General features: G+C 41.8%; 1 protein-coding gene across 6 annotated transcripts; it reads right to left on the bottom strand.

Annotated features, from left to right (window-relative positions):
- Positions 1-12,809: 12,809 nt before the first annotated feature.
- On the bottom strand, positions 12,810-75,816 carry TAMM41 (TAM41 mitochondrial translocator assembly and maintenance homolog). Of its 6 annotated transcripts, XM_064274872.1 has the most exons (9): positions 75,412-75,816; positions 72,575-72,757; positions 68,310-68,402; positions 61,360-61,510; positions 43,379-43,624; positions 39,815-39,960; positions 28,111-28,276; positions 26,781-26,843; positions 12,810-12,941 (listed from the first exon to the last, which is right to left on the bottom strand). In XM_064274872.1, exons 1-9 carry the CDS (start codon positions 75,544-75,546, stop codon positions 12,868-12,870), a joined length of 1,257 nt encoding a protein of 418 aa, XP_064130942.1. In that variant the 5' UTR covers positions 75,547-75,816; the 3' UTR covers positions 12,810-12,867. The 6 variants fall into 6 exon arrangements, with proteins under 6 accessions (XP_064130942.1, XP_003409800.2, XP_064130945.1 ...); XM_003409752.4 differs by lacking the exon at positions 43,379-43,624; XM_064274875.1 differs by lacking the exons at positions 26,781-26,843; positions 28,111-28,276.
- Between the last annotated feature and the right edge of the window lie 50,931 nt (positions 75,817-126,747).

The raw sequence follows: 126,747 nt of genomic DNA, 5'->3' as shown, positions 1-126,747 counted from the left end.
ATAACTTTACTTCTTCCTTGCCAATCCGGATACCTTTTATTTCTTTGTCTAGCCTAATTGCCCTGGCTAAGACTTCCAACACGATGTCGAATAAGAGCGGTGATAAAGGGCATCCTTGTCTGGTTCCCGTTCTCAAGGGAAATGCTTTCAGGTTCTCTCCATTTAGAGTGATATTGGCTGTTGGCTTTGCATAGATGCCCTTTATTATGTTGAGGAATTTTCCTTCAATTCCTATTTTGGTGAGAGTTTTTATCATAAATGGGTGTTGGACTTTGTCAAATGCCTTTTCTGCATCAATTGATAAGATCATGTGGTTTTTGTCTTTTGTTTTATTTATGTGATGGATTACATTAATGGTTTTTCTGATATTAAACCAGCCTTGCACACCTGGTATAAATCCCACTTGATCAGGGTGAATTATTTTTTTGATGTGTTGTTGGATTCTATTGGCTAGAATTTTGTTGAGGATTTTTGCATCAATGTTCATGAGGGATATAGGTCTATAATTTTCTTTTTTTGTAATGTCTTTACCTGGTTTTGGTATCAGGGAGATGGTGGCTTCATAGAATGAGTTGGGTAGTATTCCGTCATTTTCTATGCTTTGGAATACCTTTAGTAGTAGTGGTGTTAACTCTTCTCTGAAAGTTTGGTAGAACTCTGCAGTGAAGCCATCCGGGCCAGGGCTTTTTTTTGTTGGGAGTTTTTTGATTACCGTTTCAATCTCTTTTTTTGTTATGGGTCTATTTAGTTGTTCTACTTCTGAATGTGTTAGTTTAGGTAGGTAGTGTTTTTCCAGGAATTCATCCATTTCTTCTAGGTTTTCAAATTTGTTAGAGTACAATTTTTCATAATAATCTGAAATGATTCTTTTAATTTCATTTGGTTCTGTTGTGATGTGGTCCTTCTCATTTCTTATTCGAGTTATTTGTTTCCTTTCCTGTATTTCTTTAGTCAGTCTAGCCAATGGTTTATCAATTTTGTTAATTTTTTCAAAGAACCAGCTTTTGGCTTTGTTAATTCTTTCAATTGTTTTTCTGTTCTCTAATTCATTTAGTTCAGCTCTAATTTTTATTATTTGTTTTCTTCTGGTGCCTGATGGATTCTTTTGTTGCTCACTTTCTATTTGTTCAAGTTGTAGGGACAGTTCTCTGCTTTTGGCTCTTTCTTCTTTTTGTATGTGTGCATTTATTGATATAAATTGACCTCTGAGCACTGCTTTTGCTGTGTCCCAGAGGTTTTGATAGGAAGTATTTTCATTCTCGTTGCTTTCTATGAATTTCCTTATTCCCTCCTTAATGTCTTCTATAACCCAGTCTTTTTTCAGAAGGGTGTTGTTCATTTTCCAAGTATTTGATTTCTTTTCCCTAGTTTTTCTGTTATTGATCTCTAGTTTTATTGCCTTGTGGTCTGAGAAGATGCTTTGTAATATTTCGATGTTTTGGACTCTGCAAAGGTTTGTTTTATGACCTAATATGTGGTCTATTCTAGAGAATGTTCCATGTGCGCTAGAAAAAAAAGTATACTTTGCAGCAGTTGGGTGGAGAGTTCTGTATAAGTCAATGAGGTCAAGTTGGTTGATTGTTGTAATTAGATCTTCCGTGTCTCTGTTGAGCTTCTTACTGGATGTCCTGTCCTTCTCCGAAAGTGGTGTGTTGCAGTCTCCTACTATAATTGTGGAGGTATCTATCTCGCTTTTCAATTCTGTTAAAATTTGATTTATGTATCTTGCAGCCCTGTCATTGGGTGCATAAATATTTAATATGGTTATGTCTTCCTGATCAATTGTCCCTTTCATCATTATATAGTGTCCTTCTTTATCCTTTGTGGTGGATTTAAGTCTAAAGTCTATTTTGTCAGAAATTAATATTGCTACTCCTCTTCTTTTTTGCTTATTGTTTGTTTGATATACTTTTTTCCATCCTTTGAGTTTTAGTTTGTTTGTGTCTCTAAGTCTAAGGTGTGTCTCTTGTAGGCAGCATATAGATGGATCGTGTTTCTTTATCCAGTCTGTGACTCTCTGTCTCTTTATTGGTGCATTTAGTCCATTTACATTCAGGGTAATTATAGATAAATAAGTTTTTAGTGCTGTCATTTTGATGCCTTTTTATGTGTGTTGTTGACAATTTCATTTTTCCACATACTTTTTTGTGCTGAGGCGTTTTTCTTAGTAAATTGTGAGATCCTCATTTTCATAGTGCTTGACTTTATGTTAGTTGAGTCGTTACGTTTTTCTTCGTTTTTATCTTGAGTTATAGAGTTGTTATACCTTTTTGTGGTTACCTTATTATTTACCCCTATTTTTCTAAGTAAAAACCTAACTTGTATTGTTCTATATCGCCTTGTATCACTCTCCATATGGCAGTTCAATGCCTCCTGTATTTAGTCCCTCTTTTTGATTATTGTGATCTTTTACCTATTGACTTCCATGATTCCCTGTTATGTGTATTTTTTTTTTTAATTAATCTTAATTTGTTTTTGTGATTTCCCTATTTGAGTTGATATCAGGACGTTCTGTTTTGTGACCTTGTGTTGTGCTGATATCTGATATTATTGGTTCTCCGACCAAACAATATCCTTTAGTATTTCTTGTAGCTTTGGTTTGGTTTTTGCAAATTCTCTAAACTTGTGTTTGTCTGTAAATATCTTAATTTCGCCTTCATATTTCAGAGAGAGTTTTGCTGGATATATGATCGTTGGCTGGCAGTTTTTCTCCTTCAGTGTTCTGTATATGTCGTCCCATTCCCTTCTTGCCTGCATGGTTTCTGCTGAGTAGTCAGAACATATTCTTATTGATTCTCCCTTGAAGGAAACCTTTCTTTTCTCCCTGGCTGCTTTTAAAATTTTCTGTTTATCTTTGGTTTTGGTGAGTTTGATGATAATATGTCTTGGTGTTTTTCTTTGTGTATCAATCTTAAATGGGGTTCGATGAGCATCTTGGATAGATATCCTTTCGTCTTTCATGATGTCAGGGAAGTTTTCTGTCAGGAGTTCTTCAACTATTTTCTCTGTGTTTTCTGTCCCCCCTCCCTGTTCTGGGACTCCAATCACCCGCAGGTTATCCTTCTTGATAGAGTCCCACATAATTCTTAGGGTTTCTTCATTTTTTTTTAATTCTTTTATCGGATTTTTTTTCAGCTATGTTGGTGTTGATTCCCTGGTCCTCCAGATGTCCCAGTCTGCATTCTAATTGCTCGAGTCTGCTCCTCTGACTTCCTAGTGCGTTGTCTAATTCTGTTATCTTATTGTTAATCTTTTGGATTTCTGCATGTTGTCTCTCTATGGATTCTTGCAACTTATTAATTTTTCCAGTATGTTCTTGAATAATCTTTTTGAGTTCTTCAACAGTTTTATCAGTGTGTTCCTTGGCTTTTTCTGCAGTTATCCTAATTTCATTTGTGATATCATTAAGCATTCTGTAAATTAGTTTTTTATATTCTGTATCTGATAATTCCAAGATTGTATCTTCATTTGGGAAAGATTTTGATTCTTTTGTTTGGGGGGTTGGAGAAGCTGTCATGGTCTGCTTCTTTAAGTGGTTTGATATGGATTGTTGTCTCCGAGCCATCACTGGGAAACTAGTTTTTCCAGAAAATCCGCTGCGTCCAGTCCAAATCCCTGCGGGAGGGTTCCCCGGCTCGGACGCTGCTCTTTCTGCTGCAAGACCAGTCACTGCCTCCCGGGGACTTCTCCTACCGGCTGCGTCCCACGCCGCCCGTGGAACCGGCTGGTCCCCCTCCCGGGGTTAGTTCAGGGGGGTGGAGCCGCTCTCTGTGCTTGTGCCGTACCTGACTGACTGGTACGCTGGCTCCAGGCTCTGGAAACAATCGCTGCTTCCCCGTATTAGTTCGTTCTCCGTCTCTAAATCTGTGTTTGTTGTTCAGGGTTCGTAGATTGTTATGTATGTGATCGATTCACTTGTTTTTCCGTGTCTTTGTTGTAAGAGGGATCCGAGGTAGCGTCTGCCTAGTCCGCCATCTTGGTCCGCCAGGTATTACTTTTTATAGAAGAAGAAAGGCAACTTCTTGGAGAACAAATGGTCTCCCCAGGTAGAACAGTAGAGCTGAAATTTGAACTAAGTCTGACTACCTCCCAGGCCACACCTTTCCTTTTTAGAACACATGGTCACTTTCTGAGCTGGTAATTAAGCTTTGAATAGCAATAACCATAGAAAGAATATGTATTTCTTTTGGACAAGTTAATTTATTAAGTGGAGATACGATTTGGGTCCTGGAGAGTGGGATTGCTTTCTCTTCTATGCTGTGAATAAAGAGGAAGGAGAAACTGAGAAGAGCATTAGCTACCTCACATATTTTGAGGTTCACATGCTGGTCTGATTGAAACAACTTGCTTAGGACATTTTTTTTTTTTTAATAAACACATTTTATATTTATAAATGAGTTAGACATTTTAAAAGTTCCCATTCTTTTAATGAAAAAAAATCTCATGTTTTTCTTTGTCTTAAATAAAAATATCTGGAAAACATACACTTATTGTTCTGGTTAAATAAAGCCATTGAAATCTCTATGCTTGTGGTAGCTGTGATTGCCCTCCTAATAAATACAGTGAAAACATTAACCCCCAACCTTCACCGACCTGCTGAATTGGAAATGGGTTACTTTCCAGGAAATTCACAGTTATCTGTTCCAATTAGCTGCATATTCTGAAATAGCAGCAAAATTTGAAAAACAAATTATTTTTAGCATCTGGTTCTCTGAAAAAAGAAAGCCTTAAAATTATCTTTGAGGTAAGAAAGATGTAGAATAAGGCTATGTTAAACTACTAGAATGTACTTACCAAAGAAAAACTTACATGCAATCTTCTGGGCTAGGGATCAAACCAGGATTAAGTATTTAAATCACAATGTAAATGAATTTGATTATAAAGTTTAATCAATGTCTTTGAATTAAGACTTAGATTAATTAAGAACTCTATGCATTTGATCTCATTTAGTTTTTCAGTATGAAAAATATGAACTTTGCCAAGGAGCAGGGGTCAAAATCCTAAACTCCACAGGGCCAGGTAGGTAATGTAAACCAGAATTTGGAGAGACTAGCGGGTTTCCTCACCTGCAAATCGGTGGTCATAAAAATATATATCTCACAGTACTGCTATGAGGATTAAATGAGATAATTCCTGTGAAAAGCATTCAGACGGACATGTTGAGCACCTTTTCACATATTTGTTGGCCATTTGTATATCTTCTTTCGAGAAATGTCTATTCAGATCCTTTGCCCATTTTTAAATCGGTCTATTTGTCTTTTGATTAAAGTCATAATAGTTTTTTTTTTTTTTTTTAAAGCAAAAAGAAAGTTCTATTTGGCATATGTTCAAAAAGGCAAAAGTGGGAAGTGGACAAGCATGCTGCCAGAGCCACGTTTGCCTGAGTCCAAGGAAATATTACGGAATAAGCAAGAATGGGAAAATGGACAAGCATGCTGCCACAGCCATGTCTGCCCGAGTCCAAAGAATCTTATAGAGTCATCAGCATAAATTAACAATAAAGTTGTAATAGTTCTTTATATGTTCTAGATACAAGAACCTTATCAGATACATGATTTGCAAATATTTTCTCCCATTCTGTGGGTTGCCTTAAAATTTTTTAAAAAATTGTGCTTTAAGTGAAAGTTTACAGCTCAAGTTAGTTTCTCATGCAAAAATTTACACACACATTGTCCTGTGACCATAGTTGCTCTCCCTATAATGTGACAGCATACTCTTCCTTTCCATTCCAGATTTCAAACATTCAACCAGCAACTGTTCCCCTCTGCCTTCTCATCTCGCCTCCCAACAGAAGCTGCCCATTTAATCTCATGTATCTACTTGAATCACTCTCTTCACGAGCATCATTTTTATATTTTATAGTCTAATCTTTGTCTGAAGAGTTGGCTTTGGGAATGGTTTCAGTTCTGTGCTAACAGTGAGTCTGGGGGCCATATCTTCCCGGGTTCCTCCAGTCTCAGTCAGACCATTAAGTTTGGTCTTTATACTAGAATTTGAGTTCTGCACCCTACATTTTTCCTGCTCCATCAGGGACTCTCTGTTGTGTTCGATTGGGCAGTCATTGGTGGTAGCCAGACACCATCTAGTTCTTCTGGTCTCAAGCTGATGGAGTCTCTGGTTTATGTGGCCCTTTATGTCTCTTTGGCTAATATTTTGTGTCTTTGGTGTTCTTCATTCCCCTTTGCTCCAGGTGTCTTAATTTTTTTTTTTTAATTTTTTAAAACTTTTTTGATAGTGTCCTTTAAAGCACAAAAGTTTTCGATTTTGATGAAATCCAGTTTAACTATTTTTTCTTTTGCTACTTGGGCTTCTGGTGTCATAGCCAGGAAACCATTGCCAAACCCAAGGTTCTGAAGATTTACCCCTGTGTTTTCTTCAAGAGTTTTATAGTTTTACCTCTTAAATTTAGCTATGATATCCATTTTAGTTATTATATATGGTGTGAGGTAGGGGGCCCAACTGCATTTTTTGCATGTGGGTATCAGTTGTCTCAGCACCATTTGTTGAAAAGACTATTCCCCCATTTAATTGTTTTGACATCTTTGTTGAAAATAAATTTACATCATGAAGCCATTCTTGATCTTCCCATCTGAATCTGACCTTTCCCACTTTTTCAGTCAGGATAGACTAGGCTATGCTGTAGCTGACAAGTGGTTCCAACATCTCAGAGGCTACACCCACCAATGTTTGTTTTTCACTTATGCTAACTGTCCCTATGGATCAGCCGTGGCTCTGCTGCATGTTGCCTTCCCTCCAGGGCCCAGGCTGATAAAGCAGCCTCTGTCTGGAACATTGTCAATCCTATGGCAGAGGGAAAGTGAGACATGATAAACTCTGGGCTGACTCTTAAAGTTCCTTCTCAGAAGTGACACATGTCATTCCTGTTCTCATATCATTGGCCAGAACAAGTCATAAGGCCAAACCTGGTATCAGTGAGCTAGGGAGCTCAATCCTCTGGCAGGGAGGGACGCTGCAAGGCAGAAAAAGAGATTATTCAGGAGAGCAATAACACAATTTAAGACATCCTTATTATCTCCTGTATGATTTGACATCCTGTTCTCCTGGTTTTCCCTCAGGTTTCTGTACCCATTCCTTTTATGCTAATGTTCCTCAGAGTTCTAACCTTGGCTCTCTTTAAAAAACTAAAAAAAAAATTTTTTACTTATTGTAATAAGAACATACATACACAAAACATTTGCCCATTCAACAATTTTTACACGTCTTATTCAGTGACATTTATTACATTCTTCACGTTGTGCAACCATTATCACTATCCTTTCTCTGAATTATTCCACCACCATTAAGATAAACTCAGTGCCCCTATGCAGTAACTCTCCCCCCACCCACTCACCCCTGGTAACCACTAATAAGCTTTGGTTTCTATCTACTACCTATTTAATATAAGTGAGGTCATACAGTATTAGTCCTTTTATGACTGACTTATTTCACTCAGCATGTTTTCAAGGTTTACCCATGTTGTGGCACGCATTAGAACTTCATTTCTCTTTATGGCCAAGTAATATTCCTTGGCGCTCTACTTTCCATATTCTACAGACTTCCTGGGGCATCCCATTCACTCCCACGGTGTTTTTAATCACCATAACCATAACCTTAAGCTGCTAACTCCCACATTTACATTTCCAGCTCCATCGTGTAGCCACCTGTCTGCTAAACATCTCCCACAGACACCCCAAATTCAACATGCCCAGACCTGAATTTATCACCGTCTTCACGCCACCCAAAATCTGCTCTTCTCTCGATGCTTGGGAAATAGCACACCATCCTCTCAGTGGCCCCAGCCAGAACCTTGGCTCCTCCTTCTCCATATTCAATTAAGTTGTACTGATTCTACTTCCAAAACACTGCTTGAGTCTGTCCCTTTCCGTCCATTCTCAGTGCTTCTGCCCTAGACCGCCATTCTCAGTTGGATGATCACAGCAGCTTCTGGTCTTACCTCTTCTAATCCATTCTCCACATTACATTGCAAAAAATCTTGATTTTTATAAAATGAAAATCCAGCTTTGCCACTTTTCAGCTCAAAATCCCTTAGTGGTTTTCTCTTTGCTGCTCTTGGGATAATGATAAACACACTAATGTAGGATGCCTTTCATGATCTGGCCTTGAGCATTTCTCCAGCCTCACCTTGTGCGAGATCTACCTGGTGCTTTCTTCATCTTGAGTAACTTTAGTTCCCTAAACATACCGTGGTCCCTTGTTCAGGACTTTTGAACATGTACTTCCCTGTGCCTGGGATACTCTCTCTTCTCCTTTGGGTAATTCCTACTTGTTGTTAAAGTAACAGGCTGGACATCACTTGTTTCTCCCCTTCAGACTGGGGAACACTAAGAGATGGAGACAGTTTAGTCAAGAGGTGACAAGGGAGGGCTCTGTGGCCAGACTGCCCAGCTCTGAATCCTGGCTGTCATCTGCTAGCTGTGAAACTGTGCACAAGTTTCCTCATACAGAAAATGCGGAATAATAATGAGTCCCTACCACAGGAGGTTTTGGGAAGGATTAAATGAATACATACATAGAAATGGCTGAGAACAGCACCTGGGCACAGTATGAGGGCTCAACCAATGTTTGCCATTACTTTTATGTATGCGGTGGAGTTGAGTCTGACTCATGGTGATCCCATGTGTGTCAGAGTTGAACTGTGCTCCATAGGGTTTTCAATGGTTGATTTTTTGGAAGTAGATCACTAGGCCTTTCTTTCAAGGCTCCTCTAGGTGGAGTTGAACCTCTAACGTTTTCGTTAACAGCTGAACGCAGGGACCTCCAAAGCACCATATAAAAAAAGAAAAAAGACAACCCAAAAAACCCATTGCCAACAAGTCAATTCCAACTCATAGTGAACCTATAGGTATAGGACAGAGTAGAACTGCCCCATAGAGTTTCCAAGGAGCAGCTGGTGGATTCGAACTGGCAAGCTTTCGGTTAGCAGCCAAATGCTTAACCCCTGCACCACCAGGGTATTTACCCTTATAATTAAACACTTATCAGAGAAATATAATACCCATTTTACTTACGTGTCTACTCTTCCACATTGTAAGGTCCTTAGAGTTGGGACAATGTCTTATTATTGGGGCTCCTGTTCCTGGTACACAGTAAGCATTTATCAAATATTTGTTGAATGACTAAATCAATGAATGAATGAACCTTTGCTAAACCAATAAATGAATCAACCTCTCTTCACACCACTGATCACTTCTCATCTTATGGTATGAGTGCAAATACTGTCCTCTCTACTTGATAGACTGCAAGCGTACTGAGGGCAGGTTCACAAGTATAGCCATCTTGGGATATCCCATCTCTCTCTAACCCAACGTTGCTTCCAAAAAAAAAAAAAACAAAAACCAAACCCGTTGCCATTGAGTCCAGGAAGACTCATTGTGACCCTATAGGACAGAGTAGAACTGCCCCATAGAGTTTCCAAAGAGCACCTGGTGGATTCCAACTGCTGACCTTTTGGTTAGCAGCCGTAGCACTTAACCACTACACCACCACAGTTTCCAGCAGTGCTTAGCAACATTTTATTTTTGGTAGACATTGAATTAACATGAAAAAAAAAAAAAAAAAAAAACTGAACCCATTGCCCTTGAGTTGATTTCAACTCATAGTGACACATAGGACAGAGTAAAACTGCCCCATAGTTTCAAAGGAGCAGCTGGTGGCTTTGAACTGGTGACCTTTTTGTTAGCAAACGAGCTCTTAACCACTGTGCCACCACGGCTTCGAATTAACACTAGTTAAATTGTTCTGAGAATATCCTTTAGATTCTTCCTGCTTTTCCACCTGTCACATTCTCTGACCCACCGCTAAATAACCCATTTATAACCTGCAATTTCAGTGAAAGACTTTCTTTTATCCATACCTCAATTATTATAGTAAGTTAGTTATACAAGAAGTGGCTAAGGACAGTGGTTAAAGTTAGCATTAGAAGTTACAATTAAGTGGTGAGATCCATCTTTTTTAAAAGAATAGTGACCCCAAGATCTTTTCCTTTGATCTCATAAATGCTCCCGAAGCCCTGTTGTTGTCAGCTCCTGACTCATGGTGACCCCACACAGAGCACAACAAAAGTAAACACTGCCTGGCCCTGTGCCATTCCCATGATAGGTTGCAGATCAAGCCTTTTGGAGCCTTAGGGTATTCACTGGCTAATCTTCAGGACTAGCTCACCAGGCCCTTCCTCCTAGTCTGTCATAGTCTGGAAGTTCTGCTGAAATCTGTTCAGCATCATAGCAACATGCAAGCCCCAATGACAGACAGGCGGTGGCTGCACTTTAGGTGCACTGGGTGGGAGTCGAACCTAGGTTTCCTGCATGGAAGGTGAGAATTCTACCACTGCCCCCCAACTGGAGCCCTAGGCCTATAGCCTGGATGGGTAGAACAGCAGGTTGAACTAAAAGGGGAATTAAGTAGGACATATTGGATCCAGGTTTTAGTTGAGGCTGTTAACAAATACATGTGGCCTTGGAAGTCAGTCTCTCTGGGACTTATTTATCCCACTGTAAAGTGAGGAAGTAAAAATGATTTCTATGTTTCCCATCGATTCTGACACCTAGGAATGATCTCAGAAGGATTAGAAAAATAGAAATGGGGAAAAAAATACACCAGGTATCTTGAGCCCCATGGCTAGCGATGGTTAAAAATAATCAGAGAAGTCATCTGGATAAGCCTGGCGAGAATTACCCACATTTTGCAGGCAAGGGCTAAAGATGGGGTGCCATGCTGGAGAGAGAACGGGCTTTTGAGTCAGACAGACGTTAATTTAAATCCCAGCCTTGCCATTTACTAGCTATGGGCCTGTTACTTAACCTCTCTGATCTTGAGTTACCTTGGCTGTAAAAAAGAAAATGGGAATTAAAGCTATGTTGCTGGTCTAGGGTACAGATTAAATGAAGCAGATTATCACACCTGACATTTATAGGCCCCCAATAAATGTTAGCTCATTTTCTCTATACACTCCTTCAGAGTTGCTGGGTTGTGCAAATGGTTAACATGCACAGCTGCTAAGTGAAAGGTTGGTGGTAAGAATCCACCTAGAATCCATTGCCGTTGATTCTGACTCATGGAGGTACCTCGAAAGAAAGGCCTGGTGATCTACTTCCAAAAAATTAGCCATTGAAAACCCTATGGAGCACAGTTCTACTCTGACACACAGGGGTTGCCATGAATCAGAATTGACTCGACAGCAACTGGTTTGGTTTTGATTATACACTGTTTCACTAGTTAAAAGTACTTTCTCAGACACCTGTCTGTGCCTGCAAACTACATTATTCATGTACTCCTCACCACAAGGTTGAAACGTGGGGAATGGACATTTCTGCGGGTTAGAGTAGCTCCGTACTCTCCTGGTAGGACAGAGGACCTACGCTGGTGAGATCTCCCCTTGGTCTAATACAGTGTGTCTGATAAGATGCAGCCCTGCACAGCTTGTTGCTCAGTGTGGCATTTGGTAGTTAAGATGACCACCAACTCGGGGGTGGGGGAGTGAGGGGATGGAGAGTAGAGAGGGGCAGGGCTCAGGTGAGAGACCTGGGGCTTGAAGATTCACTGGCCATGTTGTTACCTCAAGGTGGAATGAAGAATTCACAATCCAGAGGGAGCTGCAGTCCAGGACTCTGGCCATCCAGACCCCTCAGCAACTCCTACCTGACAGAGTACGAAAGAATCTCCCTGAGGACATGGCTATTTGGACTGCCGTCTGAGGTCATCTGGGCTCTGATATACACCTCTGAGGAGGCAGCCCACCTATGCTGGGCTCTCTTCCATGTGAGGTCTTGACAACCCATGTTTCCTTCAGGCTCCCACAGGCTGATTGTCCCAGAGCTAAGTGAGGGAGCTATCCATCTGCGCCTTAAGACACAGCCCAAGGTCACCTGGCTGATGTGTGGCAGACCTGACCTGCTCAGGATTCTTGGGTTACCGAATCCAAAACTTTTTCCAGGGCCACTTGGCTAATTAAAGAGAAGTGTTCTGACTAGAAGCCAGGACTCTCAGTCTGTAGAGAAGCTCTCTTTTCAAAATCAGGCTTTTCGTTAGATAGACAGTTGTAAATTCTGAGACACTGTTTTAGGGAGTGTGGGCCAGAAATTGGAGAGATAACTTTCTGTTTGCCAGGCTTTATTTAGTCAACGGGCAGTGAATAAAAGATTCAGAACTCCAAGAGACAGGTATCAGTCAAACAAAATAACAACAGTAACTACTACCAACTGAGCCATGTGCTTAAAGAGGTAGTATAGCGTAGTGGTTAAGTACACAGCCATCTGGATCCAGACCATGTGGGTTCAAATCTTGGCTCTACCACTACTAGCTGTGTGACTTTGGGCAAATCACCCGACCTCTCTGAGCCTCAGTTTCTTCATTTGTAAAGCTGGGATAATAATAGTATCTATCTTATGGTTGCTGTAAGGAAGACGTTGATGCGATGCTTCTGATGCCTTGCTGGAATAAAAACAAGTGAATAGGATGGGAGATCAAGAACAGAAAGAACAAGACAGGCAGAAAGAGGACATTCCTGAGCCTGTGATCAGTCCAGGGCTGCTTCATTCACAAGTGTACGTATAGTTTTCATGTTGCTGACACTCCTAGGCCTAGGGAATACAGACCGCAGTGAAGCTCTGATGGAAGTGGGATCCAGATAGTTTGGGAGGTAAAGTAGGCTCTTTCCCGCCGATGCGAAGCCCTCAAAGATATTTAGGTCCCACCTGGATAAATGTCTGATACATACCTTTCAAAAATAAAATATTATCAAACCAAGGTTATCTTCAAAATCAAGCAATGAGTCAAAGTAACAAACACCGTTCTGTCAAAAAGGTCACTTTATTCATCTCTACATAACAGACATAAAAGCAAGCAAAATTAGGTTTTCCTCAGCCATCCTCTCCACATTTTGTGTAGTTTTAATGAACTATAAATCACCGATTTCTTCATGCCTAAGAAAGAGAAGAAGAGAGGGTGAGACAACGGAGGCCTGCTGAGCATGCAAGCCTGGTGACAGCATCGCTCACATTCTGACCGGAGACCTGTCTTTGGAACCGGGCGGCGATGACTGACTACCGGGGTCTCAGGGACCACAGCCGCTGAAGTTTACCAAAGGCCACCAGGGATTAATGTGGGGGGAAGATTCTGATTTAGGTACCCATGGAAACTGTGATATGATGCCAAAGATAATTGGGCTACTGGGATAAGTGAATCTTTTGAGTGACGAGTACATTGGCAGCATCTGAATTTTAAGGAGGAGAAAGGTAGGAACAAGACAAGACTCGGTATGTGACTAGGTCTGCAGCCCCCTTTCTGTATCGCAACGCCTGCCATCTCAGCACCCCCAATTCAACGTCTCTGCATCACTGCATATGCTGTTATCTGCCCAGAAGGGATGCTGTGCCCATCACTTCCCACCCGGGAGACTCCAAACCCTTTCAGAGTTCCTTCTCTAGGAAGTGCCTTCCTTGACTCCCAGGTTGATTCTAATGCCGTTCCTCTGGGTACCCAGGCTTACCTCAATCATAGCACTTCCCACAAAGTACAATGCCTGTCAGTTCACCCACCTGCTGTCCCTCTACCTAGACTGGGAGCCCCTTGAGGACAGAGTCCTTGTCCTATTCTTCTCTGTAGCCCATCACCTAGTACAGTACCAGCATATGGTAGGTGCTCACTATACACCTCTGAAATGACCGAGCGAATGTTGATTCCTTGGATATGTGACTTTCTAGCACCCGCTCCTGTTTTCATCACAAATGCGTGATGAAACAGAGAAGAGGCTCTGGGGGCTGATATGAAAGAAGGAATATTGGACAAAATGAATACAATGTTATTTGCCGCGTCTAATAGGATCACTCTGACGGTTGGCGTTAGGGCTTGTCTTCCTTTGTGCTGAGGAATTTTAGGGTGTCCATAGTTTAGGGTATTGCTCAAACACGCAAACAGCCTTTTTCACCATGGGATATAAAAGCCCATTGAAACCAAGCTCATTACCATTGAGTCGATTCCTACACATAGCAGCCATATAGGATAGAGAAGAACTGCCCCATGGCATTTCCAAGGCTATAAATTTTTACGGAAGCAGACTACTACCTCTTTCTCCCATGAAGTGGCTGGTGGGCTCAAACTGCCGTCTTCAGTTAGTAGCTCAGTGCTTAACCACTGCACTGCCAAAGTATAAAATGTACATCCCTGGCCATGCTCTTTGGTAAGCACTACTGACAAGGTAACAGGATTTGTTCTGGAAACTCCTAGCACTGGGGTTTCAGTGGTGTCTAGAAAATACCTGACCCTGCTACCTGTAAGCTGCTGAGTCCACTGAGAACCTCTGAAGAGGCTACTGCAGGCAGTGGCAGGTAAAAAGGCAGGGTACCAGTAAAAGCTTTAATGAATATTTCTAGATACTCTGGCCTGGCTTGTCTACCAGCTGACTTCTTGCAAACCGACACAGTCTAGTTGGGAGCTCCCTCCCCTGCTTCCACTCCTTTTAATTTTCTCCCTGGAGCAACCACTCTGGTAAACCTCACCCACTTGAGCATTGAGGCTGGAAACTTATTATGTAAGGTGCTTTTCAAAATTCTAGCCAGAAACAATCAAGAGACCAAATAGCACACAGGTAGTTGCAGACAGTGGGGTTCAATACAGCAGCCCCAGGGCACTGAGTCACAGCTGGAGGAATATGCATCCACCATGACAATTCCCAGCTCAGCTTCAAAAAACTTCATCACACTCTCCCTGGGGCTTAAACACTGAAGGTAAATACATAAAGTACATGCGTGTCACCATGCAGCTGTTTTTTGCTGCTAGTGAATAGAAACCTCCATTAAAAACCGTCTCTCCCTTGGATGGCAGCCAGAAACTGTGTTAGGAAGAGCAGCGGAACAGGAGACAAGAGACCTGGATTCTGGTTCCAGCCGGGTCACAGACTTATAGTATGACTCCTCTGTCTGAGCCTTAATGTCCTCGTCTGCAAAGGGTTAGGAAGTAGATTAGGGGTCCTCTAACAAGGGGCCCACAAATAGGCTCAGATTCGTCTGTGAACCCCCTGAAACTGTCGGAAAATCTGATGTATATGTGCACACGTGCACTACTGGGCAGGGGCTCCGGAGTGTCCATCAGGGATCCAGGACTTGCAAAAGGCTGAGAACGAAAAGATCAGAACGAAGGTTCCCTTCTGCCTTAACATTCTAATTTAAAAAAGACGGAGAACTTACACTACCAGACATGAAGACTTATTATAAGCACAACAGAATATCTTCAAGAATCTGAAGTAGGTAAAAATTTCTCAAAAGGACACAAAAAGTTGTGTCCTAAAGAATAAAACTGATTGGGCTAAGTAAAATCAAGAACTTCTTTTCACCAAAAGACACTATTAAGATAGTGAAGAGACAACCCCTAGAATGGGAGAAGATTTTTACATTCCATACATAGAACAAAGGACTTGCATTAAGATCATATAAAAAATTTATTAAGAAAAAAGCAGACAACTTGATAGAAAAATGAGCAAAAGGACTAGAATAGGCACTTCACAAAAAAGAAACGCAAATAAAGATGAAAACGTGCTCAACTAAAATGAAAAAGGCATATAGTATCAAGTACTGGCCAAGGGGAGTCCCCGGGTGGTACAAACCGTTAATGCACCCAGCGGTTGACTAAAAGGTTGAGGGTTCCAGTTCACTCAGAGGTGTCTCAGATGAAAGACATGGCGATTACTTCTGAAAAATCTGCCACTGAAAATCCTGTGGAGCGTAGTTCTACTCTGACACACATGGGGTCACCATGAGTCAGAATGAACTCAACAGAAAAATGTGGTGGTGGTGGTGGTGGTGGTGGACTGACCAAGGAGTACTGGCCGTGGAACTCGGCTGGTGGGAGTGTGATCTGGTAACTGCTTAATTGTTGTTGTTAGGTGCCGTCGAGTCAGTCCCAACTCACAGCGAACCTATGTACAACAGAATGAAACACTGCCCCGTCCTTCGCCACCCTCACAATCGTTGCTATGTTTGAGCCCATTCTTGCAGCCACTGTGTCAACCCATCTCAATGAGGGTCTTCCTCCTTTTCATTGATCCTCTACTTTATTAAGCAAGATTCTACTGTTTAGTAGTATCTACTAAAGCTGACCATTCCCATACTTTACAACTCAGTATTTCTACTCTTTCCTAACAGAAATGCATATAGATTCACCAAAAGATAGGTACTAAAACATTCATAGCAGCACTACTTGTAATTCCGAATGGAAAACAACCTACGTATCCATCAACAATAGAATGGATTATAAATTGTGGTATAGCCAGTCAGTTGAATACTGTACTGCAATGAGAATACACGAACTACTGCTACTCGCAACAACATGATGAATCTCCTAGATATTACGAGTGAAAGAAACTAAACACAAATGGGTATATATGATTCTACCTATGTAAAGTTCAAAAATCAGCAAAACATAACCATGGTGTCAGAAGTCAAGATCGTTGTTATCCTTGGATGGGTAGTGACTGGGAGTGGGGTGTGAGGGGGGCTTCTGGGTGCTGACAGTGCTCTATATCTTGATTTGGGTACTAGGTCCGTGAATATATTCAGTTTGTGAAAGGTCATCAACTTTATGATTCTGTATGTACATTATACTTCAATTAAAATTTTTTATTTAAGATGCTCTATTTCAATGGAAATCCTTCCTATTTCCAGAAAATTTAGAATCTTTCATTATTCAGTCACATACTGAACAAGTATTTATTGAGCACCTATATATATGCACACACTGATCTAGTTGCTGGGGATAGTGAACAACATGAACAACAGTATGGCCTCTGCTGTCACAGAGCTTACAATCCACGGAATTCTTCTTGGCCCGCATTAAGCTTACTCTTGGGTTTCTGTTTCCTTTCTAGAGAAAAGTAGAGAGATTTAGATATTCTGCACACCTCAGAACCCATTTAGAATGTGTCTCTGAGGGAAGACAGGCTACTAAGAGAGCTACTTTACTCTGTGTCTTACCATCATCATCTTTGCTCCTCTTTACAGAGATCCTTATTTACCTGAACTAGGGTCACTAAGAGTTGCAACCGACTCGAAGGCACCTAGCAACAACAGTCATTAGGAATTCTGATTAGTATCTTAAGTCCAGGTTGTGTTTTGGAAGCATACAGAAATTGACTTCAACACATGGCTCCTAAGGCTTGTCTTCTGTTTACAGTCGATTTCCAGCTTCTTTCACATGGCCTACAGCAAAGTTCATACATGCACGAAACCCTGAATTCCCTGTGTGACCTTAGACTGATGGATCAAATGACAGGCAAAATTCTCCAGGAACGAACGTGAGGCAGAGCTATGACTAGGCTGTGAGGGATCTCTACCTTCCCATCATTCTCTATTTCAAATATTTGGGAGAGAAAATGAGTAAGCCTCAACATATTCTCCCAATTAATTTCCGATGGTAGTTAGACATATCTACAAAGAAATTCTCTTCTGAGGTAGGAATACAACTTAAGAACTTTCAGTCTTATGTGATAAGCACATCTCCAGAAAAACCTTTACTATCATCATGTGTTCTTTTTATTTAAATACCAAGGTATCAGAAAACAAAAAAAGAGCTTTAGTTATAAGAAATCAGAGCAGAGGATAATGAAAGATTTATTCTATTGTGTTTCCAGAAAGGACTGGTAGAGATCATCTGAGGCATGCCAGAATCTTTTTAGGAACAAGACTAGACCTGTCTTGCTTAATTCAGTTGACTCTTTTGAAGCTGTAGAAGTAGTAAATAGGTTAATTCTGATCGACCAGAAAGTCAAGTGAGGAAACATAAAGCAAGATTTCAAAATTAATCTCATCTCCCTCCCCAACCGCCCTCATTTCAGGGAAGGGGACCACCATCTGCTGCTTCCCAAGGCAGAAACTTGGGAGTTATCTTTGACTCCTCCTTCTCCTTCACTCCCCATATCCTTGCAATTACCAAGACCCAGTCATTAGCCGTCTAAATATTGCTTGAACTTCTTCTCTCTGGGTTCAGGCTGCCATAATTTCTCAGCAGGCTGGCTGTACTCATATCTAATTGGTCTCCCTAGCAAGAGCTTTATTGCCCTTTATCTCTCTTTTCTAGCTGTAGTGATCTTTCTACATTCCTTCAGTGGCTCCCCCCCTGCCCTCAACATAAATTCTAAACCTCTTGACATGGCTTTAAAGGCCTCCCCTTGTCTGTTTCTGCTTACTTGATCACTAAATATTCCCATTTCTCACCTACCTATCCCCACGGCAGAACACAAACATTTCCACTTCTCTCCAAGTAGGTTAGAAACATAAACAGCAGCAAGTTCGGAATAAGTGTACTTAGCTGCTCTGGTCATCAGCTGGGATGCGAAGCTGTCTACTGCTCTCAGGAGAGAAAGGACAAAGTATTAGGGAAATGAATGGTCCTTCTCTGCTCCTGAGCTGACTGACTTTAGCTGCTGACCCGCCAGCCCTGATGAAACCCATGCTATTCTGTTAACAGCACAGCCTAAGAGAAGTCAGTGCTATTTCCTAAATAATCACCTCCCAGGCTAAAGGCAAAGAGAACAGTGCTCTGCTTTGGAAGCATTTCTGCGCTCACATTTGAACATGGCTATGTCTGATGGGTCAGGGAATGTCAAGGGGACAGATAAAGACAGTGTCAGATCAGATGAGAACACGCTGTCATGATATCCAACACAGCTGACTAAAGAGGGCAATGCTCTAAGCTGGTTTTAGATGCCGGACTTCCATCTTTTCTAGGAATAGAGTGAGATTTAGATCTAGACTCACCCCAGTTCATGAAACTCCTACTGGGTATCAGGTAACCTACTGGACACTCAAGTCTCAGAACACCTTGTGAGTTGGGTATTAATATCCCTACTGTTTCACAGAAGAGAGGTTAGTTAACATACTACCAGGCTTACATAATGAACAAGGGACTAACCAGAACTTCAAACCCCTGTCTTCTGGCCCCAAGGTTAGTTCCTTTCGTTAGCTGTCTCCCTAGATATAACTGTATTGGAATATAAAAGGTGTTCCCTAGCTAAGGGGCAGACTGACTTTCCTTTTTATAGCCAGTGATGAGGCTGCAAAGGGGAGACATGATAATGGCTAGCAAGCCAAAAACACTGGGGTTTTCTCACCCTGCAGATGGTGTATCAGCTGGCTGAAAGACTGGATGGATGGAGGTAGAACTCTGAGATCTCAGGGAGAGGACCTGGCAAAAGCAAGGCAGAGCAACAGTAGTTACTGCTACAACAAAGGGACTTCAAAGGACAGGAGGGCAGAGAAATGGTTCGCAAGCTCGCTGTGAGGGGAGAAGAAAGAGAAGCCAGCAAACCAGATACTCGGTGCCTACCGTTACTCGTTTGGGAGGCTTGGCTGGCATTTGAATATGACAGTTATTTTTTTTTTTAAGATTTGAATAGGACAATGTAAAGAGGCATGTTTTAAAGAAAAACTGTATAACTTTTAAGTAATAATACCAAAAGAGGAAAGACCTGGCATCGTGCTAGATGCTTTTACATTTAGGACACATTTTGAGGTACAATTTTCACAACCCAGTGAGGCAGGTATAATTATCATCATGAATCTGAGGCTCAGATGAACTAGGTAACTTGCTCAAGTCACAGTAGTTACGTTGAGACCTGGACTCCAGTCTGGGGGCTCACAAACCCTTGCACTTGGCACTACCCTTCATCACAACCCACCACCACCACAGGCCAGAGAGACCAGAGCAGAAGGTAAGTACACTTATAGAATCTGAAGGGGTGCTCATCACTCCCTCCAAGTTCTGTAACCTCGCTGCAAGGTTACACACATTCACTGTGGCTCTCGATGGCCCTCATCTGATGTGGCATCTTTAGAAGTGAAAGGGAAGCCAGCAGTAAGCACTAGGGGAAACCAGCATCCAGACCTCAGCAGCCACCACCGGGAAATCAGGGGCTGCGGCTCTGTGAGGTGTTCCCACTGCCCTCTACTGGCAAGCGGGAAGGATGTATGAAGACAGAATAGAAAACCAAACGTTCGTTTCAGGTTGGAAGTGTCAAGAAATCATGATGGAGAACCTTTTATTAAAGAACATTTCAAACTTATACGAAAATAGACAGGACACTATAACATAGCCCCCGTACTCTTCATGTCAGCAATTCATCAATTCACAGCCAATCTTGTTTCATCTCCCCCTTACCCACTGCCCTCCCCCACGTATTATTCTGAAGCAAATCCCAATCATCTCATTTCATCCGTAAATATTTTAGCATCTATCTCTGAAATAAAAGGAATCTTTAAAAAAAAAAAAGCCATAACACCATCATTATCAAAACTAAAAAAAACACTAACAATAACTCTAATAATTCCTTATAGCACTGCAAGACAAAAATCAAAATAAGCAAATGGTTGTGTCTCACCCGAGGAGGATCACGGCAAGGGAGCTGCAATCATGCAAAACAGACTAATAGCCTGAACCACCCACACCGACACAAGTGCCACATCGTCATCTTGCCAGGATAAGCCAGTGGGAACACAGAGTAAGTATATATCTTAATTGGAAATGCAGAGCTACGCACCCTGGAGTGGTAGGAAAATCTTTGGCTGAACAGTACTTGGCCCATGTGCTACCGAATGTTTACTGCATCTTTGCGAAGATTCAGAAGTGCAGCACTGTGTCCTTGGGACCAAGATGTCTGGATGAGTTTCCAAGCAGCTGGGCTGTGGGATGGAGAGAGGTGTGACCATAGCACCTCCTTGGCACCCTGAAACCCAACAGTCAGAATCAGACTGAAAGGCCACTCCCCTTCTTGGGCTACTTCCGTGCCATTTACTCCCCATGTACTGCAAAACTCTATTTACATGTCTGTTATCTCTTCTATATTACGAGCTCTTTGAAGGTAGGATGGTGCTGTGTTCACTTTTGCATCCAGAGTTGCTAACACAGGAGAGATGCTTTAGAGATGGTTACATGAAAAGAGACAGAGCTAGAAATGCCAGTTATTTGAGGATAGCAAGTGCTGGGAAGGATGGGGAGAAATACAATCTTGGTGGGACTATAAATGAATATAAGCACTTCAGAGGGCAATGTGGCAATATCTAATAAAGCTCGGGATGCAGATACTCTATTTCATTCCTAAGTATCTCCCCAAGAGAAAGTGCCCAGCAAGTGCACAGGAGACGTGTAGAAGAGTGTTGAGTACACCAAAGACACAAGAAAAATAGTAGCCCAAGAGACCAAAGATCCACACAAACCAGAGACTCCATCAGCCTGAGACCAGAAGAACTAGATGGTACCTGGCTACCACCAACGACCACCCTGACAGGGAACACAACAGAGGGTCCTGGATGGAGTGGGAGAAAAGTGTAGGTCAGAACTCAAATTCATGTAAAAAGAGTAGACTTAATGGTCTTACTGACACTAGACACTCTTTAACCCAGAACTAAAACTATTCTCAAAGCCCACTCTTTGGACAAAGATTAGACTGGCGTATAAAACATAAAATAATATTCATCAGGAGTGTGCTTCTTAGTTCAATCAGACACACAAGACCAAATGGGTAGTGGCTCCCGTCTGAAGGCAGGGTGAGAAGGCAGGAAGGGACAGGAGCTTACTGAATGGACACAAGAAACCCAGGGTAGGAACGGGGAGTGTGCTGTCACATTATAGGGATGGCAACTAATGTCACAAAACAATATGTGTATAAATTTTTGTATGAGAAATTAACTTGAGTTGTAAACTTTCAGCTAAAGCACAATAAAAAACACATTGTGAAACATGCCCCTTTTTTATTTAAAAAAACGAGAGGAGTGTTCAGTGCAGCACCTCTGTAATACTGAAAAGTCAGGCACAAACCACTGTCTACCAACAGAGGGTTGCGTGAATCAACTGTAGTATGTTAATATGACAGAATACCACACAGCAGTTAAAATCAGTGGGCTTGATCTACACTTAACATAAACCACAAAACAGCACGGAGTATAAAAAGCCAGCAGAAGAATGATAAATGCAGTATGATACCATTCAGTTATTTAAACACACACACACAAACCCCTTTATACTGTGTTGTTTATGGAGTATGAAAATCAAGTAAAGTATGAAAACATGAACAGGTAAGAAATGTGCCAACTTCAGAATAGGGGTTACCTCTGGGAGAAAGAGAGCGAGGGGAAAGGGGCTGAAAAGGGGGCACAAAGGATGTTTTGACTAATGTCCTAGTACCTGAGAGGGCGGGCATGAGACTTTTCAAGTTGGAGTCAGTATTGCCTGTGCAGAGAACTGGATGCTTCTATTCCTACTGCCTTTCCTCCCAGTATCATGCATTTGGTGGAGCTGGGAGAGGGGAATCTTGATGTTTGTTGACCTTTTACCACTTGCCAAGTGCTTTATGTCAGTGATCTCATGCCTGGCAACAGCCATATGAAGTAGGAACTATTAGTGGTCCCATTTTAAAGATGAGGCTTCAAAAAGGGTAAGTAACTTGCCCAAGGTTTCAACAGCTAGTGAGTGCTAGAATCAGGACTTGAAGGCAGGTCTGTCTGATGCCAGATCCCACTCTTAGCCACATGCTAAACGGCTTCCCTGATTTGCTGCACCAAAAAAGCAAAGCAGGCCATGGATGAGGATTTCTAAAAGAAGACACATTTGGGAAAAGTGGATGGTTTTCTCATTTTCACCTAAAATATTTTAGGTCTGATTTAGATTTCATTTAAAGCTTTTATCACAGCACAGCTTCAAACTGAATTATCATATTTAATTTAATCAAACTCCTATTGTAAAAGTTGGTATTTGTACCAATTTCTCATTAACATAAATAATGCTGGGACGAAATGTATCTTTTATACACAAATCACTATCAGCATCACTGATTTTTTTTTTAGGATAAATTCTAGAAATGGAATTACACTTTCCTGTATGTTTGAAATACTTCATTTACTAATAGTGAAATTACAGGACCAAAGGATATGAACAGATACTGCAATAAGGTGTGCAAACATTTAGAATGTTGGTGGGTAGAAAGACCTCCACAATAACTGTGCGTCACCTTTATAGCTGGGTAGATACAAATTATCTGGCATGGAACAGATGAAGATATTTAGGAAAAGCCATAAGCCTAAAAACCTGGGCACCAAGACTGTCTGCAAAGGTAAAAAAATATATATCAAAATAAGCTTATCAGAGTGTCCCATCCCAAGGTACTCCTAATAAATTCCCTAAGAAGAAAAAAAAAAAAAAAATGTAATTATAAATTCAAAGAACTTTAAAAATTATTTGACAAATATCAGAAGATAATTTCTTGAGTTAGAAAGACAACAGGGATTAGTCTAACCTTTGTTGTCAAAGAGATGCCCCTATGCAGAAAGATTTGCTCAAATACTTAAACCCAACTGTCTGTGATTTATAGAAGATGCTACACATCTAAGTTTGAGTGTTTCTTTATTTTCCTTCTAAGAGGTCATGTTTTTCAATTCATATAGCTCACAGGGTGCCAGAAAAAAAAATTAATGAGAAAGAAGACAGAATCGCTTCTCAGTCTTTTGGCTAAGACCAAGGGTAAAAAGATGACAGAATCATAAAGAATATTTCAAAACAGCCATATAAGTAAAACAGTATGTGGCTTAGAAATGCATACCCTAAAAAAAAAAAAAAAACAGAATATGTCAACCACAACTCAACTACTGACATTTAGCAATGACAGAATGCATTCATGTATCTTTGAGGAATAAAGCACAAAAGAAAAATAAAGCCAGCAAAGACGATTGATTGAATGCATACAGTATATTTTACTAAGTCTCCAAACTTGACAAAATGACTGCAAAAGGATTTTTAAAAAGCTATAAGTCAACAAGGACATAAAATAGCATATAAATTTTAGATGCTGGATACTAAATAGATGAAACTGACTTAGTGCACTTAAACCAAACTGAATGCCGTTGAGTTGATTCCAACTCGAAGCAACCCTATAGGACAGGGCAGAACTGCCCCATAGGGTTTTGAAAGCTGTAAATCTTTATGGAAGCAGACAGTCATATATTTCTCTTGCGGAACGGCTGGTGGGTTTGAACCACCAACCTTCTGGTTAGAAGCAGAGCGGTTTCACCACCACCCAACCAAGGCTTATTAGTGCACTTAGGGAAACCAAATTCTAAGCCAGGAGAGGAGAAAGCCAAGACGTGGCCCGGTTTACCCGGCAGAGCTCCCCAAAGGCTCAGGTATCAGTGTGCCCTGGCACCTTTGGAAGCTGAGGTGAAGGTGGGCCTGGAAAGAAGGGTATGAGTTGAAAGTCTGCCTAAGAAGTAGTTACCCACAAATTCTCTGCCCGGGCCACTCTTAGCAGGAAGGTTAACTGTACATCCTCGAAGAGATAACTGGAGGTTAATTCTCTGGAGATGGTATAACAGAGGGTCTCTGTAATACTGAACACCAGGTACATTTGAGGACAGTGGTGACATGCTTAAAAAAAAAAAGGAAACCAACCAACCAAAACAAACAACACACACACACACTTCAGGGAAAAGAAAAAAGAAACAGAGACCATGAAGGGAGATGACAACTTCTAAAAAATACCCTTCATATAGTTAGGAATAAGAGAGGCTATTTTACCCCTAAACAAGAATAGGGTGCTATGAAATAAAAAAGAAACATTCAGAGAACACTTGAGAACAAAAAAGAAGAGCCCCTGGAAATAAAAAATGTAATAGCAGAAACCAAAAACTCAATAGAAGGGTTGGCAGCTAAAGTTGAGAAAATCTCCCAGAAAAAAGATCAAAAGGACACAGAGATTAAAAATAGGAGACAAAATAAAGAAAACCAAAGGATCATTCTAGGAATTCCAATGTCTGAATAAAAGAGTTCCAGAAAAAGAACAGAGAAACAGATGGGAAGATATCAAAGAAATAATATAAGAAAATTTCCCAGATTGAACAATACGAGTTTTAAACTGAAAGGGCAATGAGTCTCCAGTAAAACAGATGGAAAGAGACTCCCATCAAGGCACATCATGAGTAATTTCAGAACTCTGGGGAAAGACAGAAGGCCTAAAAGCTTCTAGAAAGAAAGAACATACACAAAGGATTAAGAATCAGCGAGGTTTTGGACATTGACAGCAATCCTAGACGTGAATTCTAAAGGAAAATGATTCCTGATCTATACCCAGCATAAGAACCAATGATATGAGGGTAGACTAGAGATATTTTCAGACATGCATGGTCTCCAAATTTACCTCCCATGCACTCTCCTTCTCAGGAAATTACTGGATGATGTGCTTCTCCAAAATGAGAGTGTACACCAAGAAAGTGAAAGACACGAGATGCAGGAAACGGGATATAACACAGGAGAGAGGTGAAGACAACCTCTGTGGGAAAACAAAGTTGTGCAGGAAAAGAGAAGTCTCCTACATGGCCCCCTATATATCACATTGTTGTTGTCAGCTGCCGTGTAGTCAGCCCTTGACTCGTGGTGACCTCATATACAATGAAACTGAGCACTGTCCAGTCCTGCACTAGCCCCCCACATGATCTGCTGGGGATTGAATCGTTGTGATCCATAGGATTTTTTCACTGGCTGATTTTCAGGAGCAGATTGTCTGGCCTTTCTCCCTAGTCTGTCTTAGTCTGGAAGCTCTCCTGAAACCGTTCACCACCATGGCAACATGCAAGCACCACTGACAGACGGGTGGTGGCTGCACGTGAGGCGCACTGGCCAGGAATCCAACCGGGGCCTCGTGCTTGGGAACTGAGAATTCTATCACTGAACCACCCTGCTTCAATGGATCACATCAGCACGATCATAATAATGCCAATACTGGATACTGACTTAACCAAAACTAAAATATGACAGGGAAACTTGTGAAAGAGCTGGAACTCGACTTTTTTCAGGTCTTGCAAGTTTTCCGCCTTTCACAGGGTGCAGTCTTAACCACTTTTCTATCACTCGTTTTAGTGGAAAATATTTGAATTTTCCTTTTCTGACAGGTTTCCGCCTTACACAGGTTCTGGCTTTTCAGGTTTTACTGTACGTAGTTGTACAATACAAAATTATAATACAACATATTACAATACACTATAGAGGGATGGGAGGGGTGAGTACATGTGGTGAGGGTGAGTGAGAGAGTGGAAATCTAATTTTCCATAGTAAGAAGTCAATAGATGATGTCTAAAATGGAAAAACAGAGAAGTAGCAATATAAGTTTACTGTTCAGAGAAATGGCAGTAAAAACTACAATAATCAACTAAGAGGGTTGGAAGCAGTTGTCTCTGAAGAGGGGGGAACAGGGGAAGGGGAGTCAGATGCTGCTGTTTTTGCCACTATGTGAAAATGGAACTGATAAGTATAAAAATATCAGGGAAAAACTCTGCATGCCAGGATTTATTCAGAAATGTCAGAGGGGCAGTAAAGCGTTCCAGCGAAGTTCCTGTGTGGCATAAACAGTTAAGTGCTGACTACTTGCTGAAAGGTTAACAGTTCAAACCCACGCAGACACACCTTGGAAAAAGGCCTGCCACCTCAGAAAAAAAACCCTGTTGAGCAGTCTACTCTGTACCCGTGGGGTTGCCAGGAGTAGGAATCCACTCGACGGCAACTAACAACAACAACAAAGCCTTCCAAGAGTACTTCAAGTGGTTTGAGTTTTTTAGTCTCCAAATGACACCGCTGTTCACCTCACATGCTGTAATATCCCAGTTTATGACCACCAAGATTCAGCATTTCACGAGTGCTCAGAGTATGCAGATAAAGCTTTACATTTTACCCGGGCAGGCTGAAGCCGCTGAAACCAGTAGGTACACTAAGCATGGGCTATCTCAAGTTCTTACCAGCAGTAAAAATGCCCTTGGTGCTCTGTCTCATACTGGAAGGTCTCACGATTGCTGAAAGGCCTGGGAGAAGAAAATGAAAAAGACACCCAAAAGCAGCTGTTAGCCATCCTCCCTGTTAAACCCGGAACAAGACGTTCTTAACAGCAATCCCGCAAAGCCGGCAAATCTCTCTCTGTCCTGGTGTCACAGAGTGACAGAGACAAGGGCACCAGGAGTGGGAGTCAGGAGGCTTGAGCTGCACGGTCCCTGACCGAACACCCTAGGCCTCCTCACTTGGAAACCCAGGGTGGGGGGCAGGTCACCCTCACAGGCCACCTTATTACTTTAAGACTGTTCAAGGCTGCTGGTTCTCAATTCCAAGATATAAACAAATAAAAAACACATTTTTGCCTCTGAGAGAAACTTTCATTCTGAAAACATACACACAGAATTCCTCAGTGAAGAGCAACAAGTCTTTCATGTCCTCCAAAAGGCAGCGGACATGACACTTTTAACAGGAGCACGTTGAAACTAAAACAAACCAACATGTCTCCCACAGATTTATCTTCAGGATAGGTACCTGGTTACCTAAATATTTGCCCTGAAAATCTGGGGCCAGTCCAGGAGATGGTGAGAGGGGTGCCTGTACATTACAGCTGATGTTCAGCTGTGGTTTAATGTTCAGTATCATTCCTGTAATTGCCTCTCGCCCAGTGGCTTGGCCCTAGAGGAGCTCAGTAAATATTTACTGGATGAAAACAGGTGAATGCACTCATCTGAGGGAGGGAGTCATCTCCAATTTCATAATTGTTTCTTTACTGACTGACCTCATAATCACCTTTAACACCTCAAAGGGAAGTGGGTCTCTGACGGGAAGGTTCAGATTTTTTGAAAAACATTAGAAGGCCCTGGGGATAAGGCTGTGGGACATGGGCTGTGGCAGAGGGCACCTGCTGAACACAGTATGAGACACATCAGATTGGCAACGGTGGAAGAAAGCTGTGTCCTCAACGTTATAAAAACACTAAAAGCCTCACCAGTCTCCTTCCTTCTCAGACCACCATGAAGAATACAGATATGTCTTTTAAGTAACTTCTAGAAGTTATGTTCTTAGAACCAAAAGAAACATTGTTTCCCCCTTTTGACAGTGATTTAGGATCCAGGAGCCTAAAAGTAGAAGTATTTCTACTCTACTTCAAACAAGCGAAAATTTAGATCTGAAAAACCCTAGATTGTTAGGGTTTTCTTCTTAGAGGAAATCTCTTGATCTTGAGAGCAAGAAAGAACAAACACGAGTCTCAATCTCAAAGTTTGCTTTTACCCACAGCCAGCAAATTTGGAAGCATACCTAAGCGCACCACCTCTGAACAGTCAGGATCGTTAGCGAGTTGTAATAAAGTTTCTTCCACATCTCTGTTTTTTCCAGGAGGGTCCATAATATGATTTATTCGTTGCTGTAAGGTTTTGGGCAGTGCCATTAGCTGAGTGAATTGTCCTTCTGGGCTTTTATCTAGCTGAAGAAAAAAAAAAAGATGACGTCTATGGAAAGTGCTTTAAATTCTGTAAATATCCAAAGACACGATGGCTTCTCTTTAAAATCACATGAACATAGATGTCCCCACGCCCTGGACTCGGCAGCCTGGTAAGGAGACACTCTCTCCTAAAGCTGAACGTGTAAGGGTTCCGGATTCTCAATCCCTTCAAAAAAGACGAGGCTTTTTCTATAGTATTTCATTTCTACACGAGAAAAGAATAGAAGCCACTTTCAAGATCAATTTCTGACATTTAAAATCTCTATTTGTCTTAAACCCAGCAGTGAAAGGAAGTTGGGCTGTAGCTAACATGCACTGAGGCCTCATCAAATCGAGGTACTCAAATTATTCCTCCCATTTTAAAGATGGGGAAACTGAGTAACTTGCCCAGGATCGTAGTCAATGAGAGAGAGTGGCATGGGATTTTCTGTCTCCTGCCTCTGCGATCTTTTATATACTATGCTGTACGTCACAAACTGTAGGAATAAATTGATGACAAAGACTAATCTTGTTCACTTTTTAATCCCCTGGTCATAAGAGGTACTCAAAAATGTTAGTTGAATAAGGGATTCAATTAAAAGTCAATTAAAACTTAAGTTGTCATTATTTGTTAAATGGGGGCAAGCTGCAACAGTGCTTTCTGTTCTCAAGGTATTCAAAAATGCATCAAGGTGAAAGATAAATCCAGAAATAAAACAGACATAAAAATGTGCATCAGACTTTCCTTGGAAACCTTTGAATCAAGTTAGCCACAGAGCTGAGGCCAGAGCTCTGCTTCCCTGACTTCCAGTCTAATATTTGACTACGTAGAATTCCTCCACATGTCTTCAGTTTGCCATACTGTGGGGGCTTGTGTGTTGCTGTGATGCTGGAAGCTATGCCACCAGTATTCAAATACCAGCAGGGTCACCCATGGAGGACAGGTTTCAGCTGAGCTTCCAGACTAAGACAGACTAGGAAGAGGGATGCAGCGGCCTACTTCTGAAAAGCATTACCCAGTGAAAACCTTATGAATAGCAGCAGAACACTGTCTGATATAATGCTGAAAGATGAGACCCTCAGGTTGGAAGGCACTCAAAATGCAACTAGGGAAGAGCTGCCTCTTCAAAGTAAAGTTGGCCTTAATGACATGGATGGAGTCAAGCTTTCAGGACCTTCATTTGCTGATGTGGCACAACTCAAAATGAGAAGAAACAGCTACAAACAACCATTAATAATAGAAACCTGGAATGTAAGAAGTACTAATCTAGGAAAATTGGAAATTATCAAAAATTAAATGAAATGCATAAACATCAATATCCTAAGCATTAGTCAGCTGAAATGGACTGGTATTGGTCATTTTGAATCAGACAATCATATGGTCTACTATGCCAGGAACAATAACTTAAAAGAGGAATGGCACTGCATTCATCATCAAAAAGAACATTTCAAGATCCATCCTGAAGTACAGTGGTGTCACTGATAGGATAATATCCATATGCCTTCAAGGAATACCAGTTAATACAACTATTATTTAAATTTACGCACCAACTTAAGGCCAAAGATAAAGAAACTGAAGATTTTTACCAACTTCTGTAGTCTGAAATTGATCAAACATGCAGTCAAGATGCACTGATAATTACTGGTGATTAGAATGCGAAAGGTAGAAACAAAGAAGGATTGGTAGCAGGAAAAAATGGTCTTGGTGATAGAAATGATGCCAGTGATTGCATGACTGAATTTTGCAAGACTAACAACTTCTTCATTGCAAATACCTTTTTTCACCAACATAAATGGTGGCTATATACATGGACCTCACCAGATGGAATACACAGGAATCAAATCAACTACATCTGTGCAAACAGACGATGGAAAATCTCAATATCATCAGTCAGAACAAGGCCAGGGGCTGACTTCGGATCAGACCGTCAATTACTCATTTTCAAGATGAAACTGAAGAAAATTAGAACAAGTCCACGAGAGCCAAAGTACGACCTTGAGTATATCCCACCTGAACTTAGAGACCATCTCAAGAATAGATTTGACGTGTTAAACGCTACTGACCAAAGACCAGACAAGTTGTGGAACAACACCAAGGACATCATACATGAAGAAACCAAGAGGTCATTAAAAAGACAGAAGAGAAAGAAAAGACCTAAATGGACATCAGAAGAGACTCTGAAACTTGCTCTTGAACGTTGAGTAGCTAAAACAAAAGGAAAAAATGATGACGTAAAAGAGCTGAACAGATTTTAAAGGACGACTCAAGAAGACTAAGTATTATGATGACGTGTGCAAAGGCCTGGGGATAGAACACCAAAAAGGAAGAACATGCTCAGCATTTCTCAAGCTGAAAGAACTAAAGAAAAAAATCAAGCCTCGAGTTGCAATACTGAAGGATTCTACAGGGAAAATATTAAATGACGCAGGAAGAATCCACAGAAGATGGAAGGAATAAATAGAGTCACAATACCAAAAAGAATCGATCGGCATTCAACCATTTCAGGAGGTAAGATATGATCAGGAACCTATGGTCCTGAAGGAAGAAGTCCAAGCTGCACTGAAGGTATTGGCAATAAACAAGCCTCTGGTAACTGACTGAATATCAATTGAGATGTTTCTCCAAAATCAGATGCAGCACTGGAAGTGATCATCTATGCCAGGAAATTTGGAAGACAGCTACCTGGCCAACCAACCATAACTGAGAACCCAGGTGTAAATCCAGCTACCTACAGTCACTTCATCTTCGACAAGGGCCAAAAGTCCATCAAATGGGGAAACCACAGTCTTTAACAAATGGTGCTGGCAAAACTGGATGTCCGTCTGCCAAAAAGTGAAACAGGACCGACACCTCACACCATGTACAAACACTAATTCAAAATGGACCAAAGACCTAAACATAAAGCCAAAAACTACAAAGCTCATAGAAGAAAAAATAGAATCAATGCTAGAGGTCCTAATACATGGCATTAACAGGATATAAATCACAACCAACAACACACAAACTCCAGAAGATAAGCTAGATAACTGGGACCGTCTATAAATTAAACACTTATGCTCATCAGAAGACTTCACCAGAAGAGTTAAAAGAGAACCTACGGACTAGGAAAAACTTTTGGTGATTATAAATCAGACAAAGGTCTAATCTCTAAAATCTACAAGAAAATCCAACACCTTACAACAAAATGACAAATAATCCAATTAAAAAATGGGCAAAGAAAATGAACAGACACTTCACCAAAGAAGACATTCAAACGGCCAACAGACACATGAGGAAATGCTTGTGATCACTAGTCATTAGAGAAATGCAAATCAAAACCACAATGAGACACCATCGTGCCCTAGCATTACGGGCATGAATCAAGAAAAACAGGAAATAACAAATGTTGTACAGGCTGTGGGGAGACGGGAACTCTTACACACTGCAGATGGGAGTGCAAAATGGTACAACCATTTTGGAAAAAGATATGGCACTTCCTTAGAAAGCTAGAAATTGAAATACCGTATGATCCAGCAATCCCACTCCTAGCAATATATCCTAGAGAAATAAGCATCATCATACTAACAGACATTTGAACACCTATATTCACTGCAGCATTGTTCACAATAGCAAAAAAGCGGAAACAACCTAGATGCCCATCAACAAATGGAGGGATAAACAAACTGTGGTACGTACACACACAACAATAAAGAACAACAATGAATTTGTGAACCATCTCATAACATGGATAAATCTGGACAGCATTGTCCTGAGTGAAATAAGTCAATCACAAAAGGACAAATATTGTAAAAATATTGTAAAAATATTGTAAAAACTCATGAAAGGGTTTACACACAAAAAGAAAACAATCTTTGATGGTTATGAGGGGGGTGGGGTGGGGATGGAAAAACACTAAATAGACAAAGTCTTTGGTGAAGGATAAGATAGTACACAATATTGGGGAAGCCAGCAAAACTTGTACAAGGCAAGGTCATGGAAGCTTCATAGACACATCCAAACTCCGTAAGAGACTGAATTGCTGGGGTGGCTGTGGGGACCATGGTCTTGGGGAACATTTAGCTCAACTGGCATAGCACAGTTCACGAAGAAAAGGTTCTACATTCTACTTCGGTGAGTACCATCTGGGGTCTTAAAAGCCTGTGAGCAACCATCTAGGATACTCCATTGGACTCACCCCTTCGGGAGCAAGGAAGAATGAAGAAAACTAAAGATACAAGGGAAAGATTAGTCCAAAGGACTAATGGGCCACATCTACCATGGCCTCTACAAGACTGAGTCCAGTACTACTAGATGGTGCTCGGCTACTACCACTAACTGCTCTGACAGGGATCATAAGAGAGGATCCCAGACAGAGGTGGAGAAAAATGTAGAACAAAATTCTCACTCTAAAAGAGAGACCAGACTTCCTGGCCTGACAGAGACTAGAGCAACCCCAAGAATATGGCCCCCAGACACCCTTTCAGCTCAGTAATGAAGTCACTCCTGAGGTTCACTCTTTAGCCAAAGGCTGGACAGGCCCATAAAACAAAACGAGACATATGCACACCCATGTCCAGCCCAGGGGCAAGGACTAGAAGGCAGGAGGGGACAGGAAACTTGGTAAAAGGTAACCCAAGGTTAAGAAGGGAGAGTGTTGACATGTTGTGGGGTTGTTAACCAATGTCACAAAACAATATGCGTACTGTTTTATGAGAAACTAGTTTGTTCTGTAAACCTTCATCTGAAGTACAATTAAAAAATAAAAATAAAAAGATGCGTTGCATTGGGCAAATCAGGGGCAAAACACCTCTTTTAAGTGTTGAAAAGCAGAGATGTCACCTTGAGGGCTAAGGTGAGCCTGACCTACACCACCGGTGTTTTCAACTGCCTCATATACATTTTTTTTTTTTTTTTAAAGCTGGACAATGAATAAAGAACATTGAAAAAGAACTGATGCTTCTGAATTGTGGTGTTGGCGAAGAATATTGAATATACCATGGACTGCCAAAGAAACAGACAAATCTGTCTTGGAAGAAGTACAACCAGAATACTCCTTAGATGCAAGGATGGCGTGACTACATCTCACATACTTCGAACACATTATCAGGAGGGCTCAGTCCCTGGAGAAGGACATCATGTTTGGTAAAATAGAGGTTCAGCAAAAAAGAGGAAGACCCTCAATGAGATGGATTGACACAGTGGCTGCAACAATGGGCTCAAGCACAGCAACAATTGTGAGGATGGCGCAGGACCAGGGAGTGTTTCATTCTGTTGTGTATACAGTCTCTTCTCATGGATCGAATGGTGTCCCCCCAGAAATACGTGTCAACTTGGTTAGGCCATGATTCCCAGTACTGTGCGGTTGTCCTCCATTCTGTGATTGTAATTTTATGTTAACAGGATTAGGGTGGGATAGTAACACTACCCTTACTCAGGTCACCTCCCTGATCCACGGTAAAGTGAGTTTCCCTGGGGTGTGGCCTGCACCACCTTTTATCTCTCAAGAGATAAAAGGAAAGGGAAGCAAGCAGAGAGTTGGGGACCTTATATCACCAAGAAAGCAGCACCAGGAGCAGAGCGTCCTTTGGACCTAGGGTCCCTTGCACCTGAGAAGCTCCTCAACCATGGGAAGATTGAGGACAAGGACTTTCTTCCAGGGCTGACAGAGAAAGCCTTCCCCGGAAGCTGCCAACCTGAATTTGGCCTTTCAGCCTACTTTACTGTGAAGAAATAAATTTCTTTTTGTTAAAGCTATCCACTTGTGGTATTTCTGTTACAGCAGCACTAGATTACTAAGACGATCTCTACAAGTCAGAATTGACTTGACAGCTCCTAACAACAACAACAACAGAGAATTACTTCTTGTAAAAATTCTGTAAACATTAACGGCATGCTGGGTTGACAACCAGTAATAGTGCCCTCAACAGCTCATCATATTATTTTCCAAGATTTTGTCTTGTATTTTTTCAGCAAATGTTTAGATTTTCACTCCACAAAGAGAATAGTAAGAAAAAATTAGACGAATGAATATATTACATTTTTTATTCAGATTTTCCAGATATGACCAACTTTTTTAATAATTAGAACTCACTTATTCTACCACTGCTTTTCATTCAACAAACTTTTACTGACTACATACCAATGTTGAGATTTCCAGTTTTATGCATAAAAATCTAAGCAAAGAAAAGAAAATGCTATTATTTATTGACTCTAAAGGAGTTAAGCTGGATGTTTTTTACCTGGATGTTTAAAGCTTGTCATTAGGACGGGTCTAAATTCACAAGCTCCATTCTCTATTTGGGAACCCTGGTGACATAGTGGTTAAGAGCTGCTAACCAAAAGGTCGGCAGTACGAATCTATCAGGCACTCCTTGGAAACTGTATGGGGCAGTTCTACTCTGTCCTACAGGGTTGCTGTGGGTTGGAATCGACTTGACAGCAATGGGTTTGGGTTTTTTTGATTACCCTCTGTTTAGCTTTGGCTATATAAACAACAAAAATAATTGTGGCTATATCTGTAAAATATCTTAGAGATGACATTTATGAGCTCATGTTTTGGGACCAAGTATTGAGATTTGCCAGGAGCCCTGGTGGCACAGTGGTTCAGTGCTCAGCTGCTGAGAGGTTGGTGGTTTGAACCTACCAGCCGCTCTGAGGGAGAAAGATGTGGCGGTTTGCTTCTATAAAGATTTACAGCCTTAGGAACCCTATGGGGCAATTCTTTTCTATCCTATAGGGTCACTACGAGTTGGAATTGAGTCAATGGCAACAAGTTTGTTTTGTTTAATTGAGATTTGCCAAAAGGATCTTGTATTTCATTCATGCTTTACCCATGAAACTTCTAGGAATTTTAGAGATGCTAAAATGGCTTGAGTAATATAAGGAATTAGAAAATATTTGCCACTGCGTTCTTTTGAAGAAAGCTCTGCAATCTTCCCTTGAAAGTATGTGTTTGAAGACAAAATATTATATGACATGTTCAAATAAACTGCTAAATTTTAATATTCCTTGCTCTTTAATTCTCATTAAAACATGAAAATGACACCATTCAGTTAAACTGTGAGAATCAAATTACATTTTAAAAGTAGATATGGAAAAAGTCACATATCGTATGAGTCCATGTATATGAAATGTCCAGAATAGGCAAATCCATAGAGACAGAGGACAGATTAGTGGTTGCCAGGGGCTGGCGAGAGGGGAGAGCTGGGGAGTGACTGGTAATGGGAACAAGGTTTCTTTTTGTGGGGGAAGGAAATGTTCTAAAATTAGGTTGTGGTAATGGCTGTACAACTTCGTGAATACACACACACAAAAATACACTGAATTGTATCTTAGTTATCTAGTACTGCTCTAACAGAAATAACACAAGTGGATGGCTTTAACAAAGAGAAATTTATTCTCTCACAGTCTTAAAAAAAAAAAAAACCCTATTGCAATCAAGTTGATTCCAACTTATAGTGACCCTACAGGACAGAGCAGAACTGCCCCATAGGGTTTCTAAGGAATGCCTGGTGGATTTGAACTGCCGACCTTTTGGTTAGTAGCTGTAGCTCTTAACCACTATGCCGCCAGGGTCTCCCTCTCACAGTCTAGGAGGCTAAAAGTCCAATTTCAGGGTGCCAGCTCCAGGGGAAGGCTTTCTCTCTCTGTTGGCTCTGGAGGAAGGTCCTTGTCGTCAATCATCCCCCGGTCTAGGAGCTTATAAGCGCAGGAGCCTTGGGTTCAAAGGACACGCTCTGCTCCCAGTGCTGCTTTCGTGGTGGTATAAGGTCCTTCTGTCTCTCTGCTCACTTCTTTCTTTTTTATCCCAAAAGAGATTGACTTAAAACACAACCTAATCTTGTAAATTGATTCCTGCCTCATTAACGTGACTGCCTTTAATCCTGCCTCATTAACATCATAGAGGTAGGATTTACAACGCATAGGAATATCACGTCAGATGACAAAATGGTGGACAATCACAAAATACTGGGACTCGTGGACTAGCCAAGTTGACACATATTTTTGGGGGACACAATTCAATCCATAACAAACTGTATTTTAAAAGCATGAATTTTAAGGTATGTGATTTATATTTCATAAAGCTGATATTAAAAAAGAAGATACAGTCATATATATGACAGTGGACGCTGTGGTACATCACCCAGATCCTGTCATCAAGACCAAGGTACTCATTTCACTAGCTGCTGGGAAAGATGGCTGAGTGCCTCCCAGAACTGTCCTCAGCCAAAGTGAGCTGCCTGTACCCAATGGCTGGAAAATGTGGGAGTATAACAGCCTGACCTCTTTGTCCCAAGTGGAGACAACCTGAAGTGCCATCTAGCTCCAGAGTACCATCACAGGATCAGGTGAGGCCTTTGTTTCAAATCTGTCCAACCTCAATCTTACACAACTGGTGCCAGGAGTGGGTGTAGAAAGCCAGCTCTAAAAAGGGATTTGGAAACTGTCATAGTGTTCGAGGACAACTGGAGGCTTCTGAAGCTGCCACTCTCACCCTCTGGCCAAGAGAGTAAATAAAAAATAAAACTGTACCCCCAGGCGAAAGGCATAGATTAGTGCAACCTGTAGGACTAAAGGATGTAGGGGTGAAGGTTCCATTACATCTCCATTAAATTCATCAGTCTGGCCCTTACAAAACCAAATGGGTCGTGACAGATTATAGTGGACTACCACAAACTCATCCCAATAGTAGCTCCAATTGCATCTGCCATGCCAGATGTGGTGAGTATGTTAGAACAGGTGTATGGATGGGGCCCCGGACCAGGCAAATGCATCCCTTCCATCCCTATTAGGAAGGAGGACCAGAAGCAGCGCACATTCATATGGGACAGACAACAGTATACCATATGGTCTTGCCTCAAGGCTATGCTAAATAACCCCTGCATCCTCTGTTATAAGATATTCAAAGGAAAACGGACTATTTGGACATTCTGTATAATATCACATTGGTCCGCTATAGCAGTGACATACTGTTACTGTCATCTGGTGCACAATATGGGCAAGTACACAGGAGGCCTTGGTAAGATACGTGCACTCCAGAGGGTACATGATAAGCCCTATGAAGCCCACCACATCAATGAAGTTTTTAGGGATTGAGTGGTATGGAACATGCGGGGACATCCCTCCAAAGCAAAGGTCAAATCACTGCATCTCACGCCTCTCACCACTAAGAAAGAAGCACAAGGCTTGGTTGGCCTCTTCAAGTTCTGGAAGGAGCATATTCCACAACTGGTAATAATTCTCAGACTCCTTTACCAAGTGATATGAAAGGATTCCAGCTTTGCGAGGGTCCTATGCAGCGCAGAAAAGAGCTCTGCAATAGAGCCAGGTACTGTGTATGCAACCCTGCACTTGGACCATACGATCTTGCAGACCCCCATGGTACTAGAGGAATATGCAGAGTGAAAAGCAGTCACGTGGAGCTTATGGTGGGCTCCCAGTGGGAGAACCACCATGTAGACCGCTAGGTTCTGGGGCATGGCCATGTCATCTGCGGTGGAGAACCATATGCTACTTGACGATCAGCTCCTGGGTACTGGGCCCTGATGGAGACAGAGCTGCTGATCATGGGACATCAAATCACCACACAGCCAGAACTGCCATCAAAAGCTGGGATCGGACAGATTCACCAAGTCTTTTAAGGTCACGCAGGCTTGACAGCAATCCACCGTGAGACGGAAGAGGCATACCAGGACTGGATGTGAGCAAGGCCAGAGGGCACACATGAGCTGCACAAGCGGGAAATCTAGACCCTAAAGTATCCACACTGCTGCCCCAGCACCTCCCTGTCAGCTCATGCCAATAGCTACACAGAGGTTCCCTTGTGACTGGTTTTGCATTGTGTCCCTCCAAAATATGTGCTGAATTTACCTGTGGATGTGATCCTTCCACTTGGGAAGGTGCAGCAATGTGTCTTGACTAGAAGTGACATATTCTGAGCAGGTTCTACCTTTCCCGCCCTCAGGACAGCCAGCACGGCTGTACAAGGGCTTATGGAAGGTTTGACTCACCAACATGGTGTACCATATACATCACTTATGGAACCTGCTTTAGAGCAAAGAGGTGCAGCAAGGGGCACAGGACCATGGCGCCACTGTTCCTACCACATACTACACCAAAGCCACCAGGCTGTAGAGCAGTGCTTCTGGGGGGGGGGGGCGGGGCGTGATTTCTGCCACCCACAGGACATTTGGCAATGTCTAGAGATATTTCTGGTTGTCACAAACGGGGGAGACAGAGTGCTACTGGTATCTAATGGATTGGGGACAGTCTACAATGTACAGGACAGTCATTTCATGACAAAGAATGATCTGGTCTAAAATATCAACAGTGCTCTTGTTGAGAAACCCTATGGCAGAACAAAGGAAGAACAGCTTGGAGATGACGCCCTGTGAGGATGGGGTGTCATCCTTTGGGATGTGAGGTAAGTCCTAAATTAATGGCCATTACATGGTGCTAGGTTCCCAACTGATAGAATACACAGACCTGGGAACCAAGGGGTGGAAGGAGAAGTGGCTTTGCTTACTATCACTCCCAATGACCCACTTAGAAAATTTGTGTTTCCCATCCCTGCAACTTTAGGTCCCAGTTTCCAGAGGAGGGATGCTTCTACCAGAGGGCACAGTAAACATCCCATTAAGCTTTAAGCTATGCCTGCCACCTAATCACTTCAGACTCCCATGCCAAGAGTCCAGCAGATAAGGAAACGAGTCACCATACCGGCAGGAGTAACTGACCCTGGTCATCAGGAGGTAGGGGTGCCATTACATCTTAGTAGTACCCCTTGCCCCATTTTGCTGGTAAATGGACACACACAGTAGCCATAATACAAGAAAAGCATGGTGGCCAGGGTCTGAAACTCCTCAGAGATGAGCATCAGGTCCACCTCACCTAGACCAGCAGAAGTATTGGCTGAGGGTGAGGGAACTCTAGAATGGGTAGTAGAGGAGGAAATGATGAGTGTCAGTTACAGCCTCAAGGTCAGCTGCAACATTGGGGACTGTAGTTCAATCCATTAATCATGTTCTTAAGATTGCCCAGGAAAAGAAACCAATTAGAATCCACATCATGTAGGCTTTTGTAGACCACAGTGAGTCATTTGGATAAATTCATTTTCATGGTTAAATGAATTTCCTGGCCCTTGCTCTTGTTCAATTTCTTAGAAGCTGGCAGCTAGGCATATTCCTCTTCCCCACCCTCTAGTCAGGGAGTAGTTGTCTCTGGAGAAATGCTGTAGATACTGCCATTTGGGGTCTTCCAACGAAATGGCCAGGGCTGGAAAGGAGGTAATCTGAGGTTTTCAGCCTTTTTTGATTGGTGAAGACAAATCTCCCTCCTCCTTCTACCCCTAGTTCCCTTCCCCAAAGCAAGCCCCTTATTACTAATTTCTTGTGTTACCTTTTAGCATTATTCTAAGTATACAGAAGCATATCCTTATATACAATACTCACTTTTTTTTATACATGTTATCACAGTACTCATGCTGTTCTACCCCTTACTTTTCCCCTCAAAATAGCCCCTGCCTTAGAAACAATGTAAATTATTTTCCATATACAGTTTACCTCCAGTCTGCCTTGTTGTATTTTATACACCACTTGGGGATTCTCCTGTAGTATGGTGCCATAAAGCTCACGAAAGTGAACTACGTTGGGCTTCACAATATTCAACACTTTTGACTTATCCTCTCCAACCATCATCCGAAAGTCGCCTAGTTAAAACAAACAGAAAAACAAACCTTCCATTGAGAATCCCCATGCAGTCCCCACATTGGTTCTGCACTAGTTTGCCTAGCAGGATCCCTCCCCGAAACATTTCTTTTTCCTTCTTAAAGCCATGCACACATTACCCAAGAAATGAAGGGATTTATTTCGGGGAAAGAGAAGATCTGTAGGTGACACACAGCTTCAGTTAAAATACAGTTAGCTAAATACAAAAGGTTATCATCATCCAGAAGCTATATTTTTTCTTTGCTTTTTTTTTTTTTGACAATGCTCCGGTACTTAAAAACTCGCATTTTATGAACTCTGCCTGCAAACAATCACGAGGACAGTAGTTACATACACACTGCCACTTGTCCTTGCTATTGCTTACTCATCTTTGACTTGCTTAATGTGTTTGCATGAGGGTTTTGAGGTGCTTTATGAATATTACTAACCTTATTATGCTTGATAATGGCAAGACTAGTGAGTGTTAAAAATCCTGGCAAGAAAAGTTTACTTTGATGATGAAATTGAAAGCAGATATAACTCCAAAAATTGCAAGTGGTAAGAAATGAGGGACACTGCATTAGCCTAAAGGATGACTTGAGCTACAAAAATATATATATATATATATATATATATATACACACACACTATATATATATATATGGAAACCCTGGTGGTGTAGTGGTTAAGTGCTACAGCTGCTAACCAAAGGGTTGGCAGTTTAAATCCACCAGGTGCTCCTTGGAAACTCTATGGGGCAGTTCTACTCTGTCCTATAGGGTTGCTAAGAGATGAGCATCAGGTCCACCTCACCTAGACCAGCAGGAGTACTGGCTGAGGGTGAGGGAACTCTAGAATGGGTAGTAGAGGAGGAAATGATGAGTGTCAGTTACAGCCTCAAGATCAGCTGCAACATTGGGGACTGGGTTTGGTTTTTTTGTATGTATATGTGTATATATACATGTATGTATGTATACATATATATTCGTGTGTTCCTTTTTTTGTGGGGGGAGGACAAAGAGCAACTTTTAAAACAAGTGAAAAGTGCCCTACCTGTGCCATTGACAAATATCAGCAAGATGTTGGGGAAAAACGTAACAAAACGGGAAAACTTGACTGAATGCCTCTTGGGCCAATGTTAATTCAAAAGAAGCTGGATACATATACAGGAAACTCCAAGGTCAAGCTTGGTGAAAGGAGTACGGCTGAAACATTTGTTGGAGCATGGATGGTTACAAAGATATAAAGTCTGTTCGGGCAAGTAGTGGCAAGTATAGACAGACACCTCAGCTGCTAAGGAAGCTGCTGTGATTAGGTGACAGTGATCTCCTCCACGACAGGATCTGCTGTGAGTAGCCAGCTGAAAGGGAGTTTCCTTGGGGGTATGGCCTGCATTGCATGTAAGTGGACCCTCTGGCAAGGCTCGTGGGCTTTTGCTCACTCTGGGTTCAGCAGCAGAGACCAACACTGAGTCCCCGATATGACACCATCCCTTGAGGTGATCAGCCAGTTGATTACATTGTAAATTGATTACACTGGACCACCTCCATCGTGGAAAGGGCAGCGTTTTGTCCTTACTAGAATAGACAGTTACTCTGGATATGGATTTGCCTTCCCTGCCACAATACTTCTGCCAAAACCACCATCCATGGACTTACAGAATGCCTTATCCACTGTCACGGTACCTCATACAGCACTGCCTCAGACCAAGGGACTCACTTCACAGCAAATGAGGTATGCCCGTGGGCCCATGCCCAAGGAATTCACTGGTCTTACCATGTTCGCCATCATCCTGAAGCAGCTGGCTTGATAGAACAATGAAATGGCCTTCTAAAGACACAATTATGGTGTCAGCTAGGGGGCAATACCTTGCAAGGCTGGGTAAATGTTCTCCAGGAGGCTGTATATGCTCTAAACCAGTGTCCAATATATGGTGGTTGTTCTCCCATAGCCAGGATTCATGGGTGCAGGATTCAAGGAGTGGAAATGGGAGTGGTATCACTCACTATTACCCCTAGTGACCCGTTTGCAAAATTTTTGCTTCCTGTCCCTGTGACCTTATGCTCTACAGGTCTAGAGGTCTTAGTTCCAAAGGGAGGAATGCTCCCACCTGGAGACACATCACTGATTCCACTGAACTGGAAGCTAAGAATGCCACCTGGCCACTTTGGGCTTCTTATGCCTCTGGATCAACAGGCCAAGAAGGGAGTTACCATACTGGCTGGTGTGATTGATCCTGATTACCAAGAGGAAATTGGATTACTATTACATACTGGAGGTAAAGAAGAGTATGTCTGGAATGCAGGAGATCCCTTAGGGCATCTCTTAGTACTACCATGCCCTGCGGTTAACATCAATGGGAATCTAGAGCAACCCAATTCCGACATGACTACTTAATGGCCCAGACCCTTCAGGAATGGAGTTTTAGGTCACCCCACCAGGCAAAGAACCACAACCAACTGAGGTGCTTGCTGAGCACAAGGGGAATATGGAATGGGTGGTGGAAGAAGGTAGTTCTAAATACCAGTTATGACCATGTAACCAGTTGCAGAAACCAGGACTGCAATTGTTATGAGTATTTCTGGTTTGTATGTGTGCATCAAGTATTTTTGCTTTCTTCTCTTATAAAATATAAGATGTAAACAGGGCAGTTGTATGTGTGTTTGTTGTGTCGTGTTAGGTGCCAGTACAACTACTGTCTTTATTCAGAGATTGTGTGTAGGTGTTTAAGGAGATGTACACAGGTGCCAAGCTGACAAGGGGTGGACTGTGATCGTTAGGTTGTATGTCAACTTGGCTAGGCCATGATTCTCAGTAGTTTGGCAGTTATGATGTAGTCTGGCAGTCATATGATGATGTGATCACTTCCGTGATGAGACGTGATATAACGTGATCACCTCTATGATGGGATCTGCTGTGAGTAGCCAATCAGTTGAAAGAGAGTTTCCTTGGGGTCTGACCTGCACTGAATATAAGCGGACTCTCTGGCAGGAAAGCTTCTGCTAGCTTTGGATCCTGCAGCTGGCTCCTGTTCGTCAACAATTCAACGGTTTCTACGTGCACAATTCTGTGATACTGATCACATTCTTTGAGTTGTACAACCATTCTCACCCTCCTTTTCTGAGTTGTTCCTCCCCAATTAACATAAACTCACTGTGCCCTAGGGTTCCTATCTAATCTTTTGAGTTGCTGTTGTCACTTTGATCCTATATAGATAGTTCTTAAAAGAGCATAAGCCTGAAGGAAGAGATTTTTTACTAGTTAAGCTAAACTACTGTTTGGTTTTAAGAAGACTTCAGGGGGTATTTTTGATTTAAGGTTTAATGATTATCCCAGGGCAATAGTTTCACATAATCCAGCTTCCATAGCTCCAGAAAATCTGGAGTCCATGAGAATTTGAAATTCTATTCTGCATTTTACCTCTTTTGATCAGGATTCTTCTACAGAATCTTTTATCAAAATGTTCAGTAGTGGTAGCTGGGCACCATCCAATTCTTCTGGTCCCATGGCAAAGGAGGCAGTTGTTCATGGACTCAATTAGCCATACATTCCATATCCTCCTTCTTTTCCTGACTCTCCTCTGTTGCTCCAGACAAATAGAGACCAATTGTTGTGCCTTGGATGGCTGCTCACAAGCTTTTAAGATCCCAGGCAGTATGCAATGAACTAGGAGGTAGAAAAGAAGCACTAAACACATTATTAGGCTGATTAACTGGGATGTTCCAGGAAACCAAAACCTTAAACCTCCAAACCAAGAGACAAATCCCATGAGGTTTTTGGTTGTCCATGAGCAGCCTTAGTAGCTACTCTCGCTCTCGTTTTTTTTTTTTTTTGGTCGTCATCATAAATATATCTATAACCCAACTTTTGCCAATTCAGATTTTTACAAGTCTACAACTTGCTGACAGCAATTAAAATAATCTGCTGTGCAACCCTACCCTTAATCAATACAATTGTACCAGCATAAGGTAGGCCATTTTTGAGGGTGAAGGGGCGCTATGAAAAATTAGACCAGGACAACAAGTATATACTGGGCAAACCAGGACGTGTGGTCACCCTTTCCAATTTTTTTTTCCTATGGAGGAGGAAAGAATCATGGTGATTATTACCTGTCAAAATAGATTTTCCTAGCGCAAACTGCTGGCTTGCTTTAAAAAAAAAAAAAAAAGCTTGGTTGAATGTACTTCAGTAGGAGGCAAAATACGCTAGATTTTTAAGCTTCAAAGGACCAACTCACATTCCAATCTGGTGGTACAGCACCTGCGGGCTGCAGGCATTTTTTTTTTTTTTTTTAAAGCAAGCCAGCAGTTTGCTCCAGGAAAATCTATTTTGACAGGTAATAATCACCATGATTCCTTCCTCCTCCATAGGAAAAAAAAATTGGAAAGGGTGACCACACGTCCTGGTTTGCCCAGGATATACTTGTTGTCCTGGTCTAATTTTTCATAGCGCCCCTTCACCCTCAAAAATGGCCTAGCTTATGCTGGTACAATTGTATTGATTAAGAGTAGGGTTGCACAGCAGATTATTTTAATTGCTGTCAGCAAGTTGTAGACTTGTAAAAATCTGAATTGGCATAAGTTAGCACACAGCCTTTGGGAACCTAAGCTTTGGGCAGATGAGGTCTGACTGTTCAGTGGAGCAAGCAAAAGTAAGTCCCATCATAGCAAGCTGCCCAAATATGGAGGAACTTGTTTTTTTCACTATTATTTTAAAGGGAAAAAGGGTTAAACAGTTAAAACCTGGGATGATTGCTAGTGAGAGAGCAAAGAAATTGGTCCCTTCACACAGTATTGCTTTTGACATCATAAACTGCTAAAATCCTTCTGGAAAGCAGTGAATCAAGAAACCCCATCTCTGGAGAGCAAGTCTAAACAAAGAAACCAAAATAGAGTTAAAAAGATCATGTTTACTGAGCACTTGGGAAGTGCCAAGTCCTATTCCAAGTGCTTTGTTTACATTACTTCATCTGACCCACACGGTTCCCCTCTCGGGTAGATATTATTTTATCTCCATTTAGCAAACTAGGCAACAAACACACAGATTAAGTAGCCTACCAAAGATTTCCCAGCTAGTAAGGGAATACAACAGGTCCTTGGCTGGTGCAAATGGTTTGTGCTGGATTACTAACCTAAAGGTTGGCAGTATGAATCTGCCCAGTGGCACTGCAGAAGAAGGGCCTGGTGATCTGCTTTTATAAATATTACAGCCAAGAAAACCCTAGGAAACCACTCCACTGTATAATACACAGGGTGGCCGTGACTCAGAACTGACTTGATAGCTACATGTTTGGTTAGTTTGTTAAGGGGATACATTATCTACATAAAACCGTCCACTGGAAGTAACCAAAATGTTCAACAGAAATGTCCACCATACCCATGTCACGTGACAGTGTGCAACCACTAAGAATTATGGTCACCAAACACAGCAAGATGGGAAATGATCATAGAGTAACACAAAGTAAGAAAACAGGATACAAAATTGAATGTACAAGAGAATGATTTTTGCAAAAAAAAAGAAAAACACAACAAATTATGTGAAAATTGTTATTTTTCTTCTCATAAGACACACATTTGCTGTGGGCTCTCTTTAGTGTTCCACATTTACTGCCTCATTTAATCCTCACGAAGCCCTATTAAGGTGCTGTTTGTTATTGTTAGTTGCCATTGAGTCGGCTTTGACTCACGGCGATCTTATGTATAAAAGAATGAAATACTGCCCGATCCTGTGCCATCTTCAGGATCGCTGGTATGTTTGAACCTATTCTTGCAGCTACCGCGTCAATCCATCTCATTGAAGGCTTCCCTCATTTTCAGTGACTTTACCAAACATGATGTCCTTTTGCAGGGATTGGCTTTTCCTAGTGATATGTTCAAAGCAAGCAAGACAAAGTCTCACCATCCTTGCTTCTCAGAAGCATTCTGGTTGTATTTCTTCTAAGGCTGATAATTTTATAGATGAATCAAGAAACCCCATCTCTGGAGAGCAAGAATAAAGGAAGAAACCAAAACAGAGTTGATGAGGAGGGTGAGGTACAAAGATAACTTGCCCACAGTCCAACTGCCTCTCAGGATGAGGGCAGTGGCATTTTAGGTAACTAATTTTACTCTAAGGAGCCCTGGTGGTGCAATGGTTAAGTGCTCAGCTGCTAACCAAAAGGTTGGTGTTTCAAATCCACCAGCTGTCTGAGGGAGAACAGATCTGGTGATTTGGTCCCGTAAAAATTATAGCCCAGGGAACCCTACGGGGTGGTTCTGTTCCGTCCTGTAGGGCTGCTGTGAGTCGGAATCAACTTGATGGCCAACAACTACAGTTTTACACTACTTGGTAAGCTTTCTCCATTTCCCTTACTTGTGTAATGTTGGCACATTATATCCAACATTTTTAGATAAATAAACGGGATGCACAGAAGTGATCACTTGGCAAATATGAATGGTGTGGCAGCTGGGCTAACTTTCTGTTGTGTACATTCTTATGCTTTTATCTATATCCTATAAATTGCTTCTATTAATCTCTAACGCCTTCCCTGACCCAATTTGGGATGAAAAGTCATCAAACTCTAACTCAAACAGCGCTGGCCCTGAAATGCAAGGTGTGTGTTTATATCACTGTTGAGTTTTAAATATTTGTGCCATTTCTTCTCCTTGTGTGTTCCACAAACAAAAAGTTCTTAAACTTTAGCCAGTAACTTTCTGAGAGAAGGACTGTATTTTATCAAATGCAAAAGCAAAATAACCGAAACCCTCCCCCAAAAGAACAAATGCATGCCATGATTAAAGGACCTGGAAAATACTATGGACTTCCTAAGAAAGAGGACTGGGTCCTAGTCAACTCTGTATCCCCCATTCCTTGTGCACTGGCTGGCACGGGGAAGACCCATCAATAAACGTCTGCTGAATTGAATTTCTCTACCACGGGGAGCAGAAAGCAAACAGGCTTATTGTCAGTTTCTTCAAAACCAAATGAATAAATCACGGGCACAGCATGAACCAGCATCTGATTGTAAGAATCAATTTTTCTTGCCTCCAGAGATATTTCTGCAATAAAACTCTGGGCTTGAGAAAAATGACTGCTGACTTCGATTTTTACGCCTCTACTGATGGTTTTTTTTACTGATGGTTTTTAACTCTTGGCTGCTCAAGCCAGAGAACTGCTGGTGTAATACAATTAATAATTAAAAGGGTCATTTCTCTTTGACTCTGAAATGAGACAAACCGGAGGCTCTAAAGCATGTGTAGCTGACCCTCCCTGTGACACAGGCATGCCACCAGCAGTCAGGGGCCCGTGAACGTGGTGAGTAAGGGGCTGTACCCTGCACTGGGCAGGCCTGGCTTTCAAGTCCAGCACTCTTCTAGCGTGATTTGAGGCAAGTTACTTAACCTTTTTAAGTCAGTTTCCTTCTCTGCGAAATGGGTACAAGTATCATACTTACTGCCTTACAAGGTTACTTTCAAATTTAGATGAGCTAAGCTTTTAGAGAACGCTCTGCAAATACTGATGTTGTTACAATGTGTATAAAGGATGGGCAAAGGATAGGGGTAGAGGAAGGCCTGAGTCTTTGAGAGTAATAATGACTGGCTACCTTTTTTTCCACTTGAGCTAATTGCAATACTGCTGCCATAGCAGTCAAATAAACATTTGGGTGTTCACTCAGTACCAGGAGCTGAGCTAGTCACTGGAGCTACAAAGATATAGGGCCTACCTCAGGCAACAAATGACATGAAAACAGATTATTTCAACGCAGGTTCCAGAAGTGGGTGTTGTTATGGGGTAGTGTTTAAGAACAGCAGGCGAAAACAGGATGCTGACATGCCAAAATAATGCTCTTTTTTAAATTGAGTATAATTAACATACCTTACAATTCACCCAAATTGCACAATTCAATGTTTTTTTTTAGTTATATTTACAGTGAGCAACCGTCACTCTAATCTAATTTTAGAACATTTTCAGTGCCTCCAAATGAATATCCATACCCACTAGTAGCGACTCTCTATCTCCCTCACCGACCCCCCTTCCTGCTATAGGCAACCACTAATTTATTTTTTGTCTATAGATTTGCCATTCCGGACATTTCATATTAATGGAACCACACAACATGTGGTCTTCTGTGACCTCTTCTGCATAAGGTTTTCAAGGTCCCTTCATGTTGTAGTGGTTCAGTGCTACAGCTGCTAACCAAAGGGTCAGCAGTTCGAATCTGCCAGGTGCCGCTTGGAAACTCTATGGGGCAGTTCTACTCTGTCCTATAGGGTCGCTATGAGTCAGAATTGACTCGACGGCACTGGGCACTGGGTCATGTTGTAGCATGTACCGATACTTCATTCTTTTTATGCCCAAATATTATTCTTTGCCAATTTTATTTGTCCATTCAACAGTTGACGGGTATTTGGGTTGTTTCTACTTTTTGGCTGTTATGAATAATGCTATTATGAGCACCCATGTACAGTGTCTATGTAGACATATGCTTTCATTTCTCTTGGGTATACACACTAGAATTGCTGGATCACATGGTACCTCTGTGTTTAACACTTTGTTGACACATAGTAAGTAATCTATAAGCGTTAGGTATTATTAATGAAAATTATCCCTTCGAGAGTGTTGCATTCGCAGAAATTAGCAAGTGACTGACTATTGAGTACAAAGAGTTCCAACCGAGGCTCCAGCAAAAGCTCAGGCGTGCCAAGCATGGAGAAACACACTTCCAAATTCCTGAAATGTTCAACCTCAAATACGCAGATCATCCAATGACACTGTTTTGCAAGGTTTCAGATGGTAAACTGGGATGGAATAAATCTTAACAGCTCTTGCTCCAGAGAAAACATTTCTCTACTGGCTTTTACCAGGATCCAGAAATGCGGTGTTTACTTACACTTTAGAGTCCTGGCACTCATTTCTAATTTTTTTTTTCCCCCAAGAATAGCTCAACTTCCTCACTGCTTTGTCTTATTCCTCGAAGTAGCTAAGCCTGTGTTCAGACAATATGGTATTGAAAGAAACTCATTCTTCTCTTGAAAGTGTTTTTTATTCCTTAAGGACCTTAAAGGACTAATGTAGTTTCAACCCACCTGATCTAAGTACTGTAATTTTGGTAGGCATTGTTTTATAATTCTTGTAGTTGACAATATAATTCCATTTTGGAGAAAATATTCAAGGAAGTTAACGTCCCCTTCATCTACCAACATAATTTGTACAAAGTGATTCACAACAGTGACATTAGTAAAAGGGATAAATGGAGCTAACCTAAGTGTCCACCAATCACTGAATAAGCAAATAACGGTGTCTCACTCTCAGGAAAACCTATGCTGCCAACAATAATACGTCATAGCAGTAATAAATCATAACAGCAATCACCTTCTAACTACCAACCAGGTGTGATGCTGAAGGTTAGTCTACCATGTGGCTATGTTCACACAAGCCAACACGTATCTAAAATAATAGCTAACATTTATTAAGCATTTACTTTGTGCCAGGCACTGTGCTAAATATGTTTGATCTAATTTAATCCATATAAAAACCCACTTTAGAGGTGAAGAAACTGAGTCACAATGAGATAAGGAACTTCCTAAAGCCAGAAATAGGCAGTACAGCTAAGATCTGAACCCAGGCCATCAGACTCCATCTTTCAAACATTTCACTGTGCTGTCTTCCATGAAGTAAGACTACATAAAAAAAAAAAAAAAAGGGCAAGGCACAAAGTAGGATGCATGAACACTGTCGGTAATGATTAGAGGGAAATCTCGAGCAATTTAAGTCATTAAGGGTTTAATAGCGATTATTTTTTCATGTGAAGTTGCTGACTTCCAAGCTGTCGTCATCCTTCACACAAATTTGTCTCTCCATCCACCCATCTAGCAGTTATGAACGGAGCACCTACCCTGCACCAAGGCAGTGTTCTAGAGGCCGAGGATACAGTGGTGACAGAACACAGACCTGCTCCTCATGGTGACTCCCAGCAGGCTCATCTCTGCCTGGATCACTTTCCTGGGCTCTTCTTACGGGTCCTTCTCAGTGGCTGGTGCTCAGCTCAAACATTACCTGCTTAGTAAGGCCCTCCTTGGTCACACTAAAGTAAACCACGCTCACTTTCTTCCCCTACTCGAGTGCTACCATTTGTTTGCTGCCTGACCTCTCAACTGGAGGGAAAGCCCCACAAGGGGCTAGATGGGAGGGGGAAAGAAAATAAAGAGGAAAAAAAAAGATGACAGCATGGTGGGCACTGGCAGGTGAATGTGGAGCAGGCCTGGGGCAGTGGCAGGTCAGTGGCTTTCTAGCCACGGTGGCACGGTGTGGCCAAGTGGGAAAGGGTGGAGGTGGCATATGTGGCTAGGTGGGAAAGAGAAAGAAAAGGAAGATAGGGGAAAAATAAAATAAAAAACAGCATAGCAGGAACCAGCAGGTGGGAGCAGGGCGGACCCAGGGTGATAGCGGACCAGAGGCTCTCTAGCTGTGGTGGTGTGCCATGGCCTGGCGGGAAAGGGTGGAGGTGGTGTACAGGGCTAAGTGCTAAGGAAGCGAGAAAGAAAAGAGAAAAAACAAAAAAATGGCATGGTGAGAGTTGGCGGGTGGGTGGTGGGCCAGTTGCTCTCTAGTAGAGATGGCACAGCAGGGCTTGTCAGGAAGAGGAGGAGGTGGCATATGGGGCCCGGTGGGAGAGTGAAAGAAAAGGAAAAAAAATGACGCTGTGGGAGCCAGTGGTTGGGGGTGAGGTGGAGTCAAAGTGGCGACGGGCTGGTGGCTCTTTAGCTGAGCAGCACAGCATGGTCCATCAGGAGGGGGTGGAGGTTGCATACAGGGCTAGGGGGGCGGGGGGGAGAAAGGGGAAAAAAATGATGTGGCGGGAGCTGGCAGATGGGGCAGACCCCGGGCAGTGGCAGGCTGGTGGCTATCTAGCCAAGTGGCAGGGCAGACCCAGGGTGGCAGCAGGCTGGTGGCTCTCTAACTAAGCAGCACTGCATGGGTCCGTTGGGAATGGGTAGAGGTAGTGTATAGGGCAGAAGGGTGAGCAGGGTGCGAAAGCGTGTTTCTCTGATTACCAGGTGCTCTGTTTCCTGTTTGGAGCTTTGTGAAGCTGTGTTTTCATACTCCCTGTCCAGGGTCATTGCTGGCTGTATTCCAAGATGGAGACATTGTGCTGTTAGTTGGTAGGGGACCTCCACTCTGTATCTCTTCTTGTTCTCTGTTTTCCATCAGTTTTTTCTTCCATTTTGTGTTTGATCTAGTTTGTTATCCTTTCATTCGATGCTCTGGGTTCCAGGACTGACATATGTATCTGTTTTACTTAGTTTTTCAGGTCTTTGCTACAGAGGGTCAGCACAGTGCATCTGTCTATGGCGCCAGGTTGGTGCTGCCTCTTGAGAAGAGGTTTTTAATTCTAAACATTTTCACAGTCTCTCCCTAAAAATAATGTTCTAACCCACCAACAGCCTCCGGACTGCATATATTTATTAACGTGAAGTTTCTCAGGGCAGAAATTGTGTCCTCAGTTCTTTATAGGGTACGGGATACTGACTCAATAAATGTTAAACCGGGATCGTTACCTAAAATTAGACATGTTTATAGTTTGTACTCACATAACAAAATTCAAGGTAATCCTTTAAAGTTATTTGACTTTCCTTTTCTGTTTACTTAAATGCTGACTTCTAAGAATAACTGAAGGATTAGGAAACTTTCTCTTCCCCAATTTTGAGGGCTCTCATCCTCCACCTACTCCTTTCTCACCCATCATTTACAACAATAATGCCATAAATACCGACCCCAGGGACAAGGTGATCTGTAAATACCATATTTTAAGGTAAGAAGTTATTATTACTGCTATTAACACTGATAGATCTTGCCTCTGCCAGTAATTACCAGCAGGAACTTGCTCAATAACATGGGGAGACACTGCTTTCTGTTTTTTCTTTTTTTCAAGCGGGAAATGCTGAACTTTACAGGTTAGGGAAGATATTATCTCTCAAGTAGAAATAGGTAGAAAACAAATGTGAAAGTTATCAATAAAAATGTGATCGGTGGGTACTCTGAAGCTTCAAGTATTCAGAGGGGTTGGGAGGTTTGTTGAAGGGGAAGAATCCAAGCACCGCAAGGATACTGGGTTCTCCGAAGCCTAGCAAAGGCAGGAGGACAAAGCTAAGGAAGGAGGGTGTCAAATACAAACCTTGCCTTTCAACACATTGCCTGTGGCAAGTCTCATACCTATGAAGGATCTCTATCTGCAGGGCCTAGATTCTTCTCTACTCATAGTACTCCAGTCTACTTCCATATTACAGACTAGGTAACCATTTACTTGTGTCCTGGCTTAGAAACAACCATCCTACACAATGTTTTTTCGATGGGAAAATGTATTACCAGTTCTAAACAAGTGACTTACAGAAGACCTTTTGGAAAATGTCTCATTCATAAGCTGGGGACTGCACAGAGTTGGAATCAGCTCCCGCTCGATAGCGTTTGCCAGGTATTGTGTCCCAAGAGTCACAGCAAAAAAGAAGGCAGCCTCACTGCCAGGAGTAATATAGGATACTTGGCCAAATTCTCCGATTCAAATCTGGGTTAAGCAGTAAGAATACAATGGCAAGAAAGTGAGAGGAGACTGGAGAAACTGGAAGCTGAGGAAGCTGGAGTCACACGGACCAAGGTTTGCAACCTCAATCTCAGGGACAAACTCAGTTTCTCTGGTTGCTCTTCTCCTATCAGTCCATGGCTGGCTCCTTATCACTACTCAGATCTTATTTCAACTATCGCCTTCTCAGAGGGTCTTCCCTGACTATCCATTATAAAGTCGGTCCTACCCTCACCATCAGTACCTGTCTTTACTCTTATCCTGATTTTTTTTTTCCTTCTCTTCATAGCAGCCATTATCTGAAATTACTGTATCACTGCTTTATTGTCTATCTCTATCTAAAGAACATAAACTGCAGGGGGAGCATCACTCGAGTCATATTTACTAGTGTACACCTAGGGCCTACCACACTGTATGACACGTGGAAAGCACATAAAACATATCTGTTGAACAAATAAATAAATAGGGCTGTTATGTGAGGATTAAAGGATAGAATATCTATCTATCAGTCTACCTACCTGAGGAGGCCTGGTGGCACAACTGTTAAATGCTCGGCTGCTAACTAAAAGGTCAGTGGTTTGAACCCATCAGCCTTTCTAAGGCAGGAAGATGTGGTAGTCTGCTTCTGTAAAGATTAAAGCCTTGGAAACCCTATGGGGCAGTTCTACTGTGTCCTATAGGATCTGAGTTGGAAACAACTCTACAGCACACAACAATGCCCATTCATTCATCCATCCATCACCAGGCACAGTCCTGCTACACAGCAGCCCTTAATAAATATTATAAAAGAAAAAACAGATGATACGGTTATTAGTCAGCAAGTATTTACTGAACATTTTGCATGTGCCTTGCAGCGCAGGAGAAATATGGTCCTTCTAGAAGGCAAAGCAAAAATCAGCTAAAGATTGACTGCTGCTGTTGTTGCTGTGTCAATTCTGACTCATAGCGAGCCTACAGGACAAAGTAGAACTGCCCCATAGCGTTTCCCAAGCTGTAATCTTTACAGGAGCCAGTTGCCTGGTCTTTCTTCCAAAGAGCTGCTGGTGGGTTTGAACTGCTGACCTTTCAGTTAGCAGCTGAGCACTTAACCACTGTGTCATCGGTCATCCTTAAAGACTGATAGCAATTTGAATCCTAACATAACAAAGTCTGCAAATAGAAGAAGGCAGTTATGTCATTAGCTAAACTTCTGTTACTTAGTGTTCAGAATCTACCTGAGACCCTGCTGATGCTGAGGACATGGGAAAATAGGGAGGGGTACTAGTGGTGTGGGCAAAGTGCAGAACAGTTCTGCATCTTCTCCCACAAAGGCAACCCTTCATAGAAGGCTCCTAGTCCATCTTTTTTCAAAGGAGCAAGGAGAGGAACTCACCTTAGTAAAGTGATCCCCTTTCCCTACACGTTGTATGTAGGGCCACTTATTCCATTACATGACCATCTCACCTTTTGCTCCTCCACCTTTTGCTGAGGAGCAGAGATGCTGCCATGTGAAGCCAGAAGCAACCACAAGACCTAGGTCATTTTACTTCCTTTCTCTACAGTGTTGCAACAGCAGCTGTAGCAGTGCTAGACACATTTTGGGAAGACTAAAGAACAAGGCCTGTAAGGTCTCTTTCAGCATTAAATTTCCATGAAATCTTATCTGTACCGGGATTCAGAGAATGAGTAAATTGCTTTTGCAATGTTTTGAACATGGCGTTCTTTGACTCATACTTAAAAGTTGGGCAAGAGGGTACTTATTTAAGACAGAGGTTTTCAAACTATTTTTTAACTGGCGGATGTCCTTTTTTGTAAACGAAATTCTACATGGAATACAAATGTGGGGCCCCTCTGGTTACAGCAAGAGGAGGGGTCAGGGCTCTATCCTCTAAGCTTCTCCCTTCCCTTTCTGAAGGAGCCCCCGACATCTCTGAGGGACACACATGGTTTAAGAAAAAAGGAAAAGGAAGTTAACATTTAGATAAATAAATAAAAAAAATAAAGAAATGAGTGAGGAAGATGAGAAAGTTTTTCCTTAATGTGGGGAGGGAAAAGTTGAGTAAAAAAATCAATACTTTGTAACCATCATAGTTAAGACTGGTTCAAGCAAGATTCATCATCAGATACTAAATCTAGGAGGGCAAGTTTTATCAGAAGCAGAATATTTGCACAATCTTACAAAGTCTCCCCACAGATAATTTATAAGGGGTGAAACATTGCTTCTAAAGGGGATACATTTGTTGTTTTTAGGCATGTAGAATCGGTTCTGACTCATAGTGACCCTATGTACAACAGAATGAAATGTTGCCCGGTCCTGTGCCATCCTCACAATCATTGCTATGCTTCGATCTATTGTTGTAGGCACTGTGTCAATCCATCTCGTTGTGGGTCTGCTTCTTTTTCACTGACCTACTTTACCAAGCATGATATCCTTCTCCAGGGACTGCTCCCTCCTAACACGTCCAAAGTCTGTGAGACGAAGTCTCGCCATCCTAGCTTCTAATGAGCATCCTGGGTGTACTTCTTCCAAGACAGATTTGTTCATTCTTCTAGCAGTCCATGGTATATTCAAATATTCTTTGCCAACACCATAATTCAAAGGCATCAATTCTTCTTTGGTCTTCTTTATTCATTGCCCGGGTTTCACATGCATATGAAGCAATTGAAAACACCACGGCTGGCGTCAGGTGCACCTTAGTCCTTAAGGTGTCATTTATGCTTTTTAACACTTCAGCAATTTTTTGCAGCAGATCTGCCCAGTGCAATGCATGTCTGATATCCTGCCTGCTGCATCCATGGCCATTGATTTGGATCCAAGTAAAATGAAATCCTTGACAACTTCAATCTTTTTTCTGATTATCATGATGTCGCTTATTGGCCCTAGTCATGAGGATTTTTGTTTTCTTTATGTTAAGGTGTAATCTATACTGAAGACTGTGGTCTTTGATCTTCATCAGTAAGTGCTTCAAGTCCTCTTCACTTTCAGCAAGCAAGGTTGTGTCATCTGCATAACGCAGGTTGTTAATGAATCTTCCTCCAATCCTGATGCCCCATTCTTCTTTATATAGTCCAGCTTCTTGGATTATTTGCTCAGAATATAAATTGGATAAGTATGATGAAAGGATACAATCCTGACAGACACCTTTCCTGATTTTAAACCATGCAGTATAGGCCTGTTCTGTTCGAACAACTACCTCTTGGTCTAAGTACAGGTTCCACATGAGCACAATTAAGTGTTCTAGAATTCCCATTCTTTGCAATGTTATTCATAATTTGTCATGATCCACACAGTCAAATGCCTTTGCATAGTCAATAAAACATGGGTAAACATCTTTCTGGTATTCTCTGTTTTCTGCCAAGATCCATCTGACATCAGTAACGATATTCCTCGTTCCATGTCCTCTTCTGAATTAGGCTTGAATTTTTAGCAGTTCCCTGCTGATGTACTGCTGAAACTGCTTTTGAATGATCTTCAGCAAAATTTTTCTTGCATGTGATATTAATGATTTTTAAAAATAATTTCTTCTTTCTGTTGGATCACTTTTCTTTGGAATGGGTACAAATATGGATCTCTTCCAGTCAGTTGGCCAGGTAGCTGTGGTCCAAATTTCTTGGCATAGATGATTGAGGACTTCCAACACTGCTTCCATTTGTTGAAACACCTCAATTGGTAACCTGTCACTTCCTGAAGCTTTGTTTTTTGCCAGTGCCTTCAGTGCAGCTTGGACCTCTTCCTTAAGTACCATTGGTTCTTGATCATATGCTACCTCCTGAAATGGCTGAAGTTGGCCAATTCGCTTTGGTACAGTGACTATGTATTACTTCCACTTGCTTTTGATGTTTCCTGCTTCATTCAATATCTTGCCCATAGAATCCTTCAAAATTGCAACTGGAAGCTTGAATTTTTTCTTTAGTTCTTTCTACTTGAGAAATGCTGAGTGTGTTCTTCCCTTTTGATTTTCTATCTCCAGGTCTTTTCATTTCATTATAATACTTTCCTTTGTCTTCTCAAGCCACTCTTTAAAATCTGTTCAGCTCTTTTATCATTTCTTTCTTTCACTTTAGCTACTCTACACTCAAGAGAAACTTTCAGAGTCTCCTGACATCCATTTTGGTCTTTTCTTTCTTTCCTGTCTTTTTAATGACCTCTTGCTTTCTTCATATGTGATGCCCTTGTTGTTATTCCACAACTTGTCTGGTCTTTGGTCATTAGTGTTCAATACATCAGATCTGTTCTTGAGATGGTCTCTGAATTCAGGTGGGATATACTCAAGGTCATGCTTTTGTTCTTGAGAACTTTTTATAGTTTTCTTCAACATCAACATGAACTTGCATATGAGCAATTCATGGTCTGTTCTACAGTCGGCCCCTGGCCTTGTTATGACCAATGATATTGAACTTTTCCATTGTCTCTTTCCACAGGTGTAATTGATTTGATTCCTGTGTATTCCATCTGGCAAGTTCCATGTGTATAGCCACCATTTATGCTGTTGAAAAAAGGTATTTGCAATGAAGAAGTTGTTGGTCTTGCAAAATTCTTTCATCTGACCTTCAGCATCGTTTCTAACACAAGGCCATATTTTCCAAATATCAACCCTTTTTCTTTGTTTCCAACTTTTGCATTCCAATCACCAGTAATTATCAATGCATCTTGATGGCATGTTTGATCAATTTCAGACTGCAGAAGTTGGTAAAAACCTTTAATTTCGTCATCTTTGGCCTTAGTGTTTGGTGCACAGATTTGAATAATAGTTGTATTAACTGATTTTCCTTTTAGGTGTCTGGATACTATCCTATCACTGACAGCATTGTACTTCAGAACAAATCTTGAAATGTTCTTTTTGATGATGAACGTGACACCATTCCTCTTCAATTTGTCATTCCCAGAATAGCAGAACATGTGATTGTCTGATTCAAAATGGCCAATACCAGTCCATTTCAGCTCATTAATGCTAGGATATCGATCAATATGCATCCCATTTCATTTTTTGATGACTTCCAATTTTCCCAGATTCATACTTCATACACTTCTCGTTCCAATTATTAATGGATATTTGCAGCTGTTTTTTTTTATTTTGAGTCATGCCACATCAGCAATGAAGGTCCCGAAAGCTTGACTCCATCCTTGTCGTTAAGGTCAACTCTACTTCGAGGAGGCAGCTCTTCTCCAAGCATATTTTCAGTGCCTTCCAATCTGAAGGGCTCATCTTCCGGCACTCTATCAATGTTCTGCTGCTATTCATAAGGTTGTCACTGGCCGATTTTTTTTAGAAGTAGACTGCCAGGTCCTTTTTCCTGGTCTTAGTATGGAAGCTCAGCTGAAACCTGTTTACCAAGGGTGATGCTGCTGGTATTTGAAACACCGGTGGCAAAGCTTCCAGTTATCACAGCAACAGGTAAGCCACCACAGTATGATAAATTGACAGACACGAAGGGAGGAAACATTACTAGCATTTACACTTTAAAAATGTCATGTTAACACAAAGAAAGGCTAAGGAACCATTCCATATTAATAGGTAAAAGAGACATGACAACTAAATACAATATATGACCTTCAACTGGGCCACATACTTGAGGGGAAAAATGCCATAAAAAACATTATTGGGACAACTGACAACATTTGGAATATGGATTGTCAACTGGATAAAAATATTGTATCAGTGTTAAATTTTGAGATTTTGATCACTGGACTATGGGTATGTAAAAGAGTGTTCTCTTTAGGAAAAAAACATACCGAAGTATCATGGTCTAAAAAGGGCATAATATGGGCAACCTACTCTTAAATAGTTCATAAAGAAATAAATATTACTATGTATTTACGTATTTTAGTCAAAAATCAAGTTGATGGCACCAAACAACAACACTGGAAACGCTGGTGGCATAGTGGTTAAGAGCTATGGCTGATAACCAAAAGGTTGGCAGTTCGAATCTACCAGGTGCTCCTTGAAAGCTCTATGGGGCAGTTCTGCTCTGTCCTATAAGGTCGCTATGAGTCAGAATTGATTAGACAGCAACGGGTTTGGTTTTTTTTTTGGTTAACATTTATGTATACAGAAAGCAGTGGTTCTTAGACTGAGGTCCTTGGAGGAGCACCAGCAGTCCCTGGACGTTTGTTAGAAATGTCAATTCTTGAGGCCCCGGATGAGTAAAGCATTACTGAAAAAGAAGAACAAAGTGGGAAGCCTCACACTACCTGATTTTAGAACCTATTATACTGCCACAGTAGTCAAGACAGCCTGGAACTGGTACAACAACAGATACATAGACCAATGGAACAGAATTGAGAATACAGACATAAATTCATCCATTTATGAGCAGCTGATATTTCACAACGGCTCAAGGTCTGTTAAATGCGGAAAAGACAGTCTCTTTAACAAATGGTGCTGGCATAACTGGATATCCACCTGCGAAAAAATCAAACAAGACCCATACTTCACACCATGCACAAAAACAAACTCAAAATGGATCAAAGACCTAAACATAAAATCTAAATAAAGGTCATGGAAGAAAAAATAGGGACAACACTAGGAGCCCTAATACATGGCATAAACAGAATACAAAATACTACTAATAATGCACAAACACCAGAAGACAAACTAGATGACTTGGAGCCCCTAAAAATCAAACACTTATGCTCATCCAAAGTCTTCACCAAAAGAGTAAAAACATTACCTGCAGACTGGGAAAAAAGTTTTGGCTACAACAAATCCGATCAGAGTCTAATCTCTAAAATCTACAAGATACTACAAAATCTCAACAACAAAAAGACGAATAACCCAGTTAAACAATGGACAAAGGATATTAACAGGCACTTCATCAAAGAAGACATTCAGGCGGCTAACAGATACACGAGGAAATACTTATGATCATTAGCCATTAGAGAAATACCTATCAAAACTACAATGAGATATCATTTCACTCCAACAAGGCTGGCATTAATCCAAAAAACACAAAATACATGGTGGAGAGATTGTGGAGAGATTGGAACACTTATACACTGCTGGTGGGAATGTAAAATGGTACAACCACTTTAGAAATCGATTTGGTGCTTCCTTAAAAAGCTAGAAATAGAACTACTGTAGGATTCAGCAATCCTACTCTTTGAAATATATCCTAGAGAAATAAGAGCCCTCAAACAAATAGAAATATGCACACCCATGTTTATTGCAGCACTCTTTACAATAACAAAAAGATGGAAGCAACCAAGGTGCCCATAAATGGATGAATGGATAAACAAATTACAGTATATTCACACAATGGAATATTACACAACGATAACAATGATGAATCCGTGAAACGTCTCATAACATGGAGGAATCTGGAAGGCATTATGCTGAGTGAAATTAGTCAGTTGCAAAAGGACAAATATTGTATGAGACCACTATCATAAGAACTGAAGAAAAGGTTTAAACACAGAAGAAAACATTCTTTGATGGTTATGAGGGTGGGGAGGGAGGGAGATGGGTATTTACTAGTTAGATGGTAGACAAGAATTATTTTAGGTAAAGGGAAGGACAACATACAATACAGGGGAAGTCAGCACAACTGGACTAAACCAAAAGCTAAAAAGTTTCCTGAATATAGCCAAACACTTCGAGGGACAGAATAGCAGGCGCAGGAGTCTGGGGACAAAGGTTTCGGGGGACATCTAGGTCAACTGGCATAACAAAGTGTATTAAGAAAATGTTCTGCATTCCATTTTGGTGAGTGGCATCTGGGTTCTTAAAGGCTAGCAAGTGGCCATCTAGGGTGCATCAACTGGTCTCAACCCACGTGAAGCAAAGGAGAACAAAGAAAACCAAAGACACAAGGAAAATACAAGCCCAAGAGACAGAAAGGGCCACATAAGCCAGAGACTCCACCAGCTGAGACTGGAAGAAGTAGATGGTACCCGGCTATCACCAATGACTGCCCTGATAGGAAACACAACAGAGAATCCCTGATGGAGCAGGAGAAAAGTGGGATGCAGACCTCAAATTCTAGTAAAAAGGCCAGACTTAATGGTCTGACTGAGACTGGAGGGACCCCAGAGGTCATGGTCCCTGGGCTCTCTTTTAGCCCAAAACTAAAACCATTTCTGAGGCCAACTCTTCAGACAAAGATTAGACTGGACTATAGGATACAAGATGATACTGGTGAGGAGTGTGCTTCTTAGCTCAAGCAGACACATCAGACTATGTGGGCAGCTCCTGGCCAGAAGCGAGATGAGACGGGAGAGGGGGACAGGAACCGGTTGAATGAACACAGGAAATATAGGGTGGAGAGGAGGAGTGTGTTGTCACACAGTAGAGAGAGCAAGTAGGGTCACATAACAATGCATGTATAAGATTTTGTATGAGAAACTGACTTGAACTATAAACTTGCTCTTAATGCACAATAAAAAAATGAAAAAGAAATGTCAATTCTTGGGCCCCACCCCGGACCTGCTGAATCAGTTGTTGTGGGGCTGGGGTCTAGCTATCTGGGTTTTAACAAGACCTCCAGTGGATTCTGATTCATGCTAAAATTTGAAAACCATTGATACTGAGAGAATGATAACACGATGAGGTGAAATGTAAAAAAACTGGTGAATCTGAGTAAAGGGTATAAGGGAGTTTTCAGTATTATTCTTGTAACTTTTCCTTAAGTTTCAATTATTTTCAAAGAAAAAATTAATGATAGCAACAAAAAGATGAACTCTGGGCAATGTCTGAAGACATGTGGAGAGAACACCCAGGAGGCAAAGAGGCAAATCCCCTAATCGCAGGGAGTGATGAAATTTCTAAGTAAAGTTGCAGCAACTCCAATCCAGAGTGGGAAGCAGGATACTTGCAAGGTCTTCAAACAACAAATCTCCTTGCAGAGAACGGATACAGATCACACTAACCTGAATAGGAGAGTCCGGCAATCTCTATAAAGAGCTCTTCTTCCGAAAAGCTTTCGGGGAGCAGTAGGAAAGCAGCATTCACAGCGCTCTTCAGATTTTTATCAAGGGCTGCCCTAAGAGTGGCATTCTCATTCATTGCTACGATTTTCACCTGAAAAAAACAGCAGACCATTCAGAAGGTAAGTTCCAGAAGCAAAGCACTGCTCAAGCTATGGGTGTGCACATGCACTGAAAGTCTCCCAAACTTTTAGTCCTGAAGATCCTGGAGTATCAGGCCAGTTGACAAGAAGTAATTAGAATCCTAATAAGCAATCCCAGAGTCTCCTGTTTTATGCCAAAGTCAGAGAAATCATAACACAGGAAAGGACCAAAATGCCAATGAAAGCGAAATAAATATTCCTCTTAAAAAAGGAAACTCATCATGGGTTTTGAGACAGAAATCAGTACAAAGGGAGTAAACGTCCTTTGGAAAGTCTAGTTTTTTAAATTATTTTCTAATCTCACTGTTCTTCACTTAATTTTCAGGGGAGCACTCTGTTCTTGCCTATATATATAACTTGAGCAGTTTATGTTCTATTTCACGACTTCTAGATAAACTGATTTTGAACTTGACTAAGAAAAAGAAAATTAGGTACAGTAGAAAAGAGCATGGGTTTTAGACATAGGTCTGGGCTCAAGTCCAGGTATTTACTAGCTGTGTGAGTTTGGGAAAATTACTTCTCTGAATTTAAGTCCTCATCTCTACAATGAAGATAATAAATTTGCACTAAAAGACTGTCAGAGAGATTGAATAAGATAATGTATGTAAAGTATCCAGGGTACTAGCAAATATCTTGCTTAATCAATAAATGCTTATTGATTCTTTCTCTTCCCTTTCACTGGCTACCAAGTTTACAGTTCCTCTTGAAAAGGGTTTTTCTCCTAAAAACAAAGCAGAAGCTGCTTTGAAATTTTCCCAATTTCATTAAAATACAAAGAGGCTCACTTTGTTTTAAGATTCTGAGTTTTAAAGATCTTAACAGTGTAAGAGAATGTGCTCAAGTCCCAGCTCCCTTTCTCACTAGCTCTGTGACTATTGATATAATTCCTTATCAGTAAACTGAGGGTTAATAACAGAACCAAGCTCACAAGGTGGCTGGGAAGATTAACTGAGGTACTACATATGAACCCTCAGCAGGTATGTGTGTTTCCTGGTGCACAATGCAAGAGTTTCTCTGTTTTCACAAGTGAGAGTGCATCAAAATCACCCGGAGGACTTGTTAAAATATATACTGCCCCACCAACAGAGTTTCAGATTCAGAAGGCCCCGGTGAGGACTTAAAATGTACGTTTGTAACAAGTTCCTGGGTACCCACATTTTGAGAACCACTGCTCTAAGGTGTATACGTAGAAGTAGAATTGCCCAACTGCTCTTTAGAGTGGTTGTACCAATTCCCACTCCTGCCATCATCTTTTTAAAACACATGCTGTTTCGGACTGATCTTCTAAACCAGGAAAGGGTCTTGTTTTTAAGTGCTATCAGGTCGATTCCGACTCATGGTGACTCTATCGGACAGAGCAGAACTGTTCCACAGGGTTTCCAAGGCTGTAAGCTTTCCGGAAGCAGACTGCCACATCTTCCTCCTGAGGAGCTGCTGGTGAGTTGGAACCGCCAACCATTTGGTTAGCAGGTAAGCACTTTAACCACTGTGTCACCAGGGCTCCTTAGAAGTCGTTAATAAGGACCCCTATATATCAGAAATGTAGCTACCATCTCTAAGCCATTTAGTGCTCTCACCAAATTTTCTTCCAATTGTGGAAACCGGGATTTAAGTTATCTTTTATTTGTCAATTATAGATGATTTCTGACAATACACTATAATAACATTTTCAAAATAATATTAGAAAGCCAGGAACGAGAATAATGTCTATCCCAAGGTATAATTTCTTCTCTCTTTTCTTATTAATTGTAATAAGCAGTACTATAAAACACATAATTAATTTATGAACAAGACTTAAGAACCTAAATTCCACCTTTTACCTTTATTTTTCCCCACTTTTTTTCTAAGGGAATATTCTTATGGCCAAACTCCCATGCGCTAGCTAAGCTGCTTGATTCAATACCACTACCTCCTCCCTTGTAATTACCAGTTAATCGCCCTTAATTAAGCCTTTCAGCACTTGTGCGCGTTAAGTATTGTTGCAATCAACTGCACAGAGTAAAACCAAGGAGCATGACTTGCCCAAGGTTGCATAATGCGTTGATGGCAAAAATCAGGGTAACACCCTATACTTGGCAAATCCAGCTCTAAATATTTTGAATTATTCTCATACAGTTCTCATACATACATTCAGTTTGGGATCTGTTCTAGTTAACTTATCTTGAAAGATGATGGAAACAAATTCTAAGGTCCTAAACAACTTCTGTATTTATTCCTTGAATAGCTTCACCAAACCTTTCATTCCTTATAGAATCATGGATCTAAGAGAGATTTTGAAAGAACATTTACTCCAACCTCCTCATTTACTGATGGGGAAACTGAGGCCCAGAGGGGTTAAAATATTTCCCCAAAGAAGTAGTGGCATGCCCAGACGTGTCCCCAGGTCTTTTCTAGTGCTCTTTCCACAACACTGGGATGCCTCCTTACTTCCAAACTCCCATTCTTCTTCCTCGTTCACCAGGTCCTTCTAAATAATCCTTCTCCCTCTCTTTTTTTGGGTTTGGTTCACAGAAGCTCAGTGAAGTTAGAAGCTATTTTGAGATGCTAACAAATCAGAGATGCAAAGAAAAGAGGAAATTTTCCTATTCAACAAAATACACTTGTTCTCTGAAAAGTTGTTCTACTTAGGTTGTAAGAAAACAGTCTGTTTGCTATTTTGGGTTAAGAGTGAAAATAAAAATATCCTTACTCAAAGGGAAAATGTCAGCTCAGAAGACTCTGCTATTATGCTGATCTGGTTCTTCAACGTAAGGTGAACTAGGAACTTGTCTCTGCAGCGCTGCTATTTGTTGCTCAGAGTGAAAAGCCAATGAACTCTTGGGAGACTGCCAGAGGGGCCTGGGAAAAAAAGCAAGTCCTCAGATTTGTGAATAGCTGTTTGTATCTTGCTGGGAATGCCCCGACCTGAACTGCATAGATAACACTGGCACAACTGCTACGAGAAAATCTTCACTGGAGAGAGGAAGGGGCAACGTTTGCAGGGACTTTCAAAGCCCGAATCGAGAGATTTGTGAGTACCTTTCAAAATAGAAAAAAGGAGAAAGTCACGTGTGGTCTCCTCTATGACACAGTCACATGAAGAGAGGCCTTCAGTTGCAAAGAGGGAAGTTCAAGCCACAAAGAACACAGCCCTGCCTAGTGTTCAAATACTCAGTCACTAACCAAATGCCCCTTCCTGCAGAACTTTTCCATCCGAATGACCAGAAAGGCTAACTCTTCTCAATGGTCAGCACTTGAGGATGAAGAAGAAACAGGGAACATTAGAGCTGGGTGAAGCCTTGTTAATTATCTACTGGTCGGACTGTGGGCTCTCCGAGGACAAGCAAGTGGTGTCTTGTTCTTTTTTTTTTTTTTTTTAATTCCTTTGGCACACACGGAGAGAAAACCTAGTTGTCTTTTGAATAAGTAAATGAATGGCTCAATCTTTGCATTTCAAAGGCTAGAGGCCCAAAGATTTGCTCACAGCTGGGCAGAGCCAAGACAGTAGCCAGGTTTTCCAAATCCCAGTTCAGGGATCTTTTATATAGCTGAGATTTTTCTAACTACAAAAATTAAACCAATAAAGCTAAAACATGGTGATAGCTGCACAACTCGGAATGTACTAAAAACCAACAGACTGTATGGTATGTGAATTATATCTCAATAAAGCTGTTATAAAAAATAAAGCTACGATACCAGCAATTAAAAGAGAAAATAAATTGCAATAAATACATCAGCTAACTTAAATTAAAATCCTCTTAACAAGGTAGCAAAAATACCATTATATGTCAACGTGAATGCTTTAAAACTTCGAAGCAAAATTACCTATACACTAAAATAATGTGAGGTACAAAAATTCAAACTTATGTTAAATAAATCAGGAAACAACTATTAATATTAGAGTTCTTTTGATTTAAAAAAGATTAGCTACGCGGTTCTATTATATACTTTAAATCTCACAGTTCTTGGGGGGGAAAAAGACTCAAACTTAAGGCTATACTAGAAATAAAAATGAAGTATCTCTTCAACTAGAGTGAATTTAATGGAAAAGTATGATAGAAATTTAATTTATATTCTACTTTTCCAGAAATGACCATCTTTTTAAGAAAGGTATTCCTTTACATTCTTTTTAAAGACAAATTGCTAGTGATTGAGAAATTCTATTTCAATTGGCAATATGCTGGACGCTTAACACATAAAAAAATTCACACTCATTTTCTCATAATTCTTTCTTAAGATATTCACCCAATTTCCTTGTCCAAACGCTACCACCCTTTTCTTTCATCGGTGATTTGTTCCTTTATGAAGTTTGATTAATACTTGCTGCCACCTAGAGGTAAAAATTGTTTGCTTAAGGACAGTTATCACAGATTCTCTGGAAGGGTCAACAAGAAACTGATGACCAGTGACTTCCACTGCACAGAGAAATGGGCCAGGAGTGGATGTCATACACCCATTTATTATTTTCGATTTTTTTTTTCCTTTACCTTCGGTATGTTCAACACTTTCAAGTGATTTTTAAGACAGTCAAATTAATTTTCTTGCTGCAGGATTAATAAGCTCGAGGGAGAGTCACTGACATCAACAACATTTTCTTCTCTCCAGAGAAATTCCAAGTTAGGTGAGAAATGCAGTTTTGCATGGTATGGCTATAGGTGCTACAGCTCATCTCGTATTGCTGTTTTTATCTTAAAGGATATATGTACGATAGATAAAATCTGAGGTCATTTTCTGGGCTTAGATTCTGAGATTCCATGGCATTTCAGTTTCTAAAGCCTATTTCTTTTATCAGATTTGACATATTCTTAGCATAAAGCACAGTATAGAAAATAATACAAAATTTTCACATTCAGTATCTCATGCGATCGCCAAATAACTCTGAGATGGGCAAGGAAAGAGAAGGGAAAGACGATCTGCTGAGTGTCACTAAGTGTCAGGCATTTTAGAACTCTTCTGGGGTCCAGTGGTGTCACTATGGAGACGCGGGGGGTTCTGGTCAGAACTGTCATTATTACACCATTATAAGGACGCTCCAAATCGTGTGAGTTCACCTGCACCTGCTACAAGCATGCATTGTTGTTTTCGTTGCTGCCGGTGTTTCTATAGTCACTGCTTTTGTCAAGTTTTCTGGGATTTTAGCAACAATATTGTGGTAATCAGTATTTGTGAACCTCTATCAGTAAGGTTTTTTTAAGAATGAAGTAGTAATTAACGTCATTAAAGTAGTGGTCACCTCACCTCAGGTACCTGAAAAGCCGGATCAGTCTTGGGCACTTAACGTGTGTGAAAGGTTTTGGTGGAGATCTGTGCCTTTACAAGGTAGGCATTTTGCGTGACTTTGGAAATCAAGGTACTACTCTGGTTAGTAATTTGATCTGTTTTCTTATATACTGTAAAAGGTCTAAGTTACAATGTGGTATTTTGCTGTTACTCATGCCCATTTCTTTTCTTTTTTAGCTTCTCAAATACGGGGTATTAGCACTAGTATTCTGACTGAAGATCTCCTCACCTGGAGTAACTTATACATCGGAGAAGGAAAAGGAGGAGTGGCATATGAGAATTACGATTTATGGGTAACGTTAGCACAAAACACATTACTTAAGATTCTGTATGGTCTGATATGGGAGGAGGTCCATGGGAGGGGGATGACACCATGAGTTACGTGAGTGACACCAACCCTAGTGACTCTACTGCTGGGGTCAGGGTTATTAGCTTCACTCCAAAGATGAGAGTCTACTGAGGCTCAGGGAGATTAAGTCAGGGGTGCACGGCCATATAGCAAGGGAGTGTCAGAGCTGGAATCCAAACCCGAAGTCTGTCTGATTCTGAAACACCAGTGTTCTTTCCAGCACTATTACCCTGTTTCTAACTTGCAATACCTTCATGAAGTAGGCAGGGCAAGTATTGCTATCCCCATTCAAGAGGTAAATTAACTGAGGTTCAGAAAGATAAAACACGTCACCAAAGTTCACATAAAGAGCCAATAAGTCGCAGGAATGGATATGATCCAAGACTTCTAATCCCATGTTCATTATTCTTCCCACCAAGCTACAGAATTTGTAAATTTAAAAAGAAAAAAAAAACTTGGAAAGAAAATGAATATTTATAAAGTTTCAATTGCATTTACTTGCTCGATTATGAGATTTACTAGTTATCTAGTCTAGAAATCAGAAATTCATTTATTTGGATATAAAATTATTCCAGTAAGTCTACTGCTTCCAGGGAGCCCTGGTGGCGCAGTGGTTAAGAGCTCGGTTGCTAACCAGACAGCTAGCAGTTAGAATCCACCAGCCGCTCCTTGGAAAGCCCATGGGTCAGTTCTGCTCTGTCCTATAGGGCTGCTGTGAGTCAGAGTTGACACGACAGCAACGGGTTTTCGGTTCTGGCCTTTTAAAGAATGTTTTTACTGAATAATTACATTCGATAAAATGTACAAGTCTTAACGGTAGAGCTTGATAAATTTTCACGTACGCACACACCCATGTAACCATCAACTGTGATCTTTCAGTTCTCAGAAGAAAGGCCTGGCGATCTACTGCCTAAAGGTCGTAGCCACTGAAAACCTAGGGAACACTGTTCTACTCTAAAACACATGGGGTTGCCAAGAGTCAGGCTTGACTCAACAGCAACTGGGATTTTGATGATGAAGTTGTTTTTCTTTCAAGGTACCTCTGGGTAGACTTTAACTGCCAATCCTCCAGTTAGTAGCCGGGCGCTTAACTCTTTGTGCCACCTAGAGACCTCTCAGAGAGGACAGGCATCCCCACTCACCGGTTTTTGGAGTCGTCCAGCAATGTATAAGTTATTCCAGGTGAGGAGATCTTCAATCAGTATACTAGTGCTAATAACCCCATATTTGATAAGCTAAAAAAGAAAAGAAATGGGCATGAATAACAGCAAAATACCACGTTGTAACTTAGACTTTTTACAGAATGTAAGAAAACAGATCAAATTACTAACCAGAGTAGTACCTTGATTTCCAAAGTCACACAAAATGCCTACCTTGTAAAGGCACAGATCTCCACCAAAACCTTTCACACATGTTTAGTGCCCAAGACTGATCTGGCTTTTCAGGTACCTGAGGTGAGGTGACCACTACTTTAGTGACGTTAAAGACAGAATGGCTTTTGGGGGCTATGTAGCATTGGTCCTCAGTGGAGTGAATTAAAAAAACTGGTCCTTAGCCACAGATAGACTGAGAAGCAGTGATGCAGTTCAGTCTCCTCTTTTTAAAAAGAAGAAACTCAGGGCCCAGAGAAAACAAACCATGTGCCCAAGATGACACTACCAGTAACAGAGTCAAAACTAGATTCTAGAATTTTAGTCTGGTCTTCCAAAGTTCTTTTTACCACCAGGTATAAGAAGTTTCCTTTCATTAAAAGTTTTCACTGACATCCTTTACATAGCAAATTTCTCTTTTGCTACTATTTCAAACACTTATATTTAAAAAACAACATCCAAAAAAGAAAAACTCTTTATCAGTGCTAAACACATGGAATTAAAGTCAAGCTCATTTCAATAGTAAACTGACTGTGGTGCAATGGATCGCCATGGTCTTGTTAACTCCCACCAAATGACTGGGTGGGACTATGTAAAATAAGGAGCTTATAGACCACCATGGGGATTGGACAGCTTGCTAATAATGCAAATAAGGTGCATGGCACTCTTGCAGGGGTCCCACCATGCAAAAAAGGTATATGGAGCCTTAACGAGGGGACTGGTCAGTTTTGCCATCCCACTAGGCTTAAAACGAGCCAACTCAGAGACAGACAGGGGGTATCTCAATTCCACCAAGAAGAAGAGATGCAAGCACAGTATGTCCTTTGGACCCAGAGACCCTGTGCTGAGAACCACCTAGACCCAGGAGACAGAGAGGTGAGTGTGAGAGACAGAGCTGTAACATTGGAGACAGTATAAGACGGTGAGAAGTGGTGGCAGAGAGGCAGTGGCAGCAGAACCAGAAGACCAACGCGACACAGCACAGTGAGCTTCCCACACCACAGAGTAAGGCGGTTACAGTGAGTGTACCGACTCACGGAGAAAGGGAGCTGAGTGCCTTCAGGCAGGAGGCTTCCGGGGAGAGTGGGGTGACGCCAGGTACTTGTTAGCAGAGCTAGGCTTGCCAACCCACAAAGAGAGAGACAGAGCTGAGCGCCTCTGGGGCTGAGGCTTGCTAGTGGAGTTAGGTGCCCCTGGGGAACTTACTGGCAGAACTGAAGAGCTTTGTTAATACTTGTCCAAGCAGGGCAGAGGCCTGGCCAAGGGGCCGAGGGGCCGAGGGGCCCAGGGCCAGAGAGAGCCTGCCTGCAGGCATGGCTAAGAAGAGGCTGTCCTGACTGAAGAACTGAATCCTGAATTGTAACCTGTTCCTTCCTTTGTGAGTTCTGTGTCTACAGCAATGAATTATCAAACCCAGCAGAGAAGCAGAGAGTGCCGTGGGAGGGACAGCTGGTGTTACAACCGGTAAAATGGTTGGAGGACGGAGGTTTGTCTGACCTCTGCTCACAGCAATCAGCCTTGGGCTGTAGATGCTCCTAATGATTCTCTCTTCACCCCATTCTGAAGTTAGAAGGAGTCAGATGATGCAGCACCGCCATTTTACACTTACAAACCCTGAATGTAATTCTTCCAAATCCTATTTGCATCAGCAGATACCTCCAGACCCACTGTGCTGAGCTCCAAGTATCCAAACACCCTTCTCAGGCTGCAAACATCTAAAAAGTAGCTAAAGAATTTCAATTAAAAAGTACAATGCCTTTGTAATATAATCATGCCCAAACATTTTGTTACTGGAGCTTGTAATATTGTTTGAAAATTACTAATCAGAGATAGGCTCAGTGTAATCTTACCTAAGGAGAAAGAACAAACCTATGTGTTTTGCATGACTAAAGTGGATGTGGAAGGCTGTGCTGAAAAGCTACCTTCTTCAATCCACTCTAGACAGTACTGCAGAAACCCCTTCTTGCTGCAGCCCTGTAACGACTGGGAGGCAATGGAAACATCAGTGGCAACTCAGCTAAGCTATGATTCCAAACGGTTTGGCCAAATACCAGTCTAATTGCTATTCCATTATGGAATCCAATGTAATATAATGTAATCACATCCCATGATGTAATCTAACGTAGTTAATCAGTGAGTTGAAAGGGGAGTTTCCTTACTGTGTGGTCTGCCTTCAGATTATAATTAGATATTTTGGTATCTCTCTCTCTTCCCATCACCTGACCTGTGGATCTTGGGACTCAAACCTATAGAAGTCTTCAGCCTGCTGCCTGACCTTTCAAAGATTTTAGACTTGCCAAACCCCCACATTCCTGTGAGCCACTCCTTTGAACTAAATCAACCAATCTCTCTCTCTTTTTCTACTTATATACACATTGTATATAAATGTACAGTGAAACCTGTGAGAGACAGAACTCAACAGGACTGCCTTGTTTTTCCAGGTCTCACAAGTTTTCTGCCTTTGACAGGATGAAGTCTTAACTTACCACTTTTCTACTGCTAGTTTTAGTAGAAAGTGCCTGAGTTTTCCTTCTCTAACCACCTTCTGCCTTTTGCAGATTTTACTGTATATACCTCACTGGTTCTGTCTCTCCAGAGAACCCTCACTAAGACAGGAGGACTGTCACTAGCTGTACGACCTTATAAAGAAATTTTCTCATTCTGAATTTTAGTTGCCTCATCTACAAAATAAAGGTGGGGCAGGATTGGACCTCAACTAGAAAAAGCAAATACAGTAAAATCTGCAAAGCGGAAACTGTATAAGGTAGAAACCAATCAGAGAAGGAAAACTCAGGTATTTTTGACTAAAAGGAGCGATAGAAAAGTGGTAAGACTGCACCCTGTCGAGGGCAGAAAACTTGAGACCCGGGAAAATAAGGCAGTCCCATCGAGCTCTAGCTCTCACAGGTTTCACTGCATATGGCCCACAGTATGCAGAGACATCATCAATCAATCACAGAACTCATTCCTGCTAAGTTCAGCTATGTCTTCAAAATCCTTCTCAAAGGCAGTACTCCAACCTCCTGCCCTTCAAAATATGGTCCTTCAACCAGCAGCATCACCTGGGAGCTTATAAAAATTGCAGAATCTCAGGATCCATTCCAGACCAAATGAGTCAGAATCTGCATTTTAACAAGACCCCCAGGTGAACTGTATGCATGTCAAAATGTGACTGCCCCAAGCAATCAGGAGCAATGAGGAGAGTTGGCACAGCAGGTGAAACTCCTACAACATCCTTAGCCTAGCTGATCTCTAGGCGGCATCTGAGTAGCCCGCACTGGTCCTCTTAGGCTAGGGTCCTGCCTAGCTCTTAGCAGTCCTCATAGATACTGGGGTCCTGAATCCAAAGGACAGTCCAGCACTGTTCCTGCTGTCAGAGAACCCGTCTGCTGGGATCCGTGCATCTTACCTGCTCTCCAACACCCCCATTGCTAAATTCTACCCACCAGTTAGCATCAAGAGGTTCTTATCATTTGGCCCCACATGCTGCTGACAACCTGTAATATCCTCTTCACCTGTAACTTCTTCGTGGGTGTGTCTGCTCCTCCTTATAAGATTAAATCTTCACCCTGACCCTAAATGGCCTGCCTATTCCTTCCACTGACCAAACCAGTGGTTCTCAAAGGGTGATCCCAGACTAGCAGCACGGGCAGCACCTAGAACCTTGTTAGAAATGCAGAATCTCAAGCCCCACTCCAGGCCTATGGAATCAGCAACTCTGGTGACAGGACCTGGCAATCTGTGTTTCAAACAAGTGCTCCAGGTGATTGTGATCAAAGCTAAAATTTGAGAACCGCTTGGCCAAAGGCAAAAAATACGGACAGTAACACTCAACCACCTCCTCACACTGCAATCACAGTCGAGAGAAACTGAGGACTCCAGTTGCTGCTCTGTCCCTGGGTTCAAGACACCCAGCAGGACCCTGAATGTTTCCTGACTCCAAGAACATACATATTAGTTGGTTATTTTAGAAACCAAGGTTAAGGGGCCTATGCAGGTCCCTATACAAGTCAAGACAAAGGTCCAAAGTCACTTACCCTACCATCACACTTTATCAGTGGATTGTAGTAAACTCCAGCGCCAAAGTTATTCTGGACAGTTGTGATAGTCCTGGGCCCCAAAACCTTTAGGAAAGAATAGTGGCTCCAGTTTTTCTTCAAGTTCTTTGAATGCCATCCAACAGGGTCATCTACTGTGAACACAAGGTCCAGCATGGGATTCTGTGAGGTGAAGAAAAAGAGAATGATCTCAGTATTAATTCCTAGAAAGACACTGAGACACAGTAGAAAACTCTATCTGACCACCTGAGTCAGAATCTGCATCATGACACTATGATTAATAGTCAGAAGACTTGGGATTCTCCTCAGAGACTCAAGCAAGTCTTTGGAATCAAACTGAGCTTTGTTTTCATCAGCACAAATAACAATAGCAAATATTTACTCACGTGTATTATGTTGTGCCAGGCATTCTTACATATTATATATATACACAGGAACTCATTTCATCCTCAAAACTTTATGAGGTAGGCCCTATTATTATCCCCATTTTATAGGAAAGGAAACCAAGGCAGAGCTTAAGTTCCTTGCTCAAGGACACATAGCTAGTGAGTGGCAGACCTTAGTAGTTCACTTCCAAAGTCTGTGAGCACAATTGCTATGCTACATAGCCTTCCAGCTAAATGTAGCTAAGTGTGCTTCACTTTCCTCCCAGATGATCAGATAACACCATAGAGATAAAACCCTATAAGGAAAATAACTTATTTTAATTCTTAATGATTCACTAACCACCCACTGAGCACCTACAACGATTTGTCCTGGACTAGAGGTAAAGAGGAGCTCTGGTGGTGCAGAGTCTAAGTCTACTTGGGAGAAGAGACAATTCAAGTATAAGTTGCCTTGAGACAGAACACAAAAAAATGTAGTAACATCATTCCGAATGGGGCTGGGTCAGGAGCATAGAAAGGAGACCTTCCTAGAGATGATAAATCTGAGTCATGAGGAATGTGCAGGGGAATGCCTGCCACCTAGTACTTGGTAGAAGTACTATGGGAAACACGGAGAGGGGTAGGGAGTCTTGTTAGAGGAAGCTGCTCCTATGGATATGAGAACATCCCTAGGCATTCTGGGAGCTGCATTTCATTTGATACAGCTGGGACAGAATACAAGCAGGGAAGTGTTAAGACTAGAGGGAGGCTGTTTGCCATGCTAAGTCATGTTCTCCCAGAAGAGCTGAGTGGAGGGAGAAGAGAGACTAAAAGGCAGGGAAACCTGACGAGTGGCTACTTCAAGAGCCCAGTGAGAACTAAGAAGAGGATATTAGCTAAGGCACTGAGATAAAGGTCTGATTTGAGATTTAGGTGTTAGAAATGCCAAGGTTTATTAACTTGAATGTGGGGATTTAGTGTGAAGGTGAGGGAAAGGAAGGAAGGACCTTTTTTTGGAGGGAATGCCAGGTCTGTTCAAAGGAAAAGCTTCATGGAAAATCAAGAGGTGGCTATATAATCAGGAGGGAATGACTACCACCTGCTCTGAGTTTCCCACCATGTGATCCACAAATCGCTGGTGATACTTAGGTCTGGGGTGCTTCATGGGTAAACATTAAAAAATTTTTCTGTAGTTATGCTAATGTGTTTTAGGAAAAATAACTAGCACATTCAAAATATAATTTCTCATAATTATTGTCAATTAAAAAAAAACGTAATTAAATAGTATACGTGGAAATAGGAAGTCCAAGCAACAGCACAGATAGCCTAAGCAGAAAATGAATACCAAAAAAATCCAAACTTGTTGCCATCGAGTCAATTCTGACTCATAGTGACCCTATAGGACAGAGCAGAACTGTCCCTTAAGAGGTGCCAAGGAGCACCTGGTGGATTCGAACTGCCAGGCTTTCAGTTAGCTGCCGTAGCTCTCAACCACTGTGCCACCAGGGTTTGACAGGAAATGAATAGGCAAACTTTAATTGAAGACAGGTTTCAGCCCAAGACTCCGTATCAGGAAGCCCCCCTTGTAACCTGCACAATGAATTCTGCAGTCAGGAGGAAACGTGTATCCTCACAGCTACTGGTGTTGTTGGCCCTCAGCAGACTCTCAAGAATTAACCATACCTAGAAATTTTTTTCTTTTTTTTAGAGCTCCACCACTAACCAAAAAGTCAGCAGTTCAAATCCATCAGCTGCTCCTTGGAAACCCTATGGGGCAATTCTACTCTGTTCCATAGGGTCGCTATGAGTCCCAATGGACTCTGTGGCAACAGGTTTAGTCCCAAATAGATCCTCAAGTGTACTTAGAATGATACTGGTATCCACTATCTTGTGCTGTCAACTACCTTCACTACACCTGCCCTGGCCCTACTGGTGGGCCAGCTTCCTAGAGTCAAGAGAATCATTTTGTATTTTCTCCTACAGCTGTAGAAGTGACTCAAACTTAACTGTCCATTAGAATCACCTGGAAAGTTTTTTAAATTCCTGAAGCCCAGGTCAACTAAATCAGAATCTCTGGAGATGGAACCCACGCCACCTGCATTTTTTAAAGCTCCCTAGGAAATCCCACTGTTCAACCAAGACTGAGCAACACTGAGCTAGAACCTGATAAAATTTGTTTTCCTGTCTTTCACCTTTCCTTTGCACCAGCTTTTCCCTCTCCCTATGTGCATCTTTTGTTCTAGATCGAGTGTACCTCAAAAGTCAGCTCCTGCTGTCGTTACACTAGCAACGCTTTGTAAGGTCTGTACTTGGTTGGCACGTGGAGTGCACAGAGCGGGCAGGTCGCTCTAGGGCTCAGAAGCAACGGAAAGCCAAAAGCAACTCGTGAGAACAGGCAGGTTCCCGGCGTGGGGATGAGCCCGAGGCTGCACGGGGAGGGCCCGGCCTCACCTTCTGGTTTGCATTGGGCCCCGCCTGGCGGTACACCCCGGAGCCATAGGCGAAAGCCAGGCTCAGCTCCTCAGGGAAGTGAGACAGGATCTTGCGGAAGGCCACCCCCGACCTCGGCAGCGACTGCAGCACCATGGGGCCGAGGTCCAGAGACGGGGACCCTTGGCGGAGCAGGGCAGGGGACAGCGGGGCGGGAACAGATACTGGGCAAACGGATATCGAGACAGGCGGCTTCGAGTGGGGCAAGGGAAGTCGGGGACCCGCCGGAACTGCAAGGGGCTGAGGAAGGGAAGAGGTCGTCGCACGGGCAAGGACTTGGGGAGTCCCGACGGTCCAAGCCGAGGCCGGGAGATGCTGCGGCCAAGGCAGCTTCTGCGGTGGCGGTCAAGCCGGCACAAGGGCAGCCTCCAGCCCCGCCTCTCGCACCAACACGCGCTTCAAAGAGACGGCGCTCGCCGGCTTGTGGGGCAACCTAATCGCGTTACAGTGACCCCTGGTGGTCGGAGGATCGCACTTCATGCTGGCAATTAGGGCAAATGGGAGAGGGAGCGTCAACTAATTTAAAATTAATTTAAAACTGCTTCTGAAAAAATACCGTTTTTTGGTCTCCCCTCAGATCACATTCTAGGAAATTATTTCAAAATCATGCGAGGGTATTGAAGACGGTTGTTTTTTAAACCGTGATGAAATTTCCTATAACATAAAACCACTGTGTCAATCCACCTCGTTAAGGGTCTCCCTCTTTTCTGCTCACCCTGTACTTTGCCAAGCATGATGTCCTTTCCCAGGGACTGATCCCTCCTGACAACATGTCCAAAGTTTGTAGGACGCAGTCGCACCATCCTTGATTCTAAGGAGCATTGTGGTTGCACTTCTTCCAAGGCAGATGTGTTGGTTCTTCTGGCAGTCCGTGGTATACTCAATACACTTCGCCAAACCACAATTCAAAGGCGTCAGTTCTTCTTTGGTCTTCCTTATTCCTCGACACAGGGGCTACAACAATGAGCTCAAGCATAACAACGATTGTAAGGATGGCACAGGACCAGGCAGCCTTTTGTTCTGTTGTGCATAGGGTCGCTATGAGTCGGAACCGACTCGAGAACACCCAACAACAACAACAAAACTAACCATTTTAACGTGTACAACTCGGGTATTTAGTACATTCAACCGTTGTGCAACCATTACCTCTACTTAGTTTCAAAATTGCAGAAAACTTTTAATGTATAGAAAAACACAAAGAAAATTAAAATCATGCCCAATTCTACCATCTGGAGACAATGACTGTTAAGATTTGGGTGTGTTTTCTTCTAATGAAAGCCCTTTTCAAATCAGGTGATGGGTATAAAAATGCTCTGCAAATGGGAAAGGACTACATAGATGTTCTCTGGCATTCGTATTTCACTTGAAGAGTGGATAAGAGTCTGTGCTCCTTTGCCTTGGGTATTGGTCTGGCAAAGGGCACTTCAAATGCAGTTTTCAGAAGAAGTGGGAGAAACTTGTTCTTGGTCACACACCCTTGGAAATCTAGTTTGACTTCCAGGACAGATACTTTTCAGCTTCTCTTTCTCTCTTCCCTGATGTACACTGGCTCAAAAAAAATAAAAAACACTTGCCACTGAGTCAATTCCAACTCATGGAGACTCCATGTGTGTCGGATAAAATTGTGCTCCATAGGGTTTCCAATGGCTGAGTTTTTGGACACAGATTATCAGACTCTGCTTCTGAGGTACCTCTAGGTAGACTTGAACCTCCAACCTTTTGGTTAGCAGCTGAGCATGTTAACAGTTTACACCATACAGGGACTCCAACAATAGTAATACCAAAAAAAACCCCAAACCTGTTGCTGTTGAGTCAGGTCCAACTCGTGATAATAGGTGCTATTTATTAAGCACTTACTGTGCCCAAGCACTTTTTATAGTGATCTCTTTCCATCTTTCCCAAGACACTATGAGGCAGTTTCTCTAAGACTGTCATCATATTTCACGTAAGGAAACAGAGGCCCTAAAGGATAAGCAAATATCCCGAAGTCACAAATTAAGAAAAGTGGTAAAGCCAGGATCTGAACCCAGGACTACCAAACTCTGAAGGGCATGTCTTTACACCATGTTCTATTGCCTTCTAAAATGGACAATTTGTGAGGCAGAGAGAAGGAAACAGGAAATAAGCTGGTTCTAAACCATTAGCCCAAGATTCAGAAGCCACGGCAATAGCCAAAGGGACAATCAAGAGATCAGAATAAGGGAGGCAGAAGGGAAATGAGTACATCTCAGTGTCCATATGTGAGCACAGTCATCTTGGTTCATTCTGACTAAATGTCACCTTTGCCCCTTTGCGAGAATCTGGAGTTCATTTACCATGGGATTACATGGAAACCTTCCACCCAAAGACAGTGAGTGAATCCTGTTACCAGCGGGGTGATATTTTTGTTTGGTTTTCCTTTCTCCCCTTAAGGAAGTAATTTATCTTTGTTGGTTTATTTTCTATTTGCAAAAGAAAACCATGCTCATAATGTTTTAAACATTTCAGCAGTGTATAATACCACCCCCCAGACATACCCACTAGTAATCTTTGGAACACATTCCTCCAGATATTTTTCTATAAAAATCTTAACATTGAAAATATTTTTAAGTGAAACCATATGGAAGATACAATTTTGTAATTTGCTTTTTTCACTTAATGTATCAGTGATGTGTCAGAATATATACATTTATCTCATTCCACTTATTAGCAGCAAAGTATTCTAAACCATGAATATTTCATAATTTGTTTAAACATTTTCATATTGGTGGATATAGATGGTTTCTGGTTTTTCATGTGCATAAACAATGTTACAGTGAACCTCCTTGTACATATACCTTTTTGCACATGTGCAAGTACTGCCGTAGGAGTGATTTCTAGATGTGGAATTGCTGGGTCTAAGTGTCGGCACATTCCTAAACTCCCCTCCAAGAGATTATACCAATTCTCACTCCCACCAGCTGTGCTCAGCCCTTAACATAAATAAACTCTGTAACGTTTTCTCCCTACAGGCTTTCACACCTAATTATCAGTAATTTCCATTTTCACAAACACTTTCTCTCCTGATAATGCAAAACCACCAGCTGGAACATTCCATCACATTCCCTCGTCGTCATGTTTTTTGCCTTTCCCCAGAAAGAGGCGGAGGCAACATAGCAGAGAACACATTTGTATTCTTCAGCAGAAATCTCCCTGCCCCTAGCAGTTCATCCGCTCCCTTTTAAATTACTGTGGCTTGCTAAGTTAGAAGCTATTTTTAAAAAGCCCTAGCGTTCTACATAATTGCTTTAGGGTTCTCTTGGAAATCTCATTCCAATGGAATAAAAATGTTAGCGAGCCATTTAAAAATATAGACGAATGTCACTTGATTTGAGTGAAACGTTGGACCTCATTTTTCTGATTTAACAGCAGCTGGCTTTGTATTCGTTAACAAAGACCTGGCCAAGCTAGGTTTCACTAAGAGCAGGTTTAATGGTTCCATTTTTTAAAAAGCCCTGTAAAATTTCTATAACTTTTCTTCTAGTCAGTGTTTAAAGAACAGAAAAACGTTTGGGAAAAATCCAGGCTCTGCAGTTCCTACATGTTCAAATCATCTGCTCATGGAAGGAAGGAGGACGGTCTCCCTCTTGGTCTCCTCAGAAGAGGGCCACCCAATACCCTTTCACATCTGTCCATTCTCAGCTGGTTGGCATATCATTAACCAGGCCAGGCTGAGAGCATCTTAATACATCTTTAGTCTCTGATCAGGGGCTCGGAGTTACCACCTGAGTTGAAATCTAGGCCCCAGGAGTTACCGCTGTGTGACTTTGGGCAAAACAACCCCTCTGTGCCTTTCTTTCCCATTTGTAAAGTGAGTTGATACAGTATCCAAAACAATGGACTCAAATATAGCAATGATTATGACAGTGGCGCAGGATTGGGCAACGTTTTCTTCTGTGTACATAAGGTCGCCGTGAGTCATAACCCACACGATAGCAACTAAGAACAACAAAGTTGGGCTAATAGTAGTACCTACCTTATAAGGTTGTTGTGACAGTAAATTAAATAGTATCTGGAAAGTAACCTAACATCTTTAGGGCATTCAGCATCTCACACAAAGCACTTTTCTAGACATGATTTTCTTTAATTCTTAAAACAAACTCTGGGGAACTGTGGTTATTATTCCAGTTTTACAGATGGATAAACTGAAGTTTAGAAAAATGAAGTGATTTGTCTGAAGTTAGACAGCTAATGGCAGATTCTGCTGAGACAGAATCTGAGTCAAATCCTCTTGCCCCTGCACCATGAAAAGAACATGAATTGTTCATTTTCCCAAGGAATTCATTCATTCATTCTCCACACCCCAAACCCATTGAAATCTTTCTCATCCTTCAGTCCCAGCTTAAATATCACTTCCTTCTAATACGTAACTCTTTGTTTATAATGCTCTAGTTTTTGTCTTAAATACCAGAAGTGTCCAGCAACAACAGTTTTAGAAGGCTTAGATACTCTTGGAGGTCAGGGACTGCATCTCATCCATTTTTTTCTATCCCTCAATGCCTAGGATAATGCCTGAAACAAAGTTTCTGCATTTGAGAACCTTGTATAGTATACATGTATACAAAGTAATTATAATACAATATGGTAAGTAAATATTGCCTTGAGCAAATCTACTGCAAAAGACCTCTTTCTAGTGTAAAAAAAAAAGGAAAGATGTTACTTTGAGAACTAAGGTACACCTGACCCAAGCCATGATATTTTCAATTGCCTCATATGCATGTGAAAGTTGAACAGTGAATAAGGAAGACAGAAGGGGAATGGATGCCTCTAAATTATGGTGTTGGCAAAGAATATTGAACATAACATGAACTGCCAGAAGAATGAGCAGATCTGTCTTGGAAGAAGTACAGCCAGAATGCTCTTTAGAAACAAGTAAGACTTTGTCTTACTTACTTTGGACAAGTTATCAAGAGAGACCAGTCCCTGGAGAAGGATATTATGCTTGGTAGAGGGTCAGCAAAAGAGAGGCAGATCCTCAGCAAGATGGATTAACATGGTGGTTTCAACAATGGGCTCAAGCATAGCAATCACTGTAAGGATGGCACAGGACCAGACAGTGTTTTGTTCTGTTGTACACAGGGTCGCTATGAGTCAGAATTGACTCGAGGGCACCTAATAACAACAACATGGTAAGTACAGACAAGGTGTACCACAACTGTGGTAACACACAGCAGGGATGATTTGCTCTTCTTAGAAGAAAAGTGTCTTAGTCTGGTTTCTCTAGAGAAACAAAACTAGTAAAGTGTATAAATATATATATATAGAGAGAGAGAGATTTATATCAAGGAAATGGCTCATGAGGTTGTAGAGGCTGTAACGTCCCACGTCCATGGGTCAGGAAAGAGGCTTCTCGTGATTCATGTAGCCACAGGGGCTGCAAACCCAAGATCAGCAGACCGGAGAGCTGAGCTGTTGGTCACAGGCTGTGAAGATCAACGAATCCCAGAACTGGCCAGTAAGACCACAGGCAAGCTGCTAGCTCAAGTCCCAAGAACCGGAGGTCAGATGAACAGGAGCCAGCTATAGGACCCAGAATGAGCAAAGCCACCCTGAGCCCTGCCCGAACATCCACCCACACTTGATGCAGGCCACGTGTCCAAGGAAACTCCCCTTCAACTGATTGGCTACTCATAGCAGATCCCATCATGGGGGTGATCATATATCAGGTCTCAACAGGGAAGTGATCCCATTATATGACTGCCAAAACGCTGAGAATCACGACCCAGCCAAGTTGACACAAAGTGGCATTTGGGCTAGATCTTGAAAGATGACCAGCAGGTCACCAGATAGTAAAGAGTAGTGAAAGAGTTTTAGGGAGAAAGAGCAGCCCCTACACTGGGTCTTGAAATTCTCACTCTGGGAGGACATTTTGTTTTTTCTAAAGGAGTTCTGGAAGATCACAAACTCTTACAGTGCCAAAGAAATGAATGACTAACGGTAGAACTTCAGGGAACAGAGCAGGTGGCTTATCTGAGAGGCAGTATAACATAGTGGTCAAGAGAGTGGACTATGGATTGATACTGCCTCATTTGTATCCTGGGTTGGCCACTTATTACCAGTGTGACTTTTGGAAGTAGCTCTGTGTCTCAGTTTCCACATTTGTACAATGGGGATAACAATAGTACTTATCTCACAAGGTTGTCATGACAACTAAAAGGGTTGGTATGCATAAAGTGCTTGGAACAAAACCAGTGCACAGTAACCACTATGCATATGTTGGCTATCGTTATTATCTATTGTCCCTGAAATTTAAGCAAATCGGCAACTGCCTACTTCATCTGTTTGTAAAATTGGCCCTAAATTTTGTCTGAAACTAAATTGGCAAAGAATCTGGTTAGAAGAGAATTCATTGATGTACTGTAAGTCTGTTTCCAGCCACCAAAGTCTAAAATCTGGGTTTGGTGTACAGCTGCATGTCCTAAAGTGGGTTTCATTGAACTGTTATTATTTGGTGTTCTTCAAAAAAGGAGTTTCATGGCCAGCTAAGTTTAGAAAATTCTGATAAACAGATTTCATTGATGTGGGACTTCTCAGAGCATTTAATATGCTATTATACTTGGTGAATTTCCAAGAGAAAAATAGAGCATGTAGCATTTCCCAGACTATTTCTCTCCCTGTCCCTTCCCTCTTCTCTCTCTCCCTCCCCCTCACCCCTCATCTTGTTGAACATCTCCTGGGACTCATGTTCTGTAGCATCAATTTGTTTTTAATATACACGTGGGAGTATATTAGTCATAAAACCAAAAAAACCCACACCCACTGCCGTTGAGTTGATTCCGACTCATAGATATTTGAAATTACCTTTCTGATAATCCCAAAATCTGTGTGATATCTGAGTTTGATTCTGTGGCTTTGCACAGGTTTCACATTCCTCTGGTGGCTCCAGAGTACTTCTCCAGTAAGTCTGAACGGTGCCAGTCCCCTCTCCTGCCCCAGGAGCAGGTATTATGTAATTAAGTGGCTAATCTGGGCTGTCAAGCCTGACTCTATCCCTCCCTCCTCTATAAAAATTGTAAGTAATAACCTGCAAGTCTACCCTAAAGTCTTATAACTCCCGTTGACAGGAGAGAAGCCTGATGTTTTTCATTACTCTGGGCAGGCTTTTGGAAGATATACGAATGCTTTTATTAGGCTTTATTTGGAAATATTGAAAGTAACCAGGTGCTCTTTTTTTTAAATTATGTTTGGAGTCCGCAGGGTCCCAAGCCTCCTAGCTGGGAGCAGGACAGATTCAGCCCCACCCCGTGTTTCTTTAGATGAAGCTATTGATGCCTGGGACCCCCAAGTGCCTCCAAATTTAGTACCAGTGGCTTTAAAAAATTTTTTATTATGGTAAAATATACACAGCATAAAATTTGCCATTTTGCCCTTTTAAGTGTATAATTCAGTGACTTTAATTATATTCACAATAATGTGCGACCATCACCACCATGCTGTCATCATTAGTTGCCATTGAGTTGATTCCAACTCGTGACGACCCCACGTGTGTCAGGGTAGAGCTCTGATCCACATGTTTTCAAGGCTGTGACCTTTGGAAGCAGATCACCAGGCCTGCCTTCCAAGGCACCTCTGGGTGGGTTTGAATCACTAACCTCTCAGCTAGTAGTTGACTGCTTAACTGTTTGCCCCACCCAAGGACTCCTACTCTTCCAAAATTTTTCATCAACCCAAATAGAAACTCTGTACCACTCAGTCGATAACTCCCTGTTTGCTCCTCCCCCAGCTGCTGGTAACCACTAATCTATTTTGTCTCTATGTGTTTGTCTATTATAGGTATTTCGTGTGAGAGGGATCATACAATATTTGTCCTTTTCTGTCTGACTTAGTTTGCACAGTGTAATGTTTTCAAGGTTCATCCATGTTGTGGCAAGTATCATGACTTCATCTCTCTTTATAACTGAATAATATTCCATTGTATGTATGTACCACAATCCCCCCCCCACCCCATTCATCTCCTGATGGACACTTGGGTTGTTTCCATACTTTGGTTGTTGTGAATAGGGCTACAGTGAACATTGAATAACGCTCTTTTGGGTAAGTACTTAAGAGTGGAATTGCTGGGTCATCTAGAAATTGTATGTTTAACTTTTTTCGGGAACCAGTGTTTTGACTTTTAAGGAATAGCATGCTATCCTTCTGACACTTAGGTTTTGTAGAATTAAAGCACTGAAAGAAAAATTTACCCGATCCCATTCTTCTGAGATGAACAAAGTATTGTTGTTTTATTTCATGTGATAATATGCCCCATCCTGACAATTCTCAAGTACTTCAGTTGCTTTAGAAAAAATATTGGTTGAATGAGGAAAATCAAGGGCTAAAATAATAAATGTGTATTCTAGCAATCTAACAAACTGCATGTTTCTAGTACTTCAAAAGTGCAGTATTGCATTACAGTCACTCGTGAGCTTAAGTCACTAACATAACAGAAGCAGGTTCTGATATTTTGGTTTTAACTACTTTGTTAAATTCACTTTTTATTCATAGAGAGAACTACTTTCTATTGAGAGATTGCTATAGTATGGGCTAGGCATTTTAGACATGTCACTTGAGTCTCACAATGTACTGTCAGAGAACAATTAATCTCTCCATTTTGCAGATTAGAAAGCTGAGCACAGAGGAGGTAACTTTTTGCAGTGACTATGTTTGTGATTTGAATCAAGGTTTTCCTGATGCCAAAATTTGTATTTTAAACACATCCTGATTCAGAGAGTAAATTTCCGTTTATTGATTACTCTTGCCTTCTTTCTTACACTCTTTTAGACATTCACTGGCTCTAGCTTCTACCACAGAAATGCCGGTGCTAAAACCCAAGAGGGCTAAACAAGCCAGATACATAAACATATGGTTGCTGGGTGCCCTCGAGTTGATTCTGACTCATAGCAACTGCATGCGACAGAGTAGAACTGCCCCATGGGATTTCCTAGGCTGTAATCTTTTTCTTTTTTTTTTAGTTTTTAAAATATCCTTTATTTGTGCTATTTTCAGCACACAATATGGCTATTGCATTTTTAAAGGAAAGATTCTTATTTAAACTTTAAATCAGAACCAAGTTTTAGTGTTCTGTGAAAGAAAATAAACGATGTGGTATAACAAAGATCAGAACTGAGCATTGTTCGTTTGTCTATATTTGTAGAAATACTTGTAGCAGCTACTTTTAAAATCCAGTTTCAGAGAGGTCATTGGAAAGACAGGAAAGAAAGAAAAGACCAAGATGGACGTCAGGGGAGACTCTGAAACTGGCTCTCGAACATCAAATAGCTAAAGCGAAAGGAAGAAATGATGAAGTAAAAGAACTGAACAGAAGATTTCAAAGGGTGGCTTGAGAAGAGAAATTAAAGTATTATAATGACATGTGCGAAAAGCTGGAGATAGAAAACCAAAAGGGAAGAACACATTTGGCGTTTCTCAAGATGAAAGAACTGAAGAAAAAAATTCAAGCCTCGAATTGCAATAGTGAAGGATTCTATGGGGAAAATATTAAACGATGCAGGAAGCATGGAAAGAAGGTAGAAGGAATACACAGAGTAATTATACCAAAAAGAATTAGCCAACCTTCAGCCGTTTCATGAAGTAGCATATGAACAGGAACCGATGGTACTGAAGGAAGAAGTCCAAGCTGCACTGAAGGCATTGGCAAAAAACAAGGCTCCAGGAATTGATGGAATATCAATTGAGATGTTTCAACAAATGGATGTAGCGCTGGAAGTGCTCACTCGTCTATGCCAAGAAATTTGGAAGACAGCTACCTGGCCAACCGACTGGAAGAGATCCGTATGTGTGCCTATTCCCAAGAAAGGTGATTCAACCGAATGTGGAAATTATCAAACAGTATCATTAATATCACACCCAAGCAAAATTTTGCTGAAGATCATTAAAAAGCGGCTGCAGCAGTGTATCGACAGGGAACTGCCAGAAATTCAGGCCAGATTCAGAAGAAGATGTGGAACCAGGGCTCTCATTCATTGCTGATGTCAGATGGATCCTGGCTGAAAGCAGAGAATACCAGAAGGTTGTTTACCTGTGTTTTATTGACTATGCAAAGGCATTCAACTGTGTGGATCGTAACAAATTATGGATACTATTGAGAAGAATTGAAATTCCAGAACACTTAATTGTGCTCATGAGGAATCTATACACAGGTCAAGAGGCAGTTGTTCAGACAGAACAAGGGGATACTGAGTGGTTTAAAGTCAGGAAAGGTGTGCTTCAGGGTTGTATCCTTTCACCATACCTATTCAATCTCTATGCTGAGCAAATAATCTGAGAAGCTGGACTATATGAAGAAAAACAGGACATCAGGATTGGAGGAAGACTCATTAACAACCTGCATTATGCAGGAGACACACATTGCTAGCTGAAAGTGAGGACGACTTGACGTACTTACTGATGAAGATCAAGGACCACAGCCTTCACTATGCATTACACTTCAACATAAAACAAAAATCCTCACAACTGGACCAATAAGCAGCTCCATGGTAATTGGAGAAAAGATTGAGATTGTCAAGGATTTCTTTTTACTTGGATCCACAACCACTAGCCATGGAAGCACCAGTCAAGAAATCCAAAGACACATCGCATTGGGCAAATCTGCTGCAAAAGACCTCTTTAAAGTGTACCTTGAAGACTAAGGTGCGCCTGACCCAAGCCATGGTATTTTCAATCACATCATATGCATGTGAAAGCTGGACAATGAATAAGGAAGACTGAAGAAGAGTTGATGCCTTTGAATTGTGGTGTTGGCCAAGAATATTGAATATACTATAGACTGCCAAAAGAACGAACAAATCTGTCTTAGAAGAAGTACAACCTGAATGTTCCTTAGAAGCAAGGATGGCAAGACTGCATCTTGTATACTTTGGACATGTTGTCAGGAGGGATCAGTCCCCGGAGAAGAATATTATGCTTGGTAAAGTACAGGGTCAGTGGAAGAAAGGAAGACCCTTAATGGGATGGATTGACACAGTGGCTGCAATGATGGTCTCAAGCATAACAACGATTGTAAGGATGGCACAGGACTGGGCAGTGTTTCGTTCTGTGGTACATGGGGTCGCTGTGAGTCAGAACCAACTCAACAGCACCTAACAACAACAGCAACAAGAGAAAAAACACAGAAGCGTGAGGGAAATTACAAATGGATCTCCAATGTGAGAAGCTGTACAACATCCATCTCTGTATGTTGAGTTTAAAGACTAAAAAAGTGACCGTGAAATGACATTTCTATTATCTATGGAAAGAAGCATATACTGACTTGGGTGAGACTTGCCCTACTGAAAATCTCGTATACTGCAAAGGCAAGTATAAGTGTTTTAAATTTGGGAGAAATAAGTACTTTCTTCATCTCCAGTTTCAAATAAAAACAACTTGCTTTCTGTGACATAACCTCTCCAGCAAAAAAAGAAAGAAAGAAAAATCGGTGTCTGGTAATTTAGCTTTAGGCAAGCATTTAAAATCAAGCACATTTTTCTTTACTGATATTTGTAGGAAATCTGTGAAGAAAAAGAAACCAAAAAATAACCCATATTTATTTGGTAGCAACCATAATAACTAAAAAAGTTCTGTGGTCAAAAGGGACTTACTTCAAAATAGATTTATTTTTGATTATAACATATCCTGCCTGATGTATAAATAATAGATTAGAATTGTAATGAAGATTTTTAAATGATCTTGGGCTGTAATCTTTATGGAAGCAGATGGCCAGTCTTTCTCCCACAGAGCCCTTGGGTGTGTTTTGACCACCAACCTTTCATTTAGCAGCACAGTGAGTAACCGTTGCACCACCAGGGCTCTTTACATACACCAGTTTAAAAAAAGTACACAAACGAGTGTTGTTAAGTACTAAATGAACAGCAGCTGTATGAGTTTCCTATTGCCACCGTAACACATTACCACAATGTAGTGGCTTAAAACAACACAAATTTATTGCCTTGTAGTTCTGGAGGGCAAAAGTCTCAGATGAATTTCACTGAGCTAAAATCAAAGTGCTAACAGGGATGTTCTAGAGGCTCTAGGGGAGAATCTGTTCCTTGCCCTTTCCGGTTTCTAGAGGCCACCTACAACCCTTGGCTCATGGCCCCTTCCTCCATTTTCAAGCTAGCAGCATAGCATCTTCAAAGCTCTCTCTGACTCTTTTAAGGACTCTTGTGAGTACATTGGGCCCACCCGGATAATCTAGGATAATCTCTCCATCTCAAGGTCCTTAACTTAATCATATCTGCAAAATCCTTTTTTTTCTGTGTAAGGTAATGTATTTACAGATTCTAGGGATTAGGACATGGACATCTTTGGTGGGGGCCATTATTCTGCCTACCCCAGCAACTAACATTTGTAGATTACAGCTTACAGAGAATTTTCCAATTCATTTTCTCGTTGAGTCCTCCCAGTGTTCTGGGGTAGTTAGTTTTCCACAGTAAGTGTTTTATTGAATGAATTGTACTCAGTGAAGTATAATCACAAAGCACCTTTATTGTTTTTTTTCTCTGTCTCTTCAAAGCATGATACTTTTTCAGTCCTTTTTAGATACAAGAAAGGTCTCATTACAACAAATAAAAAGTCTCACTTCCCCCAGGATGATATAGTTGTCCAAACTGCTATAGATTTTGAGATTTCCCCCCTCCTGGTTTAGTCCAACTTCAGGCCTGTAAACATGGGAGTAGAGGTGGGAGGTGTCAGTGGTGGCTTCTTCTCTCTTAGCCCACCATCATGACAGTGCAGGTTTTTCCCAAGGCTGCTTCATCAGTCTATGTTCAGCTATGGCCTCCCCTACCAGTCTTCATGCTCTTCAAACTCCGGGGACACCTGTCAAGTTGTCTGGGTGATCCCCATGAAGCCTTCCACTTGGTTTTGCTGAAAGAAAGCATCTCATCTCCTCCCCCAGGGTGGGGTTGGGCAGCTCACCAACCCCTCTCTCCAAAGAAATCGCTTACAAGTCTCCCACCCAATTCTTTTATTGGCTGGAGATACAGCTAATAATGGCAGAACAATTTTCACAATCTCAGCATTTTTCTACGTAGGTAATCTGGCACCTTGCCATAGGGTGGGGAGTTCTTGGTCCCCATTTTAATATTCTTGGGACTTTGTGGTCTCCTCAGAAATTGAGATGGAAAGAGACCCATTTTAGTATTAGTTACTCTCCTCATGCAGAGAAAGAAGCCAAGGCTCAAGGTGGTAGTTCATCATCTGTCCAATGACAGGCAGACAGCCGGTGTTGGAGCCAAGTCTTCATAGTCTGATGTTTAGCCCTTCCACTTTACCAGGGGTTTGGAGGAAGGAGAGCTTAGAATGGGTGCTGGACAATACAGGCCCATGGAAGAGCTGGGCTTGAAGTAGACTAAGAAGTAGGGAAGACAGGGAAGAAAGGAAAGCATTCAACAACCCTAGCAAACTCTGGGGTTGAAGGCTGAGAATTATCTATTCAGGTACAACAAAGAACTTGACCTTCACATGTATAGCATACTTCACATTTTATAATGTGTATTTATATCCAGTGTCTAATTTGATTCTCACAATGAACATGTGAGGGAGGGGCTCACTCAGCCATTGACTCTGCAGGGAATACATACAACTGTACTAGGAGCAGAAGACATAGGGGTTTTTAGGGCAAGGTCCCTGACTATTTTTGTAAAACACAGGTATAATTCACATACTATACCATTCACTCAGTTAAAGGGTACAATTTAATGGTTTTTAGTAAATTCATGAAGGTATGCAATCATTACCATAATTCATTTGAGAATCTTTTCATCACCCCCAAAAGAAACCCTGTACCTATTAGCAGTCATGTCCCATTTTCCCCCAGGCCCTCCTCCCCAGTTCTAGGCAAGCAATACCCTACTTTCTGTCTCTGAATTTGACTATTTTGACTAATTCATATAAATAAATCACAATATGTGATTTTTTATGTCTGGTTTCTTTCACTTGTCATAATGTTTTCGAGGTCCATCCACATTGCTGCATATATTAGGACTTCATTTATTTTTATTGCCCAATAATATACCCTTGTATGGATATACCACATTTTATTTATCCATTCATCCATTGATGGACATTTGGGTTGTCTCCATTTTTTGGCCATTATGAATAATTGTGGTGCAGTAATTTACTTAATATGGCCCTTCTGGCCATTCATGGTCTTGTGACTCCCACAAAATTATTGGGTGGCACTGTACAAATAAGGTGCTTGTGGCCCACCAAAGAGATTAGACAGCTTGTTAACAACGCAAATAAGGTGCTTGTGGCCCACCAAAGGGATTAGACAGCTTGTTAACAATGCAAATAAGGTGCACAGAATCCTTGCAGGGATGAGATCATGCAAATAAGGTGTATGGAACCCTAACAAGGGATTGGTCAGTTTTGTCATCATGCTAGGCTTAAAATGAGCCATCCCAGAGGCGGATATCACTACCACCAAGAACAAGAGCTGGGAGCAGAGCACATCCTTTGGACCTGGGGTCCCTGCACTGAGAACCTCCTAGACCCAGGAGATGGAGAGCTACAACACCAGAGATGACATGAGATGATGAGAAGCAGCAACAGAGAAATGGTGGCAGCAGAATGAGGAGACAGGCGTGAGACAGTGGAATGGCTTTCCTGGCCTGTGGGGTGAGGCAGCTACAGGTGGCATGCTGACTCACGGAGCTAGAGAGCTGAGTGCCTTTGCTTGCTGGTGGAATGGGGTGCCTCTGAGCACTTATTGGTGGAGTTAAAAGAGCTTTATAATAGTTCTCCAAGCAGGGCAGAGGCCAGACTGAGGGCTAAGGGCCAAGATAGGGTGCCTGTTCTGAGAGGTCTGAGAGGAGCCTGTTACTAGGGAGCTGAGAGGAGCCCTGTACACCTGAGAGGAGCTGAGAGAGCTGTCCTGCACTGAAGAAGGGAGACTTTGCCTACGTGTTTCCTGATCCTGATCCTGAGTTGTAAACTGGTACTTCCTTAATAAACCCCAAAACTGTGAGTATGGTCTGTGAGTTCTGTGTGGCCATTGCAATGAATTACTGAACCCAGCAGAGAAGTAGAGAGTGTTGTGGGAGGGACAGCTGTTGTCAGAATTGGTAAAAAGGGAGGAGAGAGGAGGTGTCATGGATTGGATTATATCCCCCCAAAAATGTGTGTGTCAATTTGGCTGGGCCATGATTCCTGGCATTATATGATTTTCCTATATGTTGTAAATCCTACCTCTATGATGTGAATGAGGGAGGATGGGCGGCAGTTGTGTTAGTGAGGCAGGACTCAATCTACAAGACTGGATTGTGTCTTGAGGGAATCTCTTGAGATATAAAAGAAAGAAGTGAGCAGAGAGATGGGGGGGTAGTGGGACTCATACCACCAAGAAAGCAGTGCTGGGAGCAGAGTGCATCCTTTGGACCTGGGGTCCCTACACGAGGAAACTCCTAGTCCTGGGGAAGATTGATGAGAAGGCCTACAGAGAGAGAAAGACTTCCCCTGGAGCTGACACCCTGAATTTGGACTTTTGGCCTATTTTACTGTGAAAAAATAAACTTCCCTTTGTTAAAGCCATCTTCTTGTGGTATTTCTGTTATAGCAGCACTAGGTGACTAAGACAGGAGGTATGTCTGACCTCCACCTCATAGGAATCAGCCTTTGGCTGATGCTGATCTTGATAACTCTCTCTTCCCCTGAAGTTCGATGAGAGATGTGATGCTGCCAACCATTTTTACAACAGTGCTGCTATGAACATTCATATACAAGTTTTTTTTGGTGGACATATTTTCATTTTCTTGGGTAGATACCTAAGAGTGGGATTGCCGGATCATATGATAACTCTATGTTTAACCTTTTGAGAAACTGCCAAACTGTTTTCCACAGCAACTGCACCATTTTACATTCCTACCAAAAGTGTATGAGGGTTCTAATTTCCCCTGTACAGCCTCACCAACAATTGTTATTGTCTGTCTTTTTTTTATCATAGCCATCCTGGTGGATGTGAAGTGGTTTTGATTTGCATCTCCCTGATGGCTAACGATGCTGAGGATTTTTTCATGTGCTCATTGGCCACGTGTATGTCTTTGGAGAAATGCCTACTTAGATCCTTTGCCCATTCTTTAATTAGGTTATTTGTCTTTTTATTAATGAGTTGTAAGAGTTTTTTGCTTTGTTTTTTATATTCCAGGTAGGAGTTGGTTATTAGATACATGATTAAAAAAAAAAGTTCTCTTCTATAGGTTGTCTTTTTACTTTCTTTTTTTTTTTTAATTTTTATTAAGCTTCAAGTGAACATTTACCATTCCAATCAGTCTGTCACATGTAGGTTTACATACATCTTACTCCCTTCTCCCACTTGCTCTCCCCCTATTGAGTCAGCCCTTACAGTCTCTCGTTTCGTGCCAATTTTACCTTCTTCCCTCTCTCTCTATCTTCCCATCCCCCCTCCAGTCAAGAGTTGCCAACACACTCTCCCGTGTCCACCTGATTTCATTAGCTCACTCTTCATCAGTATCTCTCTCCCCCCCACTGACCAGTCCTTTTCATGCCTGATGATTTGTCTTCGGGGATGGTTCCTGTCCTGTGCCATCAGAAGTTCTGGGGAGCATTGTCTCTGGGATTCCTCTAGTCGCAATCATACCATTAGGTGTGGTCTTTTAATGAGAATTTGGGGTCTGCATCCCATTGGTCTCCCGCTCCCTCAGGAGTTGTCTGTTGTGTTCCCTGACAGGGCAGACATCGATTGTGGCCGGGCACCAACTTGTTCTTCTGGTCTCAGGATATTGTAGGTCTCTGGTTCAAGTGGCCCTTTCTGTCTCTTGGGTTCTTAGTTGTCGTGTGACCTTGGTGTTCTTCCTTTGTCTTTGCTCCCGGTGGGTTGAGACCAATTAATGTATTTTAGATGGCTGCTTGTTGGCATTTAGGACCCCAGGTGCCACAATTCAAAGTGGGATGCAGAGTGTTTTCATAATAGAATTGTTTTGCCCATTGATTTAGAAGTCCTCTCAAACCAAGTTCCCCAGACCCCAGCCCCTGCTTCGCTATCCTTTGAAGCTTTCATTTTATCTCGGAAACCTCTTTACTTTTAATCCTGTCCAATTAGGCTGACCTTCCTTGTTTTGAGTGTTGTCTTTCCCTTCACCCAAAGCAGTTCCCATCTACAGATTGATCAATAAAAAGCCCTCTCCCTCCCTCCCTCCCTCCCTCCCTCCCCCCTTTGTAACCACAAAAGTATGTGTTCTTTTCCGTTTTTTCTATTTCTCAAGATCTTATAATAGTGGTCTTATACAATATTTGTCCTTTTGCAACTGACTCATTTCGCTCAGCATAATGCCTTCCAGATTCCTCCATGTTATGAAATGTTTCAGAGATTCGTCACTGTTCTTTATCGATGCGTAGTATTCCATTGTGTGAATATACCACAATTTATTTACCCATTCGTCCGTTGATGGACATCTTGGTTGCTTCCAGCTTTTTGCTATTGTAAACAGAGCTGCAATAAACATGGGTGTGCATATATCTGTTTGTGTGAAGGGTCTTGTATTTTTAGGGTATATTCCGAGGAGTGGGATTTCTGGGTTGTATGGTAGTTCTATTTCTAACTGTTTAAGATAATGCCAGATAGATTTCCAAAGTGGTTGTACCATTTTACAATCCCACCAGCAGTGTATGAGAGTTCCAGTCTCTCCGCAGCCTCTCCAACATTTATTATTTTGTGATTTTTGAATTAATGCCAGTCTAGTTGGTGTCAGATGGAATCTCATCGTAGTTTTAATTTGCATTTCTCTAATGACTAATGATCGAGAGCATTTTCTCATGTATCTGTTGGCTGCCTGAATATCTTCCTTAGTGAAATGTGTGTTCATATCCTTTGCCCACTTCTTGATTGGGTTGTTTGTCTTTTTGTGGTTGAGTTTTGACAGAATCATGTAGATTTTAGAGATCAGGCGCTGGTCTGAGATGTCATAGCTGAATATTCTTTCCCAGTCTGTAGGTGGTCTTTTTACTCTTTTGGTGAAGTCTTTAGATGAGCATAGGTGTTTGATTTTTAGGAGCTCCCAGTTATCGGGTTTCTCTTCATCATTTTTGGTAATGTTTTGTATTCTGTTTATGCCCTGTATTAGGGCTCCTAGGGTAGATCCTATTTTTTCTTCCAAGATTTTTATCATTTTAGTCTTTATGTTTAGGTCTTTGATCCACTTGGAGTTAGTTTTTGTGCATGGTGTGAGGTATGGGTCCTGTTTCATTCTTTTGCAAATGGATATCCAGGTATGCCAGCACCATTTGTTAAAAAGACTATTATTTCCCCAATTGACTGACACTGGTCCTTTGTCAAATATCAGCTGCTCATACGTGGATGGATTTATATCTGGATTCTCAATTCTGTTCCATTGGTCTATGTGCCTGTTGTTGTACCAGTACCAGGCTGTTTTGACTACTGTAGCTATATAATAGGTTCTGAAATCAGGTAGGGTGAGGCCTCCCACTTTCTTCTTCTTTTTCAGTAATGTTTTGCTTATCCGGGGGTTCTTTCCTTTCCATATGAAATTAGTGATTTGTTTCTCTATTCCCTTAAAGTATGACATTGGTATTTGGATTGGAAGTGCGTTGTATGTATAAATGGCTTTTGGTAGAATAGACATTTTTACTATGTTGAGTCTTCCTATCCATGAGCAGGGTATGTTTTTCCATTTAAGCATGTCCTTTTGAATTTCTTGTAGCAGAGTTTTATAGTTTTCTTTGTATAGGTCTTTTACATCCTTGGTAAGATTTATTCCTAAGTATTTTATCTTCTTGGGGGCTACTGTGAATGGTATTGATTTGGTTATTTCCTCTTCGGTGTTCTTTTTGTTGATGTAGAGGAATCCAAGTGATTTTTGTATGTTTATTTTATATCCTGAGACTCTTCCAAACTCTTCTATTAGTTTCAGTAGTTTTCTGGAGGATTTCTTAGGGTTTTCCATGTATACGATCATGTCATCTGCAAATAGTGATAGCTTTACTTCCTCCTTACCAATCTGGATACCCTTTATTTCTTTGTCTAGCCTAATTGCCCTGGCTAGGACTTCAAGTACGATGTTGAATAAGAGCGGTGATAAAGGGCATCCTTGTCTGGTTCCCGTTCTCAAGGGAAATGCTTTCAGGTTCTCTCCATTTAGAGTGATATTGGCCGTTGGCTTTGCATATATGCCCTTTATTATGTTGAGGAATTTTCCTTCAATTCCTATTTTGATGAGAGTTTTTATCATAAATGGGTGTTGGACTTTGTCAAATGCCTTTTCTGCATCAATTGATAAGATCATGTGGTTTTTGTCTTTTGTTTTATTTATGTGATGGATTACATTAATGGTTTTTCTGATATTAAACCAGCCTTGCATACCTGGTATAAATCCCACTTGATCAGGGTGAATTATTTTTTTGATGTGTTGTTGGATTCTATTGGCTAGAATTTTATTAAGGATTTTTGCATCTATGTCCATGAGGGATATAGGTCTAAAATTTTCTTTTTTTTGTAATGTCTTTACCTGGTTTTGGTATCAGGGAGATGGTAGCTTCATAGAATGAGTTGGGTAGTATTCCGTCTTTTTCTATACTTTGAAATACCTTCAATAGTAATGGTGTTAAGTCTTCTCTGAAGGTTTGGTAGAACTCTGCAGTGAAGCCATCTGGGCCAGGACTTTTTTTGTTGGGAGTTTTTTGATTACCGTTTCAATCTCTTTTTTTGTTATGGGTCTATTTAGTTGTTCTACTTCTGAATGTGTTAGTTTAGGTAAGTAGTGTTGTTCCAAGAATTTATCCATTTCTTCTAGGTTTTCAAATTTGTTAGAGTACAATTTTATGTAGTAATCTGATATGATTCTTTTGATTTCATTTGGTTCTGTTGTGATGTGGTCCTTCTCGTTTCTTATTCGGGTTATTTGTTTCCTTTCCTGTTTTTCTTTAGTCAGTCTAGCCAATGGTTTATCAATTTTGTTAATTTTTTCAAAGAACCAGCTTTTGGCTTTGTTAATTCTTTCAATTGTTTTTCTGTTCTCTAATTCATTTAGTTCAGCTCTAATTTTTATTATTTGTTTTCTTCGGGTGCCTGATGGATTCTTTTGTTGCTCACTTTCTATTTGCTCAGGTTGTCGGGACAGTTCTCTGATTTTGGCTCTTTCTTCTTTTTGTATGTGTGCATTTATCGATATAAATTGGCCTCTGAGCACTGCTTTTGCTGTGTCCCAGAGGTTTTGATAGGAAGTATTTTCATTCTCGTTGCTTTCTAAGAATTTCCTTATTCCCTCCTTGATGTCTTCTATAACCCAGTCTTTTTTCAGGAGGGTATTGTTCATTTTCCAAGTATTTGATTTCTTTTCCCTAGTTTTTCTGTTATTGATTTCTAGCTTCATTGCCTTGTGGTCTGAGAAGATGCTTTGTAATATTTCGATGTTTTGGATTCTGGAAAGATTTGTTTTATGCCCTAATATGTGGTCTATTCTAGAGAATGTTCCATGTGCGCTAGAAAAAAAAGCATACTTTGCAGCAGTTGGGTGGAGAGTTCTGTATAAGTCAATGAGGTCAAGTTGGTTGATTGTTGTAATTAGGTCTTCCGTGTCTCTATTGAGCTTCTTACTGGATGTCCTGTCCTTCTCCGAAAGTGGTGTGTTGAAGTCTCCTACTATATATGTGGAGGTGTCTATCTCACTTTTCAATTCTGTTAAAATTTGATTTATGTATCTTGCAGCCCTGTCATTAGGTGCGTAAATATTTAATATGGTTATGTCTTCCTGATCAATTGTCCCTTTTATCATTATATAGTGTCCTTCTTTATCCTTTGTGGCGGATTTAAGTCTAAAGTCTATTTTGTCAGAAATTAATATTGCTACTCCTCTTCTTTTTTGCTTATTGTTTGCTTGATATATTTTTTTCCATCCTTTGAGTTTTAGTTTGTTTGTGTCTCTAAGTCTAAGGTGTGTCTCTTGTAGGCAGCATATAGATGGATCGTGTTTTTTTATCCAGTCCGTGACTCTCTGTCTCTTTATTGGTGCATTTAGTCCATTTACATTCAGGGTAATTATAGATAAGTAAGTTTTTAGTGCTGTCATTTTGATGCCTTTTCATGTGTGTTGTTGGCCATTTCATTTTTCCCCATGCTTTTTTGTGCTGAGACGTTTTTCTTAGTAGCTTGTGAGATCCTCATTTTCATAATGTTTAACTTTGTGTTTATTGAGTCGTTACGTTTTTCTTGGCTTTTTTCTTGAGTTATGGAATTGATATTCCTTTTTGTGGTTACCTTTTTATTTACCCCTATTTTTCTAAGTAAAAACCTAACTTGTATCCTTCTATTTCGCCTTGTATCACTCTCCATCTGGCAGTTCAATGCCTCCTATATTTAGTCCCTCTTTTTGATTATTTTGATCGTTTATCTATTGATTTCCATGTTTTCCTGTTGTGTGTATTATTTTGTTTATTTATTTATTTTTTAGAATTAGTCTTAATTTGTTTGTTTTTGTGCTTTCCCTGTTTGAGTTGCGTTGATATCAGGACGTTCTGTTTTGTGACATTGTATTGTGCTGGTACCTGATATTATTGGTCATCAGGCCAAACAATCTCCTTTAGCATTTCTTGCAGTCTTGGTTTAGTTTTTGCAAATTCTCTAAACTTGTGTTTATCTGTAAATATCTTAATTTCTCCTTCATATTTCAGAGAGAGTTTTGCTGGATATATGATCCTTGGTTGGCAGTTTTTCTCGTTTAGTGCTCTGTATATGTCATCCCATTCCCTTCTTGCCTGCATGGTTTCTGCTGAGTAGTCTGAACTTATTCTTATTGATTCTCCCTTGAAGGAAACCTTTCTTTTCTCCCTGGCTGCTTTTAAAATTTTCTGTTTGTCTTTGGTTTTGGCAAGTTTGATGATGATATGTCTTGGTGTTTTTCTTTTTGGATCAATCTTAAATGGGGTTCGATGAGCATCTTGGATAGATATCCTTTCTTCTTTCATGATGTCAGGGAAGTTTTCTGTCAGGAGTTCTTCAACTATTTTCTCTGTGTTTTCTGTCCCCCCTCCCTGTTCTGGGACTCCAATTACTCGTAAGTTATCCTTCTTGATAGAGTCCCACATGATTCTTAGGGTTTCTTCATTTTTTTTTAATTCTTTTATCTGATTTTTTTCCAGCTATGTTGGTGTTGTTTCCCTGGTCCTCCAGAAGTCCCAGTCTACATTCTAATTGCTCGAGTCTGCTCCTCTGACTTTCTATTGCGTTGTCAAATTCTGTAATTTTATTGTTAATCTTTTGGATTTCTACATGCTGTCTCTCTATGGATTCTTGCAACTTGTTAATTTTTCCACTATGTTCTTGAATAATCTTTTTGAGTTCTTCAACAGTTTTATCAGTGTGTTCCTTGGCTTTTTCTGCATTTATCCTAATTTCATTTGTGATATCTTTAAGCATTCTGTAAATTAGTTTTTTTATATTCTGTATCTGATAATTCCAGGATTGTATCTTCATTTGGGAAAGATTTTGATTCTTTTGTTTGGGGGGTTGGAGAAGCTGTCATGGTCTGTTTCTTTATGTGGTTTGATATGGACTGCTGTCTCTGAGCCATCACTGGGAAACTAGATTTTCCAAGTAGTCAGCTAAAAAAAAATGCAGTCAGATCCCTATCTGAATTCTCTCTCTGGCTCCGGGTATTCGGATGTTAATGGGGTCGCCTGGGGAGGGTGGGGGAGGGATCTGAGAGCTAGGAGTGTAGCACCACAGAATATAGAGCTGAACACCACGTTCACGCTCCGCCCCCGTTCGCCAAAATCCGGGCTGGACGGGTCCCTGGCTAGGACACTGCTTTCCTTGCTCGGAAACCAGTCCCTTCCTCCTGGGGACTTCCTCCGGTGCGCGGCACCGCTCGTGGGCACTGGGTGGGCGTTTCCCGCACGAACGGGTGGGCCCGCCCCCAGGGTCTATTCAGGCGATTATAATTAGATCCCGCGGTCACGCCCCGCCTGTGCGCGCGCCCAAATCCCAGCGGGATGACTTCCGGGTTGAGACGCTGCTTTCCCTGTTCGGGAACCAGTCACTTCCTCCCCGGGACTTCTCCTTCCGGAGCGCCACACCTCTCGCGCGAACTGGGTTGGCGTCACCTGCACGGCCAGGTGGGCCCGCCCCCTGGGTCAATTCAGGGCAATAAAAATGGACTCCGTGCTCACGCCCCGCTCGTGCGCGCGCCCAAGCCCCGGCAGGACGGCACCCCGTCTGGGACGCTACTTTCTGCGCTTCGGGACCAATCAGTTCCTCCGCACGGCCAGGTGGGCCCGCCCCCTGGGTCAATTCAGGGCAATAAAAATGGACTCCGCGCTCACGCCCCGCTCGTGCGCACGCCCAAGCCCCAGCAGGGCGGCACCCCGTCTGGGACGCTACTTTCTGCGCTTCGGGACCAATCAGTTCCTCCGCATGGCCAGGTGGGCCCGCCCCCTGGGTCAATTCAGGGCAATAAAAATGGACTCCGCGCTCACGCCCCGCTCGTGCGCTCGCCCAAGCCCCGGCAAGACGGCACCCTGTCTGGGACGCTACTTTCTGCACTTTGGGACCAATTAGTTCCTCCCGGGGACTTCTCCTTCCGGTGTGCCACACCTCTCGCGCAAACTGGGAGGGCGTCACTCGCACGACCAGGTGGTCCCGCCCCCTGGGTCAATTCAGGGTAATAAAAATGGACCCCGCGCTCATGCCCCGCCCGCGCGCGCACGCGCGCGTGCCCAGATCGCAGCGGAATGGCTCCCCGTCTGGGATGCTGCTTTCTCTGTTTTGAGACCAGACACCTCCGGGGATTTCTCCCTCTGGTGTGCCGTGCCACACACGCGGACTGGGTGCGCGTCCTCCTGCACGAACGCGTGGGCCCCGCCCTGGGGTCACTCCAGGGAAACACAGCTGACCCCCCACCCCGCGCGCGCCCCATCGGCTTCTCGCCTAACTCCCGGGGGGACGGCACCCCAGCTGGGAGGCTGTTCTCCCCCCTCTCAGATCAGTCACTGCCTCCCGGGTGTTTCTCCCTCTGGCTGCGCCCCTACGCCGCCCGCGCCAACCTACTAGGCTTCCTCCCGGGATGGGTTCGGGGGGGAAGGGGTGGGCCCCCTTTCTGTGCTGTCTGCCCCCCTGGGCTCTGCCCCAGATCGAGCTCCGAAGGTCACCTGCCTGGTGCGCTGGCTCCTAGTTCTGAAAACAGTCGCTGTCTGCCCGTATTTGTTCGTCCTCCGTCTCTAAGTCTGTGCTTGTTGTTCAGAGTTCATAGATTGTTATGTATGTGATCGATTCCCTTGTTTTTCTGAGTCTTTGTTGCAAGAGGGATCCGCGGGAGCGTCCACCTAGTCCGCCATCTTGGCCCCCCTCTGTCTTTTTACTTTCTTAGTGGTGTCTTTTGATGCACGAAAGTTTTAAATTTTGATGATGTTCAATTTATTTATTTTCTTGTTGCCGTGCTTTTCGTATCATATCTAAGAAACCATTGCCTAATCCAAGATTTTCTACCTAAGAGTTTTTTAGTTTTAGTTCTCACATTTAGGTCTTTGATTCATTTTGAGTTAATTTTTGCATATGGTGTAAGATAGGGAGGAGTCCAATTTAATTCAGTTGTCCCAGCGCCGTTTGTTGAAAAGACTGTTCTTTCTCTGTTGAATTGACTTGGCACCCTTGTCTAAAATCAGTTGGCTATAGGTGTCTGGGTTTATATCTAGACTGCCAATTCTATTCCATTGATTTATATTTCTGTCCTTATGCCAGTATAACACTGTGTCAATTACTGTAGCTTTGTATTAAGCTTTGAAATCAGAAGGTATGAGTCCCCCAACTTTGTTCTTTTTCAAGATTGTTTTGGCTGTTCTGGGTCCCTTTAGTTTCAATATGAATTTTTGAAACCACTTTTCAGTTTCTGTAAAGAAATTGGCTTGAATTTCGAAAGGGATTATGTTGAATCTATAGATTAATTTGGAGAGTCCTGATTATTTAATAGAGTCCAGTTTATGTTGTGGCTGAGGCAACACAGAGAGGACAAAGAAGTCTTCCCTGGGTGTCAGAGATGACTCCTGAATGAAGTTTGAAGCACAAGCAGAAGTTAGCTAGGAGAATGGCAGGGGAGGGGAGAGCATTACAGATTAGCAAGTAAGTTTTCGTGAAGCCCAGGATGGGTGAGTGTGTGTGTGTATGTACAAGACAGAGTGAGATCAAGAGATGAGTGACATAGAGATGAAGAACAGAGAGAAAGATCAGGGACAAAAGGAGAGACTGGGTTTAGCAAGCAGATATTTATTAGGGATCAACATTTGTGGAAGAAGAGAGAGGAAGTAGGATTAGGCAAAGGATAAAATGGAACTGTGATGTAGGCCTAACAAAGCCTTGGCCAATCCCATGGGGAGCTCTGGAACTACCTGACCCATCAGTGTAGTCCTGCCATGGGTCAAAATGGCTGGACCTTCATACGTTTGCAATAATCAGCCATTGGATGTGGTCCACCCCAGGAATGATGTGCTTTTGGGTTAAAAAAAAAAAAAAAAAAAATTTTTTTTTTTTTTAGTTCTCTACAGCTGAGGTGAACCCTGGAGGAGCTGATAACTGGAGGTTGTCTACTCTCAGCAGCTGAGGCATCAAGTCCTTTCTTGAACTGTTGGGATTTATTTCTTCATCTGGGTTTGGGAAGCAGCTCCTCCATGATTCCAGTGAGTTTCCCTCCTGAGGGGAACTTAGGAGAGGAATATCAATGATGATGAATTCACAGCCCCTGCTGCTGCAGCTGGGTTTGGAGCTACAACTGATACTCATTGTCTTCTTCCTTCACTATCCATTCTAGATTTCCAGCTCAGTAGGTCTAGGGTGGGATCCAAGAACCTGCATTTGTAACAAGTTTGTAATTCCACTGCTGAGGGTCTGGGGACCACTCTGTGAGAATCAATTGAGCTGGGCTATTGTGGAACAAAATATCCCAGGGAAGGGATGTGTTGGCAGAAGGCAGAGGAAAAGTTGCCACCTGGCTTTTGAATTTCAAAAGCCAAGACTTTTTTTTTTTTTTAATTGTACTTTAAGTGCAAGTTTACAAATCAAATCAATCTCTCACACAAAAACTTCTATACACCTTGCTACATAGTCCCAATTGCTCGCCCTCTAATGAGACAGCCCACTCCCTCCCTCCACTCTCTCTTTTCGTGTCCATTTCGTCAGCTTCTAACCCTCTCTACCCTCTTATCTCCCCTCCAGACAGGAGAACCAACATAGTCTCAAGTGTCCACCTGATCCAAGAAGCTCACTCCTCACCAGCATCCCTCTCCACCCCATTGTTCAGTCCAATCCCTGTCTGAAGAATTGAAAATCCAAGACTTTTAAGGGAACGAAAGAACTCAGGGCATAAATACATTTGGGAGAAAAATCTGAGGACTCAGACCAAGGCCTCTTGTTCCCAAGACTAGAACATGGTTCTCCACACTGAGCAGAGGAGGAAAAGGCATGAGGAAGTCAATTTTGTGGATTTGGACCTGGAGGGACTCTATGGACAGGAGGAGAGACAGATCCTGCTCACCATCCAGCTCCCACTTCTGTGAGTACTGTCCCTCACTGGCAACCAGGAGCATTTGAGAAGTGAGTCAAGGTCTGAGGACCTCTCAGCCTCTGTTTTAAGGGCTCACTGTCTTCTTATTAGTGAGGAGCAAGGACCTCTGTGGACAGCACTCAGCAGGGTCCTGTGGGAGAAATGCCTGTCTGTGCCCAAGCCCCTGTCCAGTCCCTGCCCAGCTGCATCATTCAGGGTACAGTGTAACTACATCACCAAATCCCTCTTCCCCATCCAAGGACACTCGTGATCCTTCCAAGATGGAGGGTGAAGGCCTTGATCTGAGCACTTGACATCCACGTGCAGCCGCACGAACTTTGCTCCTGAGAGTTCTTGCTCCCAAGCCTCCAACATGCACACGGGCAGGTGGGAAGATGAGTCTATTCCAGGAGTTCAACAGCTGTTGCTGCTGATTCCAACCCCCGCTGCATGTAAACTAGCCATACATATCATGACCACTTGCTTACAGGTGGGTGGATTGAGCTTTGGGAGGACAGGTATTGTGAAAAGGAAAGGAGAGAAAAGTTACGTTTATCTACCATGGACCAATCCTTTTGTATACACGTCATTAAACCCCTGCCACGGCTCAGGCAGGCATATGTAATAAACCCCATTTAACAGAGGAGAAAACTGAGGTTCAGAAGGTGAAAGTAAGAGGTTCAAGGTCACACTGTGAACAAGGAAGAGCCCACATACTACAAAGATTCTTTACTTGCCAGGATGCTGTTAAACCCCAGCCATCTCCTACTCCTCAGGGCCCTGATAGTATTTCCTCCTATGCACCTGACAGTGCACAGTGTCACATACAGCCCAAGTCTTTGGCAAACGAGGGTACATTCCACGCTTGGAAACTTAACCTGGACCAGTTAGCAGTAACAAGAACTAGACTGGAGCTGTAGACATCGCTTACGAGCTTTGTGTGACCTTGGGCGAATGACAACCTCTCAGTTTCCACAATTATAAAATGGGGATAAGACTGTGTGCCCATAATGTTATTGTGAGGGCCAAAAGAGATAACATTCGTAAACACAGTTTCCGACACCTAGGAAGGGAGTGTGGGGGGTCTCAGAAAAATTAGCATCCTGTTTACTCCATTATACCCAGGAGTCCCTGGGTGATGCAAATGCTGCTTGCCAGAAGGTTGGCAGTTCAAGTCCTCCCAGAGGCAGTCTACTTCTGAAGAATCAGCCATTGAAAACCCTATGGAGCACAGTTCTATTCTGATACACACGGGGTCACCAGGAGTTGGAGTTAACTAGATGGCAATTGTTTTTTGTTTTGTTTTGTTTCACTCCTTTTAGTAGTTATGCAAACTAATGTTTCTGAATCTTTGTTTCATCACGGGGTTGGGAAGATTAAATGAGATACTTTAAGTTCAAATGTTTGCCACAATACCCATGAGACACTTAACAAAGTGAGTTTCCTAGTCCTTCTTCCCTTTTAATCCCTAGGTAGTCAATAGAGAATGAAAGAAGGAATCAATAGATGAATGAATGAATTCATGAATAAAATGGCGCTCTACCTACCCAACAGTTTCAACCAAGATACTGCACCTGTCTTTACTTACATGATCTTTAGCACTCACAAAAAACCCTGAGAGATGGATATTATTATCCCAGTCTACAGATAAAGAAACCCAGAAACCGATGTTCAGTGAGGTTGAGTGATTTGTCCAGGATTCATCTGCTGGGAAGTGGCAAAGGAACTTTCAAACCCAAGTCTGCATTAGTTTGAAGAGGAGTAAAAGGAGGATGATCAAAAGGGCAGAAAACGTGGATATCAAGAGTTAGAAAATGAGTGGAAACTAATATAACTGAATTTACTCTCCACTTTTTTTTTTTACTTTACCCATAGGGTGAAGGAGCCTTGGTGGCGCAGTAGTTAAGCACTTGGCTGCTAGCCAAAAGGTCGATGGTTCGAATCCACCAGCTGGTCCTTGGGAGAAAGATGAGGTAGTCTGTTTTTGTAAAGATTTATAGCCTTGGGAACCATATGGGGAAGTTCTACTCTGTCCTATAGGGTCGCCATGAGTGGGAATCAACTCCATGGCGACTGGTTTACCTTCTTTATATTTATGTTGTTACTTATTTCTGCATGGTTCAACTTTTTTCGTTTTTGATGTTAAGGTATAAGGAATAATTTACAAATATAGGAAACCCTGGTGGCATAGCGGTTAAGTGCTACAGCTGCTAACCAAAATGTTGGCAGTTCAAGTCCACCAGGTGCTCTTTGGACACTCTGTGGGGCAGTGCTACTCCTTCCTACAGAGTTGGAATCAACTCCAAGGTAATGGGTTTGGTTTGGTTTTAGTTTTACATATACAGGCAGTCTCCAGGTTACGGACTAAGTATGCATCTAAGTCAAATTTGTAGGTGAGTCAGAACAGGTTGTTATTTAGCCTTACCTTAGTGCGAGAAAAGGTTCGAAGCTTTTCAACGATTTAAAAGTTCCCTGTGCAGCAAGCGAAGGTGATTATGATGAAGAGTTTGTTGCAAACAGGGGTCGGTTCCATAGTTTCAAAGTGAGGGCAAATTTACATGACATTAAAGGTCAAGTAGAGTTGGAGTTATCCTAAGCTGGTTATTTGTAACCTGGGGCTTACTGTAGTAAATTAACCCTTTAAAAGTGTACAATCTGCAAGTTTTGACAAATGTACAAAGTCATGTAACCACCACTATAATCAAGATATACCACAGTTCTATTCCGCCCTCCCCTAATTCTCCCAACTCTCTAGTCCCTAAAAAAAACTATGATCTGTTTTTTGTCCCTATAGATTTGTCTTTGCAAGAATGTCATATAAATGGAATCATACAGTATATGACCCTTTGAGTCTGTCTTCTTTCACTCAGTATATCTGTATGGTATATCTTCAAATATTTCCTAGGCACAGGCCCCTGGCCTAGTAAGGATTTATAATTATCACAAACTAGTTTTTTTTTTTTTTTTCCCCTCTTTAGGATGTGGGAAAAAATTTCTGATATTTTCCAAAGGCAATCATTCCTTAAAGTGTAGATAAGCGGAGGGGGGGAAAGGAAGGAAATAAGATTTAAGCTGTTTTCTCTCCGAATTGTCTGTGCCCTGGGAAACACAGCAGAGTCTGGTTAACTTTTCATGATGTCAGGGGCAAAAACTCACATAATCCTAGGTGATTCGTCATTCCTGATTAAACTTTCAGGAGGCTCTCAGGAGCTGGGGCAGCCACCAAAGATAAATAGGCCTTGATTTTAGGCAATATGAGGACTAACCGCCACAGATAAGGCCCTTGCTTGGAAGACAGCCGAGGTGGTGAATTGGTTAGAGGTGAGCAGATGGAGGATGACATGATAAACAAGATATGGATGTTCACTGGCCAGCAGACATTGAGACCAAGGAGCAAACTCTGCATCCATATACCCACCCACTCATCTATCCATTCATCCACCCGTCCATCCATCCATCCATCCCTCCGTCCGTCCATCCGTCTGTCCGTCCGTCCGTCCATCCATCCAATCATCCAATAAATATTTTTCGAGCATGTGTTACACAAGAGTGAGCAAGATATAGTGTGGCTATTCCTCAAGGGGTCACAGGTAGGGCCTCCACTGTGTAGGCTGTACACTGCATAACTCTGTCTCCTGTAAATTGTACACTGTATGACCTGTGCAGCTCTGCCACAGTCTAGAGAGGAAGACAAACAAGTAAATAGGCAATTATGGTACAGTATTCAAGTTAAGTAAGGAGTGGGGCTGTGGGAGCAGAGAGGAAGACTACTTAATCAAATAACTGAATGGGGTGGGGGTGTTGGATTTCAAAGGAGGCTTCCTGGAGAAAGTGATATTTAAGTTGATCCCTGTAGATACACAGGAGTTGGCTAGGTGAAGATGTATGGGGGTAGGAGGTAGTGGAGAGTTCCCAGCAGAGAAAACATTTGCAAAGCTCTGTAGGCAAGAGAAAATTTGGCATATTCTGGGAACCACAAGCAGTTTATATGGTTGGAATGAGGTGGAAGGTCTGTGTGAGGACTAAGATAGATGATTCTAGAGAGGTTAGCAGGGCCAGATCATAAGGGATCTTGTAGGGTTGTCCAAGGAGCTTGGCTTTATCCTGAGACCAAGGAAGACCAGTTGAAGGGATTAAGCAGGGATGTGATATGTCAGAGTTGCTCTTTAGAAAGACCACAATGGCTGCTGTGTGGAAGACGAACTAAAGGGAACTAGAGGAGAAACACAGGGATTAATTAGGAGGATGGAACAATAGTCCAGGTGCAAGATGAGAGTGTAAGGCTGTGACAGTGGATTTGGAAAGAAGGGGATGGAGTTGAAGTGTATTAGGAGGTAGAATTGCCAGGATTTGGAGATTGGTTGGGGAAACCCTGGTAGCATAGTGGTTAAGAGCTATGGCTGGTAACCAAAAGGTCAGTGGTTCGAATCCAGCAGGCACTCCTTGGAAGCCGTATGGGGCAGTTCTACTCTGTCCTATAGGGTCACTATGAGTCAGAATCGACTCAACGGCAATGGTTTTGGTGATCGGTTACATGCCAGAGGTGATGGAGAGGCTAGAAATGAAGGGTAACACCAAGGCTGCTAGCTTGACCCTTGAGAAGATAAAGGGGCCATTTACTGAACTGAACAAGGGAGGTGATGTTTGGGGGTAAGATGATGAGCTACCTTTGGGCTATGTTGAGTTTGAGGTGCCCGTGGGACCCATGAGTGGAGGTGGAGGTAGCATACATGGCTCTGATGCTCAAGAAGGAGATGTGGAGGTCCTAAGACACCCATAGTCATTGGAGCTGATCACTCAGGGACCTTGTGAGCAGTGACATGAAAAGAAGACATAGAATTCCAGAAGCACCGACATAAGGGACAGACTGAAGTCAAGAACCAGGAGAGGGGCATGCCAAGTCTGGCCTTGGACAAAATGGAGCAGGGTCGAGTTGATCCATGAACTCTTAAAATATTCATCTCTGCACCCCTAGCTATAGGCATAAAAAAATATATATATAGCTTGGCAAATAGAGGTGGCAGCAGATGTTGATTGGGGGAAAAAAGAAGATTGAATGAATAAATAAAAAGCATGACTGTGAAGCTTTAGACATTAAAAACAATTTACCAGTGTCTATGAAAAAAATAATAATAAATAATAAAATAAATAAAAAAATTTTTTTTTTACATTCAAACACATCTTGTTCTTGGCAAAGCACTCACCTTTGAGAATATTTATTTCCTTGTAGGAAAGGCCTGCTGTCTTAGCAACCTAGTGCTGCTATAACAGAAATACTACAAATATGTGACTTTAACAAACAGAAATTTATTTTCTCACAGTTTAGGAGGCTAGTAACCTGAATTCAGGGTACTGGCTGTAGGGGAAGGCTTTCTCTTTCTGTGGACTCTGGAGAAAGGCCCTTGTTTCTTTGAGCTTTTGCTCCTGGACAATCTTTATATGGTTTGTCAGTTCTCTTTCCCCATTTCTGCTTGCTAGTTTGCATTTAATTTCTTTCATATCTCAAAAGAGATTGACTCAAGATACACCCTACACTAATTCTGCCTGATTAACATAACAAACTATGCAAAGGCATTCTACTGTGTAGATCATAACAAATTACGGATAACATTTCGAAGAATGGGAATTCCAGAACACTTAATTGTGCTCATGAGGAAGCTTTACATAGATCAAGAGGTAGTTGTTCGGACAGAACAAGGGGATACTGATTGGTTTAAAGTCAGGAAAGGTGTATGTCAGGGTTGTATCCTTTTACCATACCTACTCAATCTGTATGCTGAACAAATAATCCGAGAAGCTGGACTGCACAAAGAAGAACGGGGCATCCGGATTGGAAGAATACTCATTAACAACCTGCCTTATGCAGATGATACAACCTTGCTTGCTGAAAGTGAAGAGGACTTGAAGCACTTACTAATGAAGATCAAAGACCACAGCCTTCAGTATGGATTACACCTCAACATAAAGAAAACAAAAATCCTCACAACTGGACCAATGAGCAACATCATGATAAATGGAGAAAAGTTTGAAGTTGTCAAGGATTTCATTTTACTTGGATCCACAATCAACAGCCATGGAAGCAGCAGTCAAAAGATCAAATAACTCAGTGCATTGGGTAAATCTGCTGCAAAAGACCTCTTTAAAGTGTTGAAAAGCAAAAAAAAGGTGTCACCTTGAAGACTAAAGTGTGCATGACCCAAGCCATGGTGTTTTCGATTGCATCATATACGTGTGAAAGCTGGACAGTGAATAAGGAAGACCGAAGAAGAATTGGTACCTTTGAATTGTTGTGTTGGCAAAGAATATTGAATATACCATGGACTGCCAAAAGAAGGAGCAAATCTGTCTTAGAAGAAGTACAGCCAGAATGCTCCTTAGAAGCAAGGACAGCGAGACTGCGTCTTACATACTTTGGACATGTTGCCAGGAGGGATCAGTCCATGGAGAAGGACACTATGCTTGGCAAAGTACAGGATCATTGGAAAAGAGGAAGGCCCTCAATGAGGTGGATTGACACAGTGGCTGCAGCAATGAGCTCAAGCATAACAACAATTGTGAGGATGGCGCAGGACCGGGCAGTGTTTTGTTCTCTTGTGCACAGGGTCTCCATAAGTTGGAACCAACTCGATGGCACCCAACAACAACAACAACGGCAACATTACAAAGACAACCCATTCCCACATGGTATTATAATCACAGGCATAGAGGTTAAGATTTACAACACATATTCTGGGGGGATAGAATTCAATCCATAACACCTGCTAAAGTATATAAGCAAGCGCAGATACCATATAGGAAAAGCTATCTAGAACCAGCTACACGAAAGTAAAAACGTAATTTAAAAAATCAGTAAAGATTCAAAGTCAAATGACAAATTAAGGAAAGCAAAGTGTACGATGTACAAAGTGTTGGCTTCTTTGATAAGAAATACTCCTTACAAATAAAAAAGAGAACGATAAATACCTGAATATGAAAATAAGGAAAGTCATAAACAGGCAATCCATAAAAGAATAAATACAAATAACAAACAAACATATAAAAATGTCCCATCTTATTAATAACTAAAACATTCACTTTAAAACACAATTTCTCACTTACCAACTTGGCAATGAATTTGAAAAGCCTTAAAAACACACATACTCTTTGAGCCAAAAATTCTACTTCTAGAGATTTATACTAAGGAAATAACTGAGGGTGTGCAAAACCCATATAAATGCAAGACTATTCATGCAGCATAATTTTAATAGCAACAAAATTGGAAACAGCAGAAACAATAACAGGAGATTACAAATAATTTATGTTTCTGTTTTGATCTTTTCTATTTTCTACTTTCTACAGTAAAGATAAATGGCCTTTGAAATCCAGAGAACAAACAAATGCTGCTTTTTCTTAAAAGAAAAAAAAAAAGTCACCTTTATACAAATATTCCCTTGGAGGGCTGCCATTGCTCCAAATCTTTAGGCCCCCCTCGTTTGTAGTCTTAAGAGCTAGTTTCTGAGGCACATAGAAAATTGGTCTCATTCGTCTACACTCATTTCATCTTGAATCAAATCCAGCCATGATTTCAGGTCAACCGCCCACCTTATTCATCTGCCTGTATACCGAATGACTTCAGGCTCTTGTCAAAAATCACTCTCAAAGAATGAACATTTCCCCTTCACTAAAGCAATGAAAAGGGAATGTTGTTGGGATTTTAGGTGTGTATCTATCACCTTCGGAGCCCTGGTGGCCCAGTGGTTCAAGTGCTTGGCTGCTAACCGAAAGGTGGGAGGCTTGTGAGAAAGATGTGGCAGCCTACTCTTTTCGAGATTTACAGCCTTGGAAACCCTAGGACCCAGCTCTACTCTGTCCTCTATATAGGGTCACTGTGAGTCGGAATTGACTCGATGGCAGTGGGTTTGGTTTTCTGGTTTATATATCACAGCGCTCGACATATGGAGCTCAATAAATAGTAGCAGTTGTTATTCTCATTTTCTTATTTGGTTTTATTTATTTCCGCAGTTATCTAGGAGGCCAGATTGCTGAGGCCAGATGGGTGAATTCTCCAGCCAATGGTTTTGAGAAAATACTGACTCATTCCATTGGTTTTTTTGGTGGACGGTCTGTTTTTGGTCTGTAGCCTCCTAACTTAAAATGTCAAGATTCCAGAACCTAAAGAGGCAAATGAAAAATGTCCAGTGAAATACCTTGGCACAGCCAGGGACTGCAGGAGCAGACATTTTAATTCCTCGGGGCACGTGAATATATTACCCTTAAGGTGAATGACTGAGTTTGAGGCCAAGCCTTGGTCTGCCCTCTACTGCCACCTAGGGGCAGGGAGGGGGAAGTGCTGCCTTTCCTGCCTGGTAGTGCCGTTTGGAGAACACTGCAGTTGTTCAGTTTTAGTTCTCTAGGGATTCTGAGCCCTGGCTTCTTCCTCTCCAAAATGGAGGCAGTAGCTTCTTCCACAGGGTAGCAGACAGGACTCAGTGACAAATGCATGTGAAAATGCGCCAGCCTTACCCAAGTGTTAGATGTTACTACTTCTGTTATTTTTGTGGAGTCCTTGTGTAATGCAAATGGTTAATGCGCTCAGCAGCTAACCGAAAGTTTGGAGGTGTGGTCCACCCAGAGGCACCTTTGGAAGAAAGCCCTGGCAACGTACTTCTGAAGGAGCAGCCACTGAAAACATTATGGAGCATAATTCTCCTGTGAAACACTTGGAATCAACTGGATGATAACTGTTTTTTTCTGGTTCGGGTGGGTTGCATAGGGTCACCTCTAGGGGGAGCTCAAGCTTGTCTTAGCCACCTCCAAAGAGGTTCTGGATGAAAAAAAGCGAAAAAACAAAAAAACCACAGCCCTTGGAAGGCGAGAGATGTCTGTTTGAATCCAAGGCCCGTTACTTACGGGTGTGTGACCTTGAGAGAGTCACTTTCCCTAAGTCTGTTTCATCCTCCGTTAAGATGGGATATATTAATTGCTGCTTCATAGGGTTCTTGTATGACGAATTTAGATCGAAAAACAAATCACCTAAAATGGGGCCTGGCACATTGCAGGTGCTACACACACGGTATCTTCAGTGAGATTCAAGAACATGATTAGACCATACTGCTAGGAGGCTGTAAAGAGATCAAAAATAGAACTGGATAAGGGGAAATCTCTCTTGGCTCTTTCTTTCCTTGACACTTCAGGATTGCTTTTCTGCCTTCCACAAACAAATCCAGTATTGGGGCTGCCTCCCCCATGGGCAGGCTCTGCCCCTTGAAAGACCTATCCGGGTTGGATAGACTGGAAAGTACGGGTGGAGTGGAGGGTTCGCGAATCAAAGTGTGGGGCTGGGAAAAAGGGGTCAGGGATGGCAAATTTTTGTATTTTGCATGTGCAATCTGATTTTGGGAGATTTTCAGAGAAGGAGTCTCGGTCGCATCAAAGATCTGTGGGAAAGAGTGTTGTGATCCATTAGCAATGTCTGCTGTGGTTGTGGGATAAAGGAGAGGTGGTACACCGTTGCCATCTGTGGGCTAGCAAAGTGCTATTTGATTGCTGTTCGTGGACCGGTGCTGTTCTGTAAATGCTTGAACTGGTCAAACAAGGTGAGAATCGAAATTGAGAGTATCTATAAATTTTTATAGCAAATTTGACAGAGTAACTTTATATCTATTGAATCTAAGAATAAAATATGTGACTTTTCTTTTCTATGTCTTTTTTTTCTTATTTTATTTTTCTAGTAATTCATTTTTATTGCATTTTATAAAGCTATCTATTCACAACACATTGGAAAAAAAAATAGTCCTTCACCAAAGAAAGCTTGAGAAGTACTGATCACAAGCTTAGGCAAGAGGGCAAAAGGAGTCCTTTCTGCTCCTATATAACCCACCAAGCTTATGAGAATAGGAGACAGCAAAGCAATCAGGAGCGGGTATTGCCTGGATTTCTGCACATTTCCCTCAGGAATCCGCAGCAGTGGCTGGTGGAGGATTCAGAATTTTGAGATCCTGGCTGCCTTTGCCTCAGGGAATGGTCAACAAACTGAATACTCCTGTTCATTTTTTTAACTTTTGGCTTCCCAAAGGTTGATCACTTTTGGGAAACTGAGGCAGCTCAACCAATACAACATAAATTTTCACAAAAGTCTTTTGAGGTAGAATTGGGGGAAGGAGACTACAAGAAGAGAACGTACATTCTTGGGTGTGTTTTCAGGCCACGTGTGTGGCAGGCCCTGAGGCACAAGGTTGAGTGAATGACAGAGGCAGAGAGCATTATGGGTCTTCTTTTATCTCAGTCTGGATGCTTAGAGTTAAGGGTACTTTTTCTTCCTCTGTTCAATTCAGCTGTAGATTTGGGCAATCTGGTTTCTACAGTAAGCTAAGCAGCCTAAGGAATGAAATTCCCAGTAAATTATTTATATTGAAATCATAAAATAAGAAGCTCATGGTAGGAAAAAGCAGAGAAAAGCTGAGGGCTTAGCAGAAAAGTGTACCCATGTATGCAGAAATCCATGGGAAGGAGTGAGCAGGTGGATGGCAGTCCTGCCGCTCACTTGGGAGCTCTTTTGACTTCAGAAGCAAAAGCATCTTCTCTGAAGCTCAGGCTTTGCACAGGTAGCCCCAGAACCCCATTTCCAGGCCTGTGGGACTGGCGTTGGAAGAGGCTGCATGTCATGGTGATTAAGAGTCTGGGATGGAGTCGGAAGACCAGGGTTCAGATCCTGGATCCCCGGCTTACTGAAGGTATCATCTAGGGAAGTTGTCTTACCTTTCTGACTCATAGTTTCCTTGTTTTTAATATGGGGATAATATTAGAACCTCCTCCCAGGGTACTCAAGATCTAAGCCAAAAACCAGTTGCCATCACATTGGCTCTGACTCATGGCAACCCCATGTTTGTCAGAACTGTGCTACATAAGGTTTCAATGGTTAATTGTTTTGGAGGTAGATCACCAGGCCTTTCTTCCAAGGTGCCTCTGAGTGGACTCAAACCTCCAACCTTTCAGTTACCAACAAAGACTGCACCACTCAGGGACTCCCAAGCCAACAAATACTGACAACAAATATTAAAGGACAACACATCCTGAGGGCCCACTAGGGCATTCCCTTAGCATATTCTTATGGGGTGGACTCCAAAAAGAGATGAGCTGGGTTGAACGTGAGAGGCCAGCTGGTCCAACTCTTTTATTTTTTTCAGATGGGGAAATCGAAGCCTAGAGAAAGAAGTCAAATTGTTTGGGATTGATTAGCCAGTTAGTACCACGATTAGATTTCTTGATTCACCAGCTAGCTAAACACACTCAAAACTGCCTTGTCTTCCAAGTTTAAAAGTGCTTGAAGCCAAAATGGTTTTCTAGTTTTTAGCTTGCTTAGTTTGTAGCCAATGTCCAAGCTAGAGCCTGAGTAGAGATTCAGATTAGATTTCCAGCTCACTAGAACACATGTTCCTGGGTGTTATGAACAGTTAGTATGCTCAGCTGCTAACCGAAAGGTCGGAGGTTTGAGTTCACCCAGACTCCCCTTTGAAAGAAAGGCCTCGCAATCTACTTCTGAAAGATCAGCCATTGAAAACCCTATGGAGCATGGTTCTATTCCGACACGCATGGAGTCACCATGAGTCGGAACTGACTTAATGGCAACTGGAAATAAAAGAACACATTGCCTCCTGGGAAAGAACTCTTCCTAAGGAAGGACAGTGCCTTGCATAATCAGCTTGACACAATCATAAATTCTGTTCTTGAGAGGGGGCAGTTGTGCACAGTATGGTAGTTCTCACTTGAATCTCTGTAGGCTTAGCCCCAGGCGGCACTTGTATCAAGGTCCTAGCAAAGGAGAGGATTATGAGCTGTTTAAAAAAAATTCTATAATGTTTTGGGAACAAGAAGTACTGTTGTGAGATAATTCTAACAGAGTGTAGCACGAAAGGAGGAGAGAAGTATTTGCTTAAACTGGCTGCTACCTCTCAGGGCAACTTGACCACCTGGGGGCTGCATCTGAGGCCAAAGATGGTGTTGTCCAGAGGGGATACAGAAATACCCAGGGGATGCAAGACAGAGCAGGCAGAAACCTGTCATGGCAGAGACAATATCAATTGTAGTAGACACTGGTAGCTGCCTACCCAATACCGCTCCTTGTTTGCTATGTGAACTGCCTATATTGTTCAAAAAGGGAATATGCCTGGACCTGGATTATGGGTCTTGTCTAAGTCAATTATGATAATGCTGTACCCCACTTTCCCAGGCTCCCTTGAAATTAGGGGTGACCATGTCATCTAGTTCTAGTCAATGAGACCCAAGGGGCAATATGCTCTAGGGAGCTCTGGAAAAGTATTCAGGGTATAAACTTGGGGTCTCCGGCTCCTTTCATCTTTCTTCTTGCCTTGAATGTACGTGATTCTTTAGGCGAAAAACAAAATAAACTTTTATTTGTTTATACTGCTGTAGTCAAGTATTCTGTTCTTTGTGGCAAAAAGCATTCCTACCCTGGTAACTGAGCACATGTAAAGAATACCTGCCGTGGCATCCCAGATGTTCTCGGATTTGGAAAGGAAGTGGATTCTACAGAGAGTTCTGGTGTTCTGCAAAGCAATATGGCTTACAGCATAGTAGTTAAGAAATGGGATCTGAAGCAAGGAAAATTAGTAAGAGGCATAATTATTGGAAAGGAAGCAATAAATATGTCATGGCCTATAGATAATGTGATTGAGTGTGTAAAAAATTCAAAAGCAACTACACAAAAACTATTAAATTAATATATGAATTTAGCAAGGTCACTGGATACAGTGTCAATAAACAAAAATTATTTTCTTTCTAAATTCTGGCAATAAAGCAAAAATGAAATTTAACAATCCATTCATAATGGCATAAAAATCAAATGTCTTGGGATAAATTGAATGAAAGATACATATGACCCAAAAAACCATATGACATTACTGAGAGAAATTAAAGATTGGAAAAAAAAAAAAGGAGGCATAGTCCGTTTGGAAGCCTTTCTATGGTAAAGATGAAAATTTTCACCAATTAAAAAAATCCCATCAGGCATTTTGGTGGCTATTGACAAGCTTGCCCAAGAGCTAAGAATTGCCAAAGCAATCCTGGATAACAAAGCTAGAGGAATTACACTATTAGATGTCAAGAGGTAACATAAAGCTGTAGTAACTAAGTCAGTGTGAAACTGGGCCAAGAATAGACAACTAGACCTACAGAATGGAATCCAGAGGCCAGAAACAGACCTTCCTCTATACATGCAGTCACCTGATTTATTGTCAATAAATGATGCTGGGTCAATTGGATAGTCATAAAAAATACCTCCAGATGGACTGGAGATCTAAATGTGAGAGGTAAAACAATAACACTTTATAAGAAAACAGTGGAAAACATCTTCACAACCTTGGAATAGGCAAAAATTTCTTAAACACGGGTCACCAAACACAGTAAGTATAAAGGGAAAAAATTGATAAACAAGATTATATTACAATAAAAACTTCTACAGAAAAGAGATTAGTGTTGCTGGTAGAGTGTTGGAGAGTACTAATGGCTTCTTTTGGGGGTGATGAAAATGTTCTAAAGTCGATTGTGGTGATGATTGTACAATGCTGTGAATATACTAAAAACCATTGAATTGTACACTTTATATGACTGAATTGTTTTTTGTATAAAATATATCTCAATGAGGCTGGTAAAAAAAACAAACAAGCTCTGTCCATTAAAAAACACCACTAGGGAGTGAAAAGACTACCCAACAAGTGGGAGAAGATAGTTGTGATACATACATCCAATGAAGGACTTGTATCTAGAATATTTAAGGAATTCCTACAAATCAATAAGGGAAATAACCTTTTTCTTACTGATTTGTAGGAATTCTTTAAATATGCGTACAAAACTCAAGAGAAAAATGGGGAAAAGACTTGAGTAAGCATTTTAACAATGAAAATATTGAAATGAGCAATAAACTTAAGAGAAGGTACTTGACTTCATTAGTCTCTGGTGGAACGCATTTAAAACCACAGTTCGAAGGATTATTATACACCTCTTTTTTTTTTTTTACCTGCATGGCTCAAATTAAAAAACAACCAAAAAACTAAACAGACAACTAAGAATTGACAAAGATGTGGAACAATTAAAACCCTTATATACTGCTGATGGAAAACCGTTTGGGAGTATCTACTAAAGTTGAACATAGTGTAAACCATATTACCCAGTAATTGCACTAAGTATACACCCATCGGGAATGTATGCATATGTTCACCAAAAGACAAGCACAAGAATATTCATAGTAGCACTATTTGAAATAGTGTGTCCATCAAAAGTAGAAGACGAAAATTATGGGCTATTCATACAGTGGAATAATTTGAATTATGGTGTCTTTGGATAAGTTTATTTTTTTGGATAAGTTACCTAATGTCTTTGTCTCAGTTTCTTCCTAAGTAAGTGGGGGATGGAAACAGTATCTACTTCATAGAGCTGATGAAAGGAGCAAATGAGTTAATACGTGTAAAATCCTTAAAACAGAGTTTGGCAAATACCAGGCATTTTATCAACATTAGCTTTTTTTTTTTTGCAATTTTTAAAATTGTGGTAAGAATGTGTATAATGAAATTATTTGCCATTTCAACTTTCTTCACGTGTACAATTCAGTGACATTACATTCATCATGTTGTTTAGCCATCACCACTGTTTCTACATTTTTTTCATCACCCTTGACAGAAGCTCAGTGCCCCGTATTCATCCCCCTATTCAGTCTGTCCCTTTCCCCTTCCCTCCCACCTCTGGTAACTGCTAATAAACTTTATCTTCTATACATTTGCCTATTCTAGATATTTCATATTGGTGGGATTATACAATATCGCTCTCAGGTTTCATCCATGTTGTAGCATGAAGCAGGACTTCATTTCTCTTTATGGCAGAGTAATACTCCATCATGTGTATATACCACTTTTTGTTTATACATTTGCTGATGAACATTTAGGTTGTTTCTATCTTTTGGCTATTGTGAATACTGCTGCAATGAACATTGTTGTACATGGGTCTGTTCGTGTTACCTTAGCTATTTTTACTCCTATTATGTGACCAATTTGCACCCCAAGCCTGGTGAGAAAGTTAGGGGAAATACCCTGGAAAAGAAGCTTGATGTCTAGGTTTTGTAGCCAAAATGGTAAAAAATAAAAACAAAAAGAGCCCTTAAGACGATTTCCCAAATTATTTGCCTGTAACTTTGCTAGCTAAAGAGTTTCTAAACTAAAATGGATGTGAGCTAACAAAAGAACTTTAAATTCAGCACGGAATCGAGTTATTTGTTAGCTCGCTTGTTAGCTAGCTCTGAATGGGAGTGAAGAGCATTTCCTCACTAGCCTGCAAGGAAAAAAAAAAAGGAAATTCAAACTCTTGGCTCACTAATTTGTTAGCTAGCTAAAAGCCTGAAATTGAAGACTGCTCCCAGCTTTTTGCTTATCATTGCCCTCCTCCAGACATTTTAGTTGTGAGCTGCCAAAGGGCAGACTCAGAATTCTCCACGATTCTAGGTCTTTGCTAGCTGATTGTTTGGAAGGACAGTTTTCCAGACCCCACCTTGTTTTTCTCAGGGTTTTTTGCCTTGAAGTCTAGTCTCTAATTATGGAATGAAAGCTTTTGTCCTCCTGTGAAAGGGTTTTTGGGCTTCAGGGATCAGACAGGCGAGATAGATAATGTTGGCTCCTGGGAGTCACCTTGGTGGAGGACACAGACTATGGTATGCCCTGGGGTGGAGGGATAAAATGAGAGCTTGTAACAATCCTGCTCTTTAGAACAAAAATCTGCCAGCTGGTTCAAAACGCCACCTGGCCATATGTATTTTTTTTTTTAAGATAGGAAATTAAATGACCACACCTGTACTTGTTCTGTATGAAGGCTTTGTAACAGAGGGCTTGTCTTTCCAGGTCCCCAGGGCAAATTAAAACAGTGATGAAAAAGCCAAAGACAGGTGGCTCAAAACGACCTCACACTCTGGTGCTGGCACCCTTCAAAGCCGTGCGTATTCATTAGGCTCTCTCTTCAGGGCCCTCCAGCCATCCCAGTCAGTCTCTTTCCTTGCTGCAGAGCAAGGACTCAGAGATGGATATGGGTACAGAGAAAAGGCTAGGCTCCGCTCCTCCTCGCTGGGATAATTATTACGCTGCACAGTCAGAGGAAGGATATTTCTTTCTTTGTTTAAAGGCCAAAGTAGGCAGTGATACACGAGGTCCAGCTACGCAGAGAGAGAAGCAGAATACAAAGTGGTTAAAAACTAGGGTTGGTTTCAAACCCCAGCTCTTCCATTGCTAGCTGTGTGACCTTGGGCAAGTGACCCCCCTTCTTGAACTTGAATCCCCTCACCTATCAAGTGGGGCAAGGTCCCTGGGTAGCAAAAATAGCTTGCCCTCTACTGCTAACCTAAAGACTGGTGATTTGAGCCCACCCAGCAATGCCACAGAAAGCCTGGCAATCTGTTGCCATTGAGATTGTTGTTAGTTGCCATTGAGTCTATTCCAACTCATGGTGACCCCAAGTGTTCAGAGTAGAACTGCTTCATAGAATTTTCAAGGCTGCGGCCTATCGGAAGCAGATCACCAGGCCTGTCTTTCGAGCCACCTCTGGGTGGGTTCGAACCACCAACCTTGCAGTTAGTAGATGAGCACTTAATTGTTTGTACCACCCAAAGATTCTTTCAGTTAAGATTACAGTCAAGAAAATCCTATGGAGCAGTTCTACTTTGTAACACATGGGGTTGCCATAGGATGAAATCGACGAGACAGTAGCTAACAGTATTAAGTGGGGCCAGGAGTACCAATTTCATGGGGTTGTTATGAGGATTAAAGGGACTAATGCACACACAGCACTTAGCACAGGGTCTGGACGTGGCAGGCCTTCAACGGAGGACAGCCTTTATTTTTATTATTAGCGTCAGGTGATGCCTCTCATGGCTTCTTAAATGATGGCCAGTCTTTGTGGGTGTTCCATCCCTACGTTGAATCTTCCAAACGAATTTTCTGGCTGAAATGCTTGTCTCCAGTGGTCGAGAGTTCTTGTTAATAAGGTCCTGGACCTCTGTTCCTTAGAGACAATTCGCTGGGATAATTGGTAAGAAATTGAGTTAGGGACTGCTATGGTTTCCTCAAGGTTGGCCAATTGTGCTTCTCTCATCCGGGGGCCAGGACAGTCTGGCTTTTGTCTCCATCTTCAAACAGCAGCAAGCGTGGGTGTGAGGTGAGTTCAGGCCTCCGCAGCTGCTCATGACATTTGGAGGGCTGCCAGTGGGAGAGGAAAGCAACACACCCACGTTTGTCTGCTTTTGTCTGCCCACAGCTGGGAGAAGAGCAAAATCGCTCTCCTGGACTGTACCCTACTTCTGCTGTGGCCTGGTCCTTCCCAGGCATGCAGGTTCCAGGCTCTGACCCGGCCTCATGCTGCTTCTTTTGACTTTTTTCTGCCCCTCCCCCACATAATGATAATACTAGCAATTAATAAAATAGCTACCAATTATAAGGACCAGTGGTAGAATTATCACCTTCCCTGCAGGAGGCAAGAGTTCGATTCCCAGCCAATGTACCTCACATGCAGCTCCCACCCATCTGTCAGTGGAGGCTTACATGTTGCTGTGATGCTGAATAGGTTTCAGCAGAGTTTCCAGACTAACACAGACTAGGAAGAAAGGCGTGGCCATATACTTCTGAAAACCAGTGGATGAAAGACCTGTGGATCATAGCAGACTGATCCCCAAGTGATTACGGGGTTGGCGCAGGACCAGGTGGCATTTCGTTCTGTTGTACATGGGGCTGCCATGAGTTCGGGGCAGACTTCGCAGCAGCTAACAACAACAGCCATCATTTATATCCGCTTTCACAAGACACCTGACTATGGCGTCACACAGACACGAGTTTAAACCCTAGCTTGGCCATTTATTACTATGTGACTTTTACCTAAACCAGTGGTCCTCAAACTGCTATACAGTAGAGTCATCTGTTATTGTTGTTAGGTGCCATCCAATGGACTCCAACCCATTGTGGCCCTATGTACAACAGAACAAAACACTACCTGGTCCTACACCATCCTCACAATTGTTATATTTGAGCCCATTGTAGCAGCCACTGTATCAATCCATCTCGTTAAGCGTTGTCCTCTTTTTTGCTGACCCTCTACTTTACCAAGCATGATGTCCTTCTCCCGGGGCTGATCCCTCCTGATAACATGTCCAAAGTATGTGAGACCTAGTCTCGCCATCCTTGCTTCCAAGGAGCATTCTGGTTGCACTTCTTCCAAGACAGATTTGTTTGTTCTTTTGGAAGTCCATTGTATATTCAATATTCTTCTCCAACACCATAATTCAAAGGTGTTAATTCTTCTTTGGTCTTACTTTTTAATTGTCCATCTTTCAGATGCGTACGAGGCAACTGAAAACACCAGGGCTTCAGTCAGGCCTACCTTTGTCCTCAAAGTGACATCTTTGCTTTTTAACACTTGAAAGAGGTCTTTTGCAGCAGATTTGCCCAATGCAATACATCCTTTGATTTTTTGACTGCTGCTTCCATGGGTGTTGATTTTGGATCCAAGTAAAACAAAATCCTTGACAATCTCAATCTTTTCTCCGTTTATCCTGAAGCTGCTTATTGATCCAGTTGTGAGGATTTTTGTTTTCTTTATGTTGAATGTAATCCATACCGAAGACTGTGTGTAGTTTTTGATCTTCAAGTCCTCTTCACTTTCAGCAAGCAAGGTTGTGTCATCTACATAATGCAGGTTGTTAATGAGTCTTCCTTCAACCCTGATGCCCCATTCTTCATATAGTCCATCTTCTTGGATTATTTGCTCAGCATACAGATTGAATAGGTGTGGTGAAAGGATACAACCCTGACGCACACCTTTCCTGACTTTAAACCACTCAGTGTCCCGTTGTTCTGTTGGAACGACTGCCTCTTGATCCATGTACAGGTTCTTCATGAGCACAATTAAGTGTTCTGGAATTCCAGTTGTTCACAATGTTATCCATAATTTGTTATGATCCACACAGTTGAATGCCTTTGCATAGGCAATGAAACAGGTAAACATCTTTCTGGTATTCTCTGCTTTCAGCCAGGATCCATCTAACATCAACAATGATATCCCTGCTTCCACATCTTCTTCTAAATCTTGCTTGAATTTCTGGCAGTTCCCTGTCGGTGTGCTGCTGCACCCACTTTTGAATGATCTTCAGTAAAACTTTGCTTGTATGTGATATTAATGATATTGTTCGATAATTTCTTCATTCACTTGGATCACCTTTCTTGGAAATAGGCATAAATATGGATCTCTTCCAGTGGATTGGCCAGGTAGCTGTCTTCCAAATTTTTACGCATAGATGAGTGAGCACTTCCAGCACTGCACCCGTTTGATGAAACATCTCAATTGGTATTCAGTCAATTCCCAGAATCTAGGCTCAAGCACAGCAACAATTGTGAGTATGGTGCAGGACCAGGCAATGTTTCAATCTGTTGTGCATAGGGTCGCTAAGAGTCTAAACAAACTCAATGGCACCTAACAACAACAATTGATGGTCTGTTCACAGTCGGCCCCTGGCCTTGTTCTGACTGATGATTCTGCGCTTTTCCATCATCTCTTTCCACAGATGTAGTTGATTTGATTTCTATACATTCCGTCCAGCTAGGCCTATGTGTATAGTGGCCAAAAAAAAGGTATTTGCAATGAATAAGTCATTAGTCTTGCAAAATTCGATCATGTGATCTCTGGCATCGTTTTTCCAACTACTGATCCCTCTTTTATTTCCAACTTTCATATTCCAATCACCAGTAGTTATCAATGCATCTTCATTGCATGTTTGGTCAATTTCAGACTGCAGAAGTTGGTAAAAATCTTCAATTTCTTAATCTTTGGATTTACTGGTTGGTACGCAAATTTGAATAATAGCTGTACCAACTGGTGTTCCTTGTAGGCTTATGAATATTATCCTATCACTGACTGCATTGTATTTCAGGATAGATCTTGAAATATTCTTTTTGACAATGAATTCAACGCTATTCATCTTCAATTTGTCATACCTGACATAGTAGGCCATATGATTTTCCAATTCAAAATGGATAATACCAGCCCCTTTCAGCAAAACTATTGCCTACAATATCAATCTTCAAGATTTCCATTTCATTTTTGATGGATTCCAATTTTCCTCGGTTAATACTTCGTGCATTCCACATTCCAATTATTAGTGGATGTTTGCAGCAGTTTCTTCTCATTTTGACTAATGCCTCATCAGCAAATTAAGGTCCTGATAGCTTTACTCCATCCACGTCATTAAGGTCAACTCTACTTTGAAGAGGGAGCTCTTCTCCAGTTGTATATTGAGTGCCTTCCAGCCCGAGGGGCTCACCTTCCAGCACCATATCAGACAATGTTCCGCTGCTATCCATAAGGTTTTCACTGGCCAGTTGTTTGAGAAATAGACCGCCAATTTCTTCTTTCTGGTCTGTCTTAGTCTGGAAGCTCCACTGATACCTGTCCGCCATGGGTGATCCTGCTGGTATATGAAATACTGGTGGCACAGCTTCCAGCACACAGCAATGTGCAAGCCACCACAGTACGACAAACTGACCGACGAGTGGCGGGAGGTTTAAAAAATCCCAATACACCCAGGCCACACTCTCTACTAATTATGCCAGAATATTTGTGGATAGGACCCAACCATCTGCATTTTTAGCTAATACCAGTGTGCAGCTTAATCTGCGAACCGTGAGCTAACTTCTTGGCTAGCTTGTTACCACTCAAAGTGTGGTGCTCAGACCAGCAGCACTGACGTCACCTGGGAGCCTGTTAGAGATCCAGGACTTTCAGCCGTGCCCCTTGTCCACTGAACCAGAACCTGCATTTTCACACAATCCCCAGTGATACTCAAGCACGTTAAAGTGTGTGTGAGAGGCACTGGTCCAAGACTCACTTTCCATGTCAGGAAACCAAACCAAACCAGTTGCCGTTGAGTCGACTCTGGCTCATGGTGACCCCATGTGTGTCAGAGTAGAACTGTGCCCCATAGGGTTTTCGATGGCTGATTTTTCAGAAGTAGATCACCAGGCCTTTCTTCTGAGAGGCTCCTGGGTGGACTGGAACCTTCAACCTTTCGGTTAGCAGCTGAGTATTAACCATTTGCACCACTCAGGGACTCCCCGTATCAGGAAAGTGGGGGCAATAACAATGCCTGGAGTGTTCTCAGGTTTATCTGATCAAAAGTGTCACTTGGAATGCCTGCTAAAAATACAGATTCATCCAGCCTCACTCCAGTCTTTAAAAAAAAAAAAATTGCCATTGAGTCAATTTAGAATCACATGACCCTACAGGCTGAGTAGAACTGCCCCCATAGGATTTCCAAGGAGCAGCTGGTAGATTTGAGCCACTGAGCTTTTGGTTAGCAGCCTCAGCTTTTAACCGCCGTGCCACTAGGACTTCCGCTCTGGTCCTACTGCATCACAGTGTCCAGGGTGAGGGTTTGGCAGCCTGTTCTTTCCAGGTGATTTGTATAATCAGGCAAGTTTGAGAAACACTGAGTGCCTCAAAGGATTACTGTCAGGATGAACAGAGAAAATAAGGGGATTATTTTTATTATTACCATATATTGGGGGTTCCCTGTTATGTGACACAAGGCTAGCTGCTTTGTTTACCCACAGGCTGAATGAGATAAATATTATAGGTTCCTATAGTCAAACTGAGTTTCAGAGAAGGGAAGTGACTTGCCCTAGATCACAGAGCTGGGATATGGGTAATACAGTCCGACCCCAAAGCCTGAACTCCCTGTTGTCACGGAAGTTCAGTTCATGCTTTTCTTGTCCCTCAAGAAATTTCACATTCGAGCCACCTATAAAAATTTCAGATTCATCTACCAATGCACCTACCTATCTGCCGACCCATTTGGTTTGGCCATCAGACATTTATTGAGCATCTATTATGGGCCATGGTGCTAGGTAGTAAGGATATAGCAGTGAACTCGAAAAATACATATCTCTTTGGGGCTTACAGGTTAGTGAGGGAGAAAGACAATATACAAGTAATCCTACAAGCAGTTAATTAATTACAGTTCAGACAAGTGGTAGAAGGATAACTATAAAAGCATAAGATTTAGTATTCTTACCTAGTCTGAGAAATCAGGGTCAGCTTCCCTGAGGAAATGACTTTTTGTTGAGCTTTGAAGGATGAGAAGGAGTTACCAGATGAGGAGGGGAAGGAATAGTGTACCAGGCAGAGGGATCAGCTTGTGTGAAGATGCTGGGACAGATAGAAGTCCATGTTCATAGGACTGTAGACTCAAGGTACTTGACTTTCTGCCCATCTTCTATTTTCCTGAATCCAGTCTCTGCCCTGTGATTTACAATATATATATTTTCACTCCAGCCCTCTGTTAAAAACCCTTCACAAGTTCTCTTTCTGACTGGATAAAGTCCTAATAGCTTGGCAGGGAATTTAAGGTCTCTGTTATCTGACTGCTGCCATCTTGACAATACATATTTCACGTTATGGCCTTGACAAACTAAGTACAGTTTCCTCAATATCTTTTTTCAGTGAGTCCATGTCTTATCAGAAGCTATTCATGTCATTTTGGTTAGTTGCCATTGAGTTGGCTCTGACTCATGGTGGCCCCAATGTACAGCAGACAATATACAACATTGCCTGGTCCTATGCCTATTAACGGAAACCCTGGTGGTATGGTGGTTAAGAGTTCAGCTGCTAACGAAAAGGTCAACAGTTCAAATCTACCAGGAGTTCCTTAGAAACCCTATGGGGCAGTTCTACCCTGTCCTATAGGATTGCTATGAGTCAGAATCAAATCGACAGCAATGAGTTATACCCATTAGCAGTCACTCCCTGTCTCCCCCCTCCGCCTCCCCCCCAGCTCCTGGAAGCCATTAATTTACTTTCTGGCTTGATGGATTTGCCTTTTTTGGACATTTCGTGTGAATGGAGTCAGACAATGTGTGGTCTTTCATGATTGGCTTCTTTCACTTGGTGTAATATTTTCAAGGTTCATCCATGTCATAGCATCACTCAGAACTTCATTCCTTTTTATGGCTGAATGATATTCCATTATACGAATGTGCCACATTTTATTTATTCTTTTATCCATTGATGAACATTTGGGTTGTTTCCACTTTCTGACTATTATGAAAAATGTATTTCTTGATTATTTAAAGTCTCTTGAGACCCCATCCAACAATCCAGGGCAGCGATCCTCCCTGTGCTGACACTCAGTGCTCCCAACTGCCTAATGTTGAAGTTCCACCACCTCCATACCAGACCCACACATTCGCCCACCACTCATGTTAGCTCTGTGTGTTTTGGCCTGGAATGAAACGTGCCTCTCTCCCCTTCTTACAGTCCACTGGCCAGAGCCAGTCTCATGGTCCTGTCTAGCTGCAAGAGGACTGGGCAGGTATTTTTCCTAGGGTGCTCAGAAAGGGGAAAAGGAGAACCAGATATTGGTGAGCCCCAGTCATGCCAGGCAGGCTAATAATTTGGCATCCCTGCAAACTATTATTCAAATATTTGTTAAAATAGTATTTAGAAAAGAGGCTGAATGCTGTTAAGGGTGAGTAATGAAAACAAATGGAATTCCTCTTGGCAACATTTAGTCTCTCTGTCGTCCAAGCAAATTAGCTCTGGACTCAAGCTTACATGTTCCTTCCACAAAACAAAGGCTTGCAGTTAATCTGAACTACCTTCCCTGAAAGATGATAATAATATTACAATATTGCTATATTAATAATTATTGGACCAAACTTCTTGGGGGTCTTATTGTCCACCAAATTGTTCTTCAACTAATTCTTCCCAACCCAGCATGATAGTCTCCTTACAAGGAAATCTAAGGATGGTGTAGCAGACACAGCTAGTTGCCTACCCAGCATCCACTCTTTTTTTCTTCTTTTTGAGGATAGAGTAGGAGCGATAGCTAGCTGCCTGCTCAGTGACCATTCTTCTTTTATCCGTAATAACAGGATTCTGAATATAGTTGTGGGTGGCAATGTGCCCAGATAAAAGATTCTATTTCCCAGTCTCCTCTGAAGATTTGTTGTTGTCATTTGCTGTTGAGTCAGCTCTGATTCATGGTTACTCTGTGTACGAAGAATGAAATGTTGCCCAGTCTTGTGCCATCTTCATGATTGTTGGAGTGCTGGAATTTATTGTTGGAGCCACTGTGCATTTTGAGGCCTTCTGACCCATAGACTCATGTTCTAACACTATATTGGGCAATATTCTGTTGTGATCCATGGGATTTTCATTGGCTGATTTTCAGAAGAAGATCATGAGGCTTTTCTTCTTAGTCTGTCTTAGTTTGGAAGCTCCATTGAAACCTGTCCATCATGGTTTCCAGCATCATAAAGACAAAAAACAAAACCTATTGCCATCAACTGGATTCCCACCCATAGCCACTGTCTTAGTCATCTAGTGCCGCTATAACAGAAATACCACAAGTCAAAGAGAAGTTTATTTCCTCACGGTAAAGTAGGCTAAAAGTCCAAAGTCAGGGCATCAGCTCCAGGGGAAAACTTTCTCTCTCTGTTGGCCTTCTCATCAATCTTCCCCTGGACAAGGAGCTTCTCTGTGCAGGGACCCTGGGTCTGCTTTCTTGGTAGTATGAGGTCCCCCTGTCTCTCTGCTAGCTTCTCTCTTTTATATCTCAAGAGATTGCCTCAAGACGCAATCCAATCTTGTAGACTGAGTCCTGCCTCACTAACACAACTGCCGCCCATCCTCCCTCATGAACATCATAGAGGCAGGATTAACTATACATAGGAAAAGCACATCAGATCACAAAATGGTGAACAATCACAAAATACTGGGAATCATG

Source organism: Loxodonta africana, chromosome 22 (genome assembly GCF_030014295.1).
Source record: "Loxodonta africana isolate mLoxAfr1 chromosome 22, mLoxAfr1.hap2, whole genome shotgun sequence".
Lineage (NCBI taxonomy): Eukaryota > Metazoa > Chordata > Mammalia > Proboscidea > Elephantidae > Loxodonta > Loxodonta africana.
This window is presented reverse-complemented; position numbering and strand designations above follow the sequence as displayed.

Bases quoted from the DNA above. Each gene is read 5' to 3' on its own strand.
- TAMM41 (XM_064274872.1), bottom strand. From the start codon at position 75,546: ATGGTGCTGCAGTCGCTGCCGAGGTCGGGGGTGGCCTTCCGCAAGATC. The intron at 68,403-72,574 runs GTAAGTGACTTT...TTTCTTTTTTAG, and splicing joins TGATAAAGTGTGATGGTAGG to CTTATCAAATATGGGGTTAT. The intron at 28,277-39,814 runs GTAAACTGTATA...TTTTTTCTTCAG, and splicing joins TACAACAAGGCAGACTGGAG to CTAGATAAAAGCCCAGAAGG.